The sequence below is a fragment of the Rhododendron vialii genome, chromosome 13a (assembly GCF_030253575.1).
Source record: "Rhododendron vialii isolate Sample 1 chromosome 13a, ASM3025357v1".
NCBI classification, from domain to species: Eukaryota; Viridiplantae; Streptophyta; class Magnoliopsida; order Ericales; family Ericaceae; genus Rhododendron; species Rhododendron vialii.
Genome location: NC_080569.1, coordinates 21961888 through 22103759, shown reverse-complemented (window position 1 = coordinate 22103759; position 141872 = coordinate 21961888). Strand labels below are relative to the sequence as shown.

The 141872-nt window shown below is 38.1% G+C and overlaps 12 protein-coding genes and 1 long non-coding RNA gene across 20 annotated transcripts; 3 read left to right on the top strand and 10 right to left on the bottom strand.

Annotated features, from left to right (window-relative positions):
- Window positions 1–12231: 12231 nt before the first annotated feature.
- On the top strand, window positions 12232–17776 carry LOC131315253 (uncharacterized). 2 transcript variants are annotated; one of them, XM_058344397.1, is made up of 7 exons: window positions 12232–12673; window positions 13197–13263; window positions 15951–15997; window positions 16535–16622; window positions 16749–16882; window positions 17010–17108; window positions 17390–17776. In XM_058344397.1, exons 1-7 carry the CDS (start codon window positions 12362–12364, stop codon window positions 17468–17470), a joined length of 828 nt encoding a protein of 275 aa, XP_058200380.1. In that variant the 5' UTR covers window positions 12232–12361; the 3' UTR covers window positions 17471–17776. The 2 variants fall into 2 exon arrangements, 1 of the variants encoding a protein (XP_058200380.1); XR_009196654.1 differs by having other exon boundaries at window positions 12266–12673; window positions 16996–17108; window positions 17390–17443.
- Window positions 17777–20280: 2504 nt separating this feature from the next.
- On the bottom strand, window positions 20281–23853 carry LOC131315252 (ribonuclease 3-like protein 2). Of its 2 annotated transcripts, none has more exons than XM_058344395.1 (4): window positions 23223–23851; window positions 21918–22067; window positions 21348–21832; window positions 20281–20971 (listed from the first exon to the last, which is right to left on the bottom strand). In XM_058344395.1, the coding sequence occupies exons 1-4, from the start codon at window positions 23682–23684 to the stop codon at window positions 20800–20802; spliced, it is 1269 nt and encodes a 422-aa protein (XP_058200378.1). In that variant the 5' UTR covers window positions 23685–23851; the 3' UTR covers window positions 20281–20799. The 2 variants fall into 2 exon arrangements, with proteins under 2 accessions (XP_058200378.1, XP_058200379.1); XM_058344396.1 differs by having other exon boundaries at window positions 20287–20971; window positions 21348–21824; window positions 21922–22067; window positions 23223–23853.
- Window positions 23854–26128: 2275 nt separating this feature from the next.
- LOC131315251 (pentatricopeptide repeat-containing protein At4g04370) lies at window positions 26129–28826 on the bottom strand. Its single transcript, XM_058344394.1, has one exon. The coding sequence runs from the start codon at window positions 28728–28730 to the stop codon at window positions 26463–26465; it is 2268 nt and encodes a 755-aa protein (XP_058200377.1). The 5' UTR covers window positions 28731–28826; the 3' UTR covers window positions 26129–26462.
- A 3519-nt stretch (window positions 28827–32345) lies between these two features.
- On the bottom strand, window positions 32346–44033 carry LOC131315250 (glycosyltransferase BC10). 3 transcript variants are annotated; one of them, XM_058344392.1, is made up of 10 exons: window positions 43431–44029; window positions 43210–43326; window positions 42437–42537; window positions 41235–41306; window positions 41043–41124; window positions 40275–40355; window positions 36049–36090; window positions 34179–34238; window positions 33856–34002; window positions 32346–32785 (listed from the first exon to the last, which is right to left on the bottom strand). In XM_058344392.1, the coding sequence occupies exons 1-10, from the start codon at window positions 43701–43703 to the stop codon at window positions 32645–32647; spliced, it is 1116 nt and encodes a 371-aa protein (XP_058200375.1). In that variant the 5' UTR covers window positions 43704–44029; the 3' UTR covers window positions 32346–32644. The 3 variants fall into 3 exon arrangements, 2 of the variants coding, with proteins under 2 accessions (XP_058200375.1, XP_058200376.1); XR_009196652.1 differs by lacking the exon at window positions 32346–32785 and adding an exon at window positions 35591–35827 and having other exon boundaries at window positions 33855–34002; window positions 43431–44033; XM_058344393.1 differs by lacking the exon at window positions 34179–34238 and having other exon boundaries at window positions 43431–44030.
- A 3144-nt stretch (window positions 44034–47177) lies between these two features.
- LOC131315248 (leucine--tRNA ligase, chloroplastic/mitochondrial) lies at window positions 47178–61845 on the bottom strand. Of its 2 annotated transcripts, none has more exons than XM_058344390.1 (20): window positions 61455–61845; window positions 59743–59887; window positions 59594–59650; window positions 58445–58564; window positions 58261–58365; window positions 57917–58140; window positions 57765–57831; window positions 57524–57678; window positions 56782–57046; window positions 56428–56622; window positions 55848–55927; window positions 54337–54399; window positions 54113–54194; window positions 53423–53500; window positions 53249–53350; window positions 52874–53046; window positions 52568–52745; window positions 51727–51804; window positions 51224–51355; window positions 47178–47452 (listed from the first exon to the last, which is right to left on the bottom strand). In XM_058344390.1, the coding sequence occupies exons 1-20, from the start codon at window positions 61799–61801 to the stop codon at window positions 47210–47212; spliced, it is 2889 nt and encodes a 962-aa protein (XP_058200373.1). In that variant the 5' UTR covers window positions 61802–61845; the 3' UTR covers window positions 47178–47209. The 2 variants fall into 2 exon arrangements, with proteins under 2 accessions (XP_058200373.1, XP_058200374.1); XM_058344391.1 differs by having other exon boundaries at window positions 52925–53046.
- A 1912-nt stretch (window positions 61846–63757) lies between these two features.
- On the top strand, window positions 63758–66655 carry LOC131315247 (uncharacterized). Its single transcript, XR_009196651.1, has 3 exons — window positions 63758–63983; window positions 65194–65506; window positions 66127–66655. It is a non-coding gene; the product is annotated as an uncharacterized LOC131315247 (long non-coding RNA).
- A 10151-nt stretch (window positions 66656–76806) lies between these two features.
- On the bottom strand, window positions 76807–77955 carry LOC131313992 (uncharacterized). Its single transcript, XM_058342486.1, has 2 exons — window positions 77236–77955; window positions 76807–77124 (listed from the first exon to the last, which is right to left on the bottom strand). The coding sequence occupies exons 1-2, from the start codon at window positions 77953–77955 to the stop codon at window positions 76807–76809; spliced, it is 1038 nt and encodes a 345-aa protein (XP_058198469.1).
- A 7626-nt stretch (window positions 77956–85581) lies between these two features.
- LOC131315242 (lysine-specific demethylase JMJ26) lies at window positions 85582–92509 on the bottom strand. Of its 2 annotated transcripts, none has more exons than XM_058344384.1 (12): window positions 92209–92509; window positions 89359–90614; window positions 89133–89251; window positions 88954–89053; window positions 88687–88871; window positions 87878–88586; window positions 87208–87537; window positions 86623–86940; window positions 86469–86541; window positions 86313–86398; window positions 86105–86224; window positions 85582–85884 (listed from the first exon to the last, which is right to left on the bottom strand). In XM_058344384.1, exons 2-12 carry the CDS (start codon window positions 90607–90609, stop codon window positions 85810–85812), a joined length of 3366 nt encoding a protein of 1121 aa, XP_058200367.1. In that variant the 5' UTR covers window positions 90610–90614; window positions 92209–92509; the 3' UTR covers window positions 85582–85809. The 2 variants fall into 2 exon arrangements, with proteins under 2 accessions (XP_058200367.1, XP_058200368.1); XM_058344385.1 differs by having other exon boundaries at window positions 89133–89248.
- Window positions 92510–102327: 9818 nt separating this feature from the next.
- Window positions 102328–109392, top strand: LOC131315245 (O-fucosyltransferase 2). 2 transcript variants are annotated; one of them, XM_058344388.1, is made up of 11 exons: window positions 102334–102915; window positions 104154–104243; window positions 104333–104432; window positions 104554–104615; window positions 104736–104824; window positions 105432–105552; window positions 105693–105836; window positions 105968–106302; window positions 106584–106824; window positions 107564–107888; window positions 109250–109392. In XM_058344388.1, exons 1-10 carry the CDS (start codon window positions 102463–102465, stop codon window positions 107876–107878), a joined length of 1950 nt encoding a protein of 649 aa, XP_058200371.1. In that variant the 5' UTR covers window positions 102334–102462; the 3' UTR covers window positions 107879–107888; window positions 109250–109392. The 2 variants fall into 2 exon arrangements, with proteins under 2 accessions (XP_058200370.1, XP_058200371.1); XM_058344387.1 differs by lacking the exon at window positions 109250–109392 and having other exon boundaries at window positions 102328–102915; window positions 107564–108642.
- On the bottom strand, window positions 109127–116904 carry LOC131315244 (subtilisin-like protease SBT2.4). The gene is made up of 10 exons (XM_058344386.1): window positions 116747–116904; window positions 116091–116235; window positions 115492–115889; window positions 114456–114551; window positions 113802–113871; window positions 113078–113360; window positions 111654–111994; window positions 110379–110646; window positions 109783–110055; window positions 109127–109687 (listed from the first exon to the last, which is right to left on the bottom strand). The coding sequence occupies exons 1-10, from the start codon at window positions 116884–116886 to the stop codon at window positions 109278–109280; spliced, it is 2424 nt and encodes an 807-aa protein (XP_058200369.1). The 5' UTR covers window positions 116887–116904; the 3' UTR covers window positions 109127–109277.
- Window positions 116905–119275: 2371 nt separating this feature from the next.
- LOC131315246 (chromatin remodeling protein EBS-like) lies at window positions 119276–126341 on the bottom strand. Its single transcript, XM_058344389.1, has 5 exons — window positions 125672–126341; window positions 124842–125184; window positions 124678–124746; window positions 123562–123700; window positions 119276–119598 (listed from the first exon to the last, which is right to left on the bottom strand). The coding sequence occupies exons 1-5, from the start codon at window positions 125742–125744 to the stop codon at window positions 119572–119574; spliced, it is 651 nt and encodes a 216-aa protein (XP_058200372.1). The 5' UTR covers window positions 125745–126341; the 3' UTR covers window positions 119276–119571.
- A 12183-nt stretch (window positions 126342–138524) lies between these two features.
- On the bottom strand, window positions 138525–139891 carry LOC131315241 (uncharacterized). The gene is made up of 2 exons (XM_058344383.1): window positions 139468–139891; window positions 138525–139378 (listed from the first exon to the last, which is right to left on the bottom strand). The coding sequence occupies exons 1-2, from the start codon at window positions 139816–139818 to the stop codon at window positions 138713–138715; spliced, it is 1017 nt and encodes a 338-aa protein (XP_058200366.1). The 5' UTR covers window positions 139819–139891; the 3' UTR covers window positions 138525–138712.
- Window positions 139892–140064: 173 nt separating this feature from the next.
- Window positions 140065–141643, bottom strand: LOC131315240 (protein ALP1-like). Its single transcript, XM_058344382.1, has 3 exons — window positions 140978–141643; window positions 140653–140878; window positions 140065–140558 (listed from the first exon to the last, which is right to left on the bottom strand). The coding sequence occupies exons 1-3, from the start codon at window positions 141530–141532 to the stop codon at window positions 140071–140073; spliced, it is 1269 nt and encodes a 422-aa protein (XP_058200365.1). The 5' UTR covers window positions 141533–141643; the 3' UTR covers window positions 140065–140070.
- Window positions 141644–141872: the final 229 nt, after the last annotated feature.

Below are 141872 nucleotides of genomic sequence, written 5' to 3'. Positions count from 1 at the left end.
AATTTTGACCACAAAAAAAAAAAAAAAAAATTAGTTTAGTATGCAACTTCACAAAAACCAATAAGTTGTAGTGCCAAAGTTTTTTGTGGAAATGGAGCTTTAGATCATTCGAATTTGAGACTTTAACATTTTATGTATTATATGAAAAAAGAGTAACAAAATGAGACCCAAAAATTGTGTTTGGGAGTTGTTAGATAAAGAAGGCTAAAGTGACACATTTGGTATTTTTAGGGTGTTAGTTAGACAATAAAAAATGAAAACACAGTACATATATATGTAGAAGAAATTAAATAGCCAACATGTTTTGGAATTCTACTTAAATTCTTATCCTAATGGATTTGAATACTTATTTTTTCATCCTTTAATTAGTTTGATTGGCCCATTTTGCCCTTATTAAATGCTCCCTCTATTCCTTTTTAAGCGTCCAATTTCATAACTCTAACTTATTAAGGGAATATCATCATTACATCTTTCAATTTTGTCGATGAGACACCTTTTAAAAGTTGATGCATATGAGAGGTGTAATGATGATATTAATTAATAAATTGAAATTACCATACTAGACACTTAAAAGAGACATGGGGAGTAATATACATGCATCTATGAATCAAAGGAAGATGTCTCACCGACACACACGCATGCAATAATTTTACCACTGCCACCATTCGAGGTCGATGATGTCGTTCCAAGGAAGATTGATGCCAAGCAATAGAAACATCATTCGAGATGCAGCACATCAATCTGGTTTGGAGATTGAAACGTTGTTTCACTACAACAAATTACATAATTCCCGACTAACGTTGCCGACTAAATATAATTTGGTCGCCAAATATTAAGAAATTACTGACTAAATATAAATTAGTCAGTAGAAGTTTTAATAATTCCCGACTAAACATATTTTAATCGTTAAGAGTAGTTTTTTGCCGACTAAAAATAAGTTTAGTCGGCAAAAATTAATTTTTATCCAATTTAAAAATATCAATGATTAAAATACAATTTCACGACTAATTTTTTAGTCGGCATTTAATGATATTAGAAGACTAAAAATAATTTTAGTCGGTAAAATTAATTTTTAACCAATTTAAAAAAGTCAATAACTAAAATACAATTTCCCGACAAATTGTTAGTCGGTATTTAATGATATTAGACGACTAAAAATAATTTTAGTCGGTAAAATTAATTTTTAACCAATTTCAAAAAATCAATAACTAATATACAATTTACCGACTAAATTGTTAGTCGGTATTTAATGATATTAGACGACTAAAAATAATTTTAGTAGGTAAAATTATTTTTTAACCAATTTAAAAAAATCAATAACTAAAATACAATTTCCCGACTAAATTTTTAGTCGCTGTTGAATGATATTACACGACTAAAAATAATTTTAGTCGACTATATTCATTTTTAACAAATTTTAAAAAAAATAAATAAAATACAATTCCCCAACCAATTATTTTAGTTGGTATTTAAATATATTAGACGACTAATAATAATTTTAGTCGGTAAAATTAATTTTAACCAACTTAAAAAATCAATAAATAAAATTCAATTTCCCTACTAATTATTTTAGTCGGTACGTAATGATATTAGACTACGAATAATAATTTTAGACGGTAAAATTGATTTTTCTACGATCCATCTGTAATCTTCTGACACCGGATTCTATATATCAGTACTACATCTTGTGGCCAAATCAAAAGGATTAAATGGGTTTTCTGGAGTCTTGATTAAAGATGGATTTAGTACTAAGAGAGAGAAAAAGAATGGTACCTTTTCCAGGCAATTCTGATGACTAAATAATCTCCATCTTTCAGACAGAAGTTCGATAACATCAAGACGGCGGGGAGAGAGAGTTTATTAGCTTAGCTTATTAGGGTTTTTGATGGTAGCTTGAGGCTTATATACCCTTAAATAGCCGAGATTGTGGGGTACGATTGAGGTCATGTTGCATTCTTGTAAAAAAAAAAATTCTAAAACATCTTTCGGTAATTGTATTTTTTGTAATTTTTTATTTTGTTTTTTATCTTAATTTTTTATGGTTAATATGAACTAATAGACTTAGTCATGGAATATCAACTTTTCCCCTTTTTTAAAAATTTCAAAGAAAGGAAATATTTGTTTCAACTACATTGATCACAATGCAACTTTTCCGATCACTACTGCTAATTTTTTTTCCCTTCTTAATCATAAGATTTTCGTAAAATTTTGGCTCGATCGGGCCAAGGAAGCCCCTTTATCAGCACATAAATTCTTAAATGTAAAGAATTTTGTTGTCCGATTAAGTGCCTACCCATATGCAGTTAACTTCATTTTTGGTACAAATGTTCAAATTTGTATTACGTCAAAGATAGATGATTTCGATCATGGAAAAATACCTCAAGCGGAGCTCGGTTAGTTCACTATAACATTTAAACTTCTCCAAACGCATTATATATCTTTCGATAATGTGGTTGCCAATACCAAATGATCTCCGATTTTAGTGACAATGCTATAATAAGTAAGATGTGAAATCCTAACGGTTCAGATTGATCATTATAAAAAATGACTCAACAGTTACCTTAACTATATATATGTTTGATGTATTTGACAATTAACTAATTCTTATGTTGTACTTGTTATTATAGTAGCCACAAGATTGCGAGACAATCTTGACGATCAAGATCGTTGATTTTCTTGTATTTGTTGAATTATTCATTCCAGTAAATTTGTGGCTCAATCAGGTTTAGAATATCCCTTCATCAAGACGTGAATTCATTAGAAAAATAGTATTTTTTATTCAATCAATTGTCTAACTTAAAAAGATCAACTTTAATATTAGTAAGAATGATCTAACTGATAATATTAGAGAAGATAAATGGTTCTGATCGAGCAAAAAAAAAATCTCAAGTGGGGCTCGGGTGGTGTGTTATAAGACTTTTAATGTTTTTGGACGAAGTAAAAGTCATTCCGACTCAAAGAATTATTCCCTACTAAATATTTAGTCTGCCAAGATAAAAAAAAAATCACGGACCAATTAATTTTTGGTCGGGAATGATACAATTTTTTGCGCCAATCTGAAATCTTCATGGAAAAAAATGGCGGGATTTAGGTAATTTCCAACTAAATATTTAGTCGGCAATTATTTTATAATATGAAACGGCGCCGTTACACCTTATCGAAACCCATCCAGTTATACCATTCCCCCATCTCCCTCACGCATCCCCAATCAGTCCATCCCCTCTCAATCGACCCTCTGACCCTTGCTCCAGCCGTAGTCGCTCAACCCCTCTCTCCAACCGGCATCGCCACCGCTGCCACACCCTCGACGAAAGTCCCTCACTCCTCCGACTGTGGTCTCAAATCCTCCTGCTCCTTTCAATCAAACCCCTCTCCTCCGACTTTGCATCTCCAGCCGTGGTGGAGCCGATTTGTCTCTCTCTCTCTCTCTCTCTCTCTCTCTCTCTCTCTCTCTCTCTCTCTCTCTCTCTCTCTCTCTCTCTCTCTCTCTCCCCTACAATCTGGGTTTTCAGTGCTCCAAATGAACAAATCGATTTGGGTTTTTAGTGCTCCAAATGAAAAAATCAATTTGGGTTTACTTAATTTTCCAATTGGGCGGCTGGGACTCAACCGTAGCTTTCATATAGTTGTTGGCGTGAATGAATATTGCAGGAGAATGGGCGCATAATCTGGAGTTCTCTCTCTCTCTCTCTCCAACGCCAAACACAGCTCTATGTCTCTATCTCTGTCTCTGTCTCTGTCTCTGTCTCTATCTCCCCAACGCCGTCCTCGTTGTAGCCGTGTTCTCTCCTCGAACTACAACAGAAATCGGAGCCCATTCTTCATTATTCAAGGCTGAGGTCGCTCTGCTTCTCCTCAACAGGTACAATCCAAGATCAGTCTTTGTTTTTGCATGTGTTGAATATACTGATTATCTACTAATTTGGTTGATTTCTCTCATAATCTGGGTTTTGCATGTGACTGTTATATGGTGAAAAATGTACCACATTGAACCCCCAAATATATTTGTAATGGAATGCAAATATACTTGAACAAAATGCATCCACATATCCAAAGAGTAATTTAAACATTTTACAATAATTGAATATCCTAAAATCACAAGACAGTTTTTTTTTTTCCAAGAGCCGATAAAGCTGCAGTGTGATGTTTTTCCCCTCTAGGTACAAAGTCTGTGGTTAATATCGAAGGCATAGGTTGACTAAGCTCTTTCTTGACATTGTGCAACCTCTTCTCCTGAATTGGCCCCGTACACACTCCTTGCACAATACGGAGGTTAGTGCTATAAATGATCATATGAAAACAGTTCATGCAATGTTAAATAAGCATGATTAGACACCGTCATTTATTCTAAGAAGCCATAAATGATCATAACTTTACAAGAACAGAAGCATACGTAGGGGGGGGGGGGGAGGGGGGAATCAACAAACATTTGGTTTCACATTCTGTTTTCATATAGAATCTTCTCGCTTTTTCTTCTCTATTGTTAACTCCTCTAAATCGTAGAAACAGTATTGATAATTTGATATCTACATTGCTTACTTCTAGCTCATCAATTGCTCTATGCATCCGTGGCTTTGATTAGTGTTTAATATGAAGGTTATGATTACTTCTCTCCCACTCCGCAATAGAATTTGGAGAGGTTGTCCGCGGGTACACGAGATGAAATCATAACCACCAGTCTTCTTTCCGCCTAAGAGACATACAATAACCTAAAAAATATCAGTACATGACAAACAGTAACCAACAGTAGCAGTGTGCATTCCAAATAGATCCGTTGCCCAAGTAATTATAAACTAGGATCATCTCTCCTTGGTCACAATAGTATCAAACGGGGTGTTGGTGTCGTGCCGTGTCCGTGTCCCGTGTCCGCATCCGTGCAACATAGGTTCTCTTTATTGAGAAGAAATGAAGAATAGTTGATACTATTGTGACCAAGGAGAGATGACAGTCGGGGTGTTGGTGTCGTGCCGTGTCCGTGTCCCGTGTCCGCATCCGTGCAACATAGGTTCTCTTTATTGAGAAGAAATGAAGAATAGTTGATACTATTGTGACCAAGGAGAGATGACAATCGGGGTGTTGGTGTCGTGCCGTGTCCGTGTCCCGTGTCCGCATCCGTGCTACATAGGTTCTCTTTATTGAGAAGAAATGAAGAATAGTTGATACTATTGTGACCAAGGAGAGATGATCCTAGTTTATAATTACTTGGGCAATGGATCTATTTGGAATGCACACTGCTACTGTTGGTTACTGTCTGTCATGTATATCGGAGCGGTTCAAAAGACACCCAAAAAAATACCTAAAAAAACACCCCAAATCTCAATCTCATAATTTCCGATTAAATTTTTATGATCCGAACTGTTCAATGTGTGCAAAATGTGATTTTAAGGGGGCTCGCGAGAAATTAGCAAAAAAAAAAGACCGGAAAATGCTTGATTTGAGCAGTTTTATTTAAACCGTTCAATAAAAAACTGTTTGAAACTGTTCGGATCAAGCCTTTCCTGGTCATTTTTTTTGTTAATTTCTCGTGAGTACCCTTAAAATCACATTCTAATCACATTGAGCAGCTCGGATCATTAAAATTTGATCGGAAACTATGAGGTATTTTTTTAGGTGTTTTTTTGGGTGTCCCCGGAACCGCCCCGTATATATATATATTCAAATAAGCTTCGGACATGTGTCTGGAGAGTGTCCGGGAGTGTTGGTGTTCAACACCGGTACGTGAGCTCCGACGATGTGTCCATATTTTCGTACAAAGCCACTACATTCAATATGGAAAAGGAATTTTGTTGAACACCCTAGAAGCATTACTCTTGAATGCCAACCGAAGGTAGGTCAAAATTCACCTTACTTTTATTATAGCATCCCAACTTTCCCTGTTATTGTTAAATTGCTCCTATCATGCTCGACATCTTCAACTGATTGTCACCAAACCATCTATAAGTCTGAAGAACTCGAAGGCTCATTTTGTCAAACAGTTTGTGTATGAAATTATGGTCTACAAAGTTGTCGAAATTGGTGGTCGGTGTCTTTGGAAGGGGGAAGGTGTTTGCAATCAAAGGAAGGAGGAAAGAAGGAGGAAAGTTGAATACATGCCTTACCTGTCTTGGGCTCTATTGAAATACACTTGAGTTGTCTCCATTATGTTTTCGTAGTTGGAGCCTTGGTTGTCGGCTGGCGGAGTTAGGCAATTGAGGAGAACGGGCTGACGGAGGGAGGCTGTAATGCTTTTTTTCCGGAGGCTAGGGGAGGCGTTGTTTTGTAGTGTTTACGTTGGAGTGTTGCATTGTGTCGGTTAGGAATGGGCGTGGGGTTTGTATCGTTTATGTTTGAGTGTTACTTTGTGTCGATTGGGAAGGGGCATGGGGTGGGCAAGTTCAAGGTTTTATTTTTGGAACATAAGAGTAGAAAACATTTTCGTACATTTAAAAAAAGTGGTAGCATGACAATATTTTGAGATATAATAAAACAAACATTTGGTTACTTCTGGTGGAAGAATAAAATAGCAAGATTAACGTATTTAGTTGTTGAACTTACAAATTAGATGGCTCTCTTCATTCTTATACCTATACTCGAGAAATGTTGTTGTATGTGCGCATGTATCAATATCATGGTGTTAGGTTTCTTTTCTTTCCTTGATGTACCATTGTTAAGTTTGTACCGATATCATTGGTCTTATTATTGTGTTTTGTTTTTTTCACAGATATTGGAGTGTCTGGCATCTCGTTAAGGACTATATATGAAGAAATTGAATTTTTGCTGTGGATTCTACCATAATTTAGTTTTCTCGCTGTTGAACTTTCCTATTATTTTGCACTCTAGGGCTTGGATATGATATGTTTGATGCTACGTACACTTTTCGTGATATGATTTTTTGTTATTTTGTACTATGCGAATTCGGATACCGTTTATTAAGTATTTTGGTGAACACCATTTATTTATGGAAGTTATGAATGAATTGTACTTGAATTTCCTTACTTGATTACAGTAGATTAGTGAATAGATGTTGCTTACTTTAATTTATTGTGAATCACCAAAAAAAAAATTTAAGCAGATTTTAGAATTAGTTTTAAAATATGTAATATTATATTTTCCGACTAAATACTTAGTTGGTAAAAGCTGTAATGCGCCAATAAAAAATCTTACATTTGCTGACTAAATAATTAGTTGGTAATTTATTAAATATTTTCCGACTAAATAATTAGTCGGTAATATATCAAATATTTTCGGTAATTTATTAAATATTTGCCAACTAAATAATTAGTCGGTAATTAATTGAAAATTTTTCGACTAAATAATTAGTCGAGAATTTATCAAAATATTTTCAGTAATTAATTAAATATTTGCCTACTAAATAATTAGTCGGTAATTAATTAAATATTTTCCTACTAAATAATTAGTCGAGAATTTATCAAAATATTTTCAGTAATTAATTAAATATTTGCCAACTAAATAATTAGTCGGTAATTAATTAAATATTTTCCGACTAAATAACTAGTCGGTAATTTGTTAAACATTTACCGACTAAATATTTTGTCGACAATAATTAAAATTAGCCGACTAAATAATTAGTCGGGAAAAATCTTTTTATGCCGACTAAATGGTTTTTAGTAGGTAATTACCTTTGCCGACCGCAATTCCCCGACTAAATTGCTGACCAAATTTTTTAGTCGGGAAAGACTTTTGCCGACTAAATTCCCCCCTTTTGCCGGCTAAACTGTTAGTCGGGAATGGTGTAATTTCTTGTAGTGTTTCAAGGAAGACAACAACGCCGTTTCGAGGTGGGCTGCACATCGCTGCCATTGTTGTTCTGGCATGGCTTCTCCCCATCCAGAGAGAGAGAGAGAGAGAGAGAGAGATTGTGTGCGAGTGCGCGCGCGCGCATGTGTATCGTACGAAATCAATCTAATACATAATTGCAAAGACACTTGCTGTGAAAAGCCTCTTCTGTTTGCCATGTGGCACTTACCTAGTAGAATTTTAATTGGTTTGAATCATTAAATTGCATGTCATCTTGACCTCAAAAAAATCCCCAAAAGCACTCTTCATTAATGTTTGACCTCCTTCTATATAATTCATAAACTAAGATTCCATTTGTTACTCCACATTTATTACCTTACCAAACCATTCCTTGATGTGATAAATTTTAACAAAAAAAGATGAATTTGGAATCCGCACATGATAAGTTTACAAAAATATATTAAAGACAACGTTAATGAGCATGATAAATTTCTTATATAAGAACATTTCGATGAATTTATCGATTATGACAAAATTGTTAAATTTTTATTTTGCATTTATGAAAAATTCATCGTATCCAATAAATTTACCACAACAATAAATATATCAAATTTACCATAAACGCACACGTTGCTTTCAAACATAACGTCAATTTTCGTGACATATTTTTACAAATCTTCAATCAAGCACAACCACATAATCAATATACCATGTATTTTTTTCATAAAAAAATAAAATATTATGACTTTAACATTAGTATTTTTCAAAATATGTAAGAAAACATAAGTATTCAATTTAAGAATTACTCTGTATTACATAACTATTCAATGGGACATTTATCTATTTTTATTATATAAAAGAAGAGAAACTTTTGGTGTAACCTGTTATTGAAGTCATGTCACAAAAGCGATTTTCACTTTTGTCTTAATCAAAATCCAAGTTTTATATCTCATTTTAATATAACATGATTAACTTTAGCGCGGAATAGTAAATTACTAAAACTCAACCACTCACCCCACTCCCAAAAAAAACTACCCATCCACACTTTCACTCTTCAAATATTTTCACTTGTACTTTCACATGAACACACGGAGGGTGTGCCCCCAACTGTTAGTACAATTTAAGATTGAGAACATAAGTATTTGAATTTCAAACCCATTAAGAAGAAACTGAAGTAAGGTCCCCAAACATAGCAATTTCTACTATTGTCCTAATCAAAACCCAAGTTTTATATCCGATTTTATAACATGATTAACCTTAGGGCGAAATAGTAAAATTACTAAAACTCAACCACTAACCCAACCCCCAAAAAAACTACCCACCCCACTCTCCAAATATTTTCACTTGCACTTTCACATGAACACACGGGGGATGTGCCTCCACTGCTAGTACAATTTAAGATTGAGAACAAAAGGCATCCGCAATGGGTTTAGTATATTTGTGTTAAAATATTTGTTAAAATATGTATTAAAATAAAAATGGATCACACAAATGTGTGTTAGACATTACTAACATAGGAGTGTATTAAAACATCTACAATGAGTTTGGTAAATTTGAGTGTTAATATATTTGTTAGGATAAAAAATGGGTCCCACAAATGTGTATTAGGAGTGGTGGACATTTATATTTTATAGTTAGAGTTTGAATCATAGAAGTGGACCCACTTATTGTTTGCTAGTATAGTTGTTAAACTTGACACACATGATAGCATACTACAAGATTTAACACACTCTAGCACACAAAATAATACAAACATTATGGCACAAAAAATATATTTTTATTTACTAAGTCTTAACATATACAATTAAAACACTAGTTAGTAAACCCATTATGGATGTTCTTATTCAAGTTTCAAACCCATTAAAAATATAAAAAATTGGTGGGAGGTCCACTATAGCATGTTTGTAACCCACTAAGTCCATTTCTAAATTTCATAACCCCTCTAGTCCACCAATATAGTTATATAACCTAATAACTCCAATTTTCTTAAAAAGTGATATTTTTCAAGACCAAAAAACCCTCCTATATAACATATAGAGAGAGAGAAACCCTAGATTACAAAACAGATCTGAGCCTCCCCTCTCCCCCTCTCTCTCTCTCCTTCCCTCCCCTGGTGAACCTTCCGCCTCTTTTATCTACGCCGACAAGTTCTCCCTCACTCACCACGAACTGGATCGGGCCCTCTCTCTCTCTGATTACTCGTTGTCGCCGCCCTTCCTCACCGCCGCCGCACTTCTGATCCTCCTCCTCACACAGACGCCGTTGTCCATGGCAGAAAATCTTGGGGCCCACGTTCTCTCCACTATCCAAAAGTTCCAGGCCTCATTGTTCGCGCAGCTGCCGCCCACGGCTATACCCACGTTCGTACTTCCACCATCGCGATATTGAGGAAAAAAGGAAAACCCAAAAATAGATCTTTCTGAAAGCTTCCCAAGATGTTGAAAGTAGTGTGTAAGTAAATCATAAACACAAGTAATTTAATTTGTTTGTGTTTTAACAGGGTAGCGGTATAATTCAACCTAATTGCTTTCATCTTTTGTTTCACAACTCTCTTCGGCTGCAAGAAGACCATCCACCCGTTCAAGAACTTCTACGCCAAGTAGATGAAGACCCTCAGGACCACCCTCCTCCACATCCTCCACCAATCCATGTCTTTTAACTCCCCCACCACCTCCTCCCCACCCACGTCGCCCTCGACCTCACATGTGCACTCTTATTACTGATTTAAAGTTGCTATCAGTCTGTGAATATATGGTTATATGTCATTTTGTTCTGGTTGTTATTTTGTCATGTGAATATGTATGGTATTATGTCATTTTGTTCGGTGAATATATATGGTTATATATTCAGGTCTATTAGACCACTGCGCGGACCAATTCAATAACGTAAATTTATTAGTTTTATTAGTTTTCATGTATAAATTTATTAGTTTTATTTGTCAAAGGAACTAATAACATTATATGTTCTCTTATTGAATTAGTTCACGCAGCGGCCTCTCAAAATACATATGGATATATCCATATATGAGAATATTTGTGACCATATATACATCTATATGGTTATAACATTATATATATATATATATATGAGCTTGTATTGACATAAAAAAAATATTTCAATTTGCATAGAGAACATATAACGTTGTATATGAGATTTTGTCCTGTAAAATTAAAAAGAAAAAGAAAAGAGGAATTAATAGCGTTTTATGTTCTCTTATTGAATAGGTCCGCGCTACGGCCTCTCAAAAGCACATATGGATGTATCCATATATTATCAAAAACAAGTCGAGAGGCCACTGCGCGACTAATTCAATAAGTGATGGACAATAGAGTATATAACGTTATATGTGAACTTTTGTCATGTGTAATATGCGATTTTCCTAGGGTTAGACATATAATATTATATCTCGTTTTTGAGATATATTAATGTTGTTTATGTTGTTTTGAATATGTATATATGTAGGTGGTTATGAGAATGCTATTCAGAGGTAGATAATCAAAATTTTGAAGGATCCGATGAAGGTTTTGATGAAGAAACTGGTGAAAAAATGAAGCTCGACCTCCTGTGACCTCATCAACATTCAACTTAGGATTCAAGGCGAGACTAAAAACAAGGATAATGGCGGCATGATATGTGAATATATAATGTTATTTTTTTGAGATATATAATATTGTTGGAAAGATATGATGTTATTTTGAGAACATATAATTTTATGTCATATTTTGTGAGACTTAGAGCTACAGAAGCTCAGACATAATATTATAGTATATTTTATTTTTTTGTGAGATTTAGAACTACAGAAGTTCACATATAATGTTATATGTTCTGTTCTATTTTTTGTGAGATTCAGAGCTGCAGAAGCTTAAATATAATGTTACATGTTTTTTTTTTTTGTTGCAATATTTAGATATTCAAAAACTCACATATAATGTTATATATTTTGTATGGACCAACATATAACGTTAAAGACTAAAAACAATAAAAACCAAAAAGAAATGTTGCATGTTAGAAAATTTTTGCCATACATATAATGTTGTATGTTAGGAAATTTTTATCATTCATATAACGTTAAAAAATCAATACAAGAAAAAAAAATAAAAAGAGAAATTTGTCACATATATAACGTTAAATGTTAAGTGTAGCGGGTTCAATAAAAAATCGAGAAAAATGAAAAAATACTTTTTTTGTAACAGATATAACGTTATATGTGGCGTGACGGCGGCGGCGGCTTGATTGCAACAAAAATGGAAAAAATGAAAAAAATATATTTTCGTGTTAGTCAAACAAGGCCCTTGTTTCTTAGATGGAGTATTTTTGTCATTAAAATTATTTGTTTCTTAGATGGAGTATTTTTGTCATTAAAATTATTAATGAACGTAGTGGGTTATGAAACTTAGAAATGAATTAGATGGGTTTGAAAACTGCGACAGTGAAGTTATGCAAAATTCTCCCCTTAAAAATAAACCTAAGTAGGGTCCCTAAACAAGATGCCGATTTATTTTTTATAATGGAAAGTACTCCACATTACTGAGAAAATTTTGTCAGAGTGTAATAACCAAATTAGATTTTTCTGAATTCACATGTTAACGTTTTTCGGATAGCAAAGCCAGACGGTGAAACTGTGATGAACAATCACGAAGCCAATAATAGGGACAGGCAAATCGAAGAAGACCCATCAAATCAAGGGCACCAGCAGCAGCCGGGATCTCCACCGATGGCCGCTTCCGCCATGGACGGCGTAGCAGCCACGGCTCTCCGGTCGGTCCTCCACCGCGTCCACCAAGCCGCCGAGAGGTCCGGCAGATCCTCCGACCGGATCAGAGTCGTCGCCGTCAGCAAAACCAAGCCCGTCTCTCTCGTCCGCCAAGTATACGACGCCGGCCACCGCTGCTTCGGCGAAAACTACGTCCAGGAGATCCTCGAGAAAGCGCCTCAGGTTATGAGGAAATTAAAATTTTTTTTTTAACTGAATTCTATGTGGGTTTTCTGCTTTATCTTTAATGGTAGACCCTAAATATAATTCTTATCTATAGCTCCGACAATCAAAGTCTATGTTTAGCATGGCCAAGAAAGACAGCATTTTTAGCACCAAAAGGATCTCGTTTCTTCATTTTAGTGCCACCCTTTACTTGAAAGTTATTTTTTTAAACTCGTATGCTTTCTCTAGAAACCTACTCTCTACGCGGGGGGGGGGGGGGGGGGGGGGTTGCATAGCTCTAATTGTCTGGTTAGGAGCGAATTTTTTTTGGTTGGTTTCTTTTAGGGAAAAATTTTAATCTCTTGGTTTTTGTAGAGATTCCAAGCACAATCTAGTTAGGGAATGAAAGAACTCCATTTGTGGGGTTTTTATTTGAGGTTACTGGGCAGTAAATTTATTGGCAACAAATGCAGTGGAAATTTAAATGTTGGTTGAATTTAAAGGAAGTGTTTTAACTTGTCGTGAGTGGCAACAAATGCAGCTTCCGGAAGATATTGAGTGGCATTTTATTGGCAATTTGCAAAGCAACAAAGTGAAGCCTCTCCTAAGTATGCTCTCTTTCTCTATTGCGCATATGCTTGATACATAGACATGTTGTTATGGATTGATTTCATTTGTCTAACTGTAAAACGAATGGGCCTCTGAATTGGGTATAATTAAGTTATGAGAAAATAAATAAGCAGCAGGAACAGTACCTCAAGTAATGAAGCATTATGGACTATATAAAGTGATTTTGACTTGCCAAGGAATCTTAAATTATGAGCATTGCTATGAAAATAACTTTAACCTATAGGTTTCAGATGAGACTTCTTTTGTGGTAGATTTCCTTTTGTTTTCTTCTCTCAAAATTATGCTGTGATGGGTTATTATGTTTAATATTTTACTTTCGGAAAGAGATATCAGTATTTTAAGCCAAGTGGAAGGATTCATTCAAGGAATTGACCCCTCTTGCAGGCTTGGGGTCTCTTGGGTTGTACTTTGAGTAGGTTTTTTTGCTAAGTTAAAGGATGGAGGAGGAGGCAACCGGGCATAGTAACCCTCCCCTGGGCATGAACATAGGGACTCCAGGCCCGCGGTGGGCCCCGGAAGGGGCCAAAAAGCCATAGCAATTACCGCCACACCAAGGGCTAGTGGACCACAATTGGGCTTTTCAGGAGGACCAAGTTCGAGAGGGCATCGTTAGCACGACTTGAACCTGTGACCTCCTAGCCATCCAAACCCTATGGGAGTGAGCCATAAGCCACCGGGCTACTAGTTAAATAAGGGAAAATGTGTATATTGATGTTAGAATTTAGTGGTGGAAAGATTGAAGCCAACAATTGGAAAAGTTATACTCCCTTGGTTCCAAATTGAGAGTCCCTTTTGAGGATTCCAACTATTTAAGGAGACATGCAATGATTACACCTACAATGCCTATTATTTCCACCATTACCCCTATATTCTACCGACTTTATAACACTTATATTCACCTTTGAGGTATTCTTTTGGAAAATCACCAAATTTTTCTTTCTATTTTTGGAAAAGGGCCATCATTTTGGAACCCAAAATGAAATAATGGACTCTCAATTTAGATTCGGTTCTTTTTTAAAAGTCAAGGCATGAGATGTTTGAGTTTTTAAAAACTATCCCATACGAAAACTATTTTAAGGGGCAGTGTTTGAAATTATGCTTTGCAATTTGATATTGGGATTCAGCTATTACAAGTCTTCTTAAAAAGTTTGAACTCCCAAGAGGTGCTACCAATACTGGACAGAGGGAGTATCCTTTAGAGCATCTCCGATCCCTACCCTTTTTTCCAGGGAAAATTAGGCATAAGGACAATAAAATAGTTTTCATTTAGGTGAAAGACAGCATCAAAATAGTTTTCAGTAGAAGTCCTTCAACTTTTTGGGTTGTTGAGCCACAAGGACAAAATATATTTTCACAAAAAAACTACCCTAGGGTAGGGTATCCTAGGGTAGGGTAGGGTACCCTAAGGTTTAGGCACTTTTATAAGATTTTAGGGTGTACTTTCCTATTATAGGGTTTTAGTGATTTAGGCACTTTCATAGGATTTAGGATTTTAGGCACTTTCATATGGTACCCTAGGGTTTTAGGCAATTTCATAGGGTACCCTAAGGTTTTAGGCACTTTCAGTTATTAGTGAACTTTTACTAGTTTTGCAGAAAGTGTATTTTAGTAATCATGCAACACACTTGTCCTTGTGTTTAGTTGCAAAATGTGTTGGTTCTTATGTTTGATTGCAAAATGTGCTTGTCCTTGAGCTCAAAAAATGTAAATATGAGGGATTTTTGGCTAAGTCTTCCTTTTTTCTACCCAAACCTAAAATTTGAGTAAAAACACTAAGGTTCATCTCCAATGACATACCCATTAACCTATCCATTTTGAGTTTACCCTTTCCCTTACTCAAATTTGGGGGGACCCAAATCCATACCCTTTTTTCTCGACACCTCTTTTCACTTCTTAATATTTACAAATGTGCCATTTTGACTTAAATTTTGGAGGAAAAAGCTGGAAAACACTAAATTGGGGTTAAAAAATGGGTGTAGCATTGCAGAAAATTCATTAGGATTCTTATTGGTTGGAACTACCAATTGTCTTGGTAAAAATTTGATATGTTAAAGGGTCTTCGCTGGAAACTCTCCCTATTCCTGAGGATGTGCTCCTTGTGTGATACCTTGGGGATCCGAACGAATTCCCTAATGCTCAAATTACTGCAGATCCTGCCAATTCTCCTCCGTCAAACAGGTAAATGTTACCTCCCCCCAAGGGTGACCTAGTGTAGGATGAGAGTAACCTCTCCTTTTCTTCGTAACGAGTGTTCCCTGAGCAGCAGATCATTAATGAGTGAATGTAGCTGTGATAGCAAAAGTTTCACTGAAATCGGAAATCAATTTTGACATACCCAAATAGAGCTTTTGACCCAAATTTTCTCTCAAATTTGGGTTAAAAAATGGGTCAGGGCTGGAGATGCTCTTACTTTGTTTGTCTTTTCCTTCTCCTGGTATAGTTTCCTTTTTGATACTTCTTTTTGTGACTTTGTTTGTGTCAAACAAGAGGTGGAGCATTTGTCTAGTATGACTCGTACAGGCCAGGCATTTGAAGTTTCTCGGTTACTTATTGTTTTTGTTGCTCAATTCTTCTCAATTGTGCATGTTTGTTATCTGTCAAGTGTGAACTGCCTTGTTCTAATTCTGGATGTTCAAGTCTTTTTATTTCTTATTCCATTGCACAGCTGGTGTGCCAAACCTGGCCATGGTGGAGACTGTAGATGATCAGAAGGTGAACACTGACTCCAATATGATATATTACAAGTTGTATTTTAAGTTCTCATGTAAGAGCAAAAGTTATCCTTCCTAAGCACCAAAAAAAGAAGAAGGAAAGAGCAAGTGTTTGGATTAGGTGTGATATTCTCATATTCTCAATTACATTCTTATTTTAAGAATGGAAGATGAATTTTCCGAGATGTAATTCTCTGCCCGTCCAGTTTTGTTTGTCTATATAGGGAATTCCAACTTTTTAAAAGGGCATGCATTTAGTGAACTCAAATTCAACTTTAACAATGTCCCTTTTTCTCCCCACTTTTAAGATTCTCTATACCATTATTAAGAGAGAGTTTTGGAAAAATATATGTTTTATGCTTTGACTTTTCAAGTCGAAAACATTTGGGGCATTTTAAAATGGAAAGATGGACAAACAGAGTGGGACAAAGGGAGAACTAATCATTAATGAAATAGGTGTTTAATTGGATTACTTGTGTCTCTTCCAGCTTTTGATTTACTAGTGAACATGCAGATTTTTGCTTTTTGTGTTTCTCAGATAGCAAATAACCTTAACCGTGTGGTGGAAAACATTGAAAGGAAACCATTGAGAGTCTTGGTCCAAGTAAATACCAGTGGAGAAGAATGTAAGTTACTGTTGTGTTTGATGGTTCCAAACATTTTAGCTTTTTCTGACCACTAACCCCTTAATCAAGTAAAAATGCCAGTGGAGAAGAACGTATGAGGATTTTTATTTTTCGCCTTGTTTGCAGCAAAATTTGGTGTCCATCCGTCTGGGTGCTTGGAACTTGTGAAACATGTTAGTATGGCCTGTCCAAACCTTGAATTTTGTGGCCTAATGACAATAGGGATGCCAGATTATACTTCAACACCAGAGAACTTCAAGGTGCTGTTTCTGCTGATATACATATCTTTTGGTTCTGTGGTTCTCAGTTGTTCCCTTGTTGTGAATATTTTTCTCTGGTTTCTCATGCTTTTAAAGTTTCCTGACACCATCAGTGTGTTGGTATCAGACGTTAGCAAGCTGTAGAAGTGAAGTTTGCGAGGCACTTGGAATTGCTGAAGAGCAGTGTGAGCTATCAATGGGGATGTCTGGAGACTTTGAGCTAGCTGTAAGTGAATTTCTGGTGCTTACTTGGAACTGGAACTTTATTGAGAAAATTCCCATGATGTTGGTAAATTTCTTTGTTGGAGGAAAAAAAAGACAGGAGGATGATGATAAATTTTTTCCTATTGTACCACGAAACTTAATTTTTCAAAGTGGCATATGTTGAAAACTTTTTGCTTCATCAGCCTGATCATGCTTGTTATAATATACTTCAATTGCAATTCATTGAAGTAGAGTTGCAGCAGAGAGTGGTAACCTAATGGATAGACTTGATGATTGGTGCAGGTTGAACTAGGAAGTACCAATGTGAGAATTGGATCAACCATATTTGGAGCAAGGGAGTATCCGAAAAAACAATCAAACTAGCAATCTGAATCTTCTCGCTAGAAGAGCGAACACCATCTTTGTGTTACCTTGTTTGGTGCAGTTGTCATGGTGAAGCTGTTTATTGTTGGGATTTCGGTTGATCTATTTCACAGCTTAACAGCTATATTTGATAGCGTAGGAAATTGTTCTGTTGTACTCTGCAGAGCTAGGCGTCCGAACTGAGCATTATACTAGCGGGTTTTTTTTTTTTTTTTGGAATAACAGGGTGCCCGGCCAGCTACGCCTAGTAATTTTTATAAAGTTGGATTTGATCTGAAATCAGTGGGGAAAGATTTGATTAGGAAATCTCCTGTGTTGTATTGCGGTGTGGAAGGATTACGTTGATATTGAAAGCTGGATCTCGTATTGCGCGGGGGAGAATATAAACTCATATGCATTCTTCTGAATAATAAGAATACAATTTGCAGAGGGAAAGGTTGAGCCTAAAGCTCCATTTTATCCGACAGGTTCAAACCAGAAAATTAAATAAAACCCAGTCTTAAACCACTTGGTAAACCAGGCATAGTGTTTCGAACAACTCTCAATCTTATAGATCGAAGTCTGATGATTGCATTATTAATCATCTTATTAACAACCTTAATAAAAGATAATCACAAAATATCAACAAATTGATCAAATCATCTCTCTATCTTCGAATAATTAAATAAATCCTACTATCATAATACGGAAAGAAATAACTTAACTTCCAAGCACAATCATCGGACCAAAAAGATTTATTCCCGTGTTGCTTGACATGGGGCTTCCACAGAGGATTATTCCACTCTAACCAATTAAGGACTGAACCAACTCGACTCCGACGAGTTAGAACCAGAACCAAGAACACTGTCTAAACGAGAAATACGTAGTTTCAACATGAAGTTCTTTTCCACTTTGACATGACAAAAATCCGTGGCATAAGTGAGAATGTACTTTGTCTCGCCATCCACAAAAGAGCAGTGGCATAGCCAAGAAGTGGCATTAGTGGGAGCACCTACTAAACACAATTTCAAGTAACAAAAATTTTACTCCACAGCCAATGACTGAGATAGGGAAAAAAAATTGCACTCAAGATAAGACCGAATCAAATATGTCCATCTAGTTTTTCTTGTTTATTTATTTTCCTTTCGAAGGAAACAATCGTCTTTAGTGAACTCTTTGCATATTTAGCTTAAAGAATTATTTTTTTGAAGTTTAGATGAGAAGAAATCGTAAAGTCAACAAAATTGCCTCATTCCAAAAAGGACCAATGAACAAATACTAAGCAAACAATCCCTCATTTTTGTGCTACGTCTAAAAAAATGATTCTCTTGAATTACCTATCTGTTATGTTCTGAAGAAGGAAACGTAAAGTTTTAAGTGCGAAGTATTTAATCAAAGACGCAAATTAGTTCAAATATTTGAGATGAAAAAAATTGAACATTGCAGTGGAAGCATGTGCCTCCGTGGGCATATGCTCCCTCCGCCATTACATAAGAGAAAGTGCTCGCATGACCACAATGCTCAACATCACGATCCCATAACCATGTGCAGCCCAAGAGAATACGACAATTTAAGAGGCATAATGTTACACCTCAATGTCTACCGATAGCGGATGTGACAGAGTTGTTTGTCGACCTTCAGCTTGGTAATTGGGGAACCAGGCCTATGATACGGCTTGGGATGTACTCTACTTTCAAAACCCAAATGTGTTCACAGCTTCTTCAGATGCAACATTTTTCTGCAACTTCCGGTGTCAAATCACTAAAAATATGACCGCGTTGCAACTCTTTGGCATCATTCATGTCTTCTTTTTCTTGCAGCGAATAGAAGACGAATAATGTCAACCACATTATCTTGCAACTCTTCCTCGGGTTTGAAAACAAGCGGGTTATGAACTACTTCATCAAGCTTTGACTTCTCGCATTCTTGGGCATGTAGATTAGCTTCATTCTGCAGTACAGAAATGTTGACGTCCAATTTCACGCCACCACTTGCAAATCAAATAGTAGAACAACAATTCATGCATCGCATGGACTCCTGGATTTACTGTTCTTCAAATAAAACCCGAGTCAAAGCTGTCAAAAGTCAATTTCCACACTCTGTTGCAATTAAAATTCAACCTTTCAAAAGCGACATCTTTTTGCCATAACAAGCGGAGAAGCAATGGCAGGTAAAAATCGGTGCGCAACAAGCAAATGGCTTAATTAATTGGTCCATTAAGCTTGGGAGAAGGACAATCTCGAGCTTGAAGTCCAAAACCTAGACAATTAAAGCATTTTCACTTAAAATTACCTCCAAATGATGCCGGAAAAGATGATGGAATAGCATGAGAAGGCCAGTTTAGGAGCTTTGCTAGAAATGGGATCCACAGTTTTCTTGTTTCTCTTAACAGCATCAATTGACGAATGTACAGGAGCACTCTTTCGAACCTCTTCCTTTATTTGAAGGGCGACTTGGACAGCGTCTGCCATATGGTGAAGTTCATTGGCAACCAATCTACAGGAGATTTGTGGATTTAAACCCTAACGATACATGGAGATCATAACCTCTTCATTCCATATAAACTTCAATCTAGTCGCCGAACTATAGAACAATCTAGTGTACTCCTCACAAACTTCCTTCGTTGTGTCATCTGAGTAAACTGTAAACGAGCACTGTGCTTGTAACTTCATTTCCACCCATGTAAGAAATGAGAGAGACACACACAAAAGAGCTGAAGGCCTGCTTTTAAACAACTCTCAATCTTTATTAATCAAAGTCTGATGATTACAACCCAAACCATCTTATTTATAGGCTAAAAAGACCTTAAGAAACTGATCAAATCCTATCTCTATACCTATATCTTCATGTAAACCAATCCTATCTTAATATGAAAACAAATAAATAAACTACCAAGCACAATTATTGAACAAAAAAAGATTTATTCAGCTCCAACCAATTAAGGGCTGCACCACCACGTAGTAACCACTTCCCCTTCCGATGGCTAGGCTGCTGCTGCACTGTGGTATAGTATAATGCATAATACTCCGTCCCATTTTGTTAGTCCGTTTTGGAATTTTCAACTTCAAGGGGACATGAATAATGCATGTCCCCTCAAAAAGTTGATTTCAATTTCCATTATTCTCCTTTAATTCTCACTTTCAAAATTATTTTTAACCATTTATGACGGTTAGTTTTTCCAAATCTAAACATCTTTTTTTTCTTTGATTTTTCAGATAGGACTAACATTTTTGTAGATCTCAACATGGAACAGGGGACTAATAAAATGGGACGGGGGTAGTATACTATACTTGACAGTTATCGCGGGAAATTGACAGTTATATGCAGTGCTGCACTCATACCTTTTCACTCTAAATTAGATGTCTTCGTAAAATCTGGAGCATTGTAGAAGCAGCAGAGTTCTCTGCCTCCTTTACTCTTGGCTTATCCTTTCCTGATACCGCGTATGGCTCACTACCAATATCAATTTGAACAGAACATATGAATCTCCTTTCATGAGCAGGCCCGGATTCCTTTTCAACCCTATGGTTCCAGAAGACCAAAAAGTATGAGAAAAAGAAAGGAACGAAATTTTATTCAGATATACAACACTTGTTGAAGCTAGGCCAGAGTTCAAAATGTAATGAATGCTTAGTCTATGAATACTTATTAAGTGTCTTTTGATTTCTATTTTCATAATGTTAATTATGTTTTTGTTTTTTAATCCTAATTTGACAGAAATACTTCATAAAGTTTTCGTATGTAACTTATAACATATAAATGAATACATAAACCTAAATATGCGAATACTGTATTTGACTTGTACAGTTGTACTTAATGCGTAGGCGTCCTAGTTCTTGAAAAAGTAACACATTGTGTCCGTATCCGTGTTTCTTAAGGGTAATAAGCAAATCCACACCTATAAGTTGGCTTGGCTAACTGCTTCTTCTCACAAAACTGATTCAGCTTCTGCTTTGCAACTTCAATCTCCCCAACTTGGTTGAGTACAAGTGGAATTCCGTTCAACAAACTTTTGTCATCCACGGTTTCTGTCATTTTATTCATAGCCTCTTTTACACCATTCCTTGGTAAATCCTTTTGACTTGAATACGTTGAGGCAATAATTCCCTTCATCATCTCTTTACCATTGGCGGTTTCTGTCAACTTCGACACGGCCTGTTTTGCAGCATCAATCTTTGCTGAATCCTTTTGACATGAATATCCGCAAGCAACAAACTCCCCGTCTACAAAAACACAGGCGGTGTTTTCTGAATCGTTTTTCCTGTACTTGATTTCCACTTGTTTTCTCTGTTTTTGGCATAACTCGTACAGCACGCTAACCGGCTGTGGTTGTTGCTTTAAGTCTTCAAGCATAGCGATAGGTTCAAGAATACTCCTGAAAATCTACGTAAGAATATAAACATCCACAGCCATCACATCATAAAAACTACAACCATGAAAATGACATGTACAACGTTGTATTGCTCACCAACCAGAATTCTTTCAAATCACAACTACAATCAACAAAAATAGCTGCAGCAATGGACTCAACAAGGTCTGCCAACAGCTTTGGTGCCTTCAAACGATCACCGTACGTGACTGCATCATCATGCCGGACTTTCGAAGCAAACTCCTCAATCTGTATAATCGTAAGACTTGAAAACAAGTGTCAGTACATATGTATAATGGACGAAATTTGCTTTTATTTATGCATCCATCAAACAGATTTCAAGCAAGAATAAAGGCTTTCTGACTTGTATATATCACGCTCCATATGTGAGTTGGAGCGTAGCCTTAATTGGATTTTATTCCAAGCATCCTTGAGATTAATGATAAGGAGAAAATTCTCCTACCATGGGATTGGAATAGTACTCTATAACTTGCAATTTGACTATGGGTACTGAAGTGCACCGATGGTTCACAAACCGGCTTGTGGAGCCCACTTAGTGATCCAAATCCTGTAATAATTTTAAAATAATTTTTCAGATTGTCCTACAAAAAATCACGTTCACATATTATGAATGGAACATTGGATCAAGTACTTACAGTTATCTTTACCAAAAAAAAGTACGTACAGCTATCTGATCAATATATCTTTTGTAGGACCACTCAAAAAATTATTCTAAAATTATTGGATAGTTTGGATCATTTAAGTGACACCCCGAAGCAGGCCGCACACGCCGATCTGTGCACCATCGGGGCACTCCAGTCAGTACCCAAAGAAATATGGGTACGTATATCTTGTATCTTGTGTGTTTTGGCTGAGGGAAGAGCAGAAACTTCTCAGCGAGGGGCCGTGAGAGAGTAAACATTGCTCATATAAAAATAACTATGTGACTGAATCATCGATCTCACATTCAAACTGTGGAGAAGCTGATTGCATCTACGTCATCTTTTTCTTCTTTTCATCAAAATTCTTCATTTTCCTAGTTCAGCTAGACCAGAAGAACCTAAGAAGTAACAATGCTAGCTCCGCGTATCTGAAAACTGTCATTAAAGGCCACAAAAAATACTGAAGAATCAATTCTTTTGGCCTTCGATGTAACATTTTTCTGTTCTGATCCAGTTTTCTTGAGTTTACGGCACTTCCCCTTCGAAAGATGAACCTCAAAATTGCTCCATAAAAACAGAAACAAAACGTAGTTTTTGAGATAGATAAAGGAAACCTCTAACTTCTTTAGTGTTCTAAACTTCTAAGAGAAAGTTTCATTACAGGGGGAAAAAAATAGTACAGATCCATGCAATAGTTTTATAGTATGCATGAAATTAAATTCGACAATGATACATTGAATACCTTAGCCTCAACAGCAGGTGCATTAATCCGAATATATTGATGAAACCCGTGTCTTACAGCCAATCTTGCAAGTTTCTCAGTACTGATATTGGCTGCACGTATCCGCGACAGTTGGCCAGGCTCGAGATCAGGATAAGTATGGTAAACAAACATCGAAAACGTAACGCAGATTATGGCATCACCAACAAACTCGAGGCGTTCGTAGGAACGCGAGTAAGGCCACGAAGAATGGGTCAAGGCCTCTTGCAATAGATCCTTGTTCCGGAAGTTATATCCTAAAATCCTTTCCATTGCAGACAATGAGTTCTCCGCCGCAGCTGCCGCATCGCAGCCGCAAGTGGTTGATGCGGATACATATGGTATGTGAGTGCCGTTAGACGTCTTCAATCTTTTCGCCGCGGTTTCGATATCTTCTGTGGTTTGATTGGCGATTTGGTCTTCTTCAGAGCCTGAATCTTCCATTGCTGGTGACTGCTAAGGAGAAGATTAATGCAATTATCAGGGACAATGGAAGACAAAAACTGTGAGGTCCTACTACGTCGTCGTACCATACTTTAGGACTTAGAAATGCTGACGTGGGCGTGAGGACTCCTAGGTTACTACTATTATATAACAGAATCCTTGGAACAGGGAAAGTTACCAAAATTTAGATCTTTGTTTGAATAATAGATCAGGTTGGAAGTGGAAGACTCATTCACCAAGCCAACAACTGTAGGTTCACCGTCCCAGGCAGGGCGTGTTTGCAATAATGGGGATACAACTTTAACTTGAGATTCGGCCGTAGATTTTAGATTTCATTCATTTTTTTAGAATTTGTGTTGCAGAATCCTAAAAGCTACTCAGACCCAATTTCGAAATTTTGAGAATTTCTTTCCTTTTTTTCAGGTTATCAGAATCTGTAGATTCTAAAAATCAATTTCGTAAAACTTTTGACAAACATTCTAAATTAATTAGAAGCTAAAATCTAAAAATCTGTCAAAATGATCTTTCGCAAATACCCATATAGAGCATGTTTGTGAAAAAAATTCTGAGAGCACATTATGAGATTCTAGCTTCTAAAAATCTGCAATAGAGTATTTGCTGCAGATTTTAAAAATCATCAGATTTTTTAAGGTCTTTTAAGGAACAAAAGTTGATTTTTTTTTTTTAAACTACAATTTAGATGCTTTTACAGATTCTAGCTAGATTCTGAGAAGATGAGTAGCATAAAGACAAAAATATTTCTTGTCATTTTAACAATAAACTAATTCAAAGGTGAAAAAAAAATCATTTTGCAGTTTTTACTACAAACAATACTACTCTTCACCTTCTGCAATATTTAGGGCCTTTTTAGGTTCGAATTTTGCTGCAGATTTTCTGTTCTGGATTTTAATAGTTTTTGATAAACTTGTTTGTTGTAACTGTGAGATTATGAGAATTTCATTCATTTTTTGAGAATTTTGTGTTGAAGAATTCCAAAGGCTACCCAAACCTAGCTTTGGAATTTTGAGAATTCCTCTCCGTTTTTAGGTTCCCAGAATTTGTAGATTCTAAAAATAAGTTCTTAGAATTTTTGATAAACATGTTGATTTTTAGAAGATAGAATTTAAAAGTAAAAAGTCTGTCAAAATAATTTTACACAAATACCCACTTAGTATAAAATCCAAAGCTATTGCGAAATTGTTCACAGCTTCTCTCAAATCTAAAATCTATAATCTGAAGCAGAATTTACAATCTACAGTAAAATCTAGCTAAAAGAGAAGGAAATAAAATATAAAAAAAAAAAACCATCGCAAACCTCCCATGGTCCCCAAGGGTACAAGACATACAAAAATCAACTCCCCTTCCGTTGCGGGATAAAAGGAAAAAAAAAACTCCCCTTCCGTTCTCAAAGCCAAAGGAAAAAGAACCTTAAAATGATAAAAGAAAGAAGGAAAAAATAGAAACCAACTAGGGAAAAGAAAGAAACAAAATAAAATTATAACCCGAAAAGGAAGTTAGACCAATAATCTTTCCAACCTGGGAAAAGAAAAAGGAAATTAAACTCTCTTAATGATAATAGAACATGAAATCTAAAACAAAAAATAATAATAACAAATTATACTATGTTGTATGCCTAAAGTGAATGTGAGCTTTAAAATATTTAGTTTTGTTCTGTATGCTAAGATATTCTAATTCGAACAATGCTGTAATTTATTCCAAGGATTGTGATTTTGGCACTCCAAAAATTGATGGAGGAGCTCCAAAACTGAACTATGTTAATACACAAAACGATGTCATTTTGGAGCCCCTCCATCAATTTTTAGAGTGTTAAAATCAATTTCCTTTTTCCAAATGGATTTTGTAATTCAAAATCTGTAGTAGTGCTTGTATAATACCTACATATTTTTATGTATGAAGACTAGCGAGAGTCCGTATCGAATGTGGATTCTAGTACTACATACACTTTTAGTGAGGTCAACACAAATGTGTGGTGGATAGATGTGTTTGGGCATTGTTCCATAGCCTCGAATTAATTACGCGAACCAAAGAAATCTACACTGATCCATAATCAAAGAGATCTACTTTGATCCCTAATCGCCTATCCAAAAGAAAAAAAAGTGAACACAGTTGGAAATTCGGACTTCAGGTTGGTGTTGTGCGGTGAAGTATACAGCACTGTGTTGCGAACCTTCTAACCGTCGGATCGTGCATCCAACAGCTCGGAACTCATCTTAACAACCAACAATCTAGAGCCGTTCTTATTGAGATGAGATTCGAGCCGTCGGATCGTGATCCGACAGCTCGGAGGTGCACAGCACGGTGCTGCGCGCACCACTGCACGACACCATCCCCCAATTCTGGAAGTTCAGCCTCGCAAGCATCAGGATGTATGCCACACTATATAGATCTCTGTTTCTTGGGTAGTCCAAAGAAATCCAACTCTGTTTAGAAAAAATATGTTCAATTTTCCAATGGTACATACTCAATCTGTATGTCATATTTACATCCTTGTAGACACAATTTTGTTAATTCGGGCTTGAGGCTAAGCCCTCAAGTTTTTTCAACTAGGTCAGAGTCTCTTCAAGTTTGAGGAAGACACTCAAATCTGCATAGTATTACAATGCTTCCCATGGACCCTATCACCCATTTGGTTCACTACTTCACTGAATATTTCAACGCGTCCTCTCTTAAGCTATGCCGATCCACCCATTCAATCTCATCTTGAGGAGCATAATCACATTGAGCCATGCATCTCCCTCGAAAAACTGTATTTGCATGTTAAAGTATATTTAGAATGTCGGTTCTAAAATTAGATCCCAAATCCCTCATTTCTTTGCTCAAGAATTTCAATACTCGAACGATGTCTTCGTGTTGGGGATGTGAAGTGTGATGTGTTAAGAATGTCGTAATAGTTCCATTCAGCTCAATAAAACTCCAGCCAGGAAGTTTTCTAAGGCCAAGAGATCTCATCCGGACCCAGGCCTCACTCACACCATCCCATCTTTCCACTGAAGCATAGCTTTGTGCTACTTGCAAGTAGTTCCTAGCATCCGTTGGTTTCGCCGTGCAAATATCTCTAGCAATAATGTTCCCAAGTTCTAAACTACCACTCATTCGACAAGCATCAAGCAGTATGCCCAAAACACCTATTTCGGGCTCTGGGAACATCTCCTTGTAAAAATCGTATGCTTGTTCAACTCTTCCTGCTCGACTCAGGAGGTCAACAATACAAGAAAGGTGCTCAAGTTTTGGTTCGACCCGAAAGTCCTCTCTCATAGTGTAGAAGAGATTTAAACCCTGGTTGACTAGCCCGTTATGATTACAGGCACTTAGAACAGATAGGAAAATGACATGGTTAGGCTCGAGGCCAGTAAGCAAAAATTGATTGTATATTTCCAAAGCCATAACCCCTTTACCATGACTTCCGTATCCAGCAATCATTGTGCTCCATGGGACCAGATCATGATATGACATCCGGTCAAAACACTTTCTAGCTGTGTCTAATTCACCGCATTTACAGTACATATCAACCAAAGCTGAGTCAATCATGTTGCATGATCCAAGGAAGCTCCTAATGACAAAATTGTGGACCCATTTCCCCTGATGGAGAGCCCCAATCGAGGCACAAGCTTGGAGGAGGGAGACTGCAGTTAATGAATCGGGTTGTTGAAGGGTTCTCCTCATTTCATTGAATAAAGATAACGACTGGTATAAGTTGCCATTTTGTGCATACCCAGCTACAATTGCGTTCCAAGAAACCACGTCTCTTTCCTCCATTGTATCGAAAACAATATGGCTATGCACCAAGTGATTGCACTTTACATACATAGTCACAAGAGAGTTTTGGGCAGCAATATCGAACGGCATTCTTTGCCGTAACATGTAGGCGTGGATTGAAGTTCCAAGAGATAAGGAGCCCAGTTGGCCACAAGCTGCAAGTGCACTAGCTATGGTGGCAGTAGATGGCATAATATCTGAAAGCAACATCTTTTGGAACAATGTAAGTGCCTTGTCTGCACATTTATTCTGTACAAGCCCTGATATCATTGCCGTCCATTGGATCACATCCTTATTTGGTGTTCGTTCAAACATCCGAAAAGCATTATCAACTTTTCCAAATTTTGAGTACAAAGCTATAAGAGATGTTTCCACATGTGCATCCAATTCAAATCCTGCGGTTAACATCAAAGCATGTACCAATTGTCCCATTTCAAGATCACCCTGCCTTGCAATAGCAGATACCAATGACCCAATTGTCTGTTGGTCAGGATCCACACCTTCAATCCTCATCCTTCTCATTAGATCCAAAATTTCTCCAACATTCCCAACAACGGCATAACCAGAAACCAAAGAATTCCATGAAACTATTTCTCTTCTTTCCATAATTTCAAACAAGTCCCAAGCATCTTTAACTCCTCCACATTTACCATACACATCCAACAGAGAATTCAACACAGCCATATCAGACCCAAACCCGTAACATATAACACAAGCATGCACACATTGCACCTGTTTAACTTCCAAAACTCCACAAAGTAATCCAAGCATGGTAACCGAACTGGGTCGAATTCCCTCGTACCGCATCTCCTCATACATACAAACAGCTGATTCGAAATCACCTGTTCGAGAATAACAGCCAATAATAGCAGTCCACGGAACCACGTTTCGTTCCGGCATTCTGTCAAACACTTGGCGGGCAACGCGGGTGCGGCCAAGTTTGGCATAAAAGTGGATCAAAGAAGACCCAATGTAAGGATCAGGAGAGTACCCATTAACTAGAACGTGTTGGTGGAAAGAAAGGCCGTGGGAGAGGAGGTTGAGCGAGGTGCAGGCTTTGAGAAGACTAGGGAAGGTGTAGGGGTCTGGTGGTGTGTTGGTTTTGAGCATGGTTGCGTAGGTGAGAAGGACGTCCTCGTGTGCGCCTTGGGATGACAGACGGTTGATTGTAGCATTGAAAGACTTGGTGGCGGTGGCGGTGGCGGTGAAAGAGGAATGCGATGGGGGTGGTTTAGGAGGGTGGAACAATTGAAGTTTCAACTTGTTCATAGCTCATATTTTTGTTCCTAGTTGTTTGCCTCATACTGCAGTAGTACTCTCTAACGAAATAGGAGAGTCTCTACTTCTTCTTAGATCCCAAAATAAAAATTACTCACTCTGTCCATTTTTAAGTGTCCTGCTTCGTAATTTCAACTTATTGAAAAGACATCATCATTATACCTTTCACATCAATTTTTTCCTCCACTTTCCCTACTTACCCATCATCATTACACTTTTACTCACTTACTTTTTAAAATGAAATCTACTTTTATGAACAAAATAGACAATTCACCAACTTTTACCCACTAACTTTACAAAATGAACACTTAAAGGGCAGCTCAAAATGAAATACCGGACTATAAATAAGGGACGGAGGGAGTATATACATATAGTCATACACAACGGTTCTTCTGCTTTTGTTTTTGAGGAATTTACATTTTCTCAACTCAGAAGATATTCAATTAGATGGTTCTCAAATAAGATATTCAAAGTGACTTATTTTTTGTTTTTATTCAAATTTTTTTCATATCACTTGGCTTATCATCAATTTTTTGGAGATTATTGCATCCTCATGACAAGAGAAATCTAAAAACTAAAAAATTTTGATCGAAATCCAATTTTTTTTGAATAAAGACAAAAAAATTGGCTTATTGGCTTATTTTCGTCTTTATGTGGCTTTATTTGGCTCATTTTTTATGAGAAAGTCATTGGCTTTTTTAGAAGAGCAACCCCTCAATGCTCATCATCATGTGATATTTACTCATTCACAGTCGGATAGTTATGTGAGTCCAAAATTAAGTATATAGAGTCCACATAAATTGTGACGATGCCCCATGTTGAGTAGCAATTTACTTATTTGTCATAGAACTTTCATATGGTTAGGCCATCCACAACGGTATAGTCAAAAGCCAATTATTTTTAAAGTTAACAATGTTGCTTCAAAAGATGACTCATAATGGTATAATCAAACTTAGCAACATTCTTAGAAATAATCAAATTTTAGGCTTTGGATAACCAAAACTAGCAACATTTTTCAATAATCAAAATTTGTGAACCACACACCACATAAGTTAACTGGTTCTCAAATTTGTATACACGCATATTTCAATTGGTATTTTCTTCTTCTATTCTTCGCGTGCTTCATCTTCATATTGTTGTTTTCCTTGTTTTCTTTTGATTTTCTTCCATTTGGCTTTGGAATTGTGACTGTGATTCCATCATTTGGGAATGAGAGGTGCTCAAAAATTTCATTAAGAGGGAAAGAGAATGGGAGGGAAAGCTCTGAATCCTCTGATTTTTTCCTAAAAAAAAAAAGAGGGAATCGATAGATTTCCAGAAAGTCACCGATTTTTTCTCCAAAATTAAGGGAGGGAATTGATATAGTTTTGCCAAAAAAAAAACATAATGGAGGGAAGTGAATGGCGGAAAACCCAGAGAGAGAGAGAGAGCGAGTGTGTGTGTGTGTGTCAAATTGTAGTAGACCGCTTATTTTAGTTATGGACTAAAAGTGACCATTGTAGACCTCAACATTATTAAGCTTAACAACCTCTTAAATGAATTATCAAAAGCTATTATGTCAACTTTTGGTTATCCATTTTTTATTATACCGGCCTTAGATTTTAAAAATAATTTGGAAAACCACCGCTGCTAATTTGAAATTGTAAATCAAATTGTATTGTGCTACGACACGTAAGGGTGGAGCTGATGCCCACGCCTCCATTCTCGTGGGATTTTTATTTTTTATTTTCTTTTTTACTCATTGATCTGAAGTAATGGATGAGACATCTAATAATACATTATCCATGATTTTCCATTAAAAAGTTATGGGGACTATAATAATATAATGGCATGCAATAAACTTCTCTATATAAGTAAATGTATACCAATGGGCTTGTAGACTAGTTGTAACTCCTGGCTCTCCCTTGTGGGAGACTAGGATTTGAGCCCCGTTATGGGCAATTTGTGAATTCAGAGTTATGAATAGCCTCTGAACCCTTTGTGATCTAACTCATTAATTTCTTCACTAACTCATACTGATGTATACAATATTGACAAAAAAAAAATGTATATATTTTGTGGTGAAATTCCACAGGGACCCCCTCATATATGCATGTTTCTCTCGGAGACATGTTTAAAACTGACCATCCAGACCCCCTTGAAAATGAAAAACTGGCTAACTCTATCTACAAAATAAGAGAAATAATGATTATACCCCTTAAAAATCACCCACATCGAGCTCCTCATCAATGAAAATTGCCCACGCTAACCCCTTCATCTGTAAAATCAATCACTAACTGAATACACTCGTTCCACTTTCTCCTCCTCTCTTTCTCTTCTATCATCTACCCACCACCTCTACATTTGGGTCATAGAGAGAATTAACAAATTGAACCCCTTTCTCTCCTCCATCATTTGTATCACCGTTGTAGTACACACCATCATTCTCCCTATTTCTCTTTCTCCATCTCTCCGATCTCACCACGGCCTATTCCTTCCCTCCCTCCCTCTCTCTCTCTCTCTCTCTCTCTCTTTCTATCTCTCTGTGGGTATGACCTTTTCTCAAATCTCAATTACATTGTAGGGTCGACTCTGAATTGGGAAATAGATTTGAGCGATAGCTTCCCTCTCTGTCCCTTGCCCTAAAACTTCTTCACAGCCGATCCCAAAGCAACACCAACACCACTTGGTCTCATTCCAATCAAGCTCGTTTTGATTTTGAGGTGAAACTCAATTAAAAATTTTGCTTTGATTTATTGGCAATTTGATGTCAATACTGTATTTGGTTGCTCATAAAGTATTTGAAAGATTGTTTTAATTTGTTGGGGGATTGGAGAAACAAAGAACTTAGCTTGATTTGGCTTAACCTAAATGGATGTTTCAAAACAACTATAATTTAACTTAATTTGGGTTGAAAAAGGAGGATGAAGAGAGAATGTGTTTGTGTGTGTATGTGCACGGCACGCACGCTGGGGGAGGGGGGGATGGGTAATGGAGTACGTATGTATGTATTGAACAAGGGTATTTTCATCCAATTCATAACATTTTTCGTTGATACTTAACATTTTTTTGACATAAGAGTGCTTTTTGGCTAGCGGCTATAAATGAGGGGATCTATATTGACAATTTTAAATGTTAGAAGGTAATCATGAAAAACAAGCATAGATGAGGGGGTCTCAATGGAATTTCACCATATTTCGGTTTTTTTTTTTTTACAAGATATTTCATTTCACTTATTCTTACATCATCTCTCACAAAAGTGTTGATATAAACGTTTGTTCGACATTTTTTTTAACTTACATACTTATATATATACAACAATGCTACTCATACAATAATCCAAACACAACATCAAACACAACCTCACATACATGTGGAGCCTACACACAGAATACTATCATTTTTGATATACGTATGATTGGGCATCGCGAAAAAACAAAAGAGAGATTATTAAATTCACTCTTACACATGAGACTTGAGAGAGAGAGAGAGAGAGAGAGAGAGAGAGAGAGAGAGAGAGAGAGAGAGAGAGAGAGAGCATGCTAATGCTATTACCCTTAAAAAAAAAGCAAGAGAAAATTGAAATGGCGAAAAAGAAAATGCAACAATATATATGTAAACCGCAAATCAAAAGAATCTCCCAAAAAATTTCCAGAGTTCATGTTTGAACAAGAAGTTTTTCAGTTCAAATAAACTATCCCGAAATTTTCTACAGTGTATATAACAAACATGTAAATTGTCAAGGGCCCTCTCCTGGCCAATTCTTTTTCTCTAGATTCTCTAGATGACTATCTATCCCTGTGTGTGTATGTGTGTCAGCGGCTTCACGCCTGCCAAATTCTATACTAGGAAGGTAATTCATTGGTTAGATAAACTGTTAAAATATGGAACCTCAAAAGTGTGCAAGGAAAATCACGGTGGCGTCTCTAATAATGCAGATGGCTCAGAAGACGCATGGCAGCTCCTTGAGAGAACTTCCTCGCAAATAAGAAACAGGGAACAAGTGTAGAATTACAACTGCACCAATTAGTCCGGTACTCCGTCCCATAGTATACATGGTTTATATCCTGTAAAATTCCACAAAACTAGTTTAGGACCAAAGCATAAGAAATCCTGTGTTCCTGGAGAACACTGATGTTGAAGAGATATATTTCCCTGGCATTTTACCGAAGAGGCCAAAAGGTCCAGTTTAAAATAAGGAAACAAGAAATGTAGCACTGGAGCAAACAAAACGTAAGCAAATGGGTCGTGAGGCAACTAAATTTTATGCTATTACATGATTAGTATGGGAAAACAATAGACCATCTCACCAGATATCTAATGATTACCATAAGATTGTCATAATATTTACCTAGTATCTTAAATTCCATTTCCCAAAACTGTAATTTTTACAAGAAGCTCCCCTAATTTACCACATTTCAGAGCGTCGTACCGCATTCAAACTCTCGTTTCTAGTACCAAACAACCAACATCACTCATTTTTATATTCGTCTAGGATTCTCCGAGTCATGTGACTCTCACCTATTTCTCCTTCATGGTCATTCCACAATCTCCTAGTTTAGGTTACAAGCACAAGAAGCATGCCAGTATTACACCATAATGATGAATAAAAAACAGATTCTATCATGCTAAATTGCTACTGGTTGTCAAAGAAAGAAAAGGAAGGCATGAGAGGGCTATGGGAAGAGCATCTGCTCATTTGCTCCACAATATTAGTAAAATTGAATTGACTTCTGTGGGAAATAGGAATCGTCAAAGCTAAGAACAATTTATTTCAAGTATGGCCCCACCTTAAAATTTGCAATTTCCATTGTCGAAAGCAACATCACTGCATACTGCAATTAACTATGTGAACACGCCCAGGGGCTTAAAAAAAAATCCAAGCTAAATTTCATGCAGGGGAAAAGCATGCAACCTTTCAAGCCAAAAACAAAACAAACACCAAAGCCAAGTATTTCCCCTTCATGTTCCTCAAGCATTGCCAAATAGACAGGTCCAAGATGTCATCATTTCTCTGAATGTGCATAACATAGTGTACTTAAATAAAGCCAAAGTGACGATGGCTAATGGCTTCAATAGTTATCACGCACTCTATATGTTAATCATCACGTAACAAGGAGATGCATAACACGATCACCTTTATTCTTTTGATCTGTTGAGGGCCTGCATTTGCATAGCTAAATGTAATAGGATGCCAGCCTTTTGTTTCCATCTTTGTTGTAGATTGATTCCACAAGGTGTAGGTTACCGTTCGTCGTTCAAGTTCTCCTTCGATATCACCCATCTAACAAATGAACAAAGAAAAGTATGCCGAAAATCAAATAACGATGACCAAACCCACAAAGAAAAGATGAATCTAGTTCTAACTTCAGGTTTTTTTTTTTTTTTTTGGGCTAAGCCAAAATAAGAGAAAGGTGAAACAGCCAAACAAACAGGTGTGCTGCTTCTCTTATTTCTTACTGCAAATAGCGTCTGAACATAGTGTTCATCTGGGATACAGTTGTGCAGCCTCTGAAGTTTCTGCATTAAATGGAATCGATAATCAGAAGCTCATTGACAGCAAGAAAACATGCATATTGTAGTGGACCGACTATGTTGGTTCAGTCAAGATCAATAAGCTCGGTTGCAGGCCAAGCTTAACCCCTCGATTCTGTCTGATCAGATCGGGCCACTGACTGAGCCATGGGGTTCGTTCAATTTGGTTTGGTAATGTCAACGTTTGGATGAGCAGATCCGGATTGCCGATTCAGTATGATATCAACATCCTGTTTGGTTCGGGCATTGCAGTTCGGCCAACTCATATGTGCCAACTCATCCATGCACACCTAACCGCCTTCCTCCATATGTCAGTTGTGACGTCATCCGTTACAGCACGAGTTGGGCACAACATGTGCACATGGGTGACAGCTCGCATGAGCACATGGACGATAACTGCCTTATCCAATACGTCAAGTGTGACGTCGGCCAAAGCGGTTACCGAGCGTGATGGTCACATGCTTACTTGGAGGGCAAGTCTTAGGGCTCTAAGGGAAAGAAATCAACCTAAAGGGGTACGCCACTCCTTCTAACCCTGATCGCTCTGTACTTTCCTTTCCTCTCCTCAAGCACTCGCTTGCTTAACCATCGGGAGTGCCCGACCAGTCAACTCCGACCGGTTTGGGCATTAACTGTGGGTGTCACCTGTGCAGGTTAAGAAGATGGAGCGCTAACCCATTCACTGGACCAGAGGCTCAGGCGAGGTCTTGGATTTGAGTCACAACCCCACATATACTAAAGGTAACTCAATGCAACTTTGTATGAGAAACAACGATCAGACGCAATTCTTTGCGAGTATAGATTTAAGAATAACAGGAGACGACAGAAAACATGTGAATTTCCAAGAATAAACATCAGATGCCTTAACTCATTAAAGTATTTCCTCCTTCAAATAGAGGAATTAGTGAACTCTCACCGCTTACCAATGGTATGGCACTTGGCATAATTGCTCTTGTTACAATGAAAGAATATGTACCAATTTGGGGGAACAAACGATCTAAAGATGACCATAAAAGAGGAAGGAAAGTATGAAGTCATAATCAAATATCAGCTCGAACTTGACCCATTTCTGGACTATAGGTCAACTTTGCTATGCCCATGAACATGTGCATTCACGCAAAGAAAGATATTCTTCAACTGCGTCAAATCCACGCTCGGTCTGAAGTTGGAGCAAAAGTATAAGACTGAAAAACTCAGACTTTGCTCAGCCAGCAAAGATCTTAACAACCCAAAAAATAGGAACCAAGCAAGGATTGATCTGTGATTGGTGTGAATCTATTAATCTAGTACTTTTAATGGGCCAATTTGGACTCATTACCCTAGAAATAGTTACTTACCTTAAGAAAGCATTTTTCTACCTAATTTGATTCATGAGTACCAGTTTTCCATTAAGTCCTTCCATGAACATCTGTCGCTAGAAATAAATAAAAACTTCTTCTCACTGTCTCAGCCCTCCCCCTTCCCATGCTTTCAACCAATACCATGTCATCACCTCATCGATGGCTTACAAACATGCCACATTTGCAGACCATTGATGCAAATTAGGCCTTGTCAAGAATTGGGAATTCAAGTTCCTAAGAAGAACCAAAAAGAAATATAAGGATAGAAAAAGAAACTTCAATGGAAAAATGCCCATTGAAGAAAGCAAAACTAGTCAAACAGCTGTATTACTTTCATGGAAACTTTGAACAAGTAACTTGCCATGAAGAAACAAAGTTCTAGAACAAGGATACATTATTGCATAATTAAGCTCAAATCCTAACTCCATACAAAATGTAACTCATAAATCACTTACAATATTCTTCTTTCCCATCCTGGCATTTATGGGTGGACGCCTCTGCAAATTTATAAGCAGCAAATCAATGAATGACCGAGTCAACTGACGCACATTACGAGATACATGATTACTCATCAAGATTACTCACCATGGAAGTGCCTATAGGTTGGGGTCTTTTTTCATTAATCATTGGGATAATGTGGAATCTGCGATAAGTTAAATATACAATCAAGGGCCATAGGATCAAGTCGATCGACCAATGAGTTTTTTATCGTGGTTTACATAAACGTGATTCACATTCTCCATTCAAATGTATAAAAGTGTGAGAATAACAAATAATTACATTATATATTCTCCGGGGTACACAGGCTTTATTCTCAATAGCCACTCCACATGCCTGCCAAGGCCGGCGGGGGGTAAGCCCCGCAAGCCCGCCGGCTAGGGTAACCCCCCGGCAAGGGGCAACAAAAAAAAATTGTATGTATATATATATATATATATATATATATATATATATATATATATATATATATAATTGAAATCCAATGGAAAAAAATTTAGGGGCATAATCCAAAAAAAGTTTTACAAATTCAAAAAAAAAAATTGTAAAGATGTATAGTTTCCACCCACTTTAAAAAATTATGATACTTGGAAAAATTAGGAGGGCAAACAAAGGGTTTTCTATGCCTAGGGTAAATAGGAGATAAAAAGAAAATTAGGAGGGCAAAAATTAAGACAGCAAATTATAAGGGCATATACCAAATAAAAAGAAAAAAAAAGAGGCTGGACGGGACGGAATTGCTTCATTTGCCCCCAAATTTTCCATACCTAGTCTAAACCTAACTTTGAAAAAGAAAGAAATACCCAAGAAAGATCAAATAGTCTTCCATTGAATCTATTGTCCTTCAATCAGTGCTGGCCCCGACATTTGGGTTGCCCAAGCTCGACCTCAAGCTTGATTGCCCACTTAGTAATAAGTATAAAAAAAAAACCATACAAGAAAAAAAACAAGATTATATTGTGCCTTTAGCTTCAATTACATCAAAAATTCAAAATCAAAATGAAACTATGATTAGCACAATCTGATCAAAGAAAACAACTTCTCCTTGCATTTTTTAAAGCAAATTCTTCAATTAAATCATCATACTCTAACTTATCCAACTACTCAGTTTTAATTGAGATCATAGCCAATCCACTTAATCTCTCCTATGACATGGTAGTCGGAAGATATGTTTTTATCAACTTCAACTTCGAAAAGCTCCTCTCCGCCGATGCAACTATGATCGGAATGGTCAACAAAATTCGATAAGCAACCCAAACCATTTGGAAACCGTCATCTTTCCAACAAGACTTTATAAAATCAAGGATGTCGATCGGTTTTGTTACTTCTCTCGGTAATAATGTTTTCAAATGTCCAAGTTCTTGGAATAACTCATTCCCATAAATATCACCACGTTTGTATTCCAAGAAACTTTCTAGTTTAGTGCAATGCTCCATCAATTGCTCTTCACTAACACTCTTGAATATCGCGTCAAACAAAATTCCAAAGATTGAGTCATAAAGTTCAAATTGCTTAAACCGGTCTTTAAGTGATGCAAGAGCTTGATCTATGATGTGGAGGAAATAAGAAGTTCTAAAACGCTCTTCCGGTGATTGACTTCCACGGGCATCATCTACCACATCCTCATCAAATTGCTTCTTTCTTTGAACAACTCTTTTTTTTTTTTTTGTTGTTGCAAATACCGGTTCAAAACCAACATCATGAGCAAGTTCTTTGGCTTCCTTCATCAAGTCTTCAAAGCCATCTTCTCTAAGCTCTTCAAAGAATAAAATCAACTCTTTTATCCTTCTAGTTGCATCTTCAATATCCATCTCTTCTCGTCGAAGAATTTTGCTAATTTGATTAACTTTGTCTAAGATTTTGTACCAAATACATAAGCTAATTAAGAACTCAAAATCCTCCAAAGCATTCTTGCACAAACCTTTAGCTTCCGAAAACACAATATCTTCTTTAGAAACATTTGAAATTTCGATCAATGCATCTCTTAATTTCGGTGGTTGATTTCTTATTGCTCTAACACTCTCAACATGACTTTCACAACGAGTAACTGACAATGCCTTTGGTGTCAAAACCTTCACATACGCTCTAAGAATATCCCACCGTTGTGTTGAACCCGAAAACAAAGTATAAACTTTTTGCACATATCCAAAAAAGTCTCTTGCTTTCACACTAGATTTTCCCATATCACATAGTGCAAGGTTTAAGCTATGACAACCACATGGAATATAGAATGCTCTGGAATTTACATCAAGTAGCCTTTTTTGTACACCTTGATTTTTACCTTTCATATTTGAGTCATTGTCTTAACCTTGTCCTCTTATATCATCAATGTTGAGTTTTTGAGATCAACCAAAGCTCCTTCAAGTCGCTTGAAAAGCCCAAGTCCCGATGTGTCATGAACTTTAATAAACCCAAGAAAGAATTCCTCCACCTTGACTTTACTTTACTTTCATCCTCAACATCCACACATCTTATAACAATCGACATTTGTTCATCGCCGGATCTTAGTCATGATGAACAAATGTCGATTGTTATAAGATGTGTGGATGTTGAGGATGAAAGTAAAGTAAAGTCAAGGTGGAGGAATTCTTTCTTGGGTTTATTAAGGTTCATGACACGTCAGGGCTTGGGCTTTTCAAGCGTCTTGAAGGAGCTTTGGTTGATCTCAAACTCAACATTGATGATATAAGAGGACAAGGTTATAACAATGGCTCAAATATGAAAGGTAAAAATCAAGGTGTACAAAAAAGACTACTTAGACTTTTTTGGATACGTGCAAAAAGTTTATACTTTGTTTTCAGGTTCAACACAACGGTGGGATATTCTTAGAGCATATGTGAAGGGTTTGACACCAAAGGCATTGTCAGTTACTCATTGGGAAAGTCATGTTGAGAGTGTTAGAGCAATAAGAATCAACCACCGAAATTAAGAGATGCATTGATCGAAATTGCAAATGTTTCTAAAGAAAATATTGTGTCTTCGGAAGCTAAAGGCTTGTGCAAGAATGCTTTGGAGGATTTTGAGTTCTTGATTAGCTTATGTATTTAGTACAAAATCTTAGACAAAGTTCATTAAGTTAGCAAAATTCTTCAACGAGAAGAGATGGATATTGAAGATGCAATTACAAGGATAAAAGAGTTGATTTTATTCTTTGAAGAGCTTAGAGGAGATGGTTTTGAAGACTTGATGAATGAAGCCAAAGAACTTGCTCATGATGTTGGTTTTGAACCGGTATTTGCAACAACAAAAAAAAAAAAGAGTTGTTCAAAGAAAGAAGCAATTTGATGAGGATGTGGTAGATGATGCCCGTGGAAGTCAATCACCGGAAGAGCGTTTTAGAACTTCTTATTTCCTCCACATCATAGATCAAGCTCTTGCATCACTTAAGGACCGGTTTAAGCAATTTGAACTTTATGACTCAATCTTTGGATTTTTGTTTAACGCGAAATTCAAGAATGTTAGTGAAGAGCAATTGATGGAGCATTGCACTTAACTAGAAAGTTTCTTGGAATACAAACAACGTGGTGATATTTATGGGAAGGAGTTATTCCAAGAACTTAGACATTTGAAAACATTATTGCCGAGAGAAGTAACAAAATCGATCAACATCCTTGATTTTATAAAGTCTTATTGGAAAGATGGCGGTTTCCAAATGGTTTGGGTTGCTTATCGAATTTTGTTGACTATTCCGGTCACAGTTGCATCGGCGGAGAGGAGCTTTTCGAAGTTGAAGTTGATAAAAACATATCTTCGGACTACCATGTCACAGGAGAGATTAAGTGGATTGGCTATGATCTCAATTAAAAATGAGTACTTGTATAAGTTAGAGTACGATGATTTAATTAAAGAATTTGCTTTAAAAAATGCAAGGAGAAGTTGTTTTCTTTGAATCAAACTGTGCTAATCATAAAGCACTATAACCGGGTTTCATTTTGATTTTGAATTTTTGATGTAATTGAAGCTAAAGGCACAATATAATCTTGTTATTGTTATTGTAAGTTTTTTTTCTTGTATGATTTTTTTTTTATATATACTAAATACTAAGTGGGCAACCAAGCTTGAGATCGGGCTTGGGCAACCCAAATGTCCCTACTAATCACAAAAGCAAAGGAATATCCACCGAGGGCTGACTAAATTAAAAAATATCACAGAGATTGAAGAATAAAATGAGCCAATCAAGTACCTTGCAGAACTTCTCGAAGATGGGAAAGATGACCTCATCATCTACAACAACTTCTGCATGGCTCCGAACTAAAGAAATCCACTGAAAGTATAAAACCAGTTTGAAGTCGAGGAAAAACATGTATACACTTCTGGTATTGAAAAAACATACTTAAAATGCAATGAAAATTGTAGTTGTATTGGCTAAAAAACACCTTAGTTTTATGCTGTTAACAGAAACAACATCATTGGCAGTGAGATATAAAATAAAATTAAAAAAATAGTGAGAGATGCAGTAAACTCCAAATAATGACCACAAAATAATGACTAGAATAAAAGACTGGCTACAAAGAAAGATCCCATGAATTGAATTCACAGCACGAGTTCAATTCCCGTCGTTCAGCATTCAATTAGAATTCAAGAAGAACTAGAACAAATCAAAAATAGCTATAAATACCGTCCAAAGTTTTATGATGCATCCGTTTCAATATCTCACCATCTTCCGATCTAGTTCTAGCAGCTAAGGAAGCTCGGCTAGCTGCTCTTCCTTTTTGGGAGAATTAAGCCAAAAAGGAATACACCTTGATTTACAACTCCTACCATCTTTTAAAGCAAAATGGAAGAAGTTCAACCTTTCATAGGATGGCAGACAAGGTCTAATGCTCTAACCAATAATTCCTTCACAAATTAATCATATAATGCACTTAAGAATGACCTTTTACGAGCTCCATTCGTATGTTCTTACAACTTAGTCTGATGATGAATTTAAATCAAGGATTAGATGCATAACCTGTGATCCTTTTCGCCATTTGTTTCTTGGTATAACCGGTAACATCTTAGGGTTGTAGCGTCCTTCCTTTTTATCAAGAAAGCTGCATCATAAGAAGGCTACATAAATAGGTCAAATTGCCAAGTTACTCTACAATCCGTCTGAAAACAAAGTTAGAAATTGCCCAACTAATAACTGAAGTGATCTATCTACCTGTCAAGAAAACTCCTAGGAGAAGCCATGAGATAATTGTATATATAGCTGAAGTCGTACAACGGAACACAGCTGCACAATATCAATGAGAAATTAGCACCCAATAAATCAGGACTGTAGATGTGACAAAGTAGATGATTCGCCTCATGTAAAAAATTTGGAAAAACTTCTGGCCAGAATCAAATTTAGCCAATGACACCTGAAAACATTGTTACAGAGTTTATAAGGAAAAAAGCAAAGGAAAGAACCAATGAGTAAAACTAACAAGCTAACGCAGATCAAATAGGAACAATGCTAAAAAAGGGGGGGCTGAACATCCACATTTTGAGCTGCATTCAGTAACCCAAGAGTAGAGACCAATTATTTTCACTACTGATACAATAAATAAAATCAAGTAAGCCACACGTCAATCAGTAGATAACAGAAAGAAACAGAAAACATGGCAAGACCCTAAACATGTCCACAAAAGCATACCCCTTTCCCATGCTGAGTCACATGCAGCAAATCAGAAAGCACGTACAAGCCTCGTGAGGGAAACTTGTAATGTGATTTTCATGCATTATGGCATGTCTAAGAGCAAGTCCAGATCCATGAAATTTAAGTTTGTGCAACATTTACCCTATTTCTAACCTTTTACAGCAACTTTAATTGAAGCTTTGGCCTTTCCAGATGCAAAAGTAGATGATAGTAGCATCTGTGTGATTGGAAGCTAAAGGACGCCTAAGAAACAAGAAAATACATTTGAAACAAAAGGTCATTTTGTTTACAAGTATTTTTTCTTTGTTAGAATGTCTAACTTCTCTCTCCAACCACCACCTCCCCTCCTGCATACTCATCACCTTCGGAAATTCGCGAGCAACAAAAACGGGTTACAAGTTTTCACCCCTTATATTTCTTACATTTACCGGGAGTGATATTCCCTATACCCAAGATTACGAAACCAATGTTCATAGAGCACAACCATGTCAACTAAATCCCTATGTACTTATATGTATAAAGCACCGTACGTGGAATATAACTCAATCTAATGTACTTGAATGAATGCTTGCATTATGCATATCCAAGTTATGCCAACCATCAGTGATGTCCTAAAGGACTCAAAGTCTTAAACCATGTGATTTATCCCTTTTTACACATGACATCACTGTAGAACGTCATAAATATATAAATGAACTAGGTCGTTTCTAAAAAATGGAACAAACCTATCCGATAAAAGAACAAATCTCTGATTCGCCGGATCCTTAAGAGCTGCGCAGAGCAACAACCTCTCAGCTTGAATCATACTCGCTTCTCCCCACTCCACCTGCAACATCACCAGATTCACAACCTACATCACATCCTCTAGAACCCCAACAAGAAAAACAGAGCTGTCTCTATATTGCGTGTTCGTGAGTCTCATCCCGTGTTTGTTCTCGTTTTTCAATACCCTTGCTTGCATGGCTTCCTTGCAACGCATCACTTAATTATCCGTTGGCTTAACAAAGCCACGGGTGGCTGTTGTAGTGTTTCAGGAGGTTCAAGCGAACCCCCGGGCTCAAAAAATGTAATAAAATTTTACAATTTTTTACATGTAATTTTGATTTTTCTTTTATATTGTCAAGTGTCTGCCCTAGATCATTCATACAAAGCTGAAATAAACAAAAATTCAGTTAAAGTTATGAGTAAGTAGATCATATATAGCTCAATAAAGTAAAACAAATTGAGCCCAATAAGCTTTCAATCATAATACATAGTATTTTATATATAGTATTTTACATACAAAAATTTCATTTCTGACATTTCTGTCACGGAGGGAGTAGTATTTCATATGAAAAAAATTGAGTACATTTCTGTCACCGCGGACCTAAAATCCTAGAGCCGCCCACCTAAAATCCTGGAGCCGCCCCTGAACAAAGCATCCCGGAGCTGCCCCTGAACAAAGCAATGACTTTTCAAGTATATTTTCTAAATTTCACTTAGTCGAAGAACAAATTACCTTTATAGAATTAGTTAACTGCCGATTAAAGAAGAAGACCGACCTCGTACTCGATTCGTCGAACACGAAACCAGGCTCCGAGTGTACATATATCGCGAAATTAGCCACATCAACCTTCTGCGAATTTCAACACCTCGCTTAAAACCTCAAAACAGAATAACTAAATAAATACCTTTCAGCAACTTTAATTGACAAAAATTATGGAGAAAACGGCGCAAAACCTCGAAGAAGTTGCCCCAGAGGAAGTCGAGGGGTAGATTCCGACGGGCGAGGAAGAGAAATGCGACCTTGGGGGGTCCTCGGAGGTCGCTAGTCGAAGTTCGAGATCCGCGAGAGACCGAAAAGGAAGAGAGAGAAAGAGAGCGGTGGAGGCAGAGTAGAGCGAGGAGGGAGAGAGAGAAAGAGAGAAGGATGAGGAGGTTACGAACGGAGGAGAGGAAGCGGCGGAGGGAGGAGAGCTGTGGCGGGAGTGAGGGCCTCTTCTTCTTCGTCATGGTTCGTGCGGAGTAGGCTCCGGCTCTTCTTCTTCTGCTGCTGCTGCTGCTGCCGCCTCATGCGGTTAGAAACTAGGAAGAGGAATTCAGATCATGCGTGTGGAAATGGAGTACGTTTTAGAGACTAGAGAGAGCAAATCTTAGACAGGGAGAGAGGATTGGGATCTGTTGGGCGTACATTGAGGGGGCCGGATCCCGTATTTGGGTTGAGAGAGAGAGAGAGAGCCAGCGAGCGAGATCGGGTACTGCCAGTGCAGTGAAACTGTGAAAGCTCCGGAGGCCGTCGGGCGAGCAATTTTTACGGCCGATGACTGTAAAAGAGTTTCCGCGGAAAAAAAAAATACTAACAGCATTTTCAACCTTGACCCATTTTAATATTCAAATTTAGAAATGAAACAAAAATCACAAAAATTTCTCTTCAATTTTGACCCAAATACTTTCTCATTTTGGGTTTTACCTATTTTTTTTCCAAATTTGAGATAACTTTTACCTTGACCCATTTCTCCGACGGCTAATTAGAAAGAGAAAAAAAGAGGGAGATCTGTAAAATTTGGGTTTGATGGTTGGAGATGTGTCTACTCAAAATGGGTTTTTACCAAAAATTTGACTCAAATTTGAGGAAAAATATGGGTGAAGGCTGGAGATGCTCTAAGAGCCTGTTCCAGAACACCTTCTTAAAAAATAAATATTTATTTCACATTTTTAAACTCAAAAGTAATGTAAATAAAAAATAATTTTTCAATTTTTTTCGCACCGTATTAAATATTTCAATGAGATCTTTCAAATAAAATCTATATTACATATTTTTAGATTTCAATAAATTTATCATTTTTGAGCTTGAAATTGTCTTCTTAAAAAATAAATATTTATTTCGCATTACGTAACGGGCCTAATACGGCGTCGGGTGGAATGTAGTCATGTAGAGCGTTTCCCTCAAATGTTGCTCCGTGCTGTAGTTACCAATTCCAATTAGCTTTGTTTACAAAATGACTGAAATGCCCTTGATATTATACCAAGACGAATTATGCACAATGCAATATCCAAAGGGGGACAGGTTTGGAAATCATGCTACCTCAATTGTCTGTCAATCATTCTACTACCACACCCATTTACACACTCAATCACACACTCATACTCATAACAAGGGTGGAGTCCGCACACACTATACATCCAATGTGTGTGGGCCCACTCTTATTATAAGTATGGATGTATAATTGAATATGTAAATGAATATGGTGTTAGAATTTTCCATTGTCTACAAGTGATTTCAAATGAATCTCTCCTTTTTATTTCATTGATTACATCAATTGCATTATCAGCATTGTAGGCGCAGAGTACTAGTCAGTCTACAAAAGAATGATTGGTAACTCTCCCCCCCCCCCGCCCCCCCCCCCACCCCCCCCCCCAAATGTCTTACTTACGGTTTTGGTGCTATAATTTAAGTTTTTACTTGTTTGCTTTGGAAAACAAAAACTATGCTACGTTTGGTGCACACTTTTGCATTCAAAAACTTGTTGCAACCGCAGTTATGCTATTTGCACATATACTTTTACATATATTTTGCACATATATTTTTATGGAGCTCATCTCAGATTCCATCAATATGATCCATATCGTTCATTATTTTTAAAATAATTTTTTAAGAGTTCCTGTAAAAAATCAACTTGATAGGATATCGGTAAGAGCTTTTCTAAAAATCATAGGGTGAAACAGTCTGATTCGCACTGCGATTTTTGAAAAAGCTCTTACCGATATCCTATCGAGTTGATTTTTTACAAAAACTCTTAAAACATTATTTTAAAAATAATGAGCTATTCGGATCATATTGATGGAATTCGAGATGAACCCCATAAAAATGTATGTGCTAGATATGTGTACAAATGTACGTGTTCTTGGCATTTTTGTTGCAAGCGAGTAGACAGGGCGCAGGAGGGTTGCTGGAAGAGGTGACCAAAGGCAAGAGAGGTCATTAAAAGGTCACCTTAAGTGGTGGTGGAACTTAAAAGGGGTCTCGAAAAGTGGAGAGCCTCTCTCTCTAAAAATCCTATATCTTTCAGCTCTTCTCTCTCGTCCATCAATAGCCGTCCAGGGGGAGGCTGCCGCCTCCTCCCCCACCACTCCACCTGTAAATCCAAATCTAGGTTTTCCCTTTTGTTTTCAATCTGCGCAGCCCACTCCTCCGTCGTCTGTATGGGCTCATTCTCCGGTCATCGTCGCCGTATGGCCGCCGTTCTCCTTTCGTTTCTGATCAGGCCCGCTCTACTGTCGGCGAGCCGCCGTAGGCTACAGCCTCTGACCTAGCTGCCACCCCTGCCGCTTGCCGGTTCTGATGGATGGTGGACCAATGATTGCATCTGGATCATGTTAAAATGCATTAGATGCAGAGAGATGTCTTCTTAGTCTTTTTAGTTTCTCTTTGCCTGTGCTTTGCTTTTGCACGTGGAGTTCAATATTCCCGCTGCCATTGGGTCTATTTTTGGGGCCTCGGCTTTTGTTTTATTTTCTATTTTTTGTTGTGATTTGAGGTTCTTACCTTTTGCATGTGTGCGTAATAGCTGTGTGTGACCTGATCAGTCCTCCCTATCTTCTCTTTGGTTCCGATCGGTCCCTCTAGTAAAGTTTTTCCCTTCCCGTCCCGATCGGTCCTTTTCCTGTCCTATGTTGGATTCGATCGATCCCCCCAGTGAAGTTTTCTCCTTCCCGTCCCGATCGGTCCTTTCTCCTGTTTCCCGGGTCTGTTGGTTGTAGTCACCGGTTATGTTTCACCTCACTCATGCACTTCCTTTAGTGGTGTCATTTCTTTTTTGTTTTTTGTTTTTCGCACATGGGCACTCTCACCCACATTTCACTCTCTATCGCAAGCACTAGTCTCGTATTCTTCATCTGTTTAGGCCGTCGTTTAATGGGCGCGTTCCGTTTAGCTTTTGGTTGCGATTTGGTATGAGAATGCTTTGGTATCGAATGTTGGGTTATTGCGACTCGTTGAATGATTACTTGCTTATTGGAGGATGGTTGAATTATTGAAGCTCGTTGAATTATTGAAGCTCGTTGAATGGTTATTTGCTTACAGGAGTCTAATAATAGCTTTGGCCATGGAAGTTTATTGCTGCGTTTGTTTTTTTCTTTCATATTTGTGATATTTGTGATAAAACTGTTGGAATATTTCTTGTTTCCCTTTTCCTTGTATTATCATGCTTTATATAAATGAGGTTCTCTTTTATGTCAAAAAAAAAGAGCGGTGGTCGAAAAATTGGGATTGGTGGAGCAGATGACCAGAAGCATAGAGATCATCGGAGGGAGGAGATCATGGCCTAAGAAGCATAGAGATCATCGGAGGGAGGAGATCATGGCCTAAGGCAGGGGAAGGACATTGGAAGGTGGTGGCTGGAGGAGTTTGGCAGTGCCAAGGGTGGAGGAGGAGGGAGGAGAGAATGAAAAGTGATTTCTAAAAACAAGTCATTGGAAGATGCCATATTGCGTGGTATGCCATGTAATTATACAAGCCCCTACTGAATGGCTGCCTTGACGTTTTGGGGCTCCAATATAACATTTAGAATTTTACCAGATACATAAATTCTCTTTCTAACAGTTCTCCCATCTAAATACTTGGAGACTTTCTCGTCCATTGAAGCCAGTTTGAAAGCGTCGTCTTCTGTACATCCTTCTTCAATTTGAATGGTACCCCGTGTCTTCCCATTGATCTGAACTGGTAGGACCACTGTGGACTCCTTAAGGTAAGCAGGATCAGCCTGCAATTTGCACTTTAGTAAGCATACAGTGTAGAAAATACAAAATCATAGACGGTCGCAAACTCAAATTAGATGCCTACTATAATAGTAGCCAATAAAAGGGTAAAGGGTGATCCACATATCCTTGCAAAATTCCACCATTTAATTATGTTTGACAGAAAATTTGAGTCTCTTATTGACAGCATAATACATGTATACACCTTTCCTTAAGATCCGGTCAAAGATCTAAGAATTTCAACCTAATAACAAGCAAACACTCTAGCCAAAAACACAAGTATACACACAAAACTATAGAAGAGTGTAGACGTGTAGACAACAAATTTGATTGTTATCTTTTGATTCGTGAAAGCAATCTTGAAACTTATTTCACAAAAATACGTAGTTTGATGACGTGATTAAAGGGGAGCAATACCCAACAAAGGACAAACAAATGGAGAATAATGGAGCGCTAAATAACTAAGACTGCATTGTTTTGAGATAAAAGCCTAGAGCGAGTTAGTTCAGTCTTACCCCAAAACCTAGCATTCTACGACTAGTTGTTTGAAAGATCTAGTTGTACATAATTGCACAAAAATATGTAACATGTTGAGTATAGACAGCAGAATGCAACGAATAAATACATCTTCTATTATTTACAAACATTTTGTACACTTTTCTCACGGACAACAGACTACTCGCCCACGCGGATTTCTCTGACACAAATATAAGGCACACTCCAAATCGTGATACACTACAATGCACTCAACCAAGACACTCTTAGCACATCTCCAAATGTGTTCTCACAAGTGTCCACACCACATGTGCTCTCACCCAGTCTACTCCTATGTGCACCCTCCCAGGTGCACTTCAAGTGTGCAATCTGCACATCTCCAAATGTGTTCTCACAAGTGTCCACACCACATGTGCTCTCACCCAGTCTACTCCTATGTGCACCCTCCCAGGTGCACTTCAAGTGTGCAATCTCCAAATCTGTATTAGTATTACAATGCTTCCCATGGGCCCTATCACCCATTTGGCTCATTGAATATTTCAGCGCGACTTCTCTTAAGATCCACTCATTCAATCATCTTGAGGAACATAATCACATTGAGCCATGCGTCTCTCTCGTAAAATGTTTTTGCAAGTTATCGTATATTTAGAATGTCGATTCTGAAATTAGCTCCAAAATCTCTCATTTCTTTGTTAAGGAATTTCAATACTCGAACAATGTCTTTGTGTTGGGGATGTGAAGTGTGATGAGTTAAGAATGTCGTAATAGTTCCAGGTAGTTCATGACGCCAAGAGATCTCATCTGGACCCAGGCCTCACTCACACCATCCCATCTTTCCACTGAAGCATAGCTTTATGCTACTTGCAAGTAGCTCCTAGCATCTGTAGGTTTTGCCATGCCAATGTCTCTAGCAATAATATTCCCAGTTCTAAATTACCACTCATTTGACAAGTATCAAGAAGTATGCCTAAAACACCTACTTCCAGCTCCTAGAACATCTTCTTGGTAAAATCATGCGTGTTCAACTTTTCCCGGTCTCAGAAGGTCAACAATACAAGAAAGTTCCTCAAGTTTTGGTTTGACCTGAAAATCATTTCTCATAGAGTGGAACAAATTTAAACCCTAGTTAACAAGCCTGTTATGATTACAGGCACTTAGAACCAATAGGAAAATGACATGGTTCGGCTCAAGGCTAGTAAATAGAAACTTCTTGTACATTTCCAAAGCCATCTTTCCTTTACCATGACTTCTGTATCCAGCAATCATTGTGCTCTATGAAAGATCCAGTCGTACAGAATGACACAAAAATATATAACTTGTTGAGTATATACACTTTTGTTGTTTACAAACATTTTGTACACGTTTCTCACATACAACAGACTACTCGCCCACGTGGGTTTCTCTCACACAAATATAAGGCACATTACAACTCCTAACCAATGTTACCTAGATCGCAGATCGCAGTGGTACGAGGAATGGGAACGGGAATGCAATATGCTACCCCCTCCTAAACGTGGTACGATAGGTGTAGGCTTCGGATCAAATATGGAACGAAATATGTTAAATCGGAACATGAAACACTTTTTTGGATCGTCTTAACAAGATTACGTATGTGTACTTTTTGTATATGTAGGTTTGTTTCTTTTTCATTTTTCTCACCGAACACATGATGAGTTGGTTACGTTGCGTAACATAAATATAGAACGAAGTCCAATAAATTAACAATAGAATAGTCTTAAAATATTATAGATAATGCTGAAATAAACTAATTGAAAACAAACTGATTCCTAAAAAAATAAATAGTACATTGTTAATTATAGGTATAAAAAGAAATAATACATATCTATGTAATTGGGCAAAGGAAAAATAATTATTTATCAAAATGCTTTTTCATTTTTTATGTGTAAACTCACAATCACGTGATTCCAATTTTCAGCTGTGGTGCATATTGTAAAGGGTCCAATCAGGCGTAGAAAGTGTATCATTGTAGAACCAAATTTAAAGGACACATCAATATACTAGAAACAGGTGTCGCATTATTAGCGGGACCAAAATATCTTAAACATGTTGTGCTCACAGTTTCATTGGGTTTAGTTTATTCTTTTCAAACAGTGTAGTCTTCCTCGTCAAGTCATAAGTCAGAAGACTTGGAACGATCACGAAGGGCAAAAAAAACGCAGAGAAGATGCCGTCGACGAGCGAGAAGAGATCATCGGTTTCGTCGACCACCGATAAAGGAAAGTTTCTGACCATTAAGCACTTCATTTCTCCTTCTTTTCTCCGTTATTGGAACGCTGCCATGGCTGTTCCAGATCGCATACTATCCACGATTGGGTATGAACGTTCCAAATCGCAAATTGGTGGGGGGTAGCGAAATGTGGTAACCCTACTGTGTTAATACGATCCGAGATTGGAAACGAACGCTCCATATCGCAGATTGGTGGGGGGTAGCGAAATGTGGTAACCCTGCTCTTAACACACTCCCATGCACTCAACCAAGACGCTCTCTTGGCACATTCATCTCCAAATGTGCTCTCACCAGTGTTCACACCACATGTGCCCTCACCTAGTGTACTCCCATGTGCACCCTCTTAGGTGAACTCCAAGTGTGCAATCTCCAAATGAGCCATTCATTCCCTTTTATAACCATTCACCTCTTCAATGGACGGCTAGAATCATCTTGATCCAATGACTCATATTTTCCTAGAATCCTGCACAATATTCTAGAACTCTCCACACCAATCTAGCATATAATGGAGTCATCTACAATCTTCTAGAGTATTCTAAAATCCTCTAGAACTAACTGGAACTCTCTAGGTTTTTCCAAATCTAGAACCTTTAAGAAAGATCTAAAAATTAAACATTCTAGTCTATTCTAGAATAGGGTAGAATATTCTCCAACTAGAGAGTTCACCACTCTAGAATACTCTAGGATAATCTCAAACCTTCTAGGCTTTTTGAGGATTCTCTAGTCTTTTCGAAGACTCTAGATCTATCGAGATTCAGGTGTTAACTCTCAACATACCACTTGGATTGATATGTTTAAGACACGGTCTTCACAATTAGAACTTAAAGATGCTTTAAAGAGCTTAGAATACAATCTCATTCATCTCATTATCAGCAATAGGAAATAAAAGCAGTAATCTTTTAAGCCTTTTGAATTTACTCAATTGCCAGTTTTCTACCCAGACAAGCAGAGAGTGAGAGAGAGAAGGGGGAATTTTTCTCTGTATGAAAAAAGAGTTGTACACATGTTCATAATCATGAAAGTAAAATTGTACCTTTGGAAAAGACTCATATGCCAAGGAATTTGAATGTCCCAAGCGAAACCAAAGCTCCTCAGCCATGTGAGGAGAATATGGTGAAAGCAATAGGACAAATGGCTCGATGGCTGCCCTTGGAAGTTTATCCCACTAAAGACAATGAAAATGCACATGATTGTAAGACTTGCCACAAAAAGAAAGCAATATAATCAAAGGACAAATAAAGTACATCTCAAGTCCTTACATAATGTCAACAAAGAAACATATGGATAAGCAACTAGTTCACATACTAACAATGTTTTCTTTATTCTCTTCCTTAATTAGTTTCTCCTTTGTTTTATTTGGTTTTTCCTTGGGTTGGGAACAGGCTGAGAGTTGAGTCGAGTTCCACATTTCTTTAGGATATTGCGTGAGTAAGAGCAAATAGACAGAAAACTAGCCCTCTCATTTATAGAGAGAGAGAGAGAGAGAGAGAGAGAGAGAGAGAGAGAGAGAGAGAGTGTGTGTGTGTGTGTACAGACCTTATATGCTGCATTAATGAACTCCATCATAGCAGAAATTCCAGTGTTGAACCGTGTCCCTTCAATCTCTTCCGTGACCTACAAATCAAACCAACTAACTGGTCATAATTCTGATACTGCAGTCAAAGTAATCTAATAACATTTCCCAAACCCCATTGACGACATATGTACATTCTTAAATCTTTTCCCCACTCATTATGCGTTTTAAATAATGTCTCTCATACTTTCAATTATTTGCCCAAATCCTTTTATTTAACAACACAGTATAAATCAACATAATTGTCTAACTTGAAGAGTCTGGCACTTGCATCTTATCTTAAGTATAGCAATGATGCAAATCCAAAGCCAAATTATTTTCAAATCTGACAAGACTGACACTTGCATCTTTTCTAAGGTATATCCAACTCCAAATTATTTTCAAATTTGATGAGAACGATAATATATATCCCTACAAGATACAGTAGCAAGACAAGGTGGTCAGGTGACGAAAAATTTGGAACCATGTATATCTTCGATGAGAGTCGAGTAATGAGTATCAGGTAGGGTGAAGCTTCAGCAATAACGCAAAGCCATCAAACGGTCGTCAATTCGAAAACATACAACAACAACAAAACTCATGTAATCTCCAATCATTGGGGGTATGGGCGGGGGAGGATTGGAGACAGACCTAACCTTTGGCAATATGTACAAAGTGGCAGCGCTCTTCGAAAACATACAACTTATAATAAACATAATAGACATTTGTTTAGAAACTCTGGTGCCTTTTAATTTGTATCGATGCCATACCTTAAAAAGCACAAAACAAAAGTGATTGAAAAAATACATAAAAAGAACATATTACCTTACTGATACATTTATGGAGACAACAAAGTTGTTCCCTTGAAGGCTTATCGTCAGTTGCCATAGTTCCATATATAAATGTCCCATCAGGTAAAGGTGAACCAACTATCAGTCTCCAAACTCTCCCCAAAAATCGATGAACACCCTCAATACCACCAGTATTCCAAGCTTTTGAGTCTCTACAACCACACATAACAAAGTGAAATGGCCATGGACGGGCTACATCTGGAAAGTCCAGTTTCAAGAGGTGAAATCCAGTTATAAGATAAGTAACAATTTCAACAAACTTATTTTCACCAAAAGCTACCTAAGTGGGCCCATGAACATCTCATATAAACGAAGAGAGTCTGCACCATACTCAGAAACGACATCATCAGGATTCACAACATTTCCCCTACTTTTGCTCATTTTATGAGCCCGAGCAATCAAGCGGATATCAGGATTGTCTTTCAGAACAAAAGAATCACCAGATTTCATCACCTACATAAAGAGAGCACAATCCAAACCACAAAACACACACACACAAAAGAAGAAGAAGATAAGTACTAAAAATAATAGCTATCTCTCTACTAAACAAACAAGATGGGAGAAGAAATATATAAAAAACACACACACAACAAGATGGGAGAAGAACACACAACAAGATGGTAGAAGAAATATATAAAGATGGACAGAAACAAACGTTTTCCTCAGATATTCTTTCTTGATGATGCTCTCTCGACACATCAACAAAGTCTGCCGATACAAAACTCCCATCTGAATCTCTCCACGCCATGTATTGAACCTGCGATTCAATTTAAACATTAAGAACTAGCAATAGAGGAATATTACTTTGTGCTTAAGAAACTTTACTTACCTCCCCAAGAATAATACCCTGGTTTATGACACATTTAAAGGGTTCTTTGGTTGATACAACACCAATGTCATAAAGAACCTGCAGCAAATTTGAATCTGAAAGATTTAAGAATATACATCATCAACATATAAAAGAAGTAAAGAACTAAGGCCACAAATTCAGTAACACGCAGTTCTCCCCTGGACAGCACCATGCTTTGATTTACAAACCGGCCTCTGATCAAAGGCAGACACATGTTTGAAATTTCAGGGCTGCCTTTACCCCAGTAACAGTTGCAGCCCAAGGTCTTTCGAGACCCTAAACCAAAATTACAATAAAGCCTGAGGTTTCTGAGCCTTGGGGAAAACGGGGAACTTGACAAGAAGCAATTTTCTGGTAGGCTACCGCTGCATAGTGCTTCCTACATGCATTTCTGGCCAAACGGACTCTGCATCTCCTTGGCCTAGCTTCCAACTTTTATAAATTGACTTTTCTTGAAAGCAGCTATAACAGCATTACAACCACCTAAGACTTCGCTATGCATACAACAATGCTATGTTTAAAGAGAATGTGATCAACTATTTCGTATTTTAAATTACTACTAGACTAGTTGTGTTCCCAATCAACTCAATGCTGCCTAGACTGATGCAGGAAAAGGGTGATGCCAAACAGAAACATCACATACAACACAAGACATTTATGAGCACGTACCTTGTGCCAGAACCTCGAATAAAGTAAGTGAAGAACAGCATGTTCAGCACCACCAACATACACATCAACAGGGCTCCAATACCTGCACATGGAAAATGCTTAAATAAAACCTTTTGTGCGGCATATAACCACCATTTTGAGTCAAATTCCATAAATAACAGCTCACTGTAAGAGACCTACATACGATCAAACCGTAAGTTTTGTGTTCGCAAAGTTGGCCTTACATTTCTTTCATCTTATCAACCAATGCTTCAGAATTTTTGGGGTCCATAAATCGAAGATAGTACCTGCACAGTTGTAAAAAAAATGATGTCTTCAAAATATGCACACCACTATATGCACAAAGGTGTACGCATAACTTATTAATGTGCAACAGCTGTGATGCTGCTGTCAGTTAGAAAATAAAAGTCATGTCCCGTTGATGTCAGTCAAACTTGAACGACCAATGAAAAGCTCGACAAGTTTAGAAGATATCGATTGCAATATACGATATAGGAAATCTGTATGGAAATTGAAGGGAGAAAAAGCATGAATGAAGGTCATATTAAAGATGAAGAATTAGATGGATGGTCAAACAAACAATTAATCACAAATGAAGGAAAACCAAAAGACAACCAGGGTCAAGACTGATGGATTAGAGACTAAATGGTCAATAGACCAATGGAATTAATTATTGCTGACAGTTAACCAGAGCTGAACCACCAGAGACATGGTGAGTGAGAGCAGCGAAGGTGCTTTTGTGTTTGTGTTTGTGGGTGTGGGTGGGTGGGTGAGGGAGAGAGAGAGAGAGAGACCGATAACCAAAGCTCTTCACAGAGGCCGAATATGATCGTTAGTGGTGCAAGTTAGTCGCTTTCTGTTCATAGGATGGTCGGTCGGAAAGGCAAGCTGACCTGGGTCCCATGCCAGAGAGAGAACAAAGGGAATTGTAGATGCAACTAATTTTCCAAACTACAGGAGGCAAAGACCACATCCAGATGTGGTGATAAAATCCTTGGAGGTCATGAAGGATAACATGATGGTAAGGGTGTTGAGTCATGAGGAGGCATAGAGTAAACTGCATTTCTTTGGAGACCCTCCAGCAGGGACAGAACCTGAATTTCATATACGGGGTGGCCATAATAGCAACAAGATTTTGAAATTTCAAGGTTGAGTGTGAATGTAAAAAGTATGGTTGTAGATTGTAATTTCCAATTCCTTTGACAAAAATGTTTTTTATATGACAATAAATGGGGGGCCCGGACATGGTAAGTAGGAGAATATGTTTAAAAAATGTACTAGATAATTTTAGATTTTTCCAAATTGGGGGGGGCGCCTGGCCTCTCATAGCCAACCTTGTTCCTTCCCTGCCCTCCAGCCCCCTTCAATGGAAGCAAGACCCTCAACGTACGATCGGAAGCAATGCAAAAAATCATCAACTCTAGGTGTACATGTGCTGGTTTTGCTTAGGCACTCTAGTTTAGATCATAGCTTGCTAAACAACTAACTGCTGTTCAAGAAACATGACACATTCTCAAAATTTTCCCTTCCCAAAAAATTGAATGATTTCCTTTCAATTCATCTTCTTTGCCGCCTAAAGTACTTCAAGGTCCAAAGTTCGTCAAAAGCGAAGGAAATTCAGGTGAAAAGGGACAGCCCTCATAACAAGCAAAGAAACTTCAAAAGAAGAAGAACTGCACCATTGGTTACTATCACAACAAAGTATTGAATCTAGAAATACATCAAACCATATTACCAGCACGAACCAGCCCACTGTGGCATGGTGTTTGTTTCTCGAAGAGCAGGCTTTCCAGACAAGGCATCCCTGGTATCTACCTGAAAATCCGTTATTCAACTTTAAAATAAAAAGTGACTAGTCAATCACCGAAAACTCAAAAATAAAGATTATGAGAAGGCATCAGCTATAACATCTTGAAGAAAACAAAAGAAGGAAGAGCCAGCGAGCTGGCCAATTTGGAGTAGAAGGTGTCAATACTGGAAGTGGTATGCAAAAAGCACTGTGAAAGATAGGCATGGCCAGATGCAAAATTCCAGCAAGAGAGAACATCATATAGGGTTATTTGCCTAGTCATTCGTGGTAGACAATTATTCCTCCATGTGACCGTATAGAATCCGGAAAAGAGAAGAATTGGAATCTTAGAGTCTTCATTTGTTTTGTTTCTGTTCTCAGCAAGAACTCACTCCAAAATTGCTAAAGATTTTAGACAATTATAGGCACTCTCACATATCCAAGTACACCAAAACATTCATTAATTCATCTGTTATACCTATAACTATAAGAAAGAGGACAAGAGAAGGAAGGAGGTATAACACACCCATGATACTGCTTTTGAAAGTGGTGGTTCCCCCGTCCCAGTGGGAGTAAAATCATCCAGCTCAGGAAGGGTAAGAGGAAGCTCACTTTCAGGAAGTGGAACGCCCTCACCAGTGTCCTTCAAGAAAAGAACTGGGATGGGCTCCCCCCAATAGCGTTGCCGAGCAAAAAGCCAGTCCCTCAACTTGTAATTCACCTAAAGCAAGACAAGTTTTGCATAAGATCATTTGCATTACGTAGTAGAAGCTAAATCACTCCAAATACCATCTCCTGCCCTCTCAACATGCCCGGGAAATTAAAAAAAAGCTTCAACAAAAGCATTCCGATTATAAGATGGATAATCTCAAAAAGTTACCTTTTTATTCCCGTTTCCCGTCTTCTCCACCCACTCAATGACTTTGCAAGCAGCTTCTTTGCTAGGAAAGCCATTAATGTCCAGCCCTGACCTTGGACTTGATGAATTTACACAAATACCCTCACCTGAGAAAGGTCTTTCAGAATTACCGGAACCTCCACCATCTGGCACCACAACCCATCGAATAGGAATATCAAACTTCCCAGCGAACTCATGATCGCGAATGTCATGTGCAGGAACAGCCATTATTGCTCCTGTACCATAGCTGCACCAGGATATTCTTCATGTGTTGCAGTCAATTGAAGTCTTAAAACTACATAAAGAAGAAGAATTTCAGGATCACCCAAAATTTTCACATAGTTGGCCAATTTTTTTTGTACTTTTGTTAGTAATACTTCTTCTGTACCCATTCGTTTGACTACTTTCACCATCAAGGACATCTCAAAAGGTCATCTAGATGTTCTAATTTAATTTAATTTGGACGATTTGGAAAACTTCGTCTAGAAGAACTAATTGGAATCCTTTGAATGGTGGAAAAAAGTCTTGAATTTGTTTTCACGACAACACAGTACTTTTTGACGAATGCTGAAAAAGGACGAACAAATGGGGACAGAAGGAGTAATAATTGGCCAGAAGATGCACACAAAATAGAATAGTTGGCCATTGCAACTAAGCATGAAACATCAACCCCTGCTAGGAAGGTGGAGCGAATACGAAGAATAAAGAAAAGGGTTGAACCAACCTCCCTAAAACATAGTCTGCAATCCAAATAGGGATAGCCTCGCCATTTGCTGGATTTCTTGCGTAACCACCACTGAAGACTCCAGTTTTTTCCTTCTGAAGCTCTGTCCTCTCAAGGTCACTCTTTCTAGAGGCAAGCTCTTTGTATTCCTCCACCTGCCCATAAAATCATTCACTCCTTAAATAATCCAGAGCCAACAGACCTCTGGGACAAAATAGTACAAGGAACCATATGTACATACATCTTTGCTTTGGCTCTCAGATACTATAGATGATAACAAACAATGCTCGGGTGCCAGCACTAAATAGCTGCACAGAGAAAGCAAAACAGTATGAACAAGCTCAAACATTGCCAAAAGGCATGAAACAAAATAACAGAAACTAAGATGCTTACGTTGCTCCAAATATGGTATCCGGCCTGGTTGTGTACACAGTGATTTTCATGTCTCTGTTTTGTCCATCAGTGTCAAGAACAAAGAAGTCCACCTCAGCCCCTTCTGACCTCCCTATCCAGTTCCTTTGCATTTCCTTAATGCTTTCAGGCCAATCAAGATCATCTAGATCATCAAGGAGACGGTCAGCATATGCAGTAATCCTGAGAATCCATTGCCGCATCGGCTGCTCGTAATCAACAATGATACTGTAAATATAAAACCACTCACACAAATAAAAATAAGAGAAAGTTATCAAAAGTTTTGGAGACATTGTAAAATATAACAGAGCACCAAACCAAATCACCTTTCTTATTACAGGATGACCCCCACGTTCACTTACACCGTCGACCACCTCTTCATTTGCCAAGACAGTCCCAAGAGCAGGGCACCAGTTGACGGGCACTTCAGCCTGAATAAATATTAACAAATCCCAGATCTGGTTTTCATTGACAAAGCTTAGAAATGCTAAACTTGAATCAATACTGGACCTGGTATGCTAGCCCTCTCTTTAAAAGCTGCAGAAAAATCCATTGTGTCCATTTGTAGTATTCTGGTTCTGTTGTGGAAATTTCCCGGTCCCAGTCATATGAGAAGCCTAATGACTTAAGCTGGAAAGCAATATTGATGTCAATAACTTAACAAAGACCAGAACCATTTGGAAAAGCTAGGGGAGCAATATAATTGTCGTAAAATTTGTCCACCTGTTTTCTGCCTTCTTTGCTTGCTTCCAGTTAGGTTAGATTTGGCCTCTTACTTTTCTTCTTTCTCCACTTAACTAGGACAAAGGAAGAATCCTTTACAGCTTATTGGGTCCCTTAGTTGGGGTACTTTAAAGAGCTACTAATTACTAGAATGGCCGATTGATTCGCATGGTTTTAACCGACTCAATCACTCATGTGATTGAATAGGTTTTGGTTTGAAAAGACCAGATTGAGCAGCCAAGTGAGGACAACCTAACCAATTACATCATGCTCTGCGTAACGCCGATTAATTCAAAAGAAGATAAATGCTTGGAGGCTTGGAGCTAAGAAATTGCAACTTCGGCCGGAATTGCAGTAGGCAATGTTTCCCACTATTCAAAACAAATGTTCACCAAGTTGTAATATTAGTCATCTTCTATCAACATTCAAAAACATCTTTACAAATAAACATAAACACGAGCATGCGTGCACATGTATCTAGGGCAAACAATGAAGAACATGAAGAAGCTCTCAGTCAAGGCAATAATAGCAATGCCAAATTTCCAACCTTCCCACTAAGGCATATGACAAGATCCATCTGCTCCACGTGGACTTCACCAATTAGGACTTCAACAATTATGCCCATACCTCCAACCGCAAAACTTTACTTTTCATGTTAAGCCATACCAATAGGTCATGAACTATTAGATTACCCAACCAATTTAGATTCCATTTAAAATAAAAACTCGGCTAATTTAGAAGAAATTTTTTCTTGTTAATTTATGATTAATTCTCCCATATGTCATGAATACATTTCTAGACTTTAGCTAGTCCACAAGTATTGGGACAGAACATAAGCATAATAATTTCAACGGAAGCCTCAACAAAATGAACCTCCCAAATAATTATTTATAATTCCCAACCATATAAAATAACTGAAGCGAAAGAGAAAATGACCTGGGAGCGGAAGCGGTCAATGTTTCTCAAAGTTGTGAGCTTCGGGTGGGTTCCTGTCTGTCAACCATATGGCATAGAGAAAATTAGGATCGGGAACACCCATTGTTAAAAGAACAAAGACATAAAGCATGTGTAAATTGCAAAGGAACCTCAATTGCATATTGCTCAGCAGGTAATCCAAAAGCATCCCATCCCATCGGGTGCAAAACATTGAAACCTTGCATGCGTTTCAATCTAGCAAGAATATCTGTGGCTGTATATCCAAGAGGATGACCGACATGTAGCCCAGCTCCACTGCAAAACAAGGAATTCACATACATTCAAGTAAACAGATTCTAACTAGCAAACGAGGACTACATATTACACATATAATGTCCACATTACTCAAAGCCAAGCACTTCTCAGCGTTTACGTGCACATCCATTTATATGCAAACTAGTGCTAATTCACGACATGCATCTACTATGTATGACGTACCATTGCACAAGAATAGCGAAACAAACGTATTATCAAAACCTTGATACACATTATTTGTTACTCCCTCCGTCCTAAATTTCTTGTCCATTTTCCAACCACATGTCATGTTTAATTACTTATATTTTTCAAACTATAAATGTTCTTTGATTTTAAAACTTTGTTTAAAAGAATTAATTAAAATCTATCAAACAATATCCATGTTGCATATGAAAAACATTATACATTTGGAAAAAAAAATAGATGTCCAGAGTAGTGAAACTGTACAATAAAGTTGGGACGAAGGGAGTACCACCAAACAACCCCAAGAAACAAATAATGCTATTTTTGTTATTCCTTTATGCAATTATGCCCATAGTTTTTCCTCTTCCAACCACAATAGGAAATGCTACAATATACACCCTTATTTGAGTGTCTACAGTATGCACCCTTGAATTGCCTTAAATTCATAATGTTTTACATAAAAATTGTTTTACATAAAAATTCATCACATCCCTCTTGAATTCATAACTTTCATATACCAATTCATAACGTTTCAATATAGATTCATAATATTTGTAGGTTATGATTCTTATGAATATTTATCTTGATATAATGAATTTTTAAGCAAATGTTATAAATTTCTATGCAAACATTATCTTTACATAAATGTCACGAACCTCATACACAATATCACGATATTCTATACAAAATGTTACGGATCTAAGCATCTCTAACCCATCCTCTATTGCTCCATTTCTTTCTCTATTTCTCTATTTTGGAGCAAATCTCCACTCCAACCCATCCTCTATTTCCTCCTCTATTTTGGAGGATAAAATTTGATACTCCATATATAGAGTATGGGAAAGAGAAATTGAGGATCCTCCAAAACCACTTTTTGAATAGAAAATGCAGATTGAGATTGAATAATGATTGGAGGAAAAGTGAGGAATTTTTTGAAATAGAGATGAATATAGAGATATAGAGGTTTGTGATTGGAGTTTGTATGAATAGTAAATTTCTCAATAATCCACTGTTTGATTGAAAAATATTAATTTCATCTTCTCAAATGGAGCAATAGAGGATGTTGGGTTGGAGATGCCCTAAAGCGATTTACACCCTACACACCCAAATAGGGGTGTTTATTGTAGCCTTTCCCAACCATTAACTGCATTGTGGCTACTACTAGTTTCAAAATCTTACTGTTGCACTGAAGCAAGGACTACATAAAGATAAATAAATACACAAAAAGCATTTCTTTCAAGCAATCTAATTCACTATTTGATAGACGTACCACATTATAATGTATACAAGCCTAAATCAACAAACAATTTCTTACACACACACACACACACACACACACACACACACACACAGAGAGAGAGAGAGAGAGAGAGAGAGAGAGAACCTAGGGTAAGGGAACATGTCGAGAACGTAGAACTTGGGTTTAGACGTATCGATATCATCATCGGGTGTACGGAAAGTGTGGTTCTCCTCCCAATACCGCTGCCACCGCGGCTCAATTTCGTGAAAAGGATACGCCCTCCTCTTCGTCTGCTCTTCCACTTTGCTCAATTCCTCACCTCTACTACTCGAACTGCCACAGACTCGGAGACCAAACTTTGCTCCACCGTTTGCGGCGGCAGCGAGCCTTCGACACGGGCGCCGCTGGGCGGAGCAGAGAAACGGCCGGCCCCGGAACGGAGGATGCGGAGTCGCGTGGATTTGGGAGCGAGTTTGTACTTGTAAGTTCATTGTTGGGAAAGAATTGAGTGATGGGAGTGGGATTGGAGTGGATTGGATTGGCAGTCCTGCTATCCGCGTATACAATTTACACTGAACCACACGGATAAATGCGTTTGGCCCCATTTCGGATTCCGGAAAAAATCAAGAAAAATATTCATAAATTTTTTAATATTATTTTATGAGATCCTGTAAAAAATCAGGTCCAGCGGATATCGGTAAGTATTATTTTTGGATTCGTAGATGCGAAACTGTTCAGTTCGCCCCTAAAAATCCAAAAAATAATCTCAATCTGATACCTATAGGTGCTCGATCCAATCATATAACTTTTCATTATCCGGAAATCTGAATGAAAAGTTAGATGGTTGGATGAAGTACCTATAGGTATTGGATTGAGCTTATTTTTTATGGGGACCCTTGAAAAAATATTTTACATTTAATGAACGGCTCGAATGATTTTTGTGGGACCCGTAGTGGGCCCCACAACGAAATTTGTGCACAATCTGTGCGCAGATTGCTGTGTGTGTAGCACAGTTCTTTTAGACCCGGAAGCGGGGGGCTACTGCCCCAAGAGCAGCGTGCTGCTGTGCCCCGTTTGTGGGCCCACCCCGGTCTCGTTCCAATGATCGGAAGCGTTCACTTTGTAAAGCTCGTCGAGTAGATCACTTATGCAAAAAATCAGCTTAATTGGATGTCATTAAGTGTCTGATCGAAACCTTTTTATCTTGAAAAGAATGGATTCAAAACATTTGATCAAATCCATTGTAACCCATGGATCGAGAATTATATGGGCTCTGATCAGGCACTTAATGATATTCAATTAAGCTGATTTTTTGCACAATTATTCTACTCGACGAGCTCTACAAAGTGAACGCTTCCGATCATCGGAGCGAGACCGGGATGGGCCCACAAACGAGGCACAGCAGCCCCCCGCTTCCTTTAGACCCATTTCAGGTTCCAAAAAAATAATTTGAGTCGCTCATTTTGTTTAAAAATACTTTGTTTATGGTCCCTACCAAAAATCAGCTTATTAGGATATCGGTAAGAGTGTCTAAGAAACATGCAACTTTGTCCCAGAATTCAAACCTAAATTCTTGGACAAAATTGGATGTTTCGTATACATCCTTACCGATATTCTATTCAGTTGATTTTCGATAGGGACCATAAACAAAGTATTTTAAACAACATGAGTGACTCCAATCATTTTTTAGGAACCCAAAATTGGCCTAAAAGAAGTCTGTGCATGTTTGCACAAATCTGAAATCTGTCTGGATATCTTTTTCGTTGGAATAATTGTGTACACTACCAGATAATGTTGCAGTTGGCGGTAAATGAATAGACCCGGCCCGTTCTCAATTGGGCATATGTACATGGAGCCCGATCTATCGGATGAGTTTAGGGGGGACACGAGATTTGTACCGAGCGGGGGCTCGAATCACATGTATTTTTACATTAATAACAAAAAAATGTAGTGTATAATACAAATATTGCTACTTACTAGTTATAAAAAGAAGACGATATTGTGTACATATACAAAATCGTATTAGTTTTAGGCTGCTAATTTTGTCACTCTTTTTTTTGTTAACGTCACACTCTGCAAGTGTAATTTTGCATCAAAATTACATCTGTCGTTAACAAAAAATATAGTAGCAAAATCATTTCCCTAGTTTTATAACCAATTAACCACAACCGAAAAATGGTCGATAATTTGAAACTTTAAGGGGGGGTTTTCATCTGCCTAATAAAAGAGAATGGTGTGGGCCTCCACACAAGTTAATCCAAGGGTTGTGATTGATTTTATCCAATGATTGAGAGGCATTCTTCCAACTCTTTATTGAAGTTCCATCATTTTTTTCTAAATTGCAAAAATGCCATCTATTGTTCTGTTGTCATTGTCCGGGTTCTCTTCACAGCCGTCTGTTGCTTAAATTCAAAATTCAAAGCTGAGGACACACACACACACACACACTCTCTCTCTCTCTCTCTCTGGAGTAACTACCGTCCACCGTCAATGACTTTGCTTCCTCCATAACACTCCTCCTCGATCGTTGTCGGTGGTTTAATTGCGGGCATAGAGACCGCTTGATTGTTTTTGACTGGGAAGGCTTTACCTTTGAGAGGCAAAGAAGGAGGTTGCAGCCACCATTGGAGCTGTACACTACAGCAGCTGTGGAGGACAGCTTGAACTTGAGAGGTATTTTTTGTTGCCCACCATGTGTTTGTTAAAATGCTACCCAAATGAAAGTTGAAATGCTAGATGGCAGTGAAGTAGTTTGTAGGAATAGGTTTCTTGCTCAGCCCACCAAATACCACCACTGACAGCAACCCATTAACTCGGAAAGATGCTCTCAAAAAGAAATGGGTTTTGAGTGGAAACTCTATTGTTTGTGGGAATTGAGTGGGTGCGAGTGTGGGCTGTTTATAGACTGAGAATTATGTTTTGATTTCAAAACGGTTGCCTTTTTCTGCCGGTCCAATTTTTTTGTGTATCAACCTAAAACTCGATCATCCATTCTGATCTACTAAGTAGCAATTGATTGCCGGACCAATTTTTTCGATTACTACTTACGAAAGAACAGAGAGAATCCGGACCATTTTTTTTGTCAATTCTGTTTCGTGGGGATATCTCCCCCTTTTTCTCTTAAATCCCATGCCATGTCCTCCTCCCATTTTACTCCATTTAGAGCATCTCCAATCCATGCTTTATTCCTCTATTTGAGAATATAGAACTTCTCCAACCCATCCTCTCAAGCCCCCTTTATTTGAGAGGATAAGATTTTGATCCTCCATATTTAGAGGATGGGAGAAAATATGGAGGATCTCCTTTAAAATCACTTTATGAATAAATAGAGAATTTGTGGTTGGAGTAAATATGAATATTAATTTTCTCTAAAATCACTTTATGAATAAAATAGACTATTTTGATACTCTCAAATAGAGTATTGGATTGGAGATGCTCTTAGCACCCAATTCACAAAAACAGTTGTTAACACTTTATTTATATTTATAGAAATCAAGAGAAATGTAAAAGGCAGTGAGGTAGTTATCTGATTTCGGTATTTTTAACTTGGGTTGGCTATGTAGAAGTAGTTAACTGATTTACGAATAGGTTTGTGTCGAACCAATTACCAGCGCTTCTAGAAAAAATTCGATCGCCGAGTCCGTTCGAACCACATCGGTGAAATTTCACTTTTTTCTTCGAACCACTTCGGAGAAATTTCAATTCTTTCGCCACTCCGATTACCAGCGCTTCTTGGAATCTTGAATAGAATGCCCATTAGAGCATATGGTTTCTAACATCGAAACGTTTCCCTTTGGTTTTTAGGTTCTCACCTCTATGAGTTTTTTTTTAGGCTGTGTTCCGGTGAAAACAACTTTACCCTAACTGTCGTTTTGTGTTCCAGGAGCAATGGAACTTTCTAAAGGGAAAGGGAAGGCCATCTATGTAGCCAAGGGAAAGAAATTAATGCTGGATGGTGATTTGGAGAAGACTGTAACAAGATAAACTTTAACTCTCCATTTTTCATCTACCTATTGATCATTGTTCTTCATTTTACTGTTGCATATATGTATGTATAGATTACGTTTCTTCGAGAAAAGAATGTTGGCGTAGTGATCCGAGGCCTGATGATATAGTGTATTATAGCAACTGATTTTCAGCCGTGTATATGATGATGGACAGCGTGAAAGTTTTCAACACTTGCTTAAAGACATAAGGTTTAGAGTCTTAGACTTCAAACTTTTCTCAGTCTGCATTCTAGGTATTCGACGAAATATGAAAGACACACATGTATGGTTTCGAGTCTTTAGACTTCACATAGGGCAAAATTCCTCGCTCACTATTTTTTTTTTCCCGCACAAAGTGTCTGAAACAATTTGATGTGCCTTTGGTTTTGTGTTAATATGCATGGGACTATGAGGGGTATGAACTTTTTTTGCATACTCTTCTAACAAAGTTAAAATGGCTATTCCGTTATTTGTTTCAGATTTATTGTCTTTAGATAGAATAAGGTTTGATTCTCTAATTTGATTCACTCAAGAAAGGCCAAAAGTTAATACCATATTAGTTGCACCATTGGGCTTTGGCTGATCATCTCCCAAAGAGGAAACAGATCCCAAACTCCCACAATTGGGTATTTGAGCAATGTTTATGTTAGCAGTTCTTTGATTAGTTTTTACTGTAAATGTAGTGAGCTAAGGTATGCGTACGAAGTGTTTGATGAAATGCCCGTGAGAAATGTAGTGTCGTGGATGAAAATCATTGCCGGGTTTGGACAATTTTCCAGCTTCATATTGCATCGTTTCCTTAACTTCTAAACTTCGTAATTTGGTGGCAGGGTTATGCTTGGGAAATAACAATTGCTGAAGGTGGCTATGGTCTAGATGAACTCTTAAGTAGTCGAAAGAGTGTTCTGACCGGTATGTGTTTTGCTCCTTAGATTGGGTGCTACTTCTATTGAGCATTTTCTCTATTAGAAAGGCAAATGGTTGAGAGAGAATCATGTTAGTGCCGACTTTTTGATGGTTTCCGTCTCCATTCCAGGTCTGTAACTAACTAGACAAGGTTTTCAAATTTTAAAATTTTGTTTACATTTCAAGTATGTTAACGGACAGTCTTGGCAATGGGTTCAATTGTAGAGTTCCTGTTATTTTCTAATTTCTAATCGGCCAAAAAAATACTCTAACACGAACCTTTCAAGTGCTTTGTAACTTTAATGCCCTTTGTTCTTCCTTCAAAGGTACAAAAATAAGCGAAGCTAAAGGTCCCAGGTCTTTTAGTTATCGATACCCCTGGCCACGAATCGTTCACTAATTTAAGGTCCCGGGGTTCAGGTTATGTGACATTGCAATCTAGAACCACAGACTATTTCCTCTTTACTGCCTAAGATCCCAGGAGATCAAATTGTTGTTTGTGGCATGCAGGCATGATTATTACCTCTTTACTACCTAAGATCTAAATAATAGTTGTTGTCAAAATGTTAGTTATGGGTCTTGCAATTATTTGCCAGAAAAAGTTTGTTTTTTATTTTAATTTGAGTAAAACTGATCTTAGCTTTTATACGGAAAATGCAATCTGATCCTGCAAAATTATTCATTGGTGGGATTTTGGGGAAGTTTTGGAATCGGTAATTATGATGGATCAGAGCACAGGGTGCGCCCACGGCCTTGGGTTTATTGTTTTTACTGACCCTTTAGTGGCAGAGAGAGAAACACAACATTGAAAAAATGTTAAGTTGGATTAGAACTGCTGAAGTTGGATAAGAAACACAAAATTCCTCCACCTGCCATGGTATTTTTTTTTTTTAGTTCATCTAAATTGGTATTTTTTTTTTAGTTCATTTGAATGACAATGATATAAGTCCATTTAAATGGAGTCTAATTGTTGTGCTCAGGCTCAATTGGAATGGGTTAGGTACTTTTCCTCAGAATCTCGGACGAAAAATTGGTTACTATATGTATTAGGTACTTTTCCATGTCTGTTTATAATTTTTGTATCTCGGTATCTACATCAACATGTTTTGTTCTTATGCAGTGAGGATCTGCATCTAGCTTTTCCCCACAAACAAGATAACAGTGTGCTTTTCGAATTCATGAATATGCTTTCCGAATTTTGCAAGGAAAAGAGATGTTTGTCCACAAGTTGGAGCGCTTCCAAGGTTTGTCAACATTCACATCTTTGGAATTCGATAAACTGATAAACTGCTTGCTGAATTGCATTTCAGAAGAAATCTTGGAAGAATATTTTGCTTTTGGCTTATCAAAGCCTTGATGTAGTATATGGCGACCTGAGCATTTCCCCTCTTTATGTATTCAAAAGCACATTTCAGAAGAAATCTTCAAAGCCTTGATGTAGTTAAGTGTCTCATCGAAGTACATATAACTTGAAAGAAAATGAATCCTAATGGATACGAAACTGGATCAAAACCACTAAATCCATTTTTTTCAAATTATATGTATTCCGATGAGTCACTTAATGATAGTTGATCGAGTTGATTTTTGCGTACACTTGTAGTACTCGACGAGCTCTATGCAGTGGACGTCTCCGATCGACAAACCGATGCCGGCAAGGCTGCGCAACACGGAGCTGCGCAGCACAGTCGCCGAATCCCTGAATATGCGGGTCTATCAGCGATGGACATTTAGCAAGAAAGCCACCTTTCTCATGTCTTTAACAACTTTCATAACTGCTGTATTTGATCTTATATATTTGTGAATGGAAAAGAAAAAGGAGGAGCTTGTTCTTATACATATACAATTCGAATAGAGATGTAATTATACTCTTATCAATGGAGTCTCGATCCGATCTGGTCATTTGGAGGTAGGTATTATCTCATTTTTCATGTCATAGTAATGGGTATGAGAGTCGTAATTTTAATACCCGATCAGGACGTGGTTTTGCTACACTAGTGAGTAGTGACCGAGTGCCTGTCTTTTCTATTCTTCATTAATTATATATATACTGCACTTCGTCTACTTGTGTATTTCTCACACAATTATTTTTTTCTTAACCTAGTCGCAGACTTGCAATTTTTTTTGCTGATTCTGTTTTCAACAATGCTACTCATACAACAATTCAAACACAACTCACATAACCTCTCATACATGTGGGGCCCACACATAGTAGTGTGTGTGGAGCCCACATGTATGTGAGAAATTGTGTTTGGATTGTTGTGTGAATATCATTTTTGTTCTGTTTTACTAGTTACTTGATGATTGTAACTTCATGTAGGGTTGGTCAAAATATTGATCATTGACCTGAGGAGACGTTTGACTAGCCAACCGTGATCAGACATGTGGCCAGTTTGACTAGCCAATAGTGATCAGACACGTGGCCAAGGGACCCGCGAAGCAAGAAGGTAACTGTTGACCTTTGACCTAGAGAAGACCTTTGACTGGCCAACCACGGAGAGACACGTGGAAGGGGCCTGACAAATTAGAAAAGGACCCACGTGGGGGTCCCACACGATAAGAGATTGGGCCCACGCGGGAGACGATCGGGTCCAGCGGGTTGGGCAAAACCCTCAAGGGTAGAGTTATCCATGAGAGCCATTGCGGCAGGGTCGCGGAACCCCAAATGAATAGAGATATCTTCATTAAAATATCAAAGGGTCCTACTTTGGCTATAAGGCAAGGCCAAAGGAATCCCATAGAGAAAACGATCGTTGTGGGATCGCGATCTTACTCCTATGGGAATTGAGGGGATTTAGTGGCTTTGTGGCTTGGGAAGGAGGTCTCGTCGCAAGAGGGGTGCGCTCGCAGGGTCATCTTGCGCAATGTGACGTCATCCCTGCGATTGGAGGTACAGAAGGGACACGTGTTGTGATTTTATTGGGCGCCATCCTGGGCCTTACTAAGGCCCAGGTGTCTTATAAATACCCCAGACATTGCCTCTGATTTGACAGAGACAGCCTTTTCTAAAAAGAGCACAGACTCTGTGGAAGGAGAACATTCTTCCCAGTGTGACTTCACCCGATTCTTCTAGGAAAAGTTGCCAGATACTTCACACAGAAAACACAAGGATACACTGCCTTTGTCTCTTTTGTCCTCTTGTTTCTTCCCTCACTCCACTAGATTGCTCCTCTTTTCCCTTCGCTAATCATTAACTAATCGCATCTCTCCCGCTCAAGTAAATTTCCACATCAGCTACCTACCGCGAACGACCCTCCTACACTTCATTATATCTTTATTGCAGTGACTCACATCTGTTACTTTTATAACTTTGTTATGAGCGTTATTTTATCATGAATGTGTTATGGAGTATTTCCTTTTCTTGTTTGTGTGAATGTGTAAATACTATACTTTTTCAAAAAAAAATGTGTGAATACTACTCCCACCGTCCTCCTTTTTTAGAGTCCAGTATTCTATTTTGGATTGTCCCTTAATAAGTGTCCATTTTGTAGAGTTAATAGGTAAAAGTTGGTATTTTGCCCCTGAAAGTAGATTGCATTTTGGAAAGTTAGTGAGAAAAAGGGTAATGATGATGATAGAGGGTAAGTAAGGAAAGTGGAGGTAAAAATTGAGATGAAATGTGTAATAATGATATCTCCTTAATAAGTTACAATTACGAAGTTGGACACTTAAAAAGGGACGAAAGGGGTAATATCTTTGAAGATTTTTTGTACTTAATTTTTGTAACGTAGTGATGGGCACAAATCGGCTACCGACTAGAAGCCTGTTCGGCTCTGCTAAGGTTTGCTCGGACAACTGGTCTGCTTGGACAGGGGACCAAGTGCCAAGATAGACGTCTCAAGTAGGATTCTGAAGCGTGTGAGGACTCTCCTGCATCGCCCCTATCCCCACGAAAATGGCTATATACAAACAGTACAACTCCCACAAGATTCCTACTCCTAAAGAGATGTAGGAAAGCTAAGGGTGTTGGAATCAATAAATGTCATCCTTATCAACATCCCACGATCAAAGGATCCAAACCTACTGGGGCTCAACTCTAAATGTCTATATAATAACTCCCCAAGCAACAAGGACAGGTACACAACTCTTGCACTCTAATTTGTTTGATTGAACTCTATACGGTTTTCTCCACAAATATTCTAATTTAGGCATTAGAGAGGTGTTGGTTGGTACCACACGATGTCAAGTTCTATTTTGCAGGTTGCCGAGAGTGACTGTACCGGAGATACCATTCGTTTTTAAATGCATAATTGATATTGGATATACCATTCTACCCGTTAACCGTTTGGGTATGGGGTTGGCAAGTTCTAAATTCCTCCGATTGGGCATGGGTATGGCCATGAAGCTGAGCATGGAGTTTAGGAATCGGATATGGATGGAGTACCTCTAATCCAAATCCAATCTATTTTACTTTTAGGTCCCGTTTGATAACAATGATAGATGGATGAGATTCATAAAGAGATGAGATTAGAATTAGGATTGGAATTGGTAATAAGAAGGGATTAGTAATGAGTATGTTTGTTTGGGATGAGATTAGATGATGAGATTATTAACATCATGTTTGTTTCACATGGGATAAGATTGGATTGATAGTATACATTTTCATTTTTGCCCATATGCAAAACTAAAAAATAACATATGATTAAAAAATTAAGTGCTCAAATTTTCAATTTGTTTGAACCGTTGCGAACATCTTATTTTTCTGATCATATTATTCTAAAAGGGCATAATTAATTTTTGCCTTTAGAATTTTCATAATTAAGTTTATGTTCTTTATTTGTGACCCTATGAAGCAAAAACTTAATTATAAGAGCCATATAAAAAAAAATAGAAAAATTGGAGAAACAAAACAGTGATTGAAGAACTAATTATTCGTGTGGACAATGAACACAGTCCGGAGTGACTTTGTTCAACAATAACCTTGTTTAACCATGGGTAGTTTTGTCTTTCTACTTCATAAGACTTATGATCGGATTATGAATACCAAGTCCATAGAGGTATTACCAATCCCCCTATTCCCCCATTTAGAAGGCTTGCTCATCCCATGGGATTCACAGTCTAGAGGGATTTTGTGTTAGCAAACAAGGGATTCACAATCTGGAGGGACTGTTAGTCCAATCCCAAGGCTGAATCTGATTAACAAACGGGGCCTTAGTGTTGTGTTTTGTTTTAGGTGCCTCTATTGTGTAACGCCCTGAATTTCAGAAACGTTAAGTAAATACTAAAAGACCAATTTCTCAAAAGATAAATCCGATTTACTACGTCAGACGTTCCAAAAGTATACGTCACAATATTACAACCATATCGAATTTAATTTTAAAGTTTTTGAACAAGTCAAAATATTACACTTTTCAAATTTAAACATTTAAGCTTTAAAAATCAAGGAATAATCATCTGGCAGAGCATCTAAGCGTACGGCAATCAGGTTTCCTCGCCTCCGTCCGTAGTGGGGTTGAAATCGGAATGCTCGAACGGCACTTCTGTTCCGTCTTCGGTACCTGGCGTTCGTGTTACCAGGGCAACATAGTACCGTGAGCGATGACGCTCAATAGCCAAAACTCACCCGAACCCATAACTTACAAGCAGCAAGAAAATATAATTGAAGTGCATTGACATAGCATAAAAAGAGAACAATTAATTATTTTATTACTATTTTTCAACCTAAGTGAAATCTCGGATCTTATCCACAGATCCGTTCCTACCCATAACCTTTGGCACAAACACTGGTGTGGTCCGACTCCCCTTTTCCAGATCCGGATGAAAGATACCTAAGTTATATACCCGGGTATCCCATCCGCAACCATAAGTTCGGATACAACTTCACCGGCAACGCTCAAGCGCCGTCTAGCCCGGGTTGTGACGCAAGCACAATGCCACCCTTATGTCCCGTCCCAACATCCGAGAGCCGACCACCACCATGCCGTACCTAGGGTTCGTAAATCCATACTTTCAACAGATCATCACCAATCATTCATCAACAATACATCACCACGGGTTCCAAACCAGGATTGCCCGAAATCCAAAATCACATCCTCTCGCATTAACCATTTTTCATTAAACCTAATTTCACGTCTAATATGTTAAATCCGCACATCGCAACCAACCCTGGGAACCTATTTGTCCAATCTATCAGTACAATAAAATATCACACAATTCCACATTTTTATGAAATATACTAACAGGCTAGCAACAATTAATCGTGCGACAAAACAATCATGCAATAAAATTAATTATTCGGTACAACTAATCAGGTGATAAAACTTAGAACCGGGACTAATTAGTTTCGGGGCATAAAATATCATTTTAACATTCTTAAGTTGAACTTATAACATGATCAACTCTAGGGGCCACTATAATTATTCCCACAATATTCCAAGCAAAATGCAGTAGCTATTACTTCCGAAATAAAACAGTGGGTCTCGGACCGAACTCGATCGGCGACGTCGGGTTCAAATACAATAAACGTGAAACAATCAATACGGAACATAATATATATTTAGGGAGGTGAGTTCCGAACTACCTCTCGTCCGGTGAAATGGTTTTCGGAGTGATTCGATGGCGGTTCGGAGCGGCGACGAAGCTCGGCAGTGGTGATGTTTAATACGGCAGTGGGGTGGAACTAGTTGTGGTGGTGTTCCAGCTAGTAAGGGAAATGAAGTACGCTGATGGTGGTACCTGATTGGTGAAGAGGAGGAGATGGCCGGTTGATGGGTGGGGTGGTGATGAGTGGAGGTGGTGATGAAGACAGGAGATGCTCTTAACTCTCACTCTCTCGCTACTATCTCTCTCTCTGCCGAAGTGGGCAAAACAAAAGGGAGGCATGGGTTTTAAAAATTTGTTTGGATTTGCATGGAGGGTATTAACCCATGGAGCATTATGCGTTGTCTAATAGAGAGGAAATCAGGGAGGAGATGAGGGATTTTGTTCCCCCTATACTCAGCTGAAACAATTGTAAAAAAAAATAAAATGGGAAGGTTTTGTCCGGATCAACACACGCACACAAGGAAAAATACTCGTCGGGTACGCGCGCACACAATCGATTACGGAAATAAAATTTAGTGTGACGACATAAATAAAATTTTCAAACCAAATAATAATAATAATATTAATTTTTTTTTTAAAATACCGGGTTTTTACAACCTATCCCCTTTAAGACAATTTCGTCCTCGAAATTAAGATGTACCTTCGGTTTGAAACAGCTGTGGATAGTTGGCTTTCATTGCGTCTTCGCGTTCCCACGTTGACTCCTTTAGTCCGCAGTGTCGCCATAAAATCCTGACTAGTTTGATCGTTCGCCCTCTGGTAACCTTTTCTCCACGATCCTGAATTTCCACCGGCTGCTCCTCAAAAGTCGTGTCCTCGTCCAGTGTGACTTCCTCCCCAATTGAGCACATGAGTGGGATGAGCCATGTATTTCCGGAGCATAGAAACATGGAAGACATTATGAACTTTGGCGATCTGAGGCGGTAAAGCTAGGCGATAGGCTACCTCTCCAATTCTTTCCATGATTTCGAAAGGTCCAATGTAGCGAGGTGATAACTTCCCTTTCTTGCCAAATCGAATGATTCCCCTTCGCGGTTTGATTTTTAGGAACACGTGATCTCCCATATTAAATGTCAAAGGCCTAGTCCTCTTGTCAGCATAACTCTTTTGCCAGGTTTGCGCAGTCAAGAGTCACTCTCTGATCACTTTTACTTTTTCAGTAGTTTCTCGAACTAGCTCCGGCCCAAGCAGAGCGTCTTCTTTAACCTCGGTCCAACAAATGGGTGATCGACATGGTCGTTCGTACAGTGCTTCATAAGGGGCCATCCCGATGCTAGCTTGGTAACTGTTGTTATAGGCGAACTCTACCAGCGATAGATGTCTCTCCCAACTTCCTTTAAAATCCAACACACAAGCTCGGAGCATGTCCTCCAGGGTTTGAATCGTCCTCTCAGATTGTCCATCAGTATGTGGGTGGAAAGCTGTACTCAAGCAAATATATGTTCCCAGTGCTTTTTGCAAACTTCCCCAAAAGTTGGAGGTGAATCGAGGGTCTCGATCAGAAACTATAGATACTGGCACTCCGTGCAATCGAATGATTTTGTTGATGTAGAGTCTGCTGAAAGATTCCATCGTATCAGTCATACGGACGGGTAAGAAATGAGCAGATTTGGTCAGTCGATCCACAATTACCCAAATAGCGGTGTTCTTCTTAACTGATCTAGGCAATCCTGTCACAAAGTCCATAGTGATGTGCTCCCATTTCCATCCTGGAATCGATAATGGCTGAAGGGTCCCACCTGGCTTCTGGTGTTCAGCCTTCACTAGCTGGCACGTGAGACACGTGGATACGTACTTGGCTACATCATTCTTGATTCCTCCCCACCAATATTGTCTACGGAGGTTCTGATACATCTTGTTCCCTCCAGGGTGCACGGCAAAATTTGATTGATGAAATTCTCTTAGAACAGCTTCCCGCAGAGTATTCACGTTAGGTACAACTATTCGATCTTGGAATCTGAGGCTTTTGTCGGCGCGGATCGTCCATCATGTTGCAGCTTTTCCTTTTGCCAATTGATACCTGATGAAGTTGCATTCTTGATCGAAAGTCTGCGCTATAAGAATCTCTCGGTGCAATGCTGGTGTGGTGACTATGGCATATAAGCAAGCTCCTCCTTCACTATTGGCTGGCTGTAATTGAAATTCATTGAGAATAGCTACCATCTCCCATTCTTTCATAGCTAGTCTAGCTAACTGTCCCCTTGTCTTGCGACTAAGAGCATCTGCCACGACATTGGCTTTGCCTAGGTGATAAGACAATGTGAAATTATAATCCTCCAAGTATTCCATCCATCTCCTCTGCCTTAGATTTAGCTCCTTCTGAGTGAATAAATACTTGAGACTCTTATGATCTGTGAAAACCTCGAATTGCTCCCCATAGAGGTAGTGACACCAAGACTTGAGAGCATACACGACTGCAGCAAGTTCCAAATCATGCGTCGAGTAGTTCTTCTCATGCGGTTTCAGCTGTCGTGATCCATAGGCAATAACCTTCCCGTTTTGCATCAGTACACAACCCAGGCCTTCTTTAGAAGCATCGCAATACACTGCATAACCCACGTTTCTCTCTGGTACGATCAATATGAGCGCGCTAGTCAATCTTCTTTTGAGCTCCTGAAATGACTTTTCGCAAGCCTCATTCCAATCAAACTTGACACCCTTCTGCGTCAGTCTAGTCATCGACTTGGCTAACGTGGAAAAGTCCTTAATGAACCTCTTGTAGTATCCGGCTAACCCAAGAAAACTTCGGATCTCGAATACTGTCTTTGGTTGCTTCCAATCCATGACTACTTCCACCTTACTTCTGTCCACTGAAATTCCTTTTTCCGACACAACATGACCAAGGAATTTCACCTCTTTCATCCAAAATTCACATTTACTGGCCTTAGCGTACAATTGGTTCTCCCTTAACACTTGCAGAACTATTCTTAAGTGTTCCCCATGTTCCTGCTCTGACGACGAATATACCAAGATATCATCGATAAAGACCACTACAAATCGGTCAAGGTACGGTGTGAAAATCTTATTCATCAAGCACATAAATACAACAGGTGCGTTGGTCAATCCAAACGGCATCACAACAAACTCGTAATGTCCGTAGCGAGTTCTGAATGCAGTCTTGTCGATGTCACTATCTCGGACACGTAGCTGATGGTATCCCGAGCGTAAATCAATTTTCGAGAAATAAGTCGATCCTCTTAACTGATCGAACAAATCGTCTATCCTCGGAAGGGGGTAGCGGTTTTTTATCGTGACTCGATTGAGTTGATGATAATCAATACAGAGTCGAAGAGTTCCTTCCTTCTTCTTGACAAAGAGCGCAGGTGCTCCCCATGGCGATGTGCTTGGCCGGATAAAACCCTTCTTTAACAACTCTTCAAGTTGAACCTTCAGTTCCCGTAGTTCCGCAGGTGCCATACGAAATGGTGCCATGGAGATAGGAGCAATACCTGGTTGTAGCTCGATGGTAAAATCTAACTCTCTTCGCGGTGGTAGTCCAGGCAACTCGTCAGGAAATACATCTGCGTATTCACAAACGATCCGCGGTAGTCCCAACTCCATGCGATCCTCTTCCTCAAGCATAAGGCTCGCCAGCCATCCTGATAGCTTATCTTTCCACCTCGATTGTGGTGCTGTTGAGGCGGGATTCTGTCTATCCCCTTTAAAACGGAAACATAGCCCATCCAGAGAGTAGGCTGTCACGATCTTTCGGTGGCAATCAATCACAGCATGATGGGCAGATAACCAATCCATTCCAAGATTACGTCAAAGTCAACCATATCAAGGACTCGGAGATCACAAATCAAATGCATATCAGACATTTCTATCTCACAAGATTTGCATATCAAACTTACTGAAATCTAACCCCCTAACGGTGAAGTGACTCTCAGCGATGACACTAAACGTTCGGTTTCTAGTCCTAACGTTTTAGCACAAGAAGCAGATATAAATGAATGTGACGCTCCGGAATCAAATAATGCTCGTACACAAGTGCTAAAAAGAATAAGGTTACCTTGAATGACTGCAGGGTCGTATGCTTCCTCCTCGCCCTGTAATGCAAACACTCATCCCCCAATTGGCTGATTCTGACCTCCCGGTCCTTTCCTCATTCCCTGATTCTGAAACTGGCGTTGTTGTTGTTGTTGTGAGTTCCAACCTAGCTTCTGGTGGTTAGGGTTTCCTTGATACTGATTTCCTTGTCCAGCTGGTTTCCCCTGATACGATTGCTGTTGTTGTACCCCATATCCTGAGCTCCCAGATCCTACTAACTGCGGGCAGTAACGCTTCGTATGTCCCTCTTGATTGCAGTGGAAGCACTTTACCCCTCCGGGTGCTCTGTTCTGCTGCTGAATCTGATGCAGTACTTGGTTCGAGCCTCGATTCTGGATATTGTTTCTCCACAGTTGGTTATTCCAATTGTTATTCTGATTGTATGGCTTGGGTGCAACATACCCCTAATTGTTGTTACGGATTGGTCCTCCCATTTGAGTAGCCTTCTTCTGATTCAAAATTCTACGAGAGTCATTGAGTTCCCTTTCATTGATCAAGGTGGCCCTCACCACCCGAGAGAAGGTTGGAAGTTCCATACCAACAACTTTTCCCCGAAGAGGGTCCTCTAACCCCCACTCAAACTTCCTCGCCTTAGCAGCATCAATAGGGACATACATCGATGCGTGTCGTGATAACTCCTCAAACCGTGCCATGTACTGTGTCACAGTTATCGCTCCTTGTCTAAGTGCTAGAAACTCCTGTGCCATCTGGTCCTTAATTGGTGTAGGGAAATACTTCTCCAAAAAGATCTCCTCGAATTGAGTCCATGTGATTGTGGCGAGATTCACAGTATTCTTGGTAGCCTCCCACCAATAGTCAGCTTCCCCTTCCAGTTGGTATGTGGCCAAGGCCACCTGGTCAGCCCCTTGCTGAACTCCCATGGTGTCCAACATCTTCTTGATCTGATGGATCCATCCATCGGCAACATGAGGATCAGGTGCCCCTTGAAAGGTTGGAGGTCTCTGTTTTCTAAATTCAGAAAATAGGTGGGTACGGTCTGGGGTTGTTCGAGGCTGAAGTCCTCGTGGATTAGCAGCAAGATTCTGAAGTATCTGGGCCACATTCCCTAGGGCAGCCACGACGTTCTGATTTGTGTCCCCATTGTTGTTGTTTCCACCCGAGTTGTTATTATTACTGCCGTTACCATTTCGTGTCCCCACCATCTACATAAGCCGGATTCGAATAGTCAAAAAGGGATTTCTAGTTGTATTGCCCGTTTGCATAAAATTTTACTTAAGACAAGAAATACACAATACTGAGCTGAAATGTCATTCCTTTAATAGTCAAAGAGTACAATCACAGATCCCGGCATCATAGTTCTATCACATCAATACACAAAGAAAGTCGTACCACTAGTACTTCCATCATCAAAAGTACTACGAGAAACCCTACTACTAGCACTGCTACCATAAACAAAAGAGTGTTACCAAAAGTAAAGCGACCTTTCCCTTCTTAATACTATAACTAGGGTTCGCTGACAAATACTACAATACTCTAGTCTGAGTCGTCCATCGGTGGCTCCTCTGGGTCCTCCTCCTCTGAGTCCAAAGATATGTCTATATAGACTGGAGGTGCTGGCGCGAGTGGTGGGTACGTCTGTCCAGGCGAATCTAGTGGTAAAGATGGGCCAGCGACGTAAGGCCCCACGCTCTCTGGTGACGGTGGTCTATAAGACACATAAGGCTGAGCTAGAGCCTCTGCCCTCAGGCGCTCGTACTGTTCATCGTTGGCAATAATCTTTCGAGCTTCCTTGTACTTCAGGCCGTGGTTCTTAAGGCGATAGTCCACCAGCAGTTTCTGCTTCTCCAAGGAGCAATTTGGGGAGTCCTCGTGCACCTTCTTGATATCCCACATGATGCTTTTCTCTGCCTGCCATTTGAGTTTTCCCTGAAGCTGGCGATCATCTTGAGGAATGATATGACGTCCTCTCTGCCTCCATCGTCCATAGGTGTCGAAGCTCAGGTCATCCGATTCCGACTTTGGTGATGATGAATGGCTCGACATCCTACATTTTAAAATTTAAGTTTATTTAGTAAAATATTCTAGGAAATTAATAGTTGGAAGAAACGTGGTGATAGTGAATATATGGTATGCTTAGCTACCAATACAAAATATCCCCGAGCTTACTTCTACCCATTACTCACGTCCTCGCGATCGTCGTTAAACCTAGGCTCTGATACCAAGTTGTAACGCCCCAAATTTCGGAAACGTTAAGTAAATACTAAAAGACCAATTTCTCAAAAGATAAATCCGATTTACTACGTCAGACGTTCCAAAAGTATACGTCACAATATTACAACCATATCGAATTTAATTTTAAAGTTTTTGAACGAGTCAAAATATTACACTTTCCAAATTTAAACATTTAAGCTTTAAAAATCAAGGAATAATCATCTGGCAGAGCATCTAAGCGTACGGCAACCAGGTTTCCTCGCCTCCGTCCGTAGTGGGGTTGAAATCGGAATGCTCGAACGGCACTTCTGTTCCGTCTTCGGTACCTGGCGTTCGTGTTACCAGGGCAACATAGTACCGTGAGCGATGACGCTCAATAGCCAAAACTCACCCGAACCCATAACTTACAAGCAGCAAGAAAATATAATTGAAGTGCATTGACATAGCATAAAAAGAGAACAATTAATTATTTTATTACTATTTTTCAACCTAAGTGAAATCTCGGATCTTATCCACAGATCCGTTCCTACCCATAACCTTTGGCACAAACACTGGTGTGGTCCGACTCCCCTTTTCCAGATCCGGATGAAAGATACCTAAGTTATATACCCGGGTATCCCATCCGCAACCATAAGTTCGGATACAACTTCACCGGCAACGCTCAAGCGCCGTCTAGCCCGGGTTGTGACGCAAGCACAATGCCACCCTTATGTCCCGTCCCAACATCCGAGAGCCGACCACCACCATGCCGTACCTAGGGTTCGTAAATCCATACTTTCAACAGATCATCACCAATCATTCATCAACAATATATCACCACGGGTTCTAAACCAGGATTGCCCGAAATCCAAAATCACATCCTCTCGCATTAACCATTTTTCATTAAACCTAATTTCACGTCTAATATGTTAAATCCGCACATCGCAACCAACCCTGGGAACCTATTTGTCCAATCTATCAGTACAATAAAATATCACACAATTCCACATTTTTATGAAATGTACTAACAGGCTAGCAACAATTAATCGTGCGACAAAACAATCATGCAATAAAATTAATTATTCGGTACAACTAATCAGGTGATAAAACTTAGAACCGGGACTAATTAGTTTCGGGGCATAAAATATCATTTTAACATTCTTAAGTTGAACTTATAACATGATCAACTCTAGGGGCCACTATAATTATTCCCACAATATTTCAAGCAAAATGCAGTAGCTATTACTTCCGAAATAAAACAGTGGGTCTCGGACCGAACTCGATCGGCGATGTCGGGTTCAAATACAATAAACGCGAAACAATCAATACGGAACATAATATATATTTAGGGAGGTAAGTTCCGAACTACCTCTCGTCCGGTGAAATGGTTTTCGGAGTGATTCGGTGGCGGTTCGGAGCGGCGATGAAGCTCGGCAGTGGTGATGTTTAATACGGCAGTGGGGTGGAACTAGTTGTGGTGGTGTTCCAGCTAGTAAGGGAAATGAAGTACGCTGATGGTGGTACCTGGTTGGTGAAGAGGAGGAGATGGCCGGTTGATGGGTGGGGTGGTGATGAGTGGAGGTGGTGATGAAGACAGGAGATGCTCCTAACTCTCACTCTCTCGCTACTATCTCTCTCTCTGCCGAAGTGGGCAAAACAAAAGGGAGGCATGGGTTTTAAAAATTTGTTTGGATTTGCATGGAGGGTATTAACCCATGGAGCATTATGCGTTGTCTAATAGAGAGGAAATCAGGGAGGAGATGAGGGATTTTGTTCCCCCTATACTCAGCTGAAACAATTTTAAAAAAAAATAAAATGGGAAGGTTTTGTCCGGATCAACACACGCACACAAGGAAAAATACTCGTCGGGTACGCGCGCACACAATCGATTACGGAAATAAAATTTAGTGTGACGACATAAATAAAATTTTTGAACCAAATAACAATAATAATATTTTTTTTTTAAAATACCGGGTTTTTACATATTGTCCGTTGCGCCAATCAGTTCGAACATGTGGGCTCAGTGCAGGGTGCATTTTGATTATCAAAGTCGTTCATGTTATAAAGCCCTCCGGATAAATCATCCCAGCGATATATCAAGTTGGTTGAATATTATTAATCACCTTATCACGTTTGCCTTTGATAAATAGTTATTTAGAATTGTAACCCACCATTTTTTCATGACATACGTACGTGCAATTAGATTACTATTTGGATTGAGTGCTTACCATCTCAGCAAAATCTGGAGGTGTTAGTGAAGACAAAACTTTATTTCCTTGTACTCTTATTGTGCCTAATCGCCAATGGATCAACTAAGACTTACCCCACCTACCTCTACCCCGACAGGATGCTGGACTTGGTCCACCTAGCCCCAGCCCAACAATCTCCCCTCAAGCACTTGCAACTAGCATGCTGTCTAGGAAAGTTGAACCGTTGACCTTTGGTTTTGATACCACTTGTTAGGATCAAGCGCTTGCTATCATTGTTAGTGAAGGTGAATTTCATTTCCTTATACCCTTGTTGCGCCTAAGCACCAACAAGTTAATTAAGACTTGCCCTAAGAATGCTGGATCTGGCGCTCCTGACCTCCGCCCAACATGGTAGCAGAGCCAAATAGTCGGTTCGAATGATCAAAATTAGACTCATGATAGATCCCACGGACCCAACTTTTAGTCTAGTAATTAGTTCATCTTTCATCGCTTCTACAAATTCTTTCTCAACTTTAGGATCTAAATGTAATCGTAAGGTTCAAACGAGCTGAATGCTTATTGTTCATGTTTGATTCAATATTTGGTGTTCCACTAAGCCTTCTTAAAAAATACAGTAAATACTTATTTGCAATTTTCAAGCTTAAAAATAATAGACTTACTCAAATAATTTTTTGTGCAATATGGATCTTGTTTAATAGATCTCAATGAGATCTTTTGAACGGTGAAAAAAAAATTAAAAATTATTTTTGTATATACATTCGTTGTGTTTGGTTGGGAGTTTAATTTAGCTTAGTTTTGGTAATAGGTGGAGAGAGAAATAGAGTAATGATTGAAGATAGGGGTAATGATTGGAGAGAGATAGAGAGAGATGAGAAAGTAATAATTGAAGAAATAGGGTAATGATTGGAGAAAGAAATAGGGTAATGATTAAAAAGTAAACTAAAACTAAGTTGTTAACCGAACAAAGCCAATGGCTTAGTGGAATACCAACGCTTCAAAAATGTTTTAAGTTTGACTTGTTACTAGTTAGTTGATCTCAAACTATTTAATCAAAGTCAATCTTGAGCAGTTTGAATTATTTCATCACAAGCTGAATGAGCATAGTAATAGCTTGTTTAAGCTTGATTTGAAAACTTAATGAGCTTTATAAAAAAAAAATGTCCATGCTTTCTTTTTTTATTCACTGAAATGATCTTGATTTTACAAGCAAACATGGGCTCGAGCGGAGTTTAATTTAGCTTAGTTTTGGTAATAGGTGGAGAGAGAAATAGAGTAATGATTGAAGATAGGGGTAATGATTGGAGAGAGATAGAGAGAGATAGAGAGAGTAATAATTGAAGAAATAGGGTAATGATTGGAGAAAGAAATAGGGTAATGATTAAAAAGTAAACTAAAACTAAATTGTTAACCGAACAAAGCCAATGGCTTAGTGGAATACCAACGCTTCAAAAATGTTTTAAGTTTGACTTGTTACTAGTTAGTTGATCTCAAACTATTTAATCAAAGTCAATCTTGAGCAGTTTGAATTATTTCATCACAAGCTGAATGAGCATAGTAATAGCTTGTTTAAGCTTGATTTGAAAACTTAATGAGCTTTATAAAAAAAAAATGTCCATGCTTTCTTTTTTTATTCACTGAAATGATCTTGATTTTACAAGCAAACATGGGCTCGAGCGGCTTGCTTCATTTTTCAGCCCTATCCATATGTGGACTGAAAGGTTATAATTTGAGAAGATTGCGTTGAATCTTAGATTTTTGTAAGATTCAGTTTGGATGGCGGGAATCTTGAAAGGGAATGAGAATGAGGTACCATACTTTCATGATTTCGACATTTGGAAGAGATAGTAATAAAAATGTGATGCAAGACTTTTGTGATTCTTATGTTTGGAAGAGACAAGAATAGAAATGTAATTCTTGATGACACATTCAACAAAGAATCTCATTTCCAGATTGAGTGGGAATCTTATACTTTCTTTATCCTATGGTAATTTTGGTATTTTGGCTCAATCAATAAAAAAAGAAAATGTTAATTTTGATAAATTTTTAAATAATTGTTTTTTACATAAGATTACTGAATTAATTTCAAACATTGAAATGAAATTATTTCAAGTATTATTTTCTTAGGAATTCACTGCCTAGTAATCATATTCCTATTTACTCTATTTTTTCTCTTTCTCTCTCTACCTTATCCTCTCTCCCTTTCTCTCTAAACCAGCGGCTAGGGTTCTGGGGGGGGGGGGGGGGGGTAGCCCTCTTCACCTCCCCCAGCCCCTCCTCCTCCTCCTCCTCCTCAACCCTCCCTCCTCTTCATTTTACCCGTTTTCTTTGACTTCTTGTCCCCGATGTGGCAGATTCAGGTGTTTTGATTGAGCTCCAGCGAGGGTAGTCTCTAGTAGCAACAACGTTTAGCAATCGGCGTGGTTGGGCTTGCTCCAAGCTGCCTCTCCTCCTTGTCTTCTCTAGATCCGACGTGCGGCGGTGATGACATGGTTAATAACAGAAGTGAGAGGTTTGGGGTGTTCTTCCAGTTTTCCTTGTTTCTCTTCACCGGCTTGGTTTCCCCCAGGTCCGATGGGTGTGGTGGTGGGCTATAAGGTTTAGCCTTTGTCTCTTAGAGTTTGTTTTCTGTGTTTTTGTAACCTGGATTTTGCTTGGTCTCACCGTGGTCTTACAGGTTCGGCTTGGCCGGCATGTGTCCCCATGATCGGAGCTCGCCATGATAGTGGGGGCTTGCCCCGAAGTGGCATCCTTTGCTCATGGCTGCAAGGGGTCACAAATTTAGTTAGTGATTTCCTCGCGCTATGAGCCGGCCGGCGACGTGTTCATAGAGCAGTTCCGTGGATACTCTACTACCAAGTCGAAGATGGACCCTTTGTCGGCACCTAGTGCTGGTCTGCTTTGGCAGTACGCGTCGTAAAGCCTATAGCCTAGCGCTTTCAGCAGTGCTCTTGTCTTAGATGTTGGTAGTTTTGGTTCTCTCCTATTATTGTGATGTAATCTTCGTCTTTGGGCTTTGAATGAAATATGCAATTGCGTATGATAAAAAAAAATATCATATTCCTATTTCTACTCAAGAAAATTCCTAGAAATTAGATTCCTAATAGCGGATTAAAAAAAATCCTAATAATCATATTCCTTTTTCTACTAAAAATTCCGGTCATCCGAACATAGTCTAAGGATTTGTAACAAGGGCAAAGGAGATAGGATATGGTTTCACAATTTCCATCTTTGTTCCCCTTTTCTTTTTATTTTATCCGTAACTATTTTCAATAATAATTTCAAATTCCAAACACAGTCGTACCTAGATGGTCCTGCCATGAAGTCTTTCCGATGATGTCTTTGCCATATATTTTGAGCTTGTATGTTTAGGGTATCTCGAATGATATAATTAATTGAATAATTAAAATTTGTCACCTCATCTTTTAGTTTTTAATTTAAAGAGTTGTTAAGCTTAATAATGTGAACGCTCTCAGTGCTCCATAATCAATAACTCATTTTTAGTAGAGAGAGATAGAAAGAGTTGGGAACAAATGTGAGTGGGTGTGTCCATTGATAGCAATGGGAGGAGAGAGAGTGTGTGGTTCGCATAAATTTGGTTATACAAAGAGAAAATGTTGCAAGTTTTAGTTCTCCAAAGGCCAAAATTTGATTATTAGTTAAGGGGTTGTTATACTATTGTGAGCCATATTTTGGGCCAACATTGCTAACTTTCTAATCTAATACTCTATTCCATAGTCATATTCTTCGGTAATTACTGGTATTATACTCTTCTTTATAGTTGGTTGATGTTAGTAAGTTTGGGTGATTTTAATAGAACTAGTCTTAATATAAGTTTTTCTTTTAACTTATTTATGCAATTTTAACTACTTTAAATAGTTTATGGAGATGATATCTCAATTTCAAGCTAATCATGGTTCAAAACCGAAACCGAATCTTATTTCACTAGTTTGGATTGGTTTGGTTTTATTAACTTTATGGATTGATTTGGTTCTTCAAATTCATAATCCGTAAGTAGTGATTTGGTTCTTGATTTAATATAAAACCGGACCAATCCGGTCCATGTCCACCCCTGGCGATTAGAGACACTCTTACCACATACCCCAGACGAGCCGTCAACTTATTTGGTAAGCCTTTTGCTACTATAAGAAAATCAGCTTCATCCTCTCTTCTTCTTTTTTCTCAGTGAAAATCAACTTTGTTGGTTGTAGTTATTGAGATGTTAACCTTGTCAAATGCACTCCCGAATCTTATTTCACTACTTCACTTGCGTTTCATCCCATATTTTTAGTTGCATAATTTTGTCTTCCAGTAAGATAAATGTATAGAACTCTTCATATTTAGCATCTCGCGTATACTATGACAAGTCCAAAGAATGCTTGTGCTTTTATTTGGAAAGTGATTGTAGCTCTCTGCATCAAACATTGTTCGAAGGAGCAAAGGACGCTTATTTTTCCAATTGTGCCAAAATGCCTTAATAAATGTTCTATTGAAGGCTAGCAGAATCTTGTGGGATCACCCCCTGAGATTGCACAATATTTATGAAAATCCAAGGGCCAAAACTTCAGCAACATTAACTGGAAACTTCAGCAACATTAGCTGGTGACAAAAATGAAAAACATGGACTACTATGGAGAAAATGGCTTTTTCCACAACCCATCACCTTTTCCCCCTGCTCAAGGCTTCCAAGTCTTGTATAGATTGGTTCATTGCATGAAGAATCATCTTCTTCACCTGTTATTGACAAAGAGTAAAAACAGAATATGAAGAAAAAGATTCAGCAGCTTTGTAAAGCAGAACATGAGCTTGCATGAGAGCTACGAAAAGAATTATTTTCCCATCAAACTTTCCTTTTTCTAGTAAATCCCATCACCAATCCGTGATTCAAAACATGTCCGGAGAGAGAATATAGTTGCAGACATCTAGAAGTGACATGCTTAAAGTGAGGTAATACCTCTAGTTTGTCCTCTCTAGCCTTGTGGTTCTTTGGCAGTCGTCGGAACTCCTCAGTTAATCGAATGCACTCATGGAGATTTTCAGGAGAAACAAAATCCACAGCAACTTTTGTACATGACTGTGCACACAGAATATATTTTTATGCATTCAAAATTGGGAAATCCATGATCGAATATAAATTTCAAAAGAGATGAAGAAATATTTACTTGGAGATTTCTGACTTGATGCGGGCAACCTGCGGGAATAAACACCGCATCTCCAAGACGTTGCTCAAAAGTCCATGGCTCTATCCCTGAAATTTTTTTAGATGACGATCACAAATCACAATGACTGAAAACCATACCAAATTGTTAAATACCTACCAAATTCCTCCTTCAGCTTCCGTTTATGCTCCAAAGTCAGGTAGAAGCATTGGTCATGAATTGGATGAACGACCTAATCAAAGTAGGAAAATTTGTAAGATTCCACCGCGCATTTGACATTGCTGAATTAAAGCTTTATTAGTTAAAACTTTACCTCTTCAACTGGAGAGCAATAAGTATGCCTAAATTCTCTAGAGTGCTTCCTGAGATAGGCTTCTAACTTCGGTAAATCTTCCCTCCTGAATATGTCCCACAACGCACCAGCGACAGCTCTATCATTACGTTCATGTTTCACGTCCAAGTCCACTTTCTGTTCATTGACACTATGGCAAGTTTTAATGAGACTACCATCCATCTCTCTAGTGAGGCGTTCTTGTTCATCTTGAGCTTGATGCTTCTTTTTCAGTGTTTCAATTGCAACACAGTGCTTATCATCTAAGTCTACCTCTGCAGTGTGCATCAAAATATTCACCTGCTCAAATCAAGATATCAGATTACAAGTTTCTTTAGTTTCTTGAAGTATAATGCTAAAGTCTAAACATCAAAAGTATGAGAAGAACCAAAATTTTTGCAGTGTATAGATTTCAGATTCCCTTTGAGAGAGGGAAACAAAAACTCACATCCATGTAACACAGAAAAGACAATGCTAACACATGGTGGCTTCATGTGTATGTAACAAGTTGCCACCTTACAAATTGGTGAACAATTGCATATAACTTTGACTCAATTAAAACCCTACCGCATCTGACAGATCACAATGAAGCTTAGTTACAGAATCTCCTCTGCCAAGTTCTTCAGCAAGCCCATATGCAATATATGTCTTTGGACCTAAGTCAGGCTTTATGACAGCGGGAGGCAATTTTACAGCGAGATTAAGAAAACCAGCCCTGGGATCTGTGTATTCCTGAAACGGCAATGCACTAATGAACTCATCGCAGTGGCGTGGCAACAAATCATCAAATTTGTCAGATGGAGGCCAGTCCTTAAGCTTGAGCATTTCTGGCCAGAAATTCCCATATTGTCTTCCATTTGTATAACCTTTAAAAAATTGGTGTGTATTTATCTCGACCTGCACATTGTCACAGAAACACGATTTGGAAAAAGGAAATGTGGACATAGGAGAAGGAAAAACAAAATTGCCCATGTTTCACATAGGAATGACTTGAAACAAGTGAGGCAGTCAAAAAAACATGGACATCTGCTGTGATTCTGCCAATAATAACCATTAACTGGAACCAATACTCTGAAAAAAAAAACAAACCTACTCATACTTTAAATTGTAGTACACATGGAATGGATCGTATTGGGTAGTTTTAAGAACATGGAAGAAAGAGATGGCAGAATCTTTCATGGCAAACTAGTAACCCGAAAGATGTAAATTAAGATGCTAAAGAGATGTCAAGACTAACCTGACAACCAGCCAGGCAATCAATCGCCTTAACTTCCGACATTTTTGAACTGACATTCGGATCCAAGTGTTCACACAGAGCACGCCACATGACCATGGGCTCCCAACTCAAACCATTAGTCTGCTCAAGGACATCTCGAACTATCACGGGTTGACCATTCACCCAATGTCTCTGGAATTGCAATAGCTCTTCTTCCTTTAGGGCATCTTTTGAATTCGGGCAATACAAATAGTTGTCATTTGTGCCTTCTCTAGAAGCAGCTCTCCTTGACATCTTGTTGCACTTGTCGAGATTATTGGGCCTATGCCTAGAGATTGTTTGGTCTGCATCAAACTTTCTTAATATTTCTACTGCTTTGGTCCCCAAGTTTGAAATCCAACACTGTGGAAGAATACGCTTGAGCTTCAGCACACCATTCCCACACCCACCCATTTCTGTTGGGGCACAAGTTAGGCTTCCATCATCATTAGCAACCCATTTGGTCAAAGGCTTGTTATGGTCCTTAGAAGTTTCCACAGGACAAGAATTCGGTAAAGGATCTCCACCGTGAATGTAATCGTAGCCTCTATTTCTGTATCGGAAAATTACTTTGTTGCCACTTCCAACGGCCTCTCCCTTCCGAATCTCACGGCAACAACTAAGACAGAGCTCAAAGGGGCAATTTGGGCAACTTCGATGAAGGTCAACGATTGAAGTTGCACAGTAGTTACTGCTCCAGGACGACGAAAGGTATAAAGTAAGATTGGGCAGAATCATTCACATAAAATTATACCGTGACTAAAGAAAAGAAAAAAGAAAGAAAAGCTTACCAATACACACGCTCATCATTGCGGCAAAAGGACTCTTCTATCTTAACCAACGGAGACAAAAGAGACTCCTCACGTATCTCCTCTCTTTGTTCTTTCACAATTTGTTTTACGAATGGAAGAATAGACTTGATCAAATAATAAAGATTTTGAACCTTTTCCTGATCAGTAAGATCTTTTTTTGACACCTGTAGAATAAAAACTATCAAATATTGTCTACAAGAAAAAGAAGATAAATATTATTTTTGGTAAGATAAGACAGAAGCCAACCTTAATCATGCCACCTGAGTGCAAACACAAGTTGCAATTGCAATTTCCACGACAAAATGGGCAGTTCTCAGCAATTTCTTCTTCAGACAAATGTTGGTACCTAAATATCAGAGAGAGAGAGAGATTTTTCAGAAAAAAACAAAATATCAAAGAAAATGAGGAATAGGTAGGAAAGATACCATCGCTTGATACACTGAACACAGTATAGTTTCTGTTTGCATTTGGTGCACGGAACGACAACTCTTATGTCATTTCTCCTGCATTGATGACACTTCAAATGTTCTTTCCCATCTTCCTGCTTAAGACAAGCATGCCATCTTAATTCAGTAAATTTGGCCCCAGAACAAAGCAGATTAAAAAAAAATCTGTATATCAAACAAGTAAATATGAGAACAGCAGTTTAACCTTATGATCACTTGTGCACCTGGTAACGCTATTCTGGTCACTTTTAATAGCCTGAGGTGATGAACATGGTGAAGAGGAAGCAGAAGGCAAGTGAAATACTAAAGAGTTTTCAGACTCGTAGTTTTCCTCTCTGGAGTGCGTCGAACTTCTTCCCGCTTTCAAACTAACTGAATCTCCACTTCTATTACTTGTATCTTCTCCCACTAGAAGAATATCATCTATCCAATCACCATTCCAGCAGTCTCTTTCAAAGGCTCTAATTTTGTTCTGGACACTTCGACGTCTTTCTGAAACCCTTCTACCATGTGACCCTCTAATTTCTCCAGTTAATGAAGGGGTTGCTCCTGCTGATGATGACCCTCCATTCTCCTTGCCCTCCTTTTCACCTTCATTAGTTTCCCAATCGCTCGATGAAGGATATTCATGACGAACTCTTTTCTCGTTGAATGCACCATAACGCTTATGCGAACTGCTTTTTACATTGCACCTTTTGTTTTCTCGAGTGCTCCTTTTTTTGGATGGACATTTTGCTCTAGTGGGTGGTTTACCCTTCATGTTCTTTTCCTTGTCCTCCTCCTCGTCATCATCATTAGCAGCATCCTCATACATATCCCCATGAAATTCCTCTTCTAGATTCCTTAGCTTAATTGAGGTTCTTAAGTCACCAGACCATTTGCTTACTCGAGCTCTCTTTTTCTTAACCAAAGGTGATGACCCCACATTGTAATCCTCATCATCATCACATTTTCTAGTGACGGACTTCCGTTTGAGACTACATTTTTTGTTAGGGGCACCCTTCTGACTCCCTGCATTTTTTCTACCATTTGAACCCCTACTTTCTCGTGTTTTCCTTTTATTCTTGACTGGCAACATTTTTGTTCTTATTGAGGATTCCATAACCTCCTCCTCATCATCACCGTCATCGTCATCGTCATCGTATTCTTCACCTTCACTCACTAATCCCTCTTCAGTACTTCTTTCCTTTTTCAAGGTGTGCGATACTTCCCGAAAGGTTCTGCTACCATTTGAGCCTTTGCCTTGTCGGCATCTACTTCCCTTAACAAAATCTTCCGGACTGTAATCCTCATCCTCCTCCTTTGCAATTTCTATTCTTTTATGATCAACATTAAAGGATTCTTGAATTCTTCTTTTTCGTGCAACACGGGAAAAGGTTGGTGTTTTGGCGAAGACATGAATTTCATTATCAGCGTAGCAGTTCAATCGATCTTGCTTCACAACCAACAATGTCATTCTCCCTGCATATTGAAAGAAAGCATAATAACATTAAGTTGGAAGACTAAATTAACAACTTGTACTTGGGGTATCAAGCTTAACATCCATTTGATAACTAGCACTACAATGGAAAACATGTTTTTTTATTCAGCGCCAACAGTCAAATTCTGATAATCAAACTGTCAAAATGATAGAATAAGCTCTTTAATTCGAAGTTATTATTTCCAAAAGTACTATTCATAGTGAGCCAATTAAATAGAATAGCCATCAATTTCCATCTCATTGTCCTTCATGTATTACATGAACATGTTAATTATGCTTTCACATATGAAGTCCGTTATTAAAACAGGTCTTCATCCTCATTTACCTCTCCCTCCAGATGGTCTAACTAATAAAACTGTACACCATCAAAGAATGCATGATGCCCGTACACATGTAAAGAAGCCCACATCTTCAGACTAACTCACTAACACCAATAATATCTCAAAAAGAAATCGTACAACAAAGTTAGAAGGACCAAACCATGAACTTCTATCCCCAGCAACAAAAGCTACAAAACTGTTTACTGGAGTATAGAAGCCTAGAAAGTATCCTAATAAGGGCATAAATTGAATAATTTTTCGTCTTTGAACACTTAATTATTATAGTTCTTAAATTGTCCAATAGATCCAATCACTGTCATGACATTTAACAAGTAAATTACTTCAGAAATTGACATCATCTTAGAAGCCAATCTTCTATACCCATAACCAAGATAAGTGAACCAACTACTAAGACTTCTACATCCACAGCTCTGTGAAACAGACTTTGCTACAGCCATACAAGAAGAATTTTAACCTTACATTCTTAGGTAGAAATTGAAAAGACGACCACGTCCTGAATTTTAACAGAAACTGCGGATGTATTGCAGGTAACATAAGCTAAATTCTCAATGTGTTGCTATCAGCAATTGTTCAGCCATGTGCCCATGTGCTATGACTTTGCAGAATCCTAACCTTGATCTATGAAAATAGGAATGCATAAAAAATAAAGAACAATAACACAAAAAAAAGAAAATTTTACGTGTTCATGTAATTATGTTACACGGTCTTGGGTAGACTCAACCCCAAAAACTAGTTATTGAAGTGAGGGAGCCCTCGCGCATACATACTTCACATTAAATTGGTACCTAGATAATGTGGGACTTTGCTTCACACCCTCCCTCACGCGCAGAGTGCTCACTCGGCAACACCTATTGCAGGCTAGAGACACGCACGCTACCCAGCTCTAATACCATGTTACACTGATACCATGCTACACGGTCTTGGATAGAACTTAACTCCAAAAGCCTTGCTTACCCACACCATCCACTAAAAAACCAGCAAACATGTAGACAACCTCTTGCCACTAGTCCAATTTTCTCAATCAATCAAATAACAAAAAGAACGAATAAAGGTTCCTAATTTACTTAACAAAAGAAGGTTTTTAAAGCCCAAAGTTAGCAATCAAGATGCAGCATTTATCCATTATAGTTCTTAATCCAATATTGAAAGCTCTAATTTGAAGTAGCAGTGGTCAATAAAAAAATCCAATCAAACGCTCTGCCCTCATACGTAAAATATATGTAGAGAGAGAGACCTTGATGGCGGGTCGGAGCGGCGGTGGGCTGATGCGGCGAGGTTGTCAATGCTTGTAAACGAGATTCCTGCGTGGAATAGAACAATTCGTTGTAAGCAAAATTGAAACCGAATGCCTACATTGGATCCGGCTGTGATTGAGCTGATAGTCAAATTCTGGTTCCAGAGAGAGAGATATATATGTGTACATAGATTGAGAGAGAGAGAGAGAGAGAGAGAGAGTCAACGGAAACGGAAACGGCAAAACAATGGGCTAAATGGCATTAAAGAGGGTAATTTTTGCTGTTTCCGGGAAGTTGGAAATCCTGATTATTTTTTTTCCTTTTATCGGAAATAAAATCCCCATTGTGGAGAATTTTAGATAGCGTCATTAATACGTTTTAGGTTATTTTCCCTAATTCAAAGAAAGAAAGAATGGTGTAAAGATTTTTCCTAGTTCAAGAATGACAGATCCTAACCCCTTCAAAAGATGTGATTAAGGCTACAACTAAGATCCTTCCGGTAGAACTACAAACGAGTCGAGTTTTAAATTGTTCGAGCTTGACTCGTTCAGAATTGGTCTAGCTAAAGCTTGGCTTGTTTAATATCGAGGTGTTCGAGCTTGCGTCAATTACTAAACAAAGTCTTGATGAATGAGCGAGCTGCCAAAAATGAGACTAGATAGTACAATTATCTCAAGCTCGACTTATTTACTAAATAAGCTTAAAACTCGAGCTTAAGCACAATTTGTTTATGTATGAGCCGATCGAGTCGAGCTCATAATAAGCCGAGCCTTGAATTAGTTGCGAACAATTTTGTTCGTTTGCAGCCCTACGCCCGATCCTTTCAAGAACTCAACCACCTACTCGATTCGAGCCCATTTCAATAAGCTTTAGACCTCGTTGAGATGATGAATAATTATGAAAAATCACGTTGAACTGATACTAGATAGTAGATATGATTAGGAATGAATTTATGTTGAAAAAAAATATCTATCACACTGGTTCAAATCAAATTCATGTTTATCAGTGAATCTATACCGATCATGTGTTAATTAATATGTGGTCAACATAAATTTTACCATGATTAATGTTCAACGAAGTCTAAAAACTAAATAATTCCTATCATTAAATTGTGCAGGGTAATAATTATTTGTAAATTCTTCCTATCCGCAAGGGGCTCTAGCCCAATTGGCATCTTCTGGTTCTGCCCATATGAGAGGTCAAAGTTCGAGTCACATCATGAACGTCCTACTAATTATCCGCTAACCCCCACTAATATATACTACAATGTTTAAAAAAAAGAAGGAAAACTCTTTCTATCGGAAGATATTCTTTAGAGAAACCACATATCACGAGAGCTTCTGCAATGGAAAGATAAAATGGTCTACATTACCCGAACCTGGTGGTACTCTGAAATAGCCTTCCTTTCATAATTTTAGGATTTTAACATAATCAGACGGCAAAAAAGATTTTAAAACAAACACTACTTTTTCTTTTGATAATTATACACAAACAGTATCTTGGTGTTTGCTACGCTTTGGGTGTGAAATATTTTACTCATTTTCTATTATTTTGATTGGAAAAAAAAGTGCCAAAGATATTTTACATGTAAAACAGTTTTCCTCCAAAAAATTCTGTAAGTAATTTTTGAGACTCATGCGTCGTTGCCCCGTGCCCCTATATGTGCCAAACTCTCGCTGAACCAATGTTTGACAAGCAAATTGCAATTAGTAACTACCCTGATCCAACTAACCACTCTCTCTCTCTCTCTCTCTCTCTCAACGCTACCAAAATTCTCCTCTCGTTTTTTACATTGTTTTCAAAGTGCCAATCAAACGTCGAAAAAATAAAAACAAAAATATTATTCTTTGTAAAATCATTTTACATGATAAATATTTTATGTAAAATATTTTACATCGAAATAAACGGAGCCTAATTTTACCAAATCCACACTTGAAGGTGTTAGAGGCTGGAACCTAGTACAGCTTCTGATATTCAACAAACAAATTAATACACATTTAATTTCACAATATGTGCAAAAAAATAGTTGTTCTAAAAGAATTTACTATTTGCCTCCAAAAATCCAAGAGCTCAAAATGCCTGGAGATGTTCTCTCTCAATAAAGTAATACGGAGAAATACTAATAAAAGACGAAGACTTTGAATATTCTGTCTCAAGTCAACGAATTTTGTTAATAAAGAAAAGAAAGAAGAATCCTTGAAAGGGACGTATAAGAGCCTTGAATCCAAATGAATATTTTTTAATTGGAGTACTTTACTTTATCAGTATCTATTTTTGTACGAGGAAGTTTTTTTTCCCCCCTTCAGGAGTTTAATGTAATTCAAACTGATGAAACTTTCTCTCTACCCGAAGCAATGTCCATTTTGTTCTTATTTGCACTAGTATTTGTATCCGTTCGATACACATAAATAAAATTTTAATTTAATTTTTTTCGGTTCCGTGCATCGAACGGACACAACACTAGTTGATATAAAAATATTTAAATATTTTTTCGGTCTTGTATTCGATACATGTTAGCATTGGTCTCATTCTATAAACTAAAGACGTGTGTGAAAAATGGATTTGGAATATCACATGACGGAGACGGTGCCCCATAACAAAACAAAAAAAATTTGGAGTACCCAATATTGTCCAATGCACTGGACCGGAAAAAAAAAACGCATTAGTGTCTTCAGTCATGTGTATCGAACACCGACAACGCTAGTTAATAAAAAAGATAGTTTTTGTTTTTTTTTATTCACGTTTGATGCACGCTAGCAGTATTCCCGTTCTATGTACTAAAAGACATACATGCGGTGAAGAATGAGTTTAGGGCACCGTATAACGATGCTCCGGTGCGTAAAATAATTTTTCCTCCATATTAAACCTCCCCCCACGTCTCTCTCCCCGGAAAATTAGGAATGGGGGTTTAGATGTTTTTGAAGGCAAAACATGTTTGCTTAGTATATAGAGATAGATAACTTCCTCAAGTGTTAGGTGTAGAAATGTGTACATATCTACGTGTAATTGTTTACGAAAAATTTTATGAGCAAATTTTGATATTTTAGCTTTTCAAAAGCTGTTATGACATGAGTGTTTTGTCAAAAATTCTAGTAATTAACAAATTTTGAGAATCTACGAATTCATAGAAGTTGAAATAGGAAATAGAAACTGATTTTTACAGTAAACAGTACGTACCAACTTTTAGAGTGCGTTTACGATAGTTTTTTTTTTTAGATTTTAGATAGTTAATTCTACTTTAGATTCTAAAGAAGTTATGAAATGTATTTGCCGCGGCTTTAGATTATCAATTAAATGTTACAGAAGCACTAGAAGCTACTTCTAGTCCTAGAAATCTAAAAAAACACACTTCACTGCAGATTAGTAATAGTCACTACCCCATAATCTGCTCTTAGAATTTTTCTCAAGTAGGTACTTACTACAACTTAATCGTACTCCCACAATTTTATGGGTGTTTTCATCAAATTAAATGGATTAAAACCTATGTTTTCACAAATTCTTAGGCAGGTTATTCTCTTCGCATACTTCAACTAAAATACTATTGAGTGAAAATAACTTTAACTATTGTCATTAGCCAAAAGACAAAAAAAATAGCATAAACGTAGTAAACATGTATATCTGTTTATACTAAAATCTAAAAATCTGTAGCAGAATTTAACGTTAGAATCCTTGACTCTCGCAAACACACTAGATCACAACTCAGCAAAATTCATTTTTTTTCTTTGTTTGTGCGGAGTGCGGTTAAAAGTAAGGTTAGCGTGGTTTGTTGTACTCCTTCGGGAGGGGAGGAGCGAGAGTCGGAGAGACGACTCAGGAGTCAAGTCTGCTTTGCCGGGCCTACGCGGTGCCGTTGGTATGACCAAAACAGACACGTGCTCTTGGCAGGTTGTTCACGTGACATTTACATGTGATATGGTACTGTAAACCAATTCTCGGTATCTAATAAAAATCACTTTTATATAGTACTGGTACTTTTTGAGTGTAAATTCCATCCACCACCATCCATAGGTCATACTGTGCATATATTATAGTAATCTGAACCGTTCATTTTGTAAAGCTTGTAAAGTAGTATATCTTCACAAAAAATCAGTTTTATCAGACATGGATAGGTATATAAAAAATCGAAGTTTGGTTTAAAAAATCGACGGTAAATAAGCTTAAAGTTAAACTATCCATAGCCGCCTATTTTATAAACTAAGATTTAATTTTTAATATACTTATTGATATCCGATAAATACGATTTATTGTGTGAAAGTACTACTCTGCAGTTTCTACAAGATGAACGGTTCAGATTACTGAAAAAAATACATGTCGGGGCCCGCAATGCGTGGTGGAAACCCACGGTTTCCTCCTAAGGTGGAAAGTATTTTTTCTCGTACTTTTTACTATACCCTCTGTCCTATTTTCATTATCCATTATTATGTTTATCTCTTTTATGTCTTTTGCCTATGTCTTTTAGTGTGAATCTTGAAAAATATGCAATATGGATATTGTTTGATAGATCTCGATTAGTTCTATAATACAAAGTTTTTAAATTTATGAAAAACATTATTGATTGAAAGATATAAGCAATTCAAAAATGACACACAGTTAAAAAATAGACAATGAAAATGGGAAGGAGGGAGTAATAAACATGGATCACAGTATGCATGCATATTTATTGACTTTAGCAAAAATTAAAATAACATACTGAAATGACATTTGATTCAACTTTAATTGCTAATTTTAAGGTTTAAAGGTTTAAAATGACGTTCGATTCAACTTTAACAACTAATCTTAATATATGTTATCTATTAGATATTTCAAATATATATTGAACAATATGTATGGTGCAGTTGGTCAAAGCCTTGCATTTGAATTTGGAAGCTTGGATTTGAAACCTAGGAGACGCAATAAAGTGGGATTATTTTTCCCATATTAAAACGCCTTTTATGACGAAATTTCGTCACAAATTTCTTATATTGGTGACGAAAATTTTCGTCGTCAAAAGGCACGGGGGAATTTTTTTTGTCACTAATTATTTCTTTTTAGTGACGAAATATTTCATCATCAAAAGGTACTATAAGAGACGAAAAATAGTTTTCATCACCAAGTGAAAATCCTTGACAACCTTTAGTTGACAAAAAAATTTCATCTCCCATACTATTTATGACAAAAAATGCAATTTATGACGATTTTCATTAGTCTCCAACGACCAAATTTCTTGTAGTGCAAGTTTTTAAAGCAAATTACAATAGTTTTTCTCTAAATACATTAAAATTATTGACGTGCGTTCATTCGCCTAATATTTTCTCTAAAAAAAATCTAACACTCGCCCGTCTAAGTTATTCTGAAAATTCGAATGATTGTCCTACTAAGAGTACTGTATGCATTGATGTAGAAATTAATTAACATTAAGTTCAATACTTTTGGAATGGAAATGAATTCTCAAGATTTTACGGCATATGATTATATATGATAGTAGGTTTTTTCAACCTATTTATGTAATATGTAACCAAAAAAATAAATATTGCTCTATATACGTGACGTGACAAAAAAAATAATGTTCGGTCACCTAACATTAAAATCCGTAGCCAAACTATCTCAACTAAGGATTGCAAGTTACCCCACCCAGGCCTATCAAAAAATAATTTTACCCCACCCAGTTGGGGTGTGATTCCAAAAATGGAGCCAAAGGGGGCTGTTACCCCTACAACTTTAGAAAACCCAATTTTTACATTGATTGTGTATATTTGCTCTCCAACGCAAAAATTCTGACTCCGTCTTTGTAATATTTAATATCCTTATCGTGCTTCGTTTGGTTTGGGTTTAGTAACCTCCCACCAATGCAAAAAGTGTTTATTTTTTTCAATTTTCTTTCTAGAAAGTGAATGCCCAAATAAAAAGCCATAAATTAACGGTCCCATGGTTTGGCCTAAAACCGGATGAATTTTATTGTTTTGCATTAAAGGACTAATGTAACTGTTACATAAGAATTGCTATAGGCTTCACTCTAGTGCACTTGACGTCCCAAACAGAAGATTCGTCGAATGGAGTGATTATTCAATGTTTCTAGAGCACCGTCACATAGTGCTACAGAAGTCTCTACCATCACACATTCACTTGTGGTCCATACACTTAGGCTCCGTTCAGTTGTCAGAAATGTTAGTCTCGGAAAATTATTCTCAAGAAAAGTTAAGTAAAGTGAAGTAAAAAAAAAAAAGAAATCTATTTTTCTGTAAGTGTTCATTTGACAATTTTTTTTTGCAGAAAAACTAAAGTTTAGTGGTTCATTTGCCGGGAAAAGATACTTATGAGAAACTTCTTTATTTTTATTCCCATGGCTAATTTTAAATGAAAGTAACTTTGAGAGCTAAATAATAGGCTATCATATTTCAAAAATTAACACATACGGAAAATGTATTTTATCTAATGCAAAGCCTTAAGATGAAATGAAAAAATTGACTTGTTTTGCTATCTTCTGAATGGTCATGCAAATCCCCATTTAAATTGACTTCTTCTGATAATCAACCGTACAAATGAAATTTAAAAAATAAGTAGATGATAACTTAAATAAACAAATGTTAAACAACCGTGCTTGATTAGTTGCCGATGCAAAAACTCACTGATAATTAGTTAGTATAAAACAAAATTGAAGATTAATGACAAGATAAATAAATACTTCCAAAAAAAATAAACTACCAATCTTTTTCCACAACAATTATCTCAAAAAGCGTCATAGTAGTCAAAATTGTTGTTGCTCGTGTAAATCTCAAAGTGCCTTTCTAAGAACCTAATTCGTATTTTTTTTTGGTTTTGGCGTCATTCACTTTTTTCTTACCCGTCAATTATTTTGGCCCCTCAATGGAGAAAACTTTCCCGTGACACAAAATCCTATGCTTTTGGCCGGATCACTTTTGCAAGAAAGTAAATCTTGCAGGAAAACTTAAAAATATGTTTCTCATTACTTTTCTGTCAACTGAACACTACAAAAGTTATGAAAAAATTGATTTTCTCATCATTTCCTGCACTTTCCTGGCAACTGAACGGGGCCTTAGTTACGGGTCCAATGAGAATGTGTGGTGTTAGAGGCCCTTTGGTGTTCCAAGAGCACATAATAATTTTGCGTTTGAAAGACATGTAGTCTTTGTTTGGTTTGGATTTTGATAGAAGTTTTTGGAGGATGAGTGGAGAAAAATGAAAGTAATAATTAATTGAAAAAAAAAATTGAAACGGTGTGCAAAGAGAAAGGGTTGGGTCTCTAAACCCAAACCGACTCATTGATGGCCCTTGTTGTGGAATCAACATAACGTTCATTTCTCAAGAAGCAGCTAAACCATAAGATTAGATCATCATCTAACGGTAGATGTAATAAAGATTAGATCATACACGAAAACACTACGTACCCAATTAAGTTCTTAATCTTTGTCAAGAAATAATCTTACCTCTGAATGATGGATGAGTTTTTTCCTTGGATCTTGAAACATAGCCACCTCTCTCTCTCTCTCTCTCTCTCTCTCTCTCTCTCTCTCAATTTCTTTCAAGGCTTCTATTTTCTCGTTTCCAGCCTATGTGGTTTTGTAAAATCCTTCTGCACTCAAAAAATTAGAGTCCTAGGTGGAAATATTAATTATCGTGCTGGCATGGTTCTTAATTACGTGAGCGTTTAATTTGCTCTAAATAAAGTGCCAAGTATGTTTATCAACAATGCTACTCACACAACAATTCAAACACAACAATTTACATAACCTCTCACATACATGTGGGGCCCACACATAATAGTGTGTGTGGAGCCCACATGTATATGAGAGGTTGTGTTTGGTGTTGTGTGAGTAGCATATACTGTTGATGTATAATTAATACCATTATTAATGTCAATATCTAAAGGAACCCACGATATCTGATTGGATAATGATGCCATTAGTAAGGAGGATCTTATTACCAAACATTATTCGTCATTGTCATGCTATGCATGTGTGGTAGATAAGGGATTTGAAACACCACAGTGACATGACGGTGTCCCAGAAACACTGGTAATTAGCGGGCACTCTTTTATTGAGGGGAATAGCAGTGGTTTGGTTTTCGGAAAGAGGCCAACAAAATAAAAAAATCCAGTGAGTGCATAAATATGCATGTATCGGTCTCTATCTCGATATCTTTGTGCTTTTTTATTTGATAATTTGTGGCATTTATAACCTCTCAGTAGGAATGACAAAACCCGAGCCAAATCCAAAATTTGCATAAAAATCGTACTGAACCTAAACTTACAGGTTTTTTTTTTTTATCACCTTGACTGTAACCATACCCGACGCCTGACGGGTATCATTTAGTTTGAGTTTTTCCAAACCTTTTTTGAATGTGTGTGTATTTATGAAAGCATTTATATGAATAATGTATTCGAGGTCACATGTTGTGTGTGTGAAGGCATTTATGTAGTGATATGTATTATACGGCTCGAAGGCAAATTGTGTTCGGGTTTGATTTTTTCAAGTTACAAAATAAAATTGAATTCCCTGTTAAATACCAAGTTAAAACTGCCCCGATGAATGTAAGTCTAATTTGATATCCATTGGTTATTGCCATCTCTGCCTCTCTACCGGCCTCTTGATATTGGTATTCATGAGTGACGTTTAATGCCATCAATGTGATTTACATGTAGGTTCACTAGGAGTTCACGATTCATTTAGCGTGGACTAGTTCATACATGTAAATCACATTGACGGGCTATGATAAATTAGCTAAAAAAGCAATTAATTTAGCTACATTAATGTATTTGCCCTGAATTAATGTTGTAGCATGTAGAACTGCTTTTGTTCCTGGTTTGACAAGAATAAGTCACTTGGCTTTTATATAATTTAATCTATTTTTTTGTATTTGTTAGTTTTGCGTTAAATTCTTATGAATTATCTATTTGTCTTAACCGAGAGAAATCAAAAAAGTAAAAAATTATAATCAAAACGTAAAAAAAAGTTTTTTTTGGCTTATTTTTGTCTTTATTGAAAAATTGATTTTGGATAATAAATGGGGAGTGATTTTGTCACTTCCCTTTGTATCTTTATTAGATGATTTGTTTTCTGAGAGAAGGAGAGTGTCATTAACAAAAAGGGGAGTGGCAAAATCAATTTTCTAATAAATTTTTATTTTTCTGATTACTCTTATTAAGACAAATCACTAATTCATTAGAATTTAATGAAAAATTAACAAATGCAAAAAAAAAAAAAATAAACAAAACAAAAAACTAAGCGGATCGCTTGTTTTTGCCAAACAAGGCTAAAGTTGTATTTGTAGACTTTTAGAACCCAAAAAAGAAAAATTCTAAAACCACAAACATATATACCCTAACAAATACACAACCCACTCACATGAACATGTGGGCTCTATACATAGTAGTGGTGCATTGTGTTTGGAGCCTCACGTTTGTGTATATTTAGCCATGTTTCCACTAACAAATTTTCAGCAACAACTTATGGTGTTTTATCAAGTTATTCACATAATCAACAAGTTATTGATTAGTGGAAACAACTTGATATTTGACAATAACTTTTTTTTCAATCACAAACAAATTGCACAAATAAGGGGTGTTTTCAAGCAACAGAAAATAGATAGACAAGTGGGATACATACGGTGTATACATGATGTGTGGGGCCCACTACGTATTCCACACAAATGATCGAATCCATTGATAAATTTTAAATATTTTTTTTCAAGTATCCCGTAAAAAATCAACTTAATTGAATATCTGAAAGTACTTAATCCAACTTTCTAACTTTTCATTCAGAAGTTAGGTTTACGTTTTGAATGAAAAAATTAGAAGATTGAATCAAATACTTAAACATATTCAATTGAGCTTATTTTTATAGGGGCCACTTGAAAAAATATTTCAAAATTTGTTAACAGATTAGATCATTTGTGTGTGACCCATAATGAACCCCACGCGGCATATGCACATTGTATAAAAAAAAATTGATCGGCACCCACGTCAACATTGGGACCTATGTTCCATTAACTAAAATAAATATTTATTTTTTAAATAAACATAATATATTATAAAAAAATATCTACTCCGTATCTCATATAACAAAAATAAATATTTAAAAAATAAAAATCTTAGCCGGGGGCGTCAGCTACGCAGGCAACAATACCTCCTCGTACAGAAAGTGCCCTCGTCACACCCCAACCCAAGATGTAGCCGAAGGGTATATAGCTCATACAGAACGCGCCCTCGTCACATAATCCATACACAACTGCACATCCAATAAATGCAGTCGTAACTTATGGCCTCTATAGGGATCTCAATCGAACCCACCGCCAGAAAGAAAGAGGAAAAACAAGGTGATGGAGTTGGAGCAGAGGCTAGGGCTCCGGATCAGCCCAATGGACGCGCGCGTTCCTTCCACTCGCGGCCCCTTTCCACCGCCAACACCCCCCGGAGCCGGCAAAGCTCGCCGAGGAACCCCATCGGATCGTCGTCCTCTTATGCCCCCTCCAATTCGTTTCGATTCGGAGTCATGGAGCGGTTAGGGCTTGTTTCGGGGTCGAAACAGCGTAAGAGGAGATTGGGGAAGGTGTGGTACAGGAAGCGGGCGAAGGGCGTGGCGGTGGGTGCGGTGGGGTTGTTGGCTTGTTTTCTGGTTGTGAATTGGTGGATGCTTTCGCGGATTCAGGACTCGAATCATGGGTTTAGATACGGGTTCTTGAGAGCTAATTCGTCTACGTTGTCGATTCGGGTACGGTTTGATACAATCTTAAAATAACTGTCATGTCTAGTACTTATGCTACCCTCTTTTAGTATATATTTACTATAAGTTGTTGGAATGCAATTGATTCCCCGGAAAAATGAAAGGAAAATCCTTAATTGATGAGATAATGTGCAATTACACTTGAACGAACTATTAGATAGAAATGTATAACACAAGTACGAAATAGGAAAACGAAACAATATTCACAAGAATCGGTAAGAAGTTAAAAGGGAGAGACCGACTCAGTCATGATTTTAAGCAAAATGTTTGTGTTTGGTGACCCAGGCCCAAGATTTCATCCTTTTGTATTAACGGTTGATAAAAGTTGGAATAAACCAGAAAATGTGAGTAGAGCATCTCTCTGATAAATTGGGTTGTGAGAATAGAGAAATGTGGGGAAATGTGAGGATGAGATAACGGCAACTTGGGTAGTAAGAGAAGAATAACTGCTATGCTTCGATGTGGTGGGTATTTCTGGAAAAGGAAAGTTTGAGCAGGCTTCGATTTTTAGTCCATACCAAAAGATGCTCTCCCTTTATAATATAGAATAGATGATTTTGGATTAGCAAAATTTGGACAAAAAAGGAAGTGCCAAACTAGATTTACTTTTAGTGCAAAATTCCATAAGTGTAGGAAGAAACCTGAACTATCTAGGCTGGGTTACTATAGTTTAGAGGCCTCTGTATTTATCGCCAATGCCAACCGGTTTGACATTTGCGAATTCTAAGAATTGAAACAAAAAGAGGATAGTAGAAATGAATTTGTATCCTACATTAATGGAATATGTACTCTAGCATTGTAGTGAAGAAATTACAGAGCTGCGGTGAGATGTGCCACAGAGGGGTTCATTTTTTGTGCATTCTATGAGGGAACCCAAATTGATATGCTAATCAAAAGCACAAATCACCTAATTGAGTACCTGCTGGATTAAAACACCAATTCCTCCTTGTCTCGGCAATTTGAATTTTTGTCTTTCTTCTTTTGGGTGTTTAATTAATTAAAAAGTATGATCAAACTAAGTCGGTGAGTAAGTCCACATATATGTTTTGCTATAATTGAAGCAGTGGATATCAAGGAAATATAGGGAAAAGGGAAACAATTAGTTGCGCTAGTGGTTGGAAAGTTGGGTGACACTATCCTATTTGCTGAAGAGTAACAAACTTTAAAACTGGCTCAAAAGTGAAGTCCTCAGTTTCTTTTTCATGGTCCCATTGAAATGGTTGCAGGAAGAATTGATAAAGCTTGGCAAAGTGAAGAGGCCACAGAAGACCATTTATGCAAAACTGTTGGCTAAGGCTGTGCATGCATTGGCAGAGGTGGGCATCTTTGTAAATGTACTTCCTGCAATGGGTTGGTTAGGGTAAATTCCTAAGTATCAATGCCATAATTCTGATGCAATGTTCAGGGCCAGAATAAACCTGAGCCGAGAGAATTATGGGTGGAGCCATATCTCCTTGCTTCTACATGGCGACCTTGTGCTGACCAGCGTAACTGGGAACCAAGCGGTGCCTCTCTCTCTTTCTCTCTCTCTCACACACACACACACACACACACATAGAGACTGCATATGTTTGTTTGCTTCATGACTCAGTTGATTCTTACATGTTGTATATCGCTCATTTTCAGGAGGAGACAATGGATACATCATGGTTAGTGCAAATGGTGGGATAAACCAGCAGCGAGTAGCTGTAAGTTACTTCTATGGTTTAAGTGCCTGGTTTTATGGCTTATTCTTCTAAAGCATTGATGCAATCGGTAATTTTCTTCATATATGCTATGAAACTAAATTATTGATCTTTGAACAACAGGTCTGCAATGCTGTTGCTGTCACTCGTTTGCTAAATGCAACTCTTGTTGTTCCGAAATTTTTGTACAGTAGTGTCTGGAGAGATCCAAGGTGATGTATTGCTGTCTTCTTAATGTTCGTTGCGTATTAATTTGAACCTTTTGTTGCTTGTGTATTTCTTATGTCCTCTACCCTTCTCAAATTGATGGTCATAAGGGTTGGGTCAACAGCTGTTCAGTTTATTTCATCCTTCATTTACTCTTGTGGAGCATTTCTTTTATGTTCCTCAAGAATCATCTTGTCTTCGCATGGTCAACAGAATTCATCAGTGTTTGTGGAAAGAAAACGACCTTTTGTGCTTCTGCATCAATCTCAGTATGCTTTATTAATTGCTTAATTGTCGTCAAGTAAAACAGATTTAATTGGTGTTTTGGTCATGCAGATTATGAGTTTAGTTTCAGATTAATTTGCATATTTATGTAACATGGAGGTGCTCTATGTGCAGATTGACCATTGCCTTTTGCCCAACTTTAGTGCTTGTTTTTGGAAGTAAACTAACAAATCATGCTTAAACTGATAGTTTATCTTGTGTGAAATACCAATGTGTTTGTGTCTGTTGAACGCTAAAAAGTTATTTGAGTACTTTCCATCAAAATTGTTTTATCCTTTGTCACTCTTTTAAATGGAAGAATGACTGTTGAATTCTATAATTTCTTAGTCAATTCGGCGATATCTATCAGGAAGAGCATTTTAGCAACTACCTAAAGCCTGATATTCGCATTGTGAAGGAACTTCCTCAGGAGCTACAGTCATTAGATCTGGAGGCCATTGGTAGTGTGGTTAGATTCTTCTCTCTCTCTCTCTCTCTCTCTCTCTCTCTCTCTCTCTCTCTCTCTCTCATTTAGGATAAGTTTTGATGAAGATTTGCTTCGCTGCTTAATGTTGTTTGTGTCAGTAAATCAAAGAGATTATGTGTCAGGTGACAGATGCCGAAATCATGAAAGAAGCCAAGCCAAGCTTTTACTTGAAACACATTCTTCCCATCTTACATAGGAACCGAGTTGTTCATTTTGTTGGATACGGAAACCGTCTGTCATCGGACCCAATACCATTTCAGTTGCAGGTAATCTCTATCCTTTGACATTTTAGTCTACTTCTACTGGCTATTGTAGCTTACCAAATTCAAAGGTTACTTCATCCTTAATGTGATGTCCTTTTTTCTACATCCCTTCCTAATTATGGGATTTCATCTAGAGGCTCCGGTGCAGATGTAATTTTCATGCACTGAAGTTTGTTCCCAAAATACAAGAAGCTGGTGCTTTACTTCTCAAAAGGATGCGTCAAAATGGAAGAAACCTCGGGCCGTTGGATCATTATCTTGTTGGTCCATTTTCAGAAACAAAATTGAAGAGGAAAAAAGGTCGTTCCACGAAGGGTTCCAAATTCTTAGCTTTACACCTGAGGTTTGAAATTGACATGGTAGCTCATTCTTTGTGTGAGTTTGGTGGGGGAGACGACGAAAGACGAGAACTGGAATCATATCGTGAGATCCATTTCCCTGCATTGACGCAGCTAAAGAAGACCGCAAAGTATGCATCATTTTCATCCGTCTATAATATTGACGTATATGTTGTGGAGGATGTATTAACCATCTTTGATAAATGAAAGTGATGGTTGTGAGACAAGTGCATTGAATATGTGGACATTTGTCCTTATTTTCTCCTTCACGTCCTGGAGAAAACCTCGACTCGAAGCTGGACTTATTTATGCCTCACATTTTTTATGCTTTTAAAGTCTCTTTTTTTTAATGGAGCATCAGTCTCACATTTATATGGGCTTTCTTCTTTTCTTAAAATCTTCCTTGTTGCAGGTTACAATCTCCAGCAACACTTAGGGCTGAAGGCTTATGTCCTCTAATGCCTGAAGAAACAGTTCTTATGCTTGCTGCCCTTGGTTTCAACCGGAAGACACACATGTTTCTAGCTGGTGCACATATTTATGGAGGGAAGTCACGGTTGGCTGTCTTGACCAGCTTGTATCCTAATTTAGTTACTAAAGAGAGCTTGCTTTCCTCTTCTGAAATTCAACCATTCATGAATTTCTCGTCTCAGGTACTTTTGAGCAGCTATCTTATTGTGTTTCTGGATTTTTGAGGCTAACTGCTAGTAGAATTTTATTTTCTGGTATTTCCATGTCGCCAGCTCTCCGCACCTTTAACTTGGTTTTGGGGATTTTGGCTTTCGGGCAATCCATTCTTGAAAAGAATGGGCACTAGTGGTTGGCATATCGAGTATAGACAAGTTTTAAATGTTTGCATGCTTTTGCATTTTCGGGTGCAGGTCCCTGGGTATTGGTGTGTTGGTTCTTAATGCATACAAACTTTTTGTATTGCATTCTTTACTTCATTCCATGTGTGTGCTTGCATAAAACCTGGGAAGCTTTTTCCAAGTTTGCCAAAAAAGTTTATCAATCAGATTCTGGATTCTAAGTGATTTGTCGAAGCTGAAAATGACCTCAAAATTTATTTTTGGAGAAGTTGGATTTGGGGTGCTTTTGGAACATATTTTGGAGTCCAAGTAATTTCAAGTCTTATTTTCAGTTTTTGCAGCACAAGCTTTTAGTTTTTGCAGCAACTTAATTCTTCAGCCTGCGGTTTCAACCCATATGTTTCCGAGCTTCATGCAGTAGTCAGTTTATATTGTTAAAACGTAATCCTTAGCTATAACCTACAATTCGGTTCCACATCCACCACAACATCCCCTACAATTTCTTGCAGCTGAGAATTAGCAATTCTGACGTTATTTGTAACTTCTGATGTACTAGCCTGTAATTACATGATTTCATTTGCAGTTAGCTGCACTGGACTTCATTGTCGGCACAGCTGCCGATGCGTTTGCTATGACAGACTCGGGGAGTCAGTTGTCATCGTTGGTGTCCGGATACAGAGTATATTATGGTGGCGGAAAAATGCCAACCATAAGGCCAAACAAACGCCGACTTGCTGACATCTTCTTGAAGAACAACACAATTGAGTGGAAAATTTTCGAAGGAAGAGTACAGAAAGCAGTGAGACAAACTAAACGGGTCCGAGCACGACCTGTGGGCCGCAGTGTGTACAGGTATCCACGGTGCAAGGAATGCATGTGCAGTACCGAGGAGGAATGACCCATTTGAGGTGTTGTTTAATTATTTTTGTACCATTCTTTATTGTTTCATCACTGTAGCCAATCACATGGAACATTCATTACCGAGATAGGTTCAGATTAAATTAGAAAATATAGGATTCTCAAATAGGTTCAAGTTAGGGTCTGGAGAGACCAGAGAGTTCTAGAGAGAGAGAGAGAGGTGAGCGGTGGGTTTCTCCCTGTAATCTTCTCTTCCTTCCTCTCTTCCTCTCAGTCCCCTACCATCCGGCTCTCGCTCCTCTCTTCTCCTCTCCTCTATCCCCTCCCCTCTATCCATGGTTGTGAGATGATTGAGACTGTCTCTTTAGAGAGGGAACATCTCCCACCCTCCCCATCATTTTTGGGCATTGGAGTCCTAGGAGTTCTGAGTTTGGTACTAGCTCTTGCATGGAGACCCTGGTCTGTTTATTTCAGGCGGCTTCTTGAGCTCTCTAACAGTGACGATGAAGGTGTCTTAAGGCAGATCCATTGACGATCTTTCGGTGGGAGTAAGATCCGGTGACGATCCTCCATCCACCCACCTTCATGAGTAGCGGAGTATTGGGTCCGACATCAGTGTTGAGCGGCTTTTTCGTTTTGTTTTGTCGTATTTTTTTTTTCTTTACTTTGTTTAACTGGGATCATCTTTTGCTTAAAAAAAAGGTTTAAGTTAATGAGAAAAATAGGTTTCTGATTATTTTTTTTTCCTTATTCAATGAAAGCAGATTATTCGAACTATTGAAAGCATTTGCATCTCTTCTCCCTTAGCCTTCTTGATGTGCTGATACTGTCTTTCTGTTTCTGAGCAATTACTGTTTGTTGTTGTGCGGCTTGTGACCGGAATTTTTTCCGTCTGAGAATAACACAATTCTCCGTACGCAACAGAAGATGTTTTTGAATTTTCATTTACTATGTTCTGCACAAGCATCGAATAAGATATCAAATTGATGGGTGTTCCCAAAAAGCAAGGAAAACAAGATCAGTTCAATTTTCTTTGCCCTTTCTGGCAACTGTAACCTCAACCTATACTTTTCAGTATAGAATTATTCGATTCACAGTATTTTCTGTCATTTTTTGGATCGGGGGAAAATTATCGGGCCATGACCTTACAAACTCAGTAAAGCGGCTTTGCTCCTTGCATTCGTTAGATTATACTACGTAACCATCGGAAATTTGTAGAACTCTCTGTCTCACATTACAGAGAATACCTAGAGTGTTGCAACAACCAAAAAAAAACCCACCATCAACAAGAAAGCAGCAATAACTGTCTGCCTTTCTATAACGTACCAAACATTTTACTTCTGTTAATAGAGGTTGTCTACAAGCTTTGTTGACTATACTAGTAGACCCTCCTTTCCTGTTCTTTATCCAGGAGTCGAGGCAGAAAAACTTGTCATTCCTCATGTGGAAACCGGATAAATCGACAGAGGTATTCTCACAATGTGATTCAAACTCCCTGTCAACACAATCTCGCCAAAGTCGAAGTCATCTATGTTTTGTGTCACATTGAGTCCTATTTCCAAGTCTTGACTCCCCTCTGGAGCAATCGTGAACCAAGACGGATTCAACTCGACTCTCACCCCTTTCGGCTCTTGTACCGCGCATGAGTACGTCTCAGTCTTGTTCGCGATGTTCTTCACTCTTCTTCTCACTAACCGGGACCCACTCAGCGCTGATATTGTGATCGAAGGGATGTTGAGATCGGATGGGTGGCTAAAGGGGCTGTTGCATGATCCACCAGTTGCCGTCTTGATTGTTGCTGGATCAGTGTTTGGCAGAGAGCACAAGAAGTTGATATAGTCCTCATATCCTGATTTCATTTCCACATCAAATAACAACAATTGCTTTAGGAAAACAATTCAAACCCGCAAACTTTTGACAACATGACCTTATTTGATTATATACCTGATGAGAAGACGAGGCCTGGATCCAAGGCACGGGACGGGTTGACGAGACCAGCCCCGAAATCAAAAGGAGTGGCGGTGTATAAGCTGTAGAGATCAGAACCTTCAGCCACAATGGGATCCCCATTGTTGTCACACTTCCTTGCAGTTGTTGACATTGCTGAAGCAATCATCGAGGGCGTCCACGACGGGTTGTTTTGCTTGATGAGGGCTGCTACACCGGCGATATGAGGTGTTGCCATGCTTGTACCGGACAACATACCAAAGTTGTTTCCTAAAAATTGTTGTGTGCAAAAAAAAAAAAAAATTTAATATAAAAAGTTTTCAATTGGAAAATGCAAGTCGGACTAAAACTTGATCTAATAATGACTAAGGTGCAACTACATTGCTTAAGACGCTGTATGTTTCAAATCCTCGAAAGAATCAGCATCCTCTCATGCGATAATTTCTTATAAAATAGGACCCATCACGATTTCTTTTAATGATCCGAGACGTTCATTTTATAGACTTCCATGAATATACCACCACGTGCACTATATACCCTATTTGCAACCAAAAACTTTTCCCTAATAAGAACACTCAGTAAAATGACCTTACCAAATAGAATGGGCTCCAGAACACTGATGGGACTCCAAGCAGCCCAAATCTGGTGGCCTGGTGCCAAAATATCAGGCTTCAACACATCTGTTGGATTCCTATCATGGTCTATGAAGTCAGGACCCCTTGAAGAGAATCTGTTCACTATAGGAGCTCTTCCCATGTAAGAAGCAATTCTTCCATCACATATGGCTGCACTTCCTCCATATTTGGTCACCTCTCCCCGTTTGTCTCTACGTACATTCTCCTCATAGTACTCTGATATTATCTGTGACATATATAAATCCACATTTTTTTTTTGTTTTTTTAGAATAAATTCTATCCACCGCCTGTGTAAAACCCCACTTTTCCAACACCGCCTATTATGGGCCCCACCGAGTGTCTATTATTGTGATCTGAACCGTTCATATTTTAAGACCCGCTACATAGTATTGCCATGTAAAAAATCAACTTGATCAGAAGTCGATAGATATATCAAATTTTGAATTTTGGTTTATAAAATGGACGATCTAATTTCTGTCAATAATAATAAAGATAAACTATCCATTTTACAAAGCAAAATTCAATTTTTGATACTCCTATCGATGTCCAATCAAGTTTATTTTTTGCATGGATACACTACTATGTGGGGTCTACAAGATGAACGGTTCAGATCTACAATAAACACATGGTAGGACCGAAAAAAGTGGTGGTGAAAAAGTGGGGTTTTCCACTGCCGATGGAAAGAATTCAATCTCTTTTTTGTTTTGATGCAATTTGAGTTAAGATTGATTGAACAACTAAGAAGACAAATACTTTTGAGATTGGACCCTGTCTGGAATCACTTAATAAACCAGTTTTTTTATAGTATTTTTTATATAGAAGTTCCTTGGTCTTCTCTTAACTATATATTCTCAACTTCTTGTCATTTTTTTTTTTTCTAACTTCGAACTCTGTAAAGGAGTTAACCTTTTTTTGTTTAGAAATAATATTTTTTTGCAAAAAAAGTCCGCCAATGACGGGAAAAAAATTCAAATTTTTCTCTAGTTAACGAAAACTTTAAGAAAAATCGAAAAAAATTACTGGAAGAACATTCCAAAAGAAGTTCTGGAGGCTCTGTATTAAGGTAAGGTCCTACAGAGTTCTTTAATTGTGGGTCTACTTGAATTCTGTATTCACGGTACAAATATGACTAGTTCATGTGGTTAGGGTCCGCTGAGTAGATTATTTACCCAAAACAGCGGACCCTAAAATGAAAGGGTCCCAATCCCCCCAATGGGGACCTGAAATACGTACCTTAGAATCACTTGTTCTTGGAATCATAATGCCAGGAACAGGGAATGGAATGGGCTCCGCAATAAAATCGCCATAAGCCGGGTTTGCCACTAGCAAAAAGCCCATGAATCCAAGGACTTGAGCCGTGTCGATGATGGCTGTGACTGAAGAAGTCCCATTGTAAAAGCCTTCTGAGAAATTGCAGATCACTACACTGCCTTGAACAATAAGAGGATCCAGTGCCTCTGGATATTGGCATTCTTCTGTGTATGGGGGTGTTTTGGGGAATGAGCCGTCTGCCTTGACTGCATCTTTGGCCAGCACCAGCTTATATTTATACAATCCATCTCCAAAAGTTGGTCCTGTGTTAGAAAAAACCGTTGTTCTGTTTTCAGATTACCTACTAACGAGAAAAGGAAAGAAGAAGCACATGGCAAGCAAACAAGAGAAAATAAAAGGAATGGATCCTCTCCCCATCCAAGGTTTGGATTGGAGCAGACAGTCAAAATTTTGATCGTCCAAAATTAAATTCTTCACACAAAAAATCTAGCTGTAAGCAGATCTGAACTATTGATTTTCCTAATATGCAATTCAGATTAGAACTGTTTCCTTCAGTCCAATTGAAGAGGATCCGAACCCAAAATAAAATAGCAAAAGAAAAATACATAATTTCTGGATGAATTATCAAGTAGAATGATGTGACAGTAACATTTTATGACGTATTACGTCACTTTGATGAACTTTTGTGTTACTGTGAAAACATACGAGGGTTTCCTCCAATTAATTTGGGTCAAAGGAATCTCATATATCCCATGATTTATGTGATTGGATATTTTTTCTACTGTAAGGCCTCATTTGATGCCATTAGAGTGAGTAGGGATTGAAAATTGTACTTATTAAGGAGGGATTTGTAGCTAAGCCAGTAACCAATGAGGGATTAGCTCAAGTGGTGAAACCTGCGATCTATTTGGACACGGTCCGGGTTAGTTCTTAACAACTAATTGAAGCTAAACATACTCTTGATACCACTCACACGTAGTGAGACCTTAACTTTGGTCCCGACATAAATGGAGTGAGGTCCCCTACATGTAGATACTTGTGTGGTGTGACAGGACAATACTTTTCCGACAGAGATGACGGGATACACCATACCTCTACTTCCATTTTTTTCATCAAAACAAAAAGATAGTTAAGCATGTCAGGTGCGGTGACAACATGAGATTCATACGAGGTTAGAACTTAATTAGAGGTAGAGTACCTCACCAAATAAACAGTGCTATATATATATACACACACATGTCCAGGCACAACATCATCATCGCCATACAGATGTTTCTTTAGATGGCTCCAAACACATTTTTTGTTACCGGACCTGTACATGTCCAAATTAAAGCACTTCCATGACAAAATAATATGTCCAAAACTAAATTAAGTTATGTAATTACCTGATAATCCCACCCCACCAACTTTGAGGCCATTGCCAAGAATGAGAGAAGCAGGGTAAATCCTGTCTGTGCTGCAAGCAGCTACGCCGACGGCCCAAGGGCTATAAGACACCACGCTGTATGGGCTCGGACCGTGGTTGCCGGCGGCCTGAACCACAAACACTCCGGCCCTGTTTGCAGATAGCATGAATATATCAAACACGCTTAGGAAAGTGATTGTGTCTTCTGGTGGCTCATCTGGCCCAACGGACAGTGTCAAAATGTCCACTCCTTCTAGTGTTGCCTGCACAACAAGAAGTCACAGGAATTAAGTTTTCCTTTTCTTTTTGGAAAGTGCTAATTAATGGTGCCTTATGAATACTAGTAATAATTAAGGTGCACAGTAATACGTAGTAATTTTTTCCTAATGAGGGCGTCCAGAGCTTAATTTATCGTGATTAATCCAACAAAATGTCCTATAGCATCCCACATACAGTATAATGTAATTATCATCCATATAAACATTACGTAGCAATATCAGAAGAAAAGAGTGAGACTAGCTACTTCCAAGTTAGCAAAACTACTTCCTGAATATTCAATAAAAAGTTTCACAATTATAAAAATATTTTTGCTGCTGTATATGTTAAAATTAACCTAATACATGTCCATAATAAATTATGTCGTTACAATTATTAATTACATGTGACCAGTGATTAATGAGTTGAAGAGATCGACCAGACTTTACTTGATCAATTGCCGCAACCACATCTGCCAGAGTCCCGATGCTCGGATATATAGCCTTGTAAACAGCGATCCTGTGTTTTTAAAAATGTATCCAGACATGCAAATTAAATTAACGCAGCTCGTCATATCACGCAAATTCTTTCCGTCTGCGGTGGAAATGGTGGATTTTCCACCATTGCCGCCCATTGTGGATCCCATCGTGCGTTTATTGTTATAATTCGAACCATTCATCTTGTAGAACCCATAGTGTAGTATATTCAGCTTGATTGGATTTTTTTTTTTGATCCGCAGCTTGATTGGATATCGATTGATAGATTTATAAAAAGTTGAATTTTAATTTCTAAAATGGACGGCCTGATCCTATCAAGTTAAACTATCCATGACAATCCGTTTTAAAAACCAATATTTAAATTTTGATACACCCATCGATGTCTAGTGAAAATAATTTTTTGAAAGAGAATACTACCTTACAAGATGAATGGTTGAGACGGAAATTAATGCACCATAGGGCCCAAAATAATGGTGATGGAAAACTCATAGTTTTCACTGCCGATTGTGGGAATTTAATCTCAATACGAAAGAGGATACAAAAAGGATCTCACACAACACACACACAGATCATAAAATTGGTAGTGGCTAGTAATGGAATATATACCGGGCACTTGGCGCCATCCCGCTAGCTTGGCCGTAGTAGCAGCCATTCACGACCACAGGAACTCCACAATTCCCAGCAGCAGTTGATGCAACATGGCTACAAAATTGTTTAATTTATAGAAGATTTTTTTTATTAACTTGAGAGAATTTTTCGTGTCATCTCGGAGAATCAAGAAGAATCGTGTCTATCGCGTAGCACAATTTACCTGTTAATTTTAAGCTAAAATCTCGCATTCCCCCTCGTGACTTGCTCTTCTAAAGTTCTGCTGTGATGTACTAATTTTTGGAGGGGCCGTGGAAATCTATAGGTGATTGATCTCTCACGTAACTCACCACGGGTTTGGAGTCATTACGAGGATGTTGCTATATATTAATGCTACTCGTGATTGGCTCTTTGTTTGGGAGCAATTACTAAAGAAAGAATGAAGAGTACAAATAACTATCCTCACACGCGACGTAATATTGCAAGTGTTATTTATAATTTCCAATAGCAGGTTGCAAAAAATACAGTGAGCACTTGCGAGCATTGCTTCCCCCTCTCAGCTAAATAGTGTATTTCATCCGTTCCATAAAGTTAGTCCCTTACGAAATTACGTGCAATTTTTAAGCTTAAAAATAATGTACGTACCGAAATATTCTCTCTTTTTTTATCTGCATTCTTTTTGTTCAATATAGATCTTATTTGACGGTGCAAAAAAATCAAAAAATTATTTTAGTAAATACATTATTTTTTAGTTTAAAAATTACAAATAATTTGAATACGTTTACTCATGCATGGGCCGCGCATTCTCTGGCCCAATGGTTTTCTTGAGTACAAAATCTGGGAAAAATGACGGCCTAGGACGTGTTTTGATAATTAATACCCGCCAAGAACATGTTGAGAATATTTGTTAATACTGAAAATATCATTGGCGTGTATTAATTATCAAAACATGTCATTGGCTGTCATTTTCCCCAAAATCTATGCATGAGATTGCTGGGTTTTTTTTTTCTCCCGGAAAACTTAAATTAGCCAATTAGCTAGGCATAGTACCTACCTGCCATGTCCAACTGCATCAAACGGTGAGAGAAAATCCATTGACGCATTAAGAGTAGCAACTGCTTGAGCTCCAGCTGAGAAAAACCTTGCAGAAATTATCTTGCCATTGCAGGAATTTTCTGGAAATCGAGGACCTTCTTCACAAGCACCGGAAAAATGAGAAAAATTCGACGCGAAAGGGTTTACGGGGTCATAAGCAAAGCTGGGGTGAAAAGGGTTGATTCCGGTGTCGACGAAACCGATCACGATCCCTTCACCTGCATTTGTCTCCCCTCCTTCCTGCGTCCAAACATCCTCCGGTAACCCTAGGAAGTGAGGGGTGTAACTTGTCATCATTTTGGCTCCCCTATCTCTCTCCACCACTTTCACTCCAGCGGCACTCTTAATTTTCTTAACCTGAAAATTTAGTGAACAAAAACCTAGTTTGTGTAAGGTAGATTCAGAATAAAATCTATGTTATACGACCAGACTTACAAAAAAAAAATTTAAAAAAAAAAGTATTTGTACTGATGGAATATATGATGAAAAATGACTTTGAAAAGGGAAATAATTTAAAAGAAAAAGTTTAATTTGAAAAAGAAAAATGAAAGAGAGGACCTGAGAAGGGGAAGTGTGGACTGCAAAGCCATTAACAATGTGTTTGAAGCTATAAATCTTGTTGTAGCTTCCTGTCTCCAGAGTGCTCTTTAGAATTTTGTCATGGGAATCCACCAACTTCTTTGCATATGCCTTTGAAACTTCACTATCAAACAAACCACACAACACATCAAATGATAATAGAGAAAAAATTATTGCACTTTTTTTTTTGCGAATTCCCAGTTGAAATGATCATATGTGATAGTAGTATTTCCTAAAATTTAAGCCATTTTATCAGTTGAACGGCGACAAAATCTTACAGAATTTTTTTGTAATATGAAACTCTATATAAAAAAAAAATTTGCTTATACATTTGATGGACCTGATTTATTTTATTTTGTTGAGCTACAATAGTTATTTATTCACAAGTTTATATAAATTTTCATTTACTTTGGCTACGCACAAACGACTCAGTGCCGGAAACAATATAGGAAAATCAATTACAAATAAAAAAATACAAAAGTGTACTAATTTTTTGAACCCAAGGATTTACTTGAACCCTCTCATCAAACTAGTAAAGCCACCCTGACTTTGATTGAAAAACAAGCTTGAGAGAAAGAAATCAATTCACACTAATTTTTGATCTCATAACAAGTGTATATCTATATTTTTGGCACCTGTGGGAGTCAAGTTTTCCTCCTGCTTCGGTAGTCGTCATCAGGCCTCGATGAAATGCAACCGGATCACCCTCCATTAAAACCAGGTATATCTCTCTCTCGTCTGCAACACAAGCGGTAAGAATGACGAATGATAGCATCAATCCTGGTCGCCACGAAGCCAGCAATACTGTTTCCTCTTCTGTCATGGCTAGGGGAAGAAGAATTAGAGAGAAGAAAGAAACTGAATCTAGGGTTTGATCAGTTTGTCCGTTTTCCAAATGAAGAAGGTGAAGAGAAGAAGCATTTTCTTATCAATAAGCATTGCAAAAAGAGACGATTAAACACAATGTTAACGTGAATAAAGCTGGATTTGACAGTACTGCTTTTTAATTAAAGAAAAGAGAAAAGATCAGTCCAAAACCTTCAAAGTAACCGTTAGATTTCTTAACTTCTTTGTTGGTATTCAAACTATTGTGCAAAGAGGAGGGAGTATCTAAAACGTGTGTGCATGCTGTCATATTGCCAACTTTGCCCTAGAAACCTTGAACATAAAGTCATGGCTTCCTGCTATCTTCACAAAAATGTGTGGTGTTGAAGGGCATTGAGGCATCACGTGACGGTGTTCCATGACGATGCTCCAAAATCACCTAATAAATTTTCCTCCTCAACGCCATGCCTTTAGGCTCTGTTTGTTTGGAAATAAAATATTTTCCGGTAAAATATTTTATCTATTTTCCAGTGTTTGATTGTATAAAAAATTAGGAAAACATTTTATATGTAAAACATTTTCCATCAATTGAATGAAAATGACTTACCTTTAAATCTTTTGTCAGTTATTTTCCGAAATGAATCTGCTGCCTTCTACTGCAATTCTTACTGCTGAGTTACCTCAATCGTTAGTCCTGACCCACGTTGAATTCCAATATTCTCAGATCTCTCTACTGTTTAAACCCCCCTCTCTCCCTCTACATTATTTTGTTGATTTCTGAAAATATTTTCAAGCGCCAACCAAACACCGAAAAATAAAAGTTTGAAGTTTGTTTTCCGAAAAAACATTTTACATGAAAAATATTTTACATCGAAACAAACGGAGCCTTGTGCATATATAGTACAAATAGCTATGTACATATATATTTGCTTTAAGCACAAATCCACCATCTGCTAGGATAGAATAGCATACGCTACGCCTACGGTGTACGCTATGCCTTGACATCGGTTTTGTAATTAAACTCCAAGAATATTAGGCTTTAAGCACTAATCCACCATCTGCATGCCAGGATCGAAGCCGCACTAAATTACAGTAATATACCATAAGCTAGCAAAACAGCCGAATCTAGAGCTAGGAAAGCAATGACGGCAGTTCTACTTGATTGTTTGTATTTTCGGGTTTTAATAAATCAATTTCCCTCCTCCATGTTCCTATACTCTCTCTATATATATTATTCTTACAGCCGGGTTCCAGCTGCTTATGCAATAAATTCCCGTTCTCAAAAAAAATTTAATGGCGCAAAGGCTAGCTAGCTACTACAATATTCGCATCGAATACACATTGTTCGGAAATTCAATTTGTCTGGCGTGAGACGCTCATTGTTACACAAGCTTCTAGAATATCGATCCTTCCTCTGTGCCATATATTTGCCTAGCTCCTTGAGTCCGATCTTCTACTCTCATCAAGATCAGGCAAGCTCCCCCTTGTTCACCTCGGCGGTGCCACCCACTCTATGGAAAGCCAATTCTATATTTCGCGAGTGCTTATAATTGATGGAGAGTCGGCATGAATTAACTTGCTACAACGCTGCTGTTCGGGGCTCAACAGTGCGCGTGAAATGGTCCAAATCTTGGGAAGAAACTGACTCTAGATCATGGGGCGCACCCGGCCCCAATGCTCGCCTATTGTTTTTAAAACTAACAAAGCTCTTGAAATGGCAAGTCCAGCGAATGTATGCACAGTATAGTAGCCGTAAATTGGAAATACAGATATCTCCATTCTTACAGCTTGATCAATTAATCTGAACTAGTCATTCAATGATACTCCACCTGTCCCAAAATGTTGATCTTTTTGGAACTGTGTGCCATTTTAAATTACTTATATCTTTCAATTGATAAATTTTTATGTGATTTTGAAAACTCAGTTTAATAAAACCAATTAAGATCCATATTGTATCTTTTAACATTTACATTGAAAGATATAGGCAATTTAAAATGACACGCTAACCCAAAAAGGTCTAACATTGGGACGGATGAAGTATTTCCTGCTATACCCGTGTGTCGATACCATACACACACACCCCATGTCCATGTTACCCTTCTGTATATAGACATATCATCTCTTCTGGTCGGCAAATGGCCCTGAGAAAAGGCCCACCAAGAGATGGTGGACAAGAAAGCTGCATTGCTGCCTTAAATACGAAGCCAACCACTGAAGGTTTACCAGTCATGAACTTCAAAACTGGGATTAGTCGAGGTGCACATAAACTGTCCCCAACACCTAGTTATCACAAAAGAAGAAAAGAAAAATGAAGCCGACCACCACATACAACCATCAAATGGTTCCAAGTTGATAGTGAGATTTTAATTAACTCCCATAGTAGCACCAGAGGCACAAAATCAGCACGCTGGACTCTGGATCATACATTTAGCTACTTAATCACCTTTCTGCACAGAGAGTGATACAACCATATCTTAAATCTAGCACACACAACTTGGTAAGAGACAACAAGCTACTACAATCGTTAGTCTAAGAAGAGCACCAACATAGTTATCTGCACTGTACAACACCAACAATAACCACTGCTATAACACTCATGGCTCTTCGCAGGTCATGATCCGTCCTTCAAATGCACTCACTTCTTCCGGCGCTTGGACTCTACCTATGAAATGAACAAAAACCAGGGTTACCGATCTTACCGCAGCATAGATGCATCAGTCATCTTTAGCGCAAAAGATTCTTACGCATATAATAAAGGTTTGCAGAATCCTGATATCCATATGAATTCTAATGAAAGGGCCGTCTGTTGAATGTTAAGGTGCATGATTTGGTACACTTGGAAATTTGTGAGATAAGGAGGATTTTTAGGAGAAAAAAATGGTGGCTAAGGTTGAGAGGTCAGCCCAGATTGGCAGACACTGGACATTGAAAATGACTGGCATCCTAAAAATGAATTTGCTCAGGTGCAATAACATAAATAAAAAACCAAAAGAATTCTACGTTGGAGACTTCACTTTGTTTTGTTAGTGAGCCTCCAGGTTAAAGTAGTAGACACTTCGCAAAAAGGTCAATTCAGAAAAGAATTGCAAGGCTGGCAAAGCACCACAAATTTTCATGGCACCATTTTTATGCAACAAAGTCCTGCAATGCAAGTTTGCATTTCCATCTTCTTAGTCAACATACCAATTCATCACCAAAAATTTCCCCAACACATAAGCAATTCTTGCCAGCTTTGCATGAGCAAGAAAGGTTTTGCTAACTTTAAGCGTCTTACAAAGTAACTTCTACAGAAAAAAACAAGCATACATCCCAAAACTTTTGTTCAGTTGCACCACAAGCACCGGCAACATAATATCGGAACTGTGGGTAGGGGTCCAACAACAAGCAGTCGAGCACTAAAGCTTGATTAGTTAGTTTTCCGTAATTATAGCCTGGAAGTATCTGCTAAACACTTAAACAGCTCATCTGAGTAGCATACAGTAACCAGGAGGACGAAGAATAAACTTCTCGCCTATTTCAATTAAGCCCTTGTGGTTTGGAGCCCCCTTGAAATTCTAAATAGCCAATTATACCATCACGGGATCTTGATTTATTTGCACCTCACCTCCCTGCTGCCATTACAGATCCCGTCCAAATTGGTGAAAACCATTTTGCACCACCCTTTTTCAGATTTGGCATGAAAAAGTAACAAAGCCAAGTGAAATTGCAGTGCAGAATGGCAAATACACCCTTTTTTTACGTCACTTCACTTACCAGTATGCAGTGGCGACTAGGAATTTTTGTCAATGGGGTCATTAGAAAATTTAAATTCTTCTTATTAAATAGGAAGACAAATTTTACATTGTCTCCATAGAAAAAAGATGTTAATCAACAAAACTAATATATCAACAATATCCCAATACCCTTACTATCTGGACTAGCTTAGCATAAAAAGGTTAAGAATGCCCCAGATAAAAAATTTCCTATGACAACATAAAACCCTAGTTGTTAATGAGAAATGATTTTTACACTCCCTTTTTGGATGAATGCACTCCATTTATTGTTTTTTAGTGAAACTTTATGTGTAATTTTTTCACTGAAGGACAAGAAATAATGGACTCCTAATCTATACTGAAACTTTTAAGAGTTTGAAGTCGCCAAAGAGAGGAAGATGTAAGAAGTAGATGTTATTCTTTTCCAAAATATATACACAAGAGCTAGGAAATGTTAGATGTTTGGATTGGCTATCACAGAAAATATTCAGTGCTCCCATTTCATGCTTGGGGTCAAAGAAGGGGTTTCATGGTGTCAAGCAAAGACCAATCCAAAATTTGGACCATAATAGCATTGATTACTAACTTTGGCATGGGGTCAGCCGACCCCACACCCAACCCTTTGGCATCGCCTCTGCCAGTATGGACACCCAAACTCTAACCAAAGAGGTGGCTGGGTAACTGCATACACAAACCATGTCCTCATCCCCGCCGAAACTCTTCCTTAAAATAAAACTCGAAGTCGAGAAGAAAGAGTCTGGACCATATGGTTGAAGATCAACGACGCAGTCTCTCTCCACTCATAGCCAACTAATTTTGAGTTGAATTTTGGGTTTCGACTAAACTCGTAAAATAAATGGAAAATAGGAAGGAAAAAATTCTGCATTCCCTCACTAAGAGGGGTGAAGTCCTTGGTTGATCTTTAGCTTTCTTCCTTAGATTATTAGTACTGGGACAAATATATCAAAAGCTCAGTATGCAATTTGAATGAAATTTATTTTACAAATTCAAATTAGTAATTGAGGTTACACAAAATCAAAGCCAGAAAAGAAGATAGTTGAATCTAGAAAAGAAAAGTAGTCCAGGGGAAGATTTCGATTAAATCCATTTTGGGCTGTACAATAAACGAATTCCATTTGTGTATGTGCTCCCAAGAAATATATGGTACTCCATTCCATATTCTGTTGCTTTAGCATGGTATCCGAGTTTCGGAGACTTTTCGAAAAGACTCTCTAGATTGTTTTGCCCTTGTTTGTGAATTGAACTTTGTTTCATTGTGACCATATAATTGGATTTGGGATCCTTTGTTTACATCTCTAGATGCGAGTCATGTATCACACATGATCACACATTCACACCGTAAGTAGCACGCATACGGATACGGGACACATGCACGACATGAATATGCTAACACATGATTTTTTCAAAAACTAGGACACAGACACGTTGGGGAATACTTAAAGTACATAAATAATATTTACATATGTATACATATATGATTCATATATTATACAAATAACCACTGTTTTCAAATTAAAAATAAAAAACATCCAACCAAAAATCTGAGACCAGCATATTGTGTTTGCATCCTTAAGTTATCTAATATTAGTTTCTAATTTGGTTCAGATTTCAAACATTACATTTTTTACCCCATTCCAAGTTTTAAAAATTACATTTCTAACCAAATCGTATCTTGTAGGTGTCCAAAATGTATCCAACTCACAAAAGAACAATTAAATACTTGAACACATATTTCCAAGTGTCAGACATGTGTCAAGAACGTGTCCAAACGTGTTCAGTGTCCAAAACGTTTGCGATACGGATGTAGAGAGCCCGGAGACGTGTCCATGCTTCTTAGATCATGCTCTTTTATTTTTTATGGAACAAAATTAAGCCTTGATTGCAAAGGACACAAGCACATCCCCCGATGACATAAAGGAAAAACATGCGCTATGTATGTGAAACTGATATTATGTCTAAAGAAATGAAAACAAAAAAAAAAAAACATAACGACATCATAATTTTTTTTGCCTTTTTGTCCCTTAATAGATTGATTGCCCACGTTATCCAAAGTGCAAGACAAGGAAAATGCCCAAACAAAAACAAAAAAAAGTCCTGGTCACAAGGGAAATCAACTTATCAGCAGTATAATCTGATGTTATATGGACTCTCTTCTTAATGCATGTAACTACCTGTATCGGACACTCAATGATCAGTTGGGGGTGTGGGATATGTGTCTGACACCAGAAGCCACTTTTGACACTGGGACACACAAATTTTATAATGCATGAACAAGAAGAAGCTCACAATAGTTAGAAAAGAAACATTTCTAATCTCACACATGGCTGGAAAACATAAGTTTCAGTTCTTTTTCTGAATCCCACTTGATCTCAAGCATGTGTGAGAACCTAAAGCAGGTGGAGATGGATTTTGTAATTCATAATCTACAATAACGTAGAGTTACAATAAAAATAAGCATTTGGGACATGTTTTCATAGTCATATCCGACTTTAGGACACATCCAATATCTCTTGATTTCCATTTACGAAGATATGACATCAGTAACCAGAAAATTCCTTCTTGAAATGGCTCACCATGTTGATTCTCATGTCTTGTTGGACTGCCAGCGACTATAAAGGTGGCAGTTCAACAAGCACTTCTTCATGAATAAACAACGCTAGAAAGACTCTACACATCTTTTGCATATCTACCACCACATTCTCAACAACAGAAAATTTCTTGATGTCACTAAGCATCAACTATGCAATACCATCCAGAAAGAAAGATAACACAAAAAATGGGCAATGCGAGACAAACAAAGATGGGATATTATAAACCTTAAATAAGTTAAATTGGGGAAGAAGTAGGCTCACCTTGCCATTAGTCAGTGAAGAGGTGGTAACTGTATTCTGAGATTTCTTCATATCATTCTCAGGCTTACAATCAGAACACAGGAACTTGTCTAACACTTTTGCTTCTTCAATGGTCATGTTCACACAACTAGGATGATACCTACAAGAAACCATATCATACAAAAGATGCACCACAAACATAAATGATCAATCCCACAAGCATAAATCTTACCCAAAACAGAACAAGTTCACCAGCCGTACACTAGTTCTTTCGCAAAATGATTATACTAGCGCTGGCATAATAAATCCAAACAGCGAATATGTAAACAATTACCATAACAAATGAGGATAACACTAGACAAGTAGATAGAGTGAAAGTGAATATGTACAAGAAAACAAATGGACGAGCTTATGATGGAGATGGCTAAGAAGCCAAAAGGAAGACTAGTTCAAATTATCACGGAACACCATGACCTTGACAAAGCTCAAGGGACAAAACAGATTCATGTGGTCGAGTCCAATTAATTGAGACTTAAGGCTCGGTTTGGTTTGGTTTGGTCATGTAGATTCTTAATCTGCTTTTTTATCTTCATGAGCTGCTCATAAAAACGGCCCACGTCAACAGATCAATTTTGGCAATCCTAAGTGATGAACTCAATATTCATGTTCTTCAGATCTACATTTTATCTCTTCACTATTTACACATAAATAAGCAGGATACATCAAACACCTTCTATTTACCTCCATTTACTTGATGAGAAAAGGAAGAAACAGAAAACTGGTTACAAAATATGAATATCTTGTTTAATTATTCATAAAACAAGGACATAAATGCAGCTAGTAAAACCTCCCTTGGTAATAATGCAGGCACATTAAACCCACACCAAAAAAAAATGAACAGGAAGAAGTTCGGATGGTACTCAAGACAATTTCTTTTACCATGACTATGTTGGTCAGATTTTCCCATCTTTCAAGCTAAAACAATGCTAAACATTTCATTTTATGTCCCCTTCCTGCATTATTTTGTGACCAATGAAAGTTGATGGAAATTTTAGATTTTGACAGAATTGTAATATCATTTCACTACCAATGCACCAACAACGCAAAGCACAACAGCCACTATTGCAGCTCACATACCAGTCCTTGCATAACTCACACTGAACCATCAAATCATCCGGATTATATGGCATTTCACATTTGCAGTACCTTCAAAAAAGAACACCAAATAACAGCCCTTAACCAAAAATAAATGCTTGAAGAAAAACTAAATCACCAAACAAACAGAATCAGGAGGCACTCACACTGCAACACGGTCAGGCATGAACGCACCCGTGGCGGCTTTGTACTCAAATCGACAGTAGTAATCTTCAGCCCCAACATTTTCAAGCTTAGTGTAGTTCTTGAAGGAATGAACAATGCACTTGCCTTCAATGGTGTGAGCACTTTGAACATCACAGTGGTCCGACAAGAACAGCTCTTTTGAGCCATGGAACTGTCTCCGCCCTCCCATCGACTCCTCCGGCCTGTAGTACCACCTCACTCTAACCTTGATGTTGTTCCGATTATCGGCCTCAATCTTCTCCACAAGCGCAACGTATGGGGGTGTATTGTTGTCTGATGGTCGCATCAACACACAATCCCCAGCTTCAAATCCCACGGCCAAAACATTAAAATTAGTTTATTTACACAAGAACACCAAAATCAGCATGCTCATACATCTACCAACACGTACACATGCTCGAACCCTCCAGCAAAATCAACACTAGTCAATAAATCACTCCAAATATATCCAACAGAAATACAAAATCCGTAGTTTTAAATCCGCAAAATGACACACACACACACGCACTATGGCAAGAAAGTGAACATGCACACGGAACATTAGGAAGAACAACAATAAGAAACTGAAAATATAGACACAAATGGGAAATCCGCAGCTTCAAATGCAAAACAAAAACATCAAAAGAAAAGAAAAAACCCAAACGAGCATGATCGTACCTGTCAAAAAATATTTACACCCCTAGACCTCGACCCATTAGCAAAAACAGCAATTAATCACTCAAATTGTACGCAACTACAGAAATGCTTCCCCGAAAACGGGTGTTCGTACATAAGTATATGTATTTATTACCTCTGACGACTTTGTTGGTGCCTCTGATGGTGTAAGAGTCCAAGTCCCGTTTGCCTGGTCTGATTTTGGCCATCGCGTGCGGTCAGGTGCGAAAAGTGAGCCTTGTACACGGATACAGATAAAGAGAGAGAGCTACACGCACATTTATCGGTTGCGGAGAGTATTTCAACGGCGGAATCGAAACCCTATGCGCATTGCGGGGGATGGCTCGGTGGTTCTCGAGGGTAGTCTAGTCCCATCGTTTAGAAGCGGAAATGGGGTGGTTGTTGTTTTAGTTGTTGTTGTTTTATAAACCCTAGATTTTGGGAGGAGAGAACGGAATAGGCTTCAACTTACTGTAGGGGGTTACAAATTGTACTACGACTACTAATCCACAGCTAATTGAAGAACAATTAATGAAAGGTGATTTGTGGAAACAACTCTGGGTCAGTCAGGGCCGGTGTGGAAGTTTGTTACGATGCATGATTACGGTAACCCATTTCTTCGTAGACTCTCATTAGATTTTCCTGTAATCTTTCTGGACACCACTCGTATCGTAAGCGCAGCTGTCTTTTTCTTTCGTTTTAACAGAGAGAGAAATCCCATGGCTCATGGCTGGCTGTCTACGTTGACTAGGAGAAAACGGAGATTGTCTGGAAAGATTACAGGAGGAGCTATTACGCCGAATGGCAGTGTGTAAAAAATCCGCCCAAACAATGCTACCACCGCACGGGGCTAGCAAATGAATCGAGCCGCTCGCGAGCTCGGCTTAACTCAACTTGTTTCGTTTAACATATTTAAGATTGCAAATGAATCGAGCAGCTTGCGAACTCGGCTTGGCTCAGCTCATTATCGCTTGTTTTGTTTAGTAAACGAGCCGAGATCGAGTTCAAATTTTTGGCCCATTTAGTAAATGAGCTGGGTGGAGCTTGGTTTGTTCAAAAAAAGCTTGGCTCGCTAAGAAAGGCTCGGCTCGATTACGCTCATTTAGTAAATGACTAATCTCGGCCTATTAAAGCTCGAGCTCAAGTTTTTAGTTCGTTTAGTAAACGAGGTAAGATCGGCTTGTTTGTAGCCCTACCCACACACAAGTACACAACCACTTACACCCTCACTAACAATAGTGGTGGGCCCACACACACTAAACACCCTTATATTATTAGTGAGTGTGCAAATATTTGTGTATAATTATAGTACTACTTATTGAAATCTGCCAACCTGCCAAGCCAACCTAACCTCCACGGACTCGCGCCGAAGATAATTGGTTCAAATCATGAATTTTAAGCAGGTCTGTCTCAGTGCGGGTAAAATTTCTGTAGTCGCTAAATACCAGTTCTTAAAGAATATTGCCATGGACACCGAAGGTGTGCACACTGGTATGTGGGGTCTACTTTGGATCCAAACAAATAACTTGAGTCATTCAATAATTTAAAGAAAAAAATTCAAGTGAGTTCATAAAAAATCAACTTAATTGAATATGTACAGGAGTTTGATCCAAACTTTCAATTTTTTTTTAAAATTATGAAAGGCCTAGATTACCCGCGTGGAATCCGAAATAGGCCGTGCGTACTGCAACGTGCACCGTCGATGTGTTTAGGATTTTCGGTTCTTCAACCAGATTATGGGCGTAGAAAAATTGGGATTTTGGGCTGTTTCCACATTATTTTTGGGCCTTAACAGCCCACTACAAAGCCCATCTTCATTCACCGGATCCCATCTACTACTACAGTGCACTACAAAATGTTGGTGATAAAATAAAGAGAGATGTTAGGTGCACATCCATCCGAACATAAAACAACACCAAACACAACCTAACTCTTCACATACACATGGGTTTCACGCACATTTAACACCGGGACCCATGTATATGTGTTTGGTATTGTATTCGGATGGTTGTACATTTAACATTTTTATAAAATAAAATCATTTCAGTTGTATATACTATTTAATTTTCAATACAACAATGATCTAGTTATATCAACTTGGTTAACTATCTATTCAGCATTCATCACTAAAAGCAAATGGTTGTTGATAATGCTGGACTTTTAGAACGTTTCGAAAAATACTGAGCGAACAGAGCAAAAAATGTGAGTTTACCATATAGGCTTTAAGATTACAAGAAGTGGATCCTTTTTTTTTTTGTGAAACACTAAAAATACTAAAGAGATCTTATATAGGAGTAGTTTAGGAACACTCATTCGATATGACATAGCGTGAGTGAGAAGTACAATAAATATATAGAGGAATCCAAGTCTAATTATCTACAAAAGGCAAGATGGGTACGTATCTTGGTTATGAGGAAACTTCACTATTGTCCTCAGCATGAGTTATGAGATGATTGGTTTAGGTCATCCATGTAAGCTTCATGGAATCCACTTCGTGAGTTACTTGAATCAAGCCCTGTAACGCCCCGATATTTTAAACGAATATCGGCAACATATATTATTATTTTTCGGAAAAGATTTCTTTAGTCAACCAAATAAACACGAAAGTATCAACATAGGAATTTCTTTATTTCAACTCAAATTGAAAATACAAAACTTTTATTCAAAGGTAAACATTGGTCTGACAAGTATTGAGCCGATTTCTCATGGAAAATACTGACTCAAAATTTTTTTTTTATTTAACCTTAATAAAATCTGGCAATTTATTGAAATAACTTCAGAGCGACTTTAGTCTTGATACAGATCCCAAGCATACTCAGTCTCCGCCTCTAGTATTCTTCCTGTGTCAAACTGCTCCACCATTGAATCCTACATACTCTGGCAAATTGATCGCCGAAGCAACCGATTTACCAGGATACAAACGTATCCGTGAGTGATAATTCACTCAATAGAATAATCCTAACCCTACCAACCTCTTACTTTACAGCTAAGCAGTCTTATCACAATTCATATGGAAATAATAGAACGACCAGCATTAATTAAATAAGTAAATCTATTAGCAAGCCTTTAAATTACCTTCTTTTGAATCTCACATTTCATAATTATACCTGCACCATAGTATCCATCGTCTTACGAACTCATATTTTAAATGTCCTGCTACCTTCAATATCACGAGGTATTAGTAGACTATCCAGTCAATTCAGGTCCATCAGGCTGCCCTCAAGGTCCTGCTAGGCTACCCCTGAGGTCCTGCTTGGCCACCCTCACAATTCTAGGTCCATCAGGCTGCCCTCAAGGTCCTGCTAGGCTATCCTCAATACCTGAGGTCCTGCCAGGCTACCCCTGAGGTCCTGCTTGGCCACCCTAGCAACACCGGGTCTTTCAGGCTACCCTCAAGGTCCTGCCAGGCTACCCTCAATACTTGAGGTCCTGCTAGGCTACCCTTGAGGTCCTGCTAAGCCCACAACTTTCATCTATTTTTCCTTTTTCATTAACCATAACAACGTTTACATAATTTCTCATTGAAATCACCAAACGAATCTAAGTCCGACCCAACAATACAACAATCGTAAATCCATAATAACATAATCAGTAAACATGATATATTTTAATGGGAAAGCAAACATAGCAATTGATACTGTGCGAGTAAGAAAACCACGTAGAGTTTTATGATTGGGCCAATGCCCTTAATTTATTAAATAAATGAGAAATTTTATCAAACAAATAATTTAATTAGTAATCCTTCATCATTCTATTTATTTATTATAAGAATCATATTCAATTAACACTAAACCAAGGCAACTCAATTATTTTCATTATCGTTCATATATAACACGTAAGTTAAAACCACCTGAACACATCTCTCGGGGCCACAATTATAAATTCAAGAAGTCCAGGGGGATAACTATAATTGTTGTGCCATTTGTTTTAAAACTTCTAACTGGTGAACAGTTCAAAAAACGTGATTAGCAATCACGGTTAATAACAGAGCAGTGTCTTCTCGAAAAAATCTGGGTTTCGTTCGTTCAATTTCAATTTCGAATCTTTTCGATTCTAATAATAAAAACTAACCTCTTAGTACATTAATATACTTAGGGAGAGGTAGGAGAATGATTATAATACCTTTAATCCGGATAAGGCGATTCGGTGGAGTCCGGTGGGTTTTCGTTTGGTGGCGAAAGATTGATATTCTAGCAGCAACTTAGGGCTGGAATAACTTGACCAAACATCTGCCGTTTTGGATGATTCTTGTGTCTCTCGCGAAGATCTTGAAACGCTCTACGACTTTCATGAAGAAGTCTAAGCCCAAAAACCACTCTAAGTAGTAGAAAAATGGAAGTTTAGAAGGATCGCTAAATCTGCCTGGAAATCAGAATCCGAGAATTTTACCTAACTTTGAATGGCGATAACTCTATCAATTCTCTACCGTTTTGGGCGATTCTTGGGTCGAAATTGAAGCTCTCGACGCCCTCTACAACTTTCGTGAAGAAACTTAGGCCTAAAAATGACAGCAGCGAGGAAACAGGCCGTGAATAGAGGGACGTGATATGGACGAAAATCGAAAGGGTGTGATCCCTCTTTTCTTTTTCTTTTTTTGTTTTTGTAGAGGACTAGGAGTGTTGTATTGTGAGAGAGGAGAGAGGTATTTATAGAGGAGAAGTATAGAGGTGGTGAAATTCAGGAGGAGAGAGATATATAGTTTCAATAGAATTCTAATTAGCGTTTAGATACGAAGGATAAGGGATGAATGTATATCTCTAAAGTATAATATGTTTCGAATACGATTTTTTTTTGTAATATCAAATATACACATAATAATGTAATTTAATTAATAAATCTAACTAATTATTGAATTAGTTTTAACATTTCAAATTTGTATTAAAAAAAATAGGGCAAAAATCCGGGTCGTTACAACCTATCTCCCTTAAATCAGTTTCGTCCTCAAAATTATGGCGTTTGCTCCATTACGCTTGAGTAGTTGACATCAGTTGCATTCTGATTGATTCTTCTCCTGATTGATTGGAAAGAGACTTTGTAGCTATCCTAACAGCTTGTAGTTTCATGTCGGACACCGAGTCGCCATTGATGATGAATCCGTCTATCCCCCTTAAATTTAGGACACGTTATGTCTGAAGAGTAAGCTGTCACTATTTTTCGATAGCGTTCTATGACAGCAGAGCGAGCAAGTAGTCAGTTCATTCCCAAATTGATATTTGCAATTGACCCTTTCTTTGACTTGAAGGTCACAGGTCAAATATAGATTGGGGACTTCTATTACGCAAACTTGTCATATAAGACTTACAGAGATCCTGCCCCTAATGCTGAGGTTCCATTCATAGTTCCTAAGGGTTCTGTTTCTAGTCCCAGTGATTTAACACATGAGCAGACATAAAAGAGTGCGATGCTCCAAATTGTATAATGCTTAAATATATGCGTTGAACAATTATAAGATTACCTCGGATCATCATAGGATCATATTCTTCGTAATCTCTTTGAAGTGCGAAGATCCTGCCTCCAGATGATTGATTTGGCTTTGCCGAACCATTTCTTTTCTCAAAATGTTGATTTTGGTGAGGTGGTTGCAGTTGCTGATTCCATCCAGTTCGTGACTGATTCTGACCTCCTTGTTGATTTCCAAAATCGATTGATTTTGCTGGTGCCTGTTGTCCCCCATTTCTGAAACTTCCAAATTCATTCAGTTGAGGACAGGCAAACTTGAAATGGCCTTCCTGATTGCAGTGGTAGCATCTGCCTCCCTGGTCATGATTCTTGCCTTTGTCTTGATTTGAGCTCTTTCAATGTTGGTTGGTTTGTTGTGGGAGTTGGTTGTTTTGAGTGTAGGGTTTAGGTGTGACGAGCCCCTTATTGTTGTTGCGGATCGGTCCTCCTGCTGCAGGTATTGCTTTATTCTGCTCACGCCTTGTCTTAAAATCTAAACTTTCTCTTTCCATCTTAAGCGCACATTGCACCACCTGTGAATAGGTAGGGAGTGTCTGCGCTACTACTGCTCAGCGTGTCTCATTGAGTCCCCATTCAAACTTCCTCGCTTTGTCATCGTCTGTTGGTATGATAGTTGTGGCGTGACGAGACAGCTCCTCGAATCGCACAGCATACTGAGAGACTGTCATTTCACCCTGTTTAAGGTTCATGAACTCTTGAACCATTGCCTGTTTGATTAGGGTACTTGTCGAGAAAGATTTCTTCAAACCTCTCCCAAGTCATTGTCTCTGTAGCATGTGTACTCTTCATTAGCTTCCACCAATGTTGCGTTTCTCCTTGCATTTGGTAGGTGGCTAGCGCAATGCGATTGTCATCTTCGCGGATGTCTAGAACTTCATGGATCTTCTTGATTTCTTCCAACCAGGATTCTGCAGTAGCAGGGTTCGGTTCGCCTCGAAAGTGCGGTGGGCGACGTTTACAAAATTCGTTCAACGCCTAACTCCTAGTCAAAGGGCCTCGTGGTACACATGTGGCCTGTTGTTGATGTTAAGGATTGGCGGTGGCGGCGGTAATAAATGTTTGCATGAGTTGAAACAGGTCTTGTACTCCAATTTGTCAGTTCGGCTGTGGGCCTCCGGTTTGTCCATCGTTTTGTCCATTATTCTGGTTGTTGTTTTCGTGTGAACTGTTTCTCGTCTCTTCCATCTAAAGTTTATAAATTTGAGTTAGGGGTGTCGATAAGCCGTGTTGGCGATCGCTAGTAGTAGCTGAATGGTTTTGTTGATTTCAGGAGTATATTGTACGAGGGTTAACGTTGGCATGACCTAAGGACTCGCGCAAGCATTCTTGTTGACGTTGGCAACGTTGTCATTGGCATCAGGGCTACACGTATTGTCCTTGCTACTGAGGTCGACTAAATGACGGTAGAGAATGACGTCGTTGACCCTTTTGTACCAATCTTATAACGACTACTCCCACGAAGTTAGGTTTAGGGTTTCGAGGGTTTCTAATTATCATGTTAACAAATCAATTTCGAGACAAAGATTTTGAAGTTATAAGAATAAGTAATATTACTATTATGCATACATATTTTTAACCATTCATAATAATGAAATATCACCCTTTTTCTCCCATTTTTTTTGGAATATTAAATAAATAATAACAAACAAGTCACATCAATACAGGGAACGTCATATAGACTGGACACATACCATTTACAATTAGCCTAGCTGCTAGTCAAACAAGTAAAGCCTATGTTTTCTCACGGTACTCTCCCGAAATCTAGGTCAAGAGACAACTTGAATTGTACTTGTAGTTTAGACTTAAAATAGGTAACAACTTCAATTAGTAACTCAAGTTTACGTTCTTGGAAGTGATCTACGCCATCTACCCAAGGCCAAGAGTTGAACCTAGGCTTTGATACCATTTGTAACGCCCCGATATTTTAAACGAATATCGGCAGCATAAATTATTATTTTTCGGAAAAGATTTCTTTAGTCAACCAAATAAACATGGAAGTATCAACATAGGGATTTCTTTATTTCAACTCAAATTGAAAATACAAAACTTTTATTCAAAGGTAAACATTGGTCTGACAAGTATTGAGCCGACTTCTCATGGAAGATACTGACTCAAAAAAAAATATTTATTTAACCTTAATAAAATCTGGCAATTTATTGAAATAACTTCAGAGCGACTCTAGTCTTGATATAGATCCCAAGCATACTCAGTCTCCGCCCCTAATATTCTTCCTGTGTCAAACTGCTCCACCATTGAATCCTGCATACTCTGGCAAATTGATCGCCGAAGCAACCGAGTTACCAGGATACAAACGTATTCGTGAGTGATAATTCACTCAGTAGAATAATCCTAACCCTACCAATCCCTTACTTTACAGCTAAGCAGTCTTATCACAATTCATATGGAAATAATAGAACGACCAGCATTAATTAAATAAGTAAATCTATTAGCAAGCCTTTAAATTACCTTCTTTTGAATCTCACATTTCATAATTATACCTGCACCATAGTATCCATCGTCTTACGAACTCATATTTTAAATGTCCTGCTACCTTCAATATCACGAGGTATTAATAGACTATCCACTCAATTCAGGTCCATCAGGCTGCCCTCAAGGTCCTGCTAGGCTACTCTCAATACCTGAGGTCCTGTCAGGCTACCCCTGAGGTCCTGCTTGGCCACCCTCACAATTCTAGGTCCATCAGGCTGCCCCCAAGGTCCTGCTAGGCTATCCTCAATACCTGAGGTCCTGCTTGGCCACCCTAGCAACACCGGGTCTTTCAGGCTACCCTCAAGGTCCTGCCAGGCTACCCTCAATACTTGAGGTCCTGCTAGGCTACCCTTGAGGTCCTGCTAAGCCCACAACTTTCATCTATTTTTCCTTTTTCATTAACCATAACAACGTCTACATAATTTCTCATTGAAATCACCAAACGAATCTAAGTCCGACCCAACAATACAACAATCGTAAATCCATAATAACATAATCAGTAAACATGATATATTTTAATGGGAAAGCAAACATAGCAATTGATACTGTGCGAGTAAGTAAACCACGTAGAGTTTTATGATTGGGCCAATGCCCTTAATTTATTAAATAAATGAGAAATTTTATCAAACAAATAATTTAATTAGTAATCCTTCATCATTCTATTTATTTATTATAAGAATCATATTCAATTAACACTAAACCAAGGCAACTCAATTATTTTCATTATCGTTCATATATAACACGTAAGTTAAAACCACCTGAACAAATCTCTTGGGGCCAAAATTATAAATTCAAGAAGTCCAGGGGGATAACTATAATTGTTGTGCCATTTGTTTTAAAACTTCCAACTGGTGAACAGTTCAAAAAACGTGATTAGCAATCACGGTTAATAACAGAGCAGTGTCTTCTCGAAAAAATCTGGATTTTGTTCGTTCAATTTCAATTTCGAATCTTTGCGATTCTAATAATAAAAACTAACCTCTTAGTACATTAATATACTTAGGGAGAGGTAGGAGAATGATTATAATACCTTTAATCTGGATAAGGCGATTCGGTGGAGTCCGGTGGGTTTTCATTTGGTGGCGAAAGATTGATATTCTAGCAGCAATTTAGGGCTGGAATAACTTGACCAAACATCTGCCGTTTTGGATGATTCTTGTGTCTCTCGCGAAGATCTTGAAACGCTCTACGACTTTCATGAAGAAGTCTAAGCCCGAAAACCACTCTAAGTAGTAGAAAAATGGAAGTTTAGAAGGATCGCTAAATCTGCCTGGAAATCAGAATCCGAGAATTTTACCTAACTTTGAATGGCGATAACTCTATCAATTCTTGACCGTTTTGGGCGATTCTTGGGTCGAAATTGAAGCTCTCGACGCCCTCTACAACTTTCGTGAAGAAACTTAGGCCTAAAAACGACAGCAACAAGGAAACAGGCCGTGAATAGAGGGACGTGATATGGATGAAAATCGAAAGGGTGTGATCCCTCTTTTCTTTTTCTTTTTTTGTTTTTGTAGAGTACTAGGAGTGTTGTATTGTGAGAGAGGAGAGAGGTATTTATAGGGGAAAAGTATAGAGGTGGTGGGATTCGGGAGGAGAGAGAGATATAGTTTCAATAGAATTCTAATTAGCGTTTAGATACGAAGGATAAGGGATGAATGTATATCTCTAAAGTATAATATGTTTCGAATACGATTTTTTTTTTTGTAATATCAAATATACACATAATAATGTAATTTAATTAATAAATCTAACTAATTATTGAATTAGTTTTAACATTTCAAATTTGTATTAAAAAAAAAATAGGGCAAAAATCCGGGTCGTTACAAGCCCAATCGCGCACATTGTCCAAATGTGTAACAAATTCATGGAATCCACTTCGAGAAGTTGTCTTCATTAAAAAGACAACTTCTTCTTGATTTTCTTCTTCTTCTTCTTCTTTTTTAGAACTAGAAAGGGTAAAAACAACTACACTCTCTCATAAGTCATAAGAAAACCCTGGCCAAATCAGCTGCCAAGTCACTTAATCCTCCACCTTTTCATTCTTAATTACCCAAAAAAAAAAAAAAAATCAGCTGCCAAGAGGTCCTTTACTTCCTCCAGAGAAATCACCATTGAACCATTTGATCTTCTTTTGGGCGCCCGTCTTGGCCAGCTTATCCGCCACTTTGTTCCTTCACAAAGGATGTGTGTACACCTGCTCATTTTCATAATTGCTCGGCATTCATTGGCTAGGCCATTGTAGGGGGCCATCAAAGACAACTCGAGACAATTATGTAATATTGTTGTTTTTTCCGACGCTCCGATTTTTTTTTCTCGGACAATTATGTAATGATGCTATAGGGGTCAAGTTCCCCAGAACTTGTTTGCGTTAGTTGTTTATAATATCTTTGGTTTACCAAAAAAAAACAAAGGACAAGCTCAATCACATAACCTATACCATTGCCTTAGGGGCATTTTTGATCATTGAATTCCTCGAAATATTCTTTTTTCATTAAAAATTTCATGTTATATATCTAACAGCTAAAAAAGCACCAAAACACGGTTACGTAAAGAATCTGGTACGAAGGATTTGAAGTCACCAATATGGGCAATGGGCTAAGAAGAGGTTAGTTCATTTCTACAATGGCAAAGGCAGGGCACAATCACAAGTAGAAGAACCTGCAAACCGATCCAGTTGGTTGGTTGAATGCTTGCCAAGTTTATCCAGGTCAAGATTGGTCGTGCCTAACCACAGATTGCATAGATATCTAGGTCAAGATTGTTCACTACTAACCATAGATTGCATGAGTTTCTCACCGTTCTTCAAAATAAAAAAGAAATAAGGAGAGGAGGGGTGGGGTGGGGTGGGGTTTTCTAAAGGAACTGGTACTCCAATTTTTTTGATGATTTTCATGCTAATGGTAAACTCTTGAAATGTATCAACTCAACTTTTGTTGCCTTGATCCCCAAGGTTGACTGTCCTACATCTTTTAGAGAATACAGGCCCATAAGTATGGTGGGTTGGGTGTATAAACTGCTGGCTAAAGTCTTGGCCAATAGACTTAATTAAAGGCCACTTATCATCTCTTATTGGAGAGTCTTAAGCTGCCTTTATTGGGGGTAAGCAAATTCTGGATGGGGTTCTAATTGCAAATGAGGTCGTTCATAGCTGGAACCATATATGGTACTCAAGGGGGATTAATTCTCAAGATAGATTTCGAAAGGGCTTATGACTGTGTAAATCGGGGCTTTCTTCTTGATATGATGACAAAGGTGGGATTTGGGAGAAAATGGTGTGGTTGGATCAAGGAGTGTTGTGCTACAGTTTCAATGTCGGTTCTGATTAACGAGTCACCTTCTAAGGAGTTCCAAACTCAAAAAGGGCTAAGGCAAGAAGATCCGTTATCTCCTTTTCTTTTCAATATTGTAGTGGAGGCTCTCAATCTCTTGCTGGAAAGAGCTAGAGACCTCAATATCATTAGAGGTACTAGGGTTGGGGCCAATGGAGTGACTGTGTAATACCCATAGTCTTTAATTATGTTTTAAGTTAATTATGTGATGTGTTTTAGGTTTAATATGTGAGTTATTGGGCTTAATTTGCTAGCTAAATGAAATTGGAACATAAGTTGGTAAATAGCATACACACACACTCAATAATTTTTCCTAAGCCTAGCAAAACAAAAACAGGGCCTCTACGTTTTTTTCTTTGTTCTTATCAAAACATAGAGAGATAGAGTGAGAGAGCGAATCAGTGGAAAAGAGGAAGAAGAAGAGAAAGAAAAAAATTGGGGAAAAATCTTGCTTGGCTTGGAATTGAAGATTTAACTTGGTAATACATGTTTCTTTTACTTGATTCCATGATTTGTATGTTAAATTTCATATCTTAGGGTTTGAATTCATGCTTTAATTTTTGATTTAAGTAGAATTTGAGTTTTAGGGTTGAATTCTTAAGGAACTTGAGAGCCTAACTTGAAATCCCTTGGATTGAGTGTTTAAAACTTGTTTTGATGCATGAAATTGATGTTCTTGGAGTAGATCTTCTATATCTATGAGGTTGAGCATGATTAGTGAGGTTTTGATGTGAGTTAGAAGTAGTTTGAATGGGTTTAAGAGTTGAAAATCGCAGGAAGAACAAGAGGTAATTTTCTGAAAATCTGCAGAGTAGAAATTTTATATCTGCCCTGATTTTGTGGATTTTTTTTGAGGCAGTTCCTAAGCTCGAAAAATTTTGAGATTTTTACTGAGAGTTCCTCTATGAGTCTTCTATCTATGGTAAAAAGTTTGGGATCAGAATCAAAGTATTGAATTCTGTAAAAATTCGTGACCTTGCAGCGCGCAGTTTCGAACTGTGCTGACTGCACAGACACATGTTAGGAAAACGGTCATATTTTTTAGCTCGAGCGATGAAATCGCGATCCGATTTGTGATTTTGAAACTAGATTCATAAACCTTAAAAAGTATGTGGAGTTTGTACCTTAGTTATTTCTGTGCAAAGTCAAATTTTAAGTTGAAGTTGATGAAATTGCAGATTCTGAAATTATTTCTTGAGATTGGTTGTTTAACTTCATATGTCTACCTTAAGACCTTACGGCCCGTTTGGATGCGGGTAAAGAATTGGGGGTATTAGTTAATAAGGGGGGATAAGATAGTAGGGGGTATTAGTTAATAAGGGAGGGCTCACATTGATGTGATGTTTATGGAGGGGGGATTAAATAGTAGGTTGTTTGGATGAGGTATTAGAGAAGGGGGATTAAATAGTATTTCGTTTGGATGAAGGATTAATAGGGGGTATAAGGAAGGGTGGATGATGTAAAAACTGTCAAATGACCATTTTGCCCTTGTGCAGTCCCTAAAGTCATTATGTATTACGTTTTATTTATAATTGCAAATTTAATTATTCTTTCACAATTTTAGCCGTAATATTTATTTGTACTAACAAATTAATGAATTCAGTATTATTATTATTAAATATTTTTTATATATAAAATTAGGTTTTTTTAAAAAAAAATTCTACCAAATAAGTGCATCAAATGTACGAATACAATACATACAAGGGCTACACCTATGATCATTCACCATTCTTCATAGTTTACCTCCTACAAGTTTAGCATGACTTCAAATTTCATTACATATTAAACGAATGGCCTATACTATACGACGAGTTTGTCAGCCACTTCAAAAAAGTGGGTTAAGTACCAATCCTGCTTATAATGGTACTTAAACCACTTCAAAAAGGCACACGTGCACACTACGAAATAGGACCATAAATGATGCCACTAAGGATGGCCTCCACATATGCTTGTCTCTCCTCGGGCTTGATGTCGTAAAAGTTATCTACCCTTTGCTCCTCTTGGCAAATCACCGCACTTAACTTGAACTTCTCCATCAAGGTAATATCGAGCTTTGACAGCTCGTCTGGCACTTGAGTGCGTCGTGCGGATAGCTCTTTGTCATAGCCGAAGGAATTGACCATCTTCTCCATATAGCCCGTGCTCAAGGTCATCCAATTCTGCATGCTTGCAAGCATTGACAACTCCTCATCGCCCATTCTTGTCCTCTTCCTCTTTGTTCCTCCGGCATTGGGTTGCGGCATTGAGGTTTGAGGAGTGGACGTGGGGAGTGAGCTATGAGGTGTGAATGTTGGAGGTATGGGAGTGGTGGGAGTTGTGGGAGTTGTCGGAGTTGCGGGAGACAATGTCGTATCATTTTGGAATAAACCATACTCTTCACTAAATTGAGGAATATAACAACCATTGAAAGTTGGGAGAGTTTGGTTCACATTATTTGCGTGCCCCATTGTAGCCGGAGTCTCCGCTCCCACCCCCGTAGCTCTATCCTTTCCAAATATGAATTGCCAATCATCAAAGTACGAAAAGGTCTTCCCATAGATGTTCTTTGCCTTTTGAGGATAGGCCTACATATAAGTTGGATGTTAGTACAAATTTTCATGCTTTAATATTGACTTAAAGCATTGGAAGTACAAATTGAAATTTTGGAAGTTACCTTTTCATAGTTGTCCCATATGTCTTTCTCCACTACGATGCGTTTGTTCACATCATCCCACCCGAAGCCGCTAAGGCTAGTAACGTCAACAATTTTTGCCCACGTTACTTTCCAATACTTCACCTTCGAGTCAATGTGGGGGTTAGCCTTAAGATCGGTCCTCGGTAGGAACTTCTCCAACTCTTTCTCCACGTGGTTGAAGAAACCACATTTGAAGCCATTATCGGCTCTCCACTTGTCCCCCACCAACTCATTCACAATGCACTTGATTAGTGCATCTTCCTTCTTATTCCTCCAATTCCTACGTTTTCCCTTTATAGGTGCTTCCACTTCTTCGACTTCATTGTCCATTGCTACAAATACATTGTTTAAGTTGAATATACGAATGTAAAAGTACGACCTCACACATTAAGGATTACATTGGGAAATAGATTGGTACGTTAAACGTTTTTCAATGTCAAATGATACAAAGGAAATGCTACGTCCCAAGTTATTCAAACACAAATGTTACAAAGGAAATGCTACGTTACAAGTTATTCAAACACAAACATTACAAACATGTTCCAAACATTAGAATTACAATGTCATCAGAAATTTAACAGACTAATGGTTATACAACATATTTGGGTTTTGTCCCCCACCATTGGCTAACCAATGGTTATACATGGCCGCAGCCAGCGCATCCCTCCCCGCAGTCCATTCATTCGAAGAATCTACATTACCAATGTGATCATCATCAGGGACATCGTTGACGTGATCTCGTTCCCACGCAGAGTATTCTTGTTCAATGGGATCATTAGGCATCTCTCTCTTAATTAGGTTATGAAGAAGACAACATGCCGTCACAATACGGGTTTGAGTCCTTATGGGGTAATAGGAGGCTGATCTCAAAATTGCAAACCGCATCTTAAGAACCCCAAAGCTTCTCTCAATGACATTCCTAGCAGCGGAGTGCTTCATGTTGAAGTACTCTTCTTTGCTCACTGGCATATGACCTTGCCTCCAAATGTTAATGTGATACCGTTGGCCACGGTATGGTGCTAGAAAACCATTCCCATTTGTGTAACCAGCATCGACAAGGTAATAATGTCCTGTTAGCAATGAGAGTTAAGAGAATAACTTAGGAAATGGATAGCTACTGGAAATAGAGCGAAGGGAAACATTAACTTAGGATATGGAACATACCAAGGGGAACTATGAGACCCTCGGGTCTTTCAATGGCATTCTGAAGGATTCTAGAGTCAGTGGCCGACCCTTCCCAACCAGACAAGACATAGACAAATTTAAGGTCTCTCGTACAAACACCTAAAACATTTGTAGCAATCTCACCCTTCCTTGACCTATATCGTGCCCTATCAGCAGTTGGGGGATTAACTGGCATGTAAGTTCCATCCAATGCCCCAAGACAATTCTAACAAATTTTGGGAAGAGTATTAAAAAACAAAATATGGCCAAGTAGAGGGAATATTTAAAATGGAAGAAGACCAAAAATGTAAAAGCACGAGTGTACCTGAAACCAACTCCATCTACTATCTTCGTAGTTAGGAGGTACAGGCTCAGGCGTTACCAGGAGCATGTTGTAAAGGCGCAAGACAGCTAGGAGTACATCATTGAAATGCCTACTTACTGTCTCGATAGATCTCCAAAAGTCATATTTCGTACACCTCTGCTTTGTATGGTGACCGAGGACCCACAAGAATATTGCTACCCTCTCCTCCAGACATACGTTGCGTGAGTCCCGTAACCCAACACCTCGGACTAAACAGCACAATCTTAAAAAAGTATGCCTATTCACCTTCAACTGGTCGTGGCAGTCGATGTCATTACCCCTTACAAGTCTGTTGATATTATTTACGTGGGTCTGGTAAAAGTTTGGATTCGGAGACAACTTGGGACGAGAAGGTTGCTGGCGCGACGTTGACATGATAAAGAGGTAGAGGCGAAACATAGCCATTGCATTAGTAATAAAGGCATGTAATGCCATGACTGCCTTTTGCTCTTCTCTTCTCCTGATTTGTTTTATGTTTAATCTTGGCATCCTAAAAAATGCTAACAAGGGTTTCATCAATTAAATACGAACTACAACTATTTATTCATAACTCCAAATTTCAACTTTTGAACTATTTTTACATAACTACAATTAGTTATTCATAACTCCAAATATGAATGGGTTTGACACACGTCTACCTACTCATAAATGGAAAAAAATCCAAGAACCAAATATGGATAGTCACACATCCCTCACACTGTGTACCCACCTAATACCAAATATGGACAGTCACCATCCTATTACGAAGAGTAGATGAACATAACAACTATTCCTTTGTTGTAATACTACTATAAAGTTTTTACATTCCTTTTTGGAAAGCTGCAGAAATTAGTAGTACAAGAAAAGATGAGAAGGC

Bases quoted from the DNA above. Each gene is read 5' to 3' on its own strand.
- LOC131315246 (XM_058344389.1), bottom strand. From the start codon at position 125,744: ATGGCCAAAATCAGACCAGGCAAACGGGACTTGGACTCTTACACCATC. The intron at 125,185-125,671 runs GTAATAAATACA...TGGGATTTGAAG, and splicing joins CACCAACAAAGTCGTCAGAG to CTGGGGATTGTGTGTTGATG. The intron at 119,599-123,561 runs GTGAGCCTACTT...TTCATTTCATAG, and splicing joins CTTCACTGACTAATGGCAAG to GTAGAGTCCAAGCGCCGGAA.
- LOC131315242 (XM_058344384.1), bottom strand. From the start codon at position 90,609: ATGACATTGTTGGTTGTGAAGCAAGATCGATTGAACTGCTACGCTGAT. The intron at 89,252-89,358 runs GTTAAACTGCTG...GCTTGTCTTAAG, and splicing joins GGTGCACAAGTGATCATAAG to CAGGAAGATGGGAAAGAACA. The intron at 87,538-87,877 runs GTTAGTCTTGAC...GACAATGTGCAG, and splicing joins ATTGCCTGGCTGGTTGTCAG to GTCGAGATAAATACACACCA.
- LOC131315245 (XM_058344388.1), top strand. From the start codon at position 102,463: ATGGCCTCTATAGGGATCTCAATCGAACCCACCGCCAGAAAGAAAGAG. The intron at 102,916-104,153 runs GTACGGTTTGAT...AAATGGTTGCAG, and splicing joins CGTCTACGTTGTCGATTCGG to GAAGAATTGATAAAGCTTGG. The intron at 104,433-104,553 runs GTGCCTCTCTCT...GCTCATTTTCAG, and splicing joins GCGTAACTGGGAACCAAGCG to GAGGAGACAATGGATACATC.
- LOC131313992 (XM_058342486.1), bottom strand. From the start codon at position 77,955: ATGGTGGGGACACGAAATGGTAACGGCAGTAATAATAACAACTCGGGT. The intron at 77,125-77,235 runs GCTACTCAAATG...AACAATATCCAG, and splicing joins GAATTTTGAATCAGAAGAAG to AATCGAGGCTCGAACCAAGT.
- LOC131315240 (XM_058344382.1), bottom strand. From the start codon at position 141,532: ATGAAACCCTTGTTAGCATTTTTTAGGATGCCAAGATTAAACATAAAA. The intron at 140,879-140,977 runs GTACACTCGTGC...AAAATTTGTTAG, and splicing joins GTAGATGGAGTTGGTTTCAG to AATTGTCTTGGGGCATTGGA. The intron at 140,559-140,652 runs GTATGTTCCATA...CATTGCTAACAG, and splicing joins GGGTCTCATAGTTCCCCTTG to GACATTATTACCTTGTCGAT.
- LOC131315244 (XM_058344386.1), bottom strand. From the start codon at position 116,886: ATGCTATCATTCGTCATTCTTACCGCTTGTGTTGCAGACGAGAGAGAG. The intron at 115,890-116,090 runs GTCCTCTCTTTC...CTAAATTTTCAG, and splicing joins TCCACACTTCCCCTTCTCAG to GTTAAGAAAATTAAGAGTGC. The intron at 110,056-110,378 runs GTAAGGTCATTT...AACAATTTTTAG, and splicing joins TCTGGAGCCCATTCTATTTG to GAAACAACTTTGGTATGTTG.
- LOC131315252 (XM_058344395.1), bottom strand. From the start codon at position 23,684: ATGGAAGATTCAGGCTCTGAAGAAGACCAAATCGCCAATCAAACCACA. The intron at 21,833-21,917 runs GTGAGCAATACA...ATTCTTACGTAG, and splicing joins ATTTGAAAGAATTCTGGTTG to ATTTTCAGGAGTATTCTTGA. The intron at 20,972-21,347 runs GTGTGGATTTGC...CTGGAACCATAG, and splicing joins TTAGCCAAGCCAACTTATAG to GGTTGAAAAGGAATCCGGGC.
- LOC131315251 (XM_058344394.1), bottom strand. From the start codon at position 28,730: ATGAACAAGTTGAAACTTCAATTGTTCCACCCTCCTAAACCACCCCCA.
- LOC131315241 (XM_058344383.1), bottom strand. From the start codon at position 139,818: ATGGACAATGAAGTCGAAGAAGTGGAAGCACCTATAAAGGGAAAACGT. The intron at 139,379-139,467 runs GTAACTTCCAAA...ACTTATATGTAG, and splicing joins TATGGGACAACTATGAAAAG to GCCTATCCTCAAAAGGCAAA.
- LOC131315253 (XM_058344397.1), top strand. From the start codon at position 12,362: ATGAACAATCACGAAGCCAATAATAGGGACAGGCAAATCGAAGAAGAC. The intron at 12,674-13,196 runs GTTATGAGGAAA...CAACAAATGCAG, and splicing joins TCCTCGAGAAAGCGCCTCAG to CTTCCGGAAGATATTGAGTG. The intron at 16,623-16,748 runs GTAAGTTACTGT...CCTTGTTTGCAG, and splicing joins AAATACCAGTGGAGAAGAAT to CAAAATTTGGTGTCCATCCG.
- LOC131315248 (XM_058344390.1), bottom strand. From the start codon at position 61,801: ATGAACTTACAAGTACAAACTCGCTCCCAAATCCACGCGACTCCGCAT. The intron at 59,888-61,454 runs GTTCTCTCTCTC...CTTGTTTTGCAG, and splicing joins GACATGTTCCCTTACCCTAG to TGGAGCTGGGCTACATGTCG. The intron at 53,501-54,112 runs GTACGTGCTCAT...AATTTGCTGCAG, and splicing joins ATTCGAGGTTCTGGCACAAG to GTTCTTTATGACATTGGTGT.
- LOC131315250 (XM_058344392.1), bottom strand. From the start codon at position 43,703: ATGACGAAGAAGAAGAGGCCCTCACTCCCGCCACAGCTCTCCTCCCTC. The intron at 41,125-41,234 runs GTAGATAGATCA...CTTATGATGCAG, and splicing joins CCTAGGAGTTTTCTTGACAG to CTTTCTTGATAAAAAGGAAG. The intron at 34,239-36,048 runs GTAAGTGATTTA...CATTTAATGCAG, and splicing joins GGATGGGAAAGAAGAATATT to AAACTTCAGAGGCTGCACAA.